This window comes from Erythrolamprus reginae, chromosome 3 (assembly GCF_031021105.1).
Source record: "Erythrolamprus reginae isolate rEryReg1 chromosome 3, rEryReg1.hap1, whole genome shotgun sequence".
Classification (NCBI taxonomy): Eukaryota; Metazoa; Chordata; class Lepidosauria; order Squamata; family Dipsadidae; genus Erythrolamprus; species Erythrolamprus reginae.
The window spans coordinates 126,922,650-127,044,743 of NC_091952.1; the positions used below are offsets into that span (position 1 = coordinate 126,922,650).

Below are 122,094 nucleotides of genomic sequence, written 5' to 3' on the forward strand. Positions count from 1 at the left end.
AGTTGGTAGTCACTGTTGGTCTGTCTGTCTGTCTGTCTGTGTCTCTGTCTCTGTCTCTCTCTCTATCTATCTAATTTATATGCCGCCCAACTCCCTAAAGACTCTAGGCGGCTCACAACAGATGAATATTAAAATATCTAAAAAAGAAACAATTTAAAAGATAACTTAAAACCCATAATAAAAAATCATGTGTATTTTTTATGGCCAGATCGAGATGATGCATCATCCGATCAACAGCCCCAGGTCTTTAGAGCTTTCCGGAAGGCCAGTAGGGTAGTGCAGTACGGAACTCAGAAAGTAGCTGGTTCCAGAGATCCAGAGCCGCGACAGAGAAGGCCCTCCTCCCCATGGTCCCACCAGCTGTTGACCTGTCAGCTGACCACAGACCCGTCAGCTGATGGGACCTGGAGAATGCCAATCCTTAATAAAATAATGACACCTAAGATACAGGAGACAGAGCTTGGTAATACAGGTAGTCCTCATTTAGTGACTGCTTCGGACTGTAGTGATGGGACTTTAGTGATGGGATTGGCTAAAACAAGACTATTGCATACACAAAATGGGGAAGCCTGTATTTGTGGAGTCTGTCCAGCAAGAACAAAGAATATTTAGAAGAACAACTAAATAGAAAAATGGTTGTTCCCCTATGCCTGTGACGGTGAACCTATGGCACATGTGCCACAGGTGGCACATGGAGCCATCTCTGCTGGCATGTAGGTTGCTCTAGGTCAGCTCCAATGGACATGTGGGCACGCCTCCCACTGGCCAGATGATTTTCGGGTATCTGCCTTGTATGCAGGAGATACATGTGCATGCCCACCCTGCCCTGGGATGCGTGGGGGCATTACATTATAGGTGTGGGCACACTTTTGGCACCTGAGGGAAAAAAGGTTAGCCAACACTGCCCTATGCCATTACTCTGCTAAACAACTAATTCCCACAACACTGTCAAACTATCTAGAAAGACAGTATTATCACTATTCTCATCTTCCCTATTAACTATCTCCTTATGTTCTATAAGATTCTACAGTTCTATGACTATAACTTTGTTGCTTGTATCTTACCTATATTATTTACTTAGTATCCTAGTATTATTTATGTTGATTGCTTATATAGTATCTATGACTGTCACTAAGTGTTGCATCTAATGTTTTATGATGGATGTATTTTTAGAATGAAAACACTATCACAATTGTATATTTATTTATTTGTTTATTTACTTAATTAAGTTTAGAGGCTGCCCTTCTCCAAGTGGACTCAGGGCCGCTTACAAGAATAAAAAGACACAATAATAAAAATAGAAATACAATTATAAAAAATACAGTTTAAAACCCCATACATCATGCATTCATGGAGAGTTTATGCAAGGGAAACAAATTCCTTCTATGTCTAATCAACACCTGGTCAATAAAGAACTGTTCTGTTTTGTTCTACTCTATTCTACTCTACTCCACTCTATTCTTCACAGATAATATGTGCATGTAACACTTGTATCCATTCTGGATAGTTAGAAAACTGATAACAGTATCAAAGAGTTAGACATCCTTCATATCTCAGCTAGAAGTTAAAATAGGGATGGCCCCAAACAAATGAAATGTGTATTAGATAACTCCTGAAGCATTCATTAGCCACAGTTGAGGAATAGGGACAACTAGAGGCCAATTGTTAGATCATTACTAAAATGCTTATGAAATGATTTATTTTATATAGACGACTTCTTGTTTTATTCCCAACTTCTGCTTTAATGAAATTGTATAAAGCTTTCTTAATCTTTTGTTCTGGGTCCGTGGCATTTGGCTGGCTGGGATCCCTTTTGCTGAAGTGCTTCAATAAAAGGAAACAAAACTCTGCATTTTGTGTCTGGTGTTCTTCATCGGCTTTGGCACTAAACTCAGATCCAAATTGGGAACAACAGTAGTAATGTAACCAATCATATTTACAATGTTCACAACTCTCTAATGTAAAGCTGAAGTAAGATCTTAAGCACAGTGATGATTTCGCTTAGTGATTGCTTTGCTTAATGACAAAAGTGCAAGTCAGTTGTCACTGGATGAGGACTACCTCTGTAATAATGATCCTCCAGTCCCTGCATTAAATTACAAATAAATTTCTAAGACCAAGATACAATCCTAACCCTTACAGATTCTCCACCAACATGGAATCTGCCCTGAGATGTATACAGTACTCAGATTCACAGGATATCCCTAACAGAAATTAGGGGATCAAAGACAATGTTTTTCTATGATGGCCTCCATAGCTTGCCCTCAAGGATCCCTCTGTACTGGCTTTATACAAAGCAGTGAAGATGGCTTGTTTATTTTACAATATTTGCAATATTTATTAGAAGTACACCCTACTTCCATTTTATACATCTCAAGCTGGGCTGTCCTTAAAGACCCCATTTTTATCTTAAGATTTTGATCTTGGTTGTAATTTTTGTTATGTGCACGAGTGGCTCAGCCTTCCATCCTTCCAAGGTGGATAAAATGAAGACCCAGATTGTTGGGGGCAATATGCTGACTCTGAAAACCTCTTAGAATAGGCTATAAAATCACTGTGAAGTGGTATATAAATATACATGCTATTGCTATTTTTGTGATATGTGTTTTTAATCTCAGTTGTGTTTTTGGAGGTGGGATACATATGTAATAAATTTAATTAGTAAATGAATATCTCAAAAGTGGAATGTATTTATTTATTAAATGTACTTGCCGCCTATCTTGCCACAGAGCTATTCTAGGAAGCTTACAATAATAAAAAAGAAAAATGAAAAGATGTGTAATCAGAACAGAAGTAAAATAATAGAACAGCAACTTAAACAATGACAAAAGAACACAAGAATAAATACATCAATATAATAATAAAAAAGATGGATGGATGGAGAGCAGGGAGGGGGATGTGGGGGTCTGCCATCAATCTAGTGGAATTTAGGCTTTTGGCTGTGTCTTAAAACTAGATAAAGTTATCCAACTCTATAAAATTTACTTCTAAATAAATATGTACAAATTCAGCTTCGGAAAAAAAAGCATTTTAACTGCCTTTTCTTTGAAGCAATGCAACAAATGAGAGGGGGTGGCTGAACTGCTATCCTATTGGTAACCTAGCAGGGTGCCATCTTTTCCTTCCTGTTACTGTTCCTCCCATCACAAAAGAAAACAGGTGGTGAGGGGGCCACAACTGTTTCTTTTTCAGGCATTCCAAAGGCTGACATTCAACTTACAAATCATACTTTCTCTTAGATGAGATGTCTGTATCTTAATAGGAATATTTCCCAGACTCTGTGTTGTAAAAGAAGCAGGTATATTTAATTTACTCTTAGCTACTAATTACAGATGAATGGGTTAATTGGCTTTAGTATACAAGCCTTGCAATTTAAAAAAAGTTTTGTTTCTCTCCTAAAGTCTTACTAATATATAAAGAAGTTTCTTAACTTACATTGTCTCCTTTAAAAAAATGAAACTGACAAGATGATGTAACAAAATCAATTAAAGGCTCTTTGTACGATGCAATTAGTTATGGTTAACTTCACTGTTGTTTATTCAATTGACCCAACTTTCTGGGCTTACATAAAATGCTGAACATACGCAATACCCACATAGTCTGCCTTTCAAAAATGTTAGATTCAAATGCATTTGGCTGGTTTCAATATATGGCATGAACACAATGAAATAATTAGTTGCACTGAATTGTGTTCTGGGAAATCTCCATAATATTGCCAAGAGTCAGACTCAGCCAACTGGATAACATTATCATCAAGGTATTGCAAGTTTCTTTGTTGCTTCTGCTTATCTGTCTAAAATAAAACAATCTGGTGCCTCCCTAGAAGAATCCTCAGATGATATGCATCTATTTGGTGCACATACAGTATAATACAATTTAAAGCAACCTTACATATACACATAACCAGTGATGACTCAGATAATAATTGCCACTGTTTTATGGTACCCTGCATGCCAACTTTGTTCCTACATCTATTAAAAACCTAACAACTACTCAATACTGGGGGGAAAATATTTTTCAATGTTGCACATGACAATTAGCATTTTTAATATATCTACAGAGTGGAACAATTATATAACAACAATGGCAGTAGTATCCAATAATAATAATAATAATAATAATAATAATAATAATAATAATAATTTATTGGATTTGTATGCTGCCCCTCTCCGCAGACTCGGGGCGGCTAACAACAATAATAAACACAACATGTACAATCCAATAATAAAAAACAACTAAAAACCCCTATTATAAAACCTAACATACACACAAATATACCATGCATAACTTGTAATGGCCTAGGGGGGAAGAGCTATCTCATACTTCAATGTTCCATACATTCTGACAGTTTTTGCACAATTAATGTTAAATTAATAATTACCATATTTTTGGAGTATAAATAATTCTTTATTGGCCAAGTGTCCATATGCTCTTGGTGTACATAAATCAAAATATATATTTGTCAAGAATCATAAAGTACAACACTTAATGATTGTCATAGAGGTCAAATAAGCAATGAGGAAACAATCAATAAGTGGAGGGAAATGGGTGATAGGGATGATGAGAAAAAACTAGTAGTAATAGTAGTGCAAAATTAGTGAATAGTTTTGACAGTGGTGAGGGAATTATTTGTTTAGCAGAGTGATGGCATTTGGGAAAAAACTGTTTTTGTGTCTATCATATGCCCAACATGTCTCATCAATTTTATCATTGTCTCTTTCACCTTTCAAATTCTAAATTGACAGTAAGTAGATAATCATATAGTTTCTTTATCAATTTTTCATTTTTCCCTAGCAGGATTTCATCTAATTCAGTCACCTTTAGGTTGATACCTTCTGCTTTTTTGTCTTTTGAATGCAAAGACAAAAGGGTTAGCCATCACTGCCCTCGAAAATGTACTTTAACAAGGAAAACAATAGGTAAATGAACCATAGCTGTTTCATCACAAATATACTGTATAAGAACAATTAGAGGGCTTTAAAAAATTCAATTAGTAGCTCATTTTAGAATTTCCCCCATTAAAAATCAAATTGCTCCTCTGTGGGGCGTGCCCCCCATGTTGGGAACTACTGTACTGCTCTAAAGTCTCAATCTTTAAAAATAGCTAATTAATGGAATATTGCCCTCTACTGACCAATTTGAAAATTGAAAAACACAATAGTGATTCTGAAGATCAGTAAAACATTTGAGGCAATTCAAATAATCAATATAACTGAAAATATTCTCTCCCCAGATTGTCTGATAGAAATGTTTTCTACTCGTCTATCCAAAATTCTTCTTTAGAGATGCCATGAATTACAGTTGAATGTAAAATATGTTCTGTTTTCTCTACATTACCATTTTACACAATATTGTGCAGATTGTTCTTCCACATTATCCTGCATTTTGTAGGAAGCAGCAATTTTCAATATTGAAACTAAAACATATTAATTCTTTAGACAAGGCTTGTTCATTTTAATCTAAACTAATTTTATTTCCATCTCACAGCATATAAATACACCACTACCTGTTGCATTATATCCAGCAACTGGTCCATCTGCATGATCTTATTTTTTATTAGCATTTTAAAAATTCCACCTTTATTAGTTTATAAGTAAGCCACAACTCGCTTCAGCAGAAGATCCTATACAGTAGATTCTGGCAGAGGAACAGAGCTTCTAAACATGATGAGGTTACCTAGTTTGGTAATGAAATATTTGGAAGAAAACAACCAAGCTCAGAGACCATGAAGGACCGTTCATTTCAACTGTGAGCTACAAATATTCTCCTCCATTAGCTGCTAAATCTGCCATTAAGATGCCTCAGCTACAGGCTTGACTACAGGGTGTGGGATGGATGGGGATGTACATCCAAACTGCATAGAAGCAGAGGCTAGGTGGGGATGGCTGGGTTGATGTGCCCATACTGAGCCTCTTTTACAAATAGCAATGATGTCATCCTCTTTCAGACTGTTTACCGAAGAATACTCTGAAATAATTTGTATATGTTCCAACAGAGATTTAATTTTCTAAGACAATCTATAAGTTTGAAAAAGACAGAAGACATCACTTTTTCTGCTCTCTCTCTCTCTCTCTCTCTCTGTGTGTGCGTACACACACACACATACACACACATGTTCATAGAATGTTTTAGCTTTAGTTACACAATTTACAAGCTTAGTTCTCCTCTGCTAAGATTAGGTATCATTATATGAAGAAAATTGCAACAGATTCGCTGCTTAATCTACCTTGTATATTGATAGTTTGGCTGCATTGTGCCACTTATGCCTACCGTTGCGATATTATTTAGAGACACCTCACATTCTGGACAAGCTGCTTCAACCCCTACCTTCAAAACGAGGCTATAGAGCACTGCACACCAAAAGAACTAGACACAAAAACAATTTTTGCCCCAAACACCATCACTCTGCTAAACAAATAATTTCTATGTCTGCACTATTATTAATCTTCCCATCATTCCCATCACACATCTCCTCTCACAAATGACTGTATGACTGTAACTTTGTTGCTTGTATCCTTACAATTTATATTGACTGGTTCCTAATATGATTGGATTGCTTATTTTTACCCGGACTATCATTAAGTATTGTACCTTATGATTCTTGTTGTGCTTATATATGCTTGTTGTGAGCCGCTCCGAGTCTTCCGATACGGGCAACATGCAAAACTAATTAATAATAATAATAATAATAATAATAATATTATTATTATTGATGAACTTTTCTTTTATGTACACTGAGAGCATATGCACCAAGACGAATTCCTTGTGTGTCCAATCACACTTGGCCAATAAATAATTCCATTCTATTCTATTCTATTCCATGTCTGATTTCCCCCACTCATTACACGTGGGAAAAAAATATACACTGCTCAAAAAAATAAAGTGAACATTTAAAAAACAGAATATAACTCCAAGTAAATCAAACTTCTGTGAAATCAAACTGTCCACTTAGGAAGCAACACTGATTGACAGTCAATTAATTTCACATGCTGTTGTGCAAATGGAATAGTTGTGCAAATGTAATATTCAATGAGAATGTTTCCTTCATTCAGATCTAGGATGTGTTATTTGAGTGTTCCCTTTATTTTTTTGAGCAGTATACTTCGTAAAAATAAAGGTCAGCCGAGGTCTCTCGTGCTAGCTTGCCTGACCAGCATGCAAATTTGCTATTTAAAAAAAAAAAAAGGGGGGGGGGGGAGCTTGTTCGGTCCTTATTTTTTGAAATGATCTGGTTCTGAAAATAGATCCAGAACGATGGACTGCGATCGGGTCTTCCATCCCGGCCGCTCTCGCTTCTTCCTTCCTAGGCGACTGTGTGATAAAAGGACTCAAAGGCAAGCCGAGTCCATTCCTCTCCGGCGATTAATTTGTTTTCACCGCCTTTTCGGGAACGACACGCCACATCCGGGGGAAGGAAGTGTGTGAGGTAAGGACGCAGCGTGGTTGCTTTTGGACGCAGAAAAGTGGCCAAACCTTTAGAAAGGTCGTTTCTTCGACGTCGTGGGGACGTTGAACGCGGGTCCCCGGGGGCTGTTGCTTCTTACTTTCCTTGGTTATGAAATAGCTCTCGTCGAGCGGAGAAGCTAGAAAAATTAGACGAAAATGGCCTCCTTGGGAAGTGGATTTAAAAATTAAAAAAAATCTGTAGGAGGACGGGAGAAAGTGAGAAAGGATTTGCAAAGATTAGGAATAGATAGTAGGAACAGCGCCCTTTGGTAGAGTACAGTGTGGGTTTGATCCAGGGAATTCTTCTTGTAAGATTTTTTTTTGATCTAGTTTTTTTCACTACACAAAAAAAATCTAGTCAGTTTTTGTCTAGTTTTAAGCACCTTTTAAATGCTATTATTTTTATAAGCAGTAATATTACCATTAAAAACACTTAAATTAGACATTTTAAAAATATATAGTGTGTCGATAAATGTTCATACTAGAAAACATTTTAAAAATCTTTGTGGCAGTGTAAATAGGCATCCTTTTACTTGGCACAAATTAACTATGGCAAATGCACAAACAAGATTGGCTTGGCTTTCACTCCTCCGCCTTGGTTAATAAATGTTTTGAGAGTTGCGTGGAGTGAGCGAATTTTACTCCTTTGTGCACGTTTACAGCAGTTCCCTTATATAAGATTTTTTTTAAAAAGTCAGAAGAGTTTGCAGAGTGGTGAAAATATCAATTCTTTTAAAGAGGTGAATGAGCAAAAGAAACCGAGGTATTTGAACTTTAAATAAAAATGTGCAAGCATGAACATTAACAAAAGAATGTAAAAATGTACATATCTCCGACTGAACTTCTGACAGCAATGAGGATGCAAGTATCCCAAATGTATGGTTTTGTGTTTGTCTTCTATGTGTGCATTTTTAAATAAAAAAAAATAAGTAAGTAAGGAAGGAAGGAAGGAAGGAAGGAAGGGGAGAGAGAGAGACAGAAAGAAACAGATATAGGTGTCTAGCCCTGGCACTAAAACCAATGATAGATGGGCATAAGTGTTGGTGATGACCTACAAAGCCCTACATGGTATCGGACCAGATTACTTACGGGACCACCTTCTGCGGCCGGTTAGGTCCCATAGAGTTGGCCTTCTCCAGGTCCCATCAACCAAACAATGTCGTTTGGTGGGGCCTAGGGGAAGAGCCTTCTCTGTGGGGGCGCCCGCCCTGTGGAATCAGCTCCTCCCAAAGATTCATACTGCCCCTACCCTCCTCACCTTCCGCAAGAGCCTCAAGACCCATCTATGTCGCCAGACTTGGGGCAATTAGACCTTGCCCCTCTGACCAATAAATGTAATGTATGGTGTTATTGGACTGTATGATTGCGTATTACATTAGTGTTTTTAGTTGTACAGTGATCTCTCGATTATCGCGAGGGTTCCGTTCCAAGACCCCTCGCGATAATCGATTTTTCGCGATGTAGGGTTGCGGAAGTAAAAACACCATCTGCGCATGCGCACCCTTTTTTTCATGGCCGCCCATGCGCAGATGGTGGAGTTTGCGTGGGCGGCGGGGAAGACCCAGGGAAGGTTCCTTCAGCCGCCAAGCAGCTGATCTGCTCGGCAGCGCAGCAGCAGCGAGCAGACGAAGATCGGGGTTTCCCCTTTGCGTGGGCGGCGGGGAAACCCCGATCTTCGTCTGCTCGCTGCGGCTGCGGCCGCCCAGCAGATCAGCTACTGGGCTGCCGAAGGAACCTTCCCTGGGTCTTCCTCGCTGATGCCCCCGCTCGCCCGCCTGCCGCCCGCCGCCCGCCAGCAAGAGGGGGAGAGATAGAGAAAGAGAGAGAAGGAAAGAAAGAGATGAGAGAGGGAGGAAGAGAGTGTGAGAGAGGAAGAAGCAAGATAGAGAAAGAGAGAGAGAAAGAAAGATGAGAAAGGAAGGAAGAGAGTGACGTCATCGGGTGGAAAAATTGCGATATAGCGTTTCGCGAAGATCGAGATCGCGAAACTCGAGGGATCACTGTATTTTAAATTATTAGATTTGTGCTACATGCTTATGTTTGTATCTATTCTGTGAGCCGCCCCGAGTCTTCGGAGAGGGGCAGCATACAAATCTAATTAATAATAATAATAATAATAATAATAATAATAATAATAATAATAAATACAGATATTCTGAAACCTTGACTTTGAAATTGCAGTGTGTGTTCAGTATAGCCCCTGAGCTCAGTGTAGAATATCTGTACTACATTAGGAGAATAGCAGTAGCACTTAGACTTATATACCCCTTCACAGAGCTTTAGGGTCCCCTGTAAGCAGTTTACAGAGTCAGCATTTTGCTCCCAACAATTTGGTCCCCTCGTTTTACCCACTTTGGAAGGATGGAAGGCTGAGTCAACCTTGAACCTGCACTATAACAGATTCTTTTTTCCCCTTTTGTTCTTCAAAATCAAGGCCTAAAGCGAACTATTCCTGAATTAATCAGGATATTCCTCTATTTAAGGATTCTATTGATTTTGCCCTTAGCATCAACACTTTCCTTATCTGAATGTTCTGTCCTTTTCCCTCTCTGTTCTGTTTGTTGGATAACAAGAGTTGATGGAAAGTGAGAAACACATGGAACAGCACAGTTCACTTTTGGAATAAGCACATGAAATAAATGGCATTGTATAATTTTATAACAGGTTGTAAACAGGCTGCTTAAGATTACATTTCAGATTACCTTTACCTTTCAAGTAAAACTTGGGTAAGATGGGTGGTGTGAAAATGTGATAAACAAATGAAAAAATATGACTTGTATCTTATATTTCACAATATGTTGTGGTTCCAATGCTTGGATTCCCTGGAATTAATATATATTCATAAACCTGTCAGATAATACAAGAAAATACAAGATGATAAAAGAATGAGTGACAAATGTAGATTGAATAATGGATTAACCAACGTTAAACAACTATGTTAAGGTTTGACCGCATTAAAAAAACAGTATAGAAAGTAAAAGAAATACTGTACATTGGTTGAGAGAAAGTGGAAAACAGAGAAAGTTATAGTAGGATACAGTTGAAAAATCCTGAAAAAGAGAGAGAGATGGCACATTTAAAGAGCGAAAAGCTTTTCATGGATTAATTTAAGAATTTGCAGAAAAAGATGATTTGTGAAGAATTGAAACATATAAAGTGAATGAAGTTGGTGTAAATTAAATTTATATATTGCTTCCTTTTATATTATGGCTTGCTTGACATAATATTTATTGCTTTTTTCACCTTGTGTAAAGTTGCTTAACTTGAAAGAGAATGAGTATACTATTATCATCATAAGACAGACATCAGGACTCATGTTTAGTTTTTATAAAAACCCGTATTCTAAATACTTAGATCCAATCCAATACTTTCTTAAAACTCTTTGACCCCGAGGTACATGCCTTTTTTGCTGCAGGGAGTAGGGGTTTTTTTGCACCGAACAATAGCACACAGCACAGAGCAGGATATATGAAGTGTAGATAACAAACCCTTTAGAGACACCATGGAAAAATATTTAATACGGATGAATAGAAAGGAGAAGAGAGATGGACAAAATGAGACAAACATAAGTCTCCCAAAAGCTAAGACAAGGAAATGTGACAAAATGTATGTAGCGCTTGGCTTCACTGGGACTATGGTGGGAGACAAGGAAAGACTGGTATATTTACTATGTCTAAAAATGTTGGCAGCGGACAGCATGAAGCCAAATAAAATAAGGTGTCATTTAAACACATTTCACCCCAACCATGATAACTTTTTTCAGCAAAGAACTTGCTGAATATTGCAAACAATCCTGGAGAAGAGTTGAGGGGGCATGAAATGTTTACTTTTTCCTAGGGGAGGCATAACAGAAAATAATCAAGAAACTCTGTCCTAGAGAATGAAATGGTTAGTGGCTGAGCTAGCAGAATTGGAGTCTTTAAAAACGGAAGGGATTTTTTGGGAAAGGAATGGAGAGATGGTCTAACATCTATCTCACAAAAAATGTAGACAGTACTGCATGTGGATATTTTTCCCCATTGGTTGCTGAATAATAATAATAATAATAATAATAATAATAATAATAATAATAATAATAATAATAATAATGTATTAGATTTGTATGTCACCCCTCTCCGAGGACTCGGAGCTGCTAACAACAGACAATACAAAATACAAATCCAATATTAAAAAACAATATTTAAAACCCTTATTAAGAAATGATAGCTGGTGATCCTGAGATAGGTTGGGAATATTACATTTCTGGATTGTTAGACTCTAGCCCCCTCGCCGATGAATGTATTGTGAGTTAGTTGATTGAATGGGAATGAGAGGTTTTTTTAATGGTTTTAGGTTTTTAGATTACAGTATTACCGTAATTTCAATTAATTGGATTTAGGGTGCAATATTGTTCCTTTATATGTTATAAGCTGCTCCGAGTCCTCGGAGCAGCTTACAACATAAACAAAGAAACAAACAAACAAATAATGCAGTGTGCTCTTGTCCCTTTTAAGAAATTATGACTATTAATGAATGGAGCCTTTCTATAAATTGTGATAAACTTGTGCAAATGGTGCAAATTTTGCCTGTTAATTGCCTCTGTTGTGTGTCTGTGTTGTTTTACATTGTTAAAACTTATTGTTGCACAGGAATGTTCTTAGCTCATCAGTACTTCAAGTGTCTTGGCATTAGAACATCTCTACGGAAGATTAATTATCCTTTGAGATGCTCCAGGTTTTCAACTTGTTCAGTATGTATTCAGTCTCTTTATAAATTTCATAATTGCACACACTTTTTGTTACGTTTACTATTGAATCACTAATGGCAGTTATGCTGCACTGCATAACTTAAATGTCTTGAAAAAAAATCTTTCCTTACAAATACTGCCGATATAAAACACAATAACTTCAATTTGTTGTCTATAGACTGCACTGTAGTATGTAAAAAAACATGGGAAAACTGGACTAAAATGGAAAAATAAATTTGGTCTTTCTGATCTTTTAAGCAGGAACAGAAGGCAGCTTATTTTAGATGGTTAGAATCAACAACCAAAAAAAGAGATGAAAAAGTAATGGAGGAGAAAGCATATGATTGAGCAAAGCAAAGAAACTTTTTCTGCATTTTCCTTTAATTTCTCTGAGGCTCTATTAAGATGTGCACTTGAGGTTCCCTCAGATCTCTCTTTCAATGCAAAACAGTGTTTATTAGATTAGTGATTGGCATTGCTGGCTATTCATACAAGGCCCTTCTCAACACTCCATGAACAATCCAAGAAGGCACAGCCGGCATAGATGTTATGTGTGGATATCTCTGACGCAGTTACTTTGAAACTTCAAATTGGCTTTTGTGTGTCTTGACACTTTTATATTAGAATTTAAGACTAAGTGCTGCTCTGTATACTAGCCCCTATGTAATTCTCTTAACATATCATGGTCTACATTTGGCACATTGGTTACATAGTTTGCTGTAATATTTTTTTGAGAAACTGTTAGAATGATTATTAGTATCCTGATATTATAATAAATGGTTTTGATGCTTTTACTTGGTTTATATATGTTTTATAATAATTTATCAATCCCAAAATTCCTAGTAATATTTAAAAGATTGAGAGAGAAAGAGCTAGAATAACAGACCGATTGTGTTGTGTTTGGGCCTGGGCCAGCCGTTGCTCCCACAGATGGGAGAGATGCGGCACAAAGTGAGTGCAAAAGCCTGGCTGACAGCCAGGGAGACGTGGCAGACAGCCAGAAGGATGAGGCCACTGGTTCGCAGGACTCAGCAGACAGCCCAGGGGATTTGGCATGCAGTCCCTCAGACAGTCTTTCGTCCTTGGATTCATCTGCAGCACAATTCATAGACATGCGTAGCAGAAGAGCGATGCAAAGGAGGGATCAATTGGAGGATTATTACAAGTCATCAGAGTAGCACCTGGGTTGGGTATGGTTCTTATACTGAGGGCTGGGTGTGGTTCCCTTAATGAGGGCTAAAGGTATAAAAAGGAACAGAGGCACAAGGCAAACTGTGGCTGTTTATCTGTGTTATTTTGTGGTTCCTGCTCTGAAGTTTCTGTTTCATGCCTTTGGAGTTTTCAACCCAGCTTTTTCAGACACGTGGGAGGTGAAACCTCTGGGACTTGCTGTTTGCTCCAAAGATTCAAAAGGACTCCTGAAACGTCTTTGCTCATTTCAGGTTGTCTTTGTTTGCTTTTTCCTATGTTTTTGTATGCTGCTGAAGTAAGCCTTGCACTATCATTGTTTCCTGACACTAAGGACTGTTTTGAGTAACCCTTTTTTGTTTGTTTAATACAAGTTTGCTGATTAGAAGAGCACGTGTGTGTTTGATTTCTTTTCCTTGGATTGTTACGCATTGCCTGAGCCCAGTCAGGAGGAACAGATTGTAACTACTGATTAATGTTCAAGCTTTAACTGTCAATTTATCAAGCCTGATCACATAGTTTTGTAGGGAAGCACGGGTATCCAGCTAGTATTTTATAATGTTGCTATACATAGATACTGGTAGATGCATGATAACCATTGTGCTATTCCATTTTGGAGTAAAAAATAGTAAAACAAAAATATTAAAGGTACAGTATACCATATTTTAAAAAATATTATAAGTAGCCAGCATCCAGAAAAGAAGTGCAAACTCCTAATACTATGAGATGTTAAAAACAAATTAAAATGTAGGTATATGTTTAATAACCCATAATACATTTTTAAATTGTTTAAGAAGTTCTGTAGCGATGTTAGAAAAGTACATTGGTTGACAATATAAATATATTTATAATTTTGTATGCAGATGATGATGCAGTGTTGGCCAAACATCTGACTGTGTTTCGGCAAACATTAGATTGTACAATGCTATGAAGTCGATTAATCTGAAAATTGGAGGTGGGGAATCCCAATAGGGAATTCCATGGGCGGAACTTCCTGGAGGCCACGTTTCGGCCGACCAAGAAGGACGTCTTTGTGATGTCAAAGCTCCGCCCATGGAATTCCTTATTGGGATTCTCCACCTCCTTTCCAGCCTCCAGATCGGCTGAAAACTCCACCGCCGATTGCAAAAACGGTGCTCCGCTGAGCGCCGCCGCCCGGCTGTAACCTTCTGAAACAGCCAGGCGCTTCTCGGCGGCCTCTGGAACCCAAACCTGAACTTCCGGGTTCGGGTTCGGGAGAACGCTGAGAAGCCCCCTGGCTGTTTAAGAAGGTGACAGGTGGGCGTTGGCGTTTCTCGGCGGCCTCCCGAACCCAAAAAGTTCAGGCTTGGGTTCGGGTTCGGGAGAACGCCGAGAAGCCCCCCGGCTGTTTTAAAAGGTGACAGTTGGGCGGCGGCGCCCAGCGGAGCACCATTTTGGTGTTTCCCCCCCCCCTTGCACGCATTAATCACTTTTACATTGTTTCCAATGGGAAACATTGTTTCGTGTTACGAACTTTTTGCCTTACGAACCTCCTTCCGGAACCAATTAGGTTCATAAGATGAGGTATTACTGTATATTTACAGTATTTTTTCATCCTCATTTTTTGTAGCAATCTTTACATGCATTTATTTTGATCTGTAGCTTCTTTCTCTTCAGCATCAAGCAAACATCCTTCTCATAGTTTTTCTGAGTAACTCTGTTCAAAGCAGTGTCCACGTTCTTTTTCTTTACATAGAGTAGAATAGAATAGAATAGAATTTTATTGGCCAAGTGTGATTGGACACACAAGGAATTTGTCTTTGGTGCATATGCTCTCAGGGTATATATATAAAAAGATAAGTTCATCAAGAATCATAAGGTACAACACTTAATGATAGTCTGTGTTTACATCCAGTTTCCATTCATTTGGTTCTTTATTACTTTTTCATATAGGCTGTATCTTACTTTCATTCTTGCTTGCGTCTTCAATGTTAAGTGAAATTTGTTTTATATTAGAATATAGTTGTAGTTCATGCTGTTTCATCAGTGAATATCAGACTTAAAGGGAAATATAAAAGGAGAGATGAAACACATTAAGATACCATCCAATAATAATGCTCTTTTTTGTCTCTAACAAAAGTCCTTTTATCTCTGATTTGTTTTTTTGTTGGTTTTTTTGCTGCTAGGCCATGAACTTTAAGCACAAAAACGCTAAACGAATTGAAGGGCTTGATGATAATGTATGGTAAGTAATAATGAATGAAAGCATTAATTTAAACAATCAAACCTCAAAACATTACAGTTTCTGAAGACAATGTGTGTAGGGTAACATTTGCACCTTCAATAGAACTTTGATTGCAGAAATTGGTATACTATGATTTGTATCATAGGGAGATAAATTTCTAAATAATAATTGAACAGCATGCTGTTGTTAAGAGTTCAGCTACAGAAATCAGCTGAAAAGTTGGCAATTTTCATCTCAGGACTTTTTTTCATATTTTTAAAAGTCCTCAGGAGTTGGCATTTTCTCTGATTTTATCTTTATTGAATTCTATTCTCATTATTGCATTAATAATACCAGAGGTTAAACAAAAAAAATATTGGTGATGTCTAAAGATTAATTTCACGTGCAATTAGAGGTAAGAGTAAATGCTGGCCAAGAATATTTCATTATTCAGTTATAGAAGGTTGTTGGGAAAAAATATATGAGTAAGGGTTTGAATATGCCATGAATTTTAATTTTATTTCAGGCTACCGAACCGGTTAATGAAAGAAAAAACAAACGAATAAATAAGCATACTTTGTTTCTGGAGGGATGAACTGCCTATACCAGTGATGGTGAACCTTTTTTGGTTCAGGTGCATAGGATACTCTTCCAGTAAAGTTAGAATAGTTATTTCAGACTGTTTCTGACTATCAAAAGAAAACATTTGAATTTGAAAAAAAAAATGCACATTGTTGCTATTTTTGTGTTATGATTTCCACAGAAGTGGAACTAGTCTTCCTTGGGATTTAATAGGATTGCAATAATTTCTGTGTTCCATAGGGTGGAATTTACAAAACTTGCTGCAGACCCCACTGTTGTTAATCTTGGACAAGGGCTTCCAGATATATCTCCTCCTAACTATGTAAAAGAGGAATTGGCAAAAGCATCATCGGTGGATAGGCTGAACCAATACACCCGGGGTTTTGTGAGTGTGATACATACCTGACTCTCTTTAAAGACCTTGCTTTAAATGAATAGCCTAGCCCAGTGATGGCAAACCTTTTTCCCCCTCAGGTGCCTAAAGCATCCGTGCGTGATAGCGCACATGTGCCCACGCCCATAATTCAATGCTCCCACGTGCACTGCCCATGTACATGCATATACAACTGCCCCATGTTCCCCAGTGCATATGTGCACAACTCCTTCGGGCCTCATTTTGGGACCAGCAGGTCTCCCTGAAGCCTCCGGAGGCCAGAAACGGCCTATTTCCAGACTTCTGGTAGGCCCGATAGACCCGTATTTCACCGTCCCCAGGTTAAGAGGCTTTGTTGGAGCCTGGGAAGGGTGAAAACAGCCTCCCTCGCCTCCCTGCAGGCTGGAAATGCCATCCCAGAGCCTCCACATGAACCCTGTACTTACCTAGCATCCAAAATGGGCTGAGTCTTTCCGGGGAGGGGAGGGGCGGCATCCTACTCACCAAAATGAGACAATTTCATTGTTATGTCTGACAGGTTCTATACCTTAGAACAGTGGTTCCTAAAGTGGGCGGTGCTGCCCCCTGGGGAGCGGTGGAAACACTTAGGGGGTGGAAGGAAGCAAGGGTGATGGCAGGGGGCACTAAGAGGGGCCGGAGAGACGGCAAGTAGTTCGCCATGCTTTTCCCGCCACCTGGCACTTCCGGCCCACCCTCGCTTCGCCTTGCCAATGCCTTGCCTCATCACTGCTTGCTCATCCTGCCCCCTGCCTGCCTTAAGCGCTGAGCCCGACCAGCCTGCCAGGTAATCCTGCTTCCCTGTTCTTGCTCTGCCACCACCTCCTCCTTTGCTTGCCTGCCACTGCCCCTTCACTCTGCTGATGCCTTTTCAGCTGTGCCTGTCACTGCCGCCTCCCTCCCTCCCTCGGCCACCGCAGAAAGAGCGGCTCACAGCCGTGAAAGACAGACGTGCACATATCCCATGGGACTAGCTCGGCTCCTCTGGGCTCTGCCTACGGCAATTTAAAACACATTTCTGCACATGAGGAAATGTCCAGTCCAGTCAATGAAGCAGTGGAAGTGATGTACTGGTGCCTGGAGGCTGTTGGGGTCTGGATGGGTGTCAACAGACTCAAACTCAACCCGGATAAGACGGAGTGGCTGTGGGTTCTGCCTCCCAAGGACAATTCCATCTGTCCATCCATAACCCTGGGGGGGGATTATTGACCCCCTCAGAGAGGGTATGCAACTTGGGCATCCTCCTTGATCCACAGCTCACATTAGAGAACCATCTTTCAGCTGTGCCGAGGGGGACGTTTGCCCATGTTCGCCTGGTGCACCAGTTGCGGCCCTATCTGGATTGGGACTCACTGCTCACAGTCACTCATGCCCTCATCACCTCAAGATTCAACTACTGTAATGCTCTCTACATGGGGCTACCTTTGAAAAGTGTTCGGAAACTTCAGATCGTGCAGAATGCAGCTGCGTGAGCAATCATGGGCTTCTCTAGGTATGCCCATGTTACACCAACATTCCGCAGTCTGCATTGGTTGCCGGTCAATTTCCGGTCACAAATCAAAGTGTTGGTTATGACCTATAAAGCCCTTCATGGCACCGGACCAGAATATCTCCGGGACCGCCTTCTGCCGCACGAATCCCAGCGACCGATTAGGTCCCACAGAGTTGGCCTTCTCCGGGTCCCATCGACTAAACAATGTCATTTGGTGGGTCGCAGGGGAAGAGCCTTCTCTGTGGTGGCCCCGACCCTCTGGAACCAGCTCCGCCCTGAGATTAGAACTGCCCCCACCCTCCTGGCCTTTCGTAAAGTCCTTAAAACCCACCTCTGCTGTCAGGCATGGGGAAACTGAGATACCTTCCCCAGGCCTATACTGTTTATGTATAGTATGTTGTGTGTATGTTTTCTTAAATTATGGGTTTTTAGTTTTAATTATTAGATTTGTATTGGACATTGTTTTTTTTCTATTACTGTTGTGAGCCGCCCTGAGTCTACGGAGAGGGGTGGCATACAAATTTAATAAATAAAATAAATAAATAAATAAATAAAAGGACGTGAGCATTGATTCCTGCCTCTGTGCAGGCAGGAGTGCGTTTTAAAATGCTGCCATAGGCAGTCCAGAGCAGCCAAGGCAGTCATACGGGGTGTGTGCATAGCTACCTCTCGATTGCTATCTCTCTCACACACATCAAGGGGGAGACTCAGGACAGGCAGAAGCCACCGGATAAAGAGGGAATCCTCTCCCGCAACAATCGAAGAGCAGGAAAGAAAAAACAAGACTTCAAAGCACACAAGGAAAGCAGCAGAAGTCTTTCTTTCTTTGCCCCAAACTCCGGCTCTTCGGTTTCCAAATCCAGCCAGGGCAGTGACCGCTCTGGACAAGCACTCTTTACTCGGCGCCTTCTGTTTGTCCTGATTCTCCCCCTTGCCGCGATGGGCATTGCATGGTGGGGAGAGCCGCAAGACAGGCATTATTCCTGGCACTTGTAATTCGGTCACGTTCCTCAGCATTGTGTCCAGGGCAGCCTGTTCTAAAAGAAAAGTCTCATGAGTTCAATCAAGCTTGATCAAACTCATCAGACTTTTCTTTTAGAACTGGCTAGCCTGGACACAAAGCTGAGGAATGGAATGAGCTACAAGTCCCAGGTAGGACGCCTGTCTCATGGCCTGTCCTGCCCCCATCCCAACTGACCAGTTACCCCCAAACTGTCTCACTACAAGACGGTGTCCTACCTAAGACTTGTAGCTCTGTCACGTTCCTTGTCTTATGTCCAGAGAAGCCTATTATAAAAGAAAACGTCTTGAACTCGCAAGACGTTTTCTTTTTGAAGGGCTGCCCTGGACACAAAACCGAGGAATTCAATGAAGCTACAAGTGTTAGGTAGAAATAGTGGACCGCGCAGCCCTCACTCCACCCCACCCGACCGGTCACCCCCAAACTGCATCCCACCGCGGGACAGGAGTCCTGCCTAAGACTTGTGGCTCCATCGCGTTCCTTAGTCTTGTGTCCAGGGCATTACAGTTGCTTAAACAAATGGTATCCCCAAACAATTCACTACATAATCTCTTCGGTGTTGTCTCCAGCTGCCCTGGACGCAACACCGAAGAGATTATGTAGCGAATTGTTTGGGGATACCATTTGTATAAGCAACTGTATTTGTAAATGCTTTGATCACAGGGTTGCAGAATTAAAATTGGTTCTCATGGGTTCACCAACTTTCATTACTGTAAATCACACAATGGAAGTAAATGATTAATTTCTAAACCATTTATTTTCATTAGTCTGCATGGATATCGCTGAATTGGCTGTAACAGCCAAATTATTTTAGTAATCTGCAGATTGCTGATAATCAGTTACTGATTTTTTTTTTTGCTGTATCAGGAGGAACAGCAGAATGTATATTTCTTTCCTTCTTCCTTCCCTCCTTTCTTTTTCTGTCTGTCTGTCTTCCTCCCTCCTTCCCTTCCTTCTTTCCTTCCTCCCACCTTTCTGCCTGTCCTTTTTTTCTTTTTCCTTTTCCTTTTCTTCTTCCTTCCCTTTCTTCCCTCCTTTCTTTACTACAAATAAAAGAACTCTTTTCCAACAGCGACTATAGCATGATAGACATAAGTCTCAATCTACACAATTGCAAGAATCACCTTAATGATGGGACCCCCAAGTACAACTTTAAAAAAGCCAACTATGAACTCATAGTTGCCAATCTCTCAACCCTTGACTGGCAAACTCTACTCTCTGGCTGTAACACTGCCGATGATCTCTATAACATCTTCTTGCTCAAAGTCAAAAGAACAATCAGACTATACGTACCACTGATAAGCACCACAATCAAGAAAAACAAACTACCCATATCAATAAGGAAGCTACAACCCCACCCCCACCCACCCCAAAAAATTCCTCTGGCAAAAAAACAAAAACCAGCATGTAAAAAACAAGTGCAAAGAAAAAATATTTGCTGCGAACTCCGCATAGGCATCAGGAAGGGCATCCAGCCAGTAAACGCTCAGCTCCATTCAGTTGCCCCGACTCTACCCTGAATAGGGACTGCAGGATTGCAAAAAGGAAGTTATTCTAAGGAAAAGATTCCCAAATTTTCTTGATTCCCAGCAGCCTGAGTTTTCACTAATTTTTTTTGTGGTACCCTTCCGCCAAAACACTTCCAAACCCACAGCCTTGCAAATGGATGCAGTAAAAATTTAAAATATCCCATGAGTCATCTATGGGCTTGTTGTGGTGCCCTGAGGCATTGCACAATTTGGAAACTCTTACAACTCTGGTTGTAAGGATTTGTGATCTATCTACTTATGGTTTTGAAGTAATGCATGCATCACTCACACATAGCTGACATTTTTTCTGTGTTTGTTATTAACTATTTTTCTCTCTCTTTAAAAAAATGTTCTCAGGGTCATCCACCGTTGGTGAAAGTTCTGTCTCAAGTGTATGAAAAAGTTTGTAGAAAAAAGATTGATCCTTACACGGACATTCTGGTGACAGTAGGGGCATATGGATCCCTGTTTAGTGCAATACACGGACTCATTGAAGAAAAAGATGAAGTAAGTCTTTATAATTAATTTATATTTATATTTAATTTATTATTTACTATTTATTAATTGGATTTCTATGCTGCCCCTTTCCGAGGACTCGGGGCAGCTCACAACATATAAAATATACAATACACAATATCTTAATCCAAATAACTATTTAAAAATTTAAAATCTGTATACGGTGGTACCTCTACTTAAGAACCTAATTTGTTCCCTGATCAGGTTCTTATGTTAAGTAGAAAAGTTTGTAAGTAGAAGTAATTTTTCCCATAGGAATCAATGTAAAAGCAAATAATGCGTGCAAACCCATTAGGAAAGAAATAAAAGCTCGGAATTTGGGTGTGAAGATGAGGAGGAACAAGGGAGGAGGACAGTCGCTGCCAAAGGAAGAAGGTGAGGTGAGAGGAATAAAAAAACTCCAAAACTTTAAGGCTTTAAAAAAAAAAGAGGCACTCTGAGGCGGTGAGAAGGAGCATGCGGTGCCAATATACCCGGCGCGAGGCTGCCTCCCATACATTACCTCTCATAGAGAGAAACCCAGGGAGAATGGCAGGAAACTGGCCGGACCTTCATGCTGCTCTCAAATTTCCTGGGAAATTTTTCTGGGCTCGGATTCTTAAGTAAAAAATGGTTCTGAAGAAGAGGCAAAAAAATCTTGAATATCTGGTTCTTATCTAGAAAAGTTCTTAAGTAGAGGCGTTCTTAGGTAGAGGTACCACTGTATTTTTTGTTTTATTAAAAATCAATTTTGAAATTAAGTCTTATCAACAATCCACTTACATAATGACCATTGCAGCATCCCTGTAGTCATGTGAACAAATTTTAGGCCCCCGGTAACCAAAATCAATGTGGAAGGCAGATTCCCTCAATGACCTCATCATTCACTAAATAATTACAGGGATCTACTTAAAAATGGTGGCAAAAAGGTAGTAAAATCAGGAATGTGCTTGCTTATCAATGGAAATTCTGGTCTCAGTTGTGGTTATAAGTCAAGGACTACCTGTATCTCCACAAGTCCTTCTGTTTATCTCCAACACATGCAATGCAGGCATTACCTCTTGATCTATTATTTTCTTTTTCCTTTCATACTTCTCATTCTGTAGGAGAAGAAAGGGTAAAAACCTGGGGGCAGAGTGAAAAGAGAAATTGGCTTAGAATCCCTTTGTAGCCAGAAGCTAAGTCTAGTTCCCACTTGAATGCTGTTGACTTTTATCTAACCAGGTGCTTACCATTAGTTGAGAAGATTCCTTTGCATGAGATTTTAGGATTAAATCAGCTGAATTGAACCTTCATATGTAGACCTGGCCTTTCATGCCTAACACATTCATTCTAAATTTGCAATAGCTATGGCATTTTACAAAAAGAGACACTGAGAAAGTCTGTTATGTAAGATAGCATCTCTCTTTGCTGCTCTCAAAAGACTTTGGTTTAATAGAGGAAATGTTTACAAATGTGTAAAGTTATCATTAGGTCAGACTGAACACTGCTTCTGACATTAGAAAAAAGGTAACTTTTTAACCCTTTATTCATGTAGCTGTATCTTTGTTTTAGGTAATAATAATTGAACCCTTCTATGACTGTTATGAGCCCATGGTGAAGATGGCTGGAGCCACGCCTGTTTTTATACCTTTGAGAAATGTGAGTACTGTAATTTTGGTGACAAAATGAAAGTTGAGAGAAACTTCTGAACTGTCTTAAAGCTTTGTGGGAAGAAAAGAAGGGAGAGATGAATACGCAGAGCTTGCCTAATTCATTCCTACATTTTGAATATCTGGTGTGATAGCAATTATTGTTACATTTCTTTACCTAAAACATAAGAAATTAAGAAAATATTTGCTTCAGAATTAATTAAAAATAAATCATAGGATTGTTATATCCTTAATTCTGTACTCCTCCCTATTTTAATATTGCTGGCTTCTGTCATGCATCTGTCTGTACAAACACACACACACACACACACACACACACACACACACACACACACACACAAAAGTAAGAATATACAACTGTGTATAATAGTAGTAAATCTTACCACTGTAACAGTGGTTCTCAACTTCTCCGTACTGAAGGAGCGGGTCCAGCAGTCACATGGGTTGCTCATGTCCAATCCGGTGGAACTGAGCCTAGTGTTAAAAAAGCTTGCCGGATCCGCCCCTTCCCCAGAATTCGCTCAGTTCGCATATCCTGCGGTTGTATTGTGATAGCTCGTTCAACATTCTAACACCTTCCCTTCGATCTTTTCCTTCAAAAGTAGTAAGAATTGTTTTACCATTATTATTTACTTGCACGGATAGCGCCAGCCGTTTGAGGCTCGGCTTTTTTTCCTTTGGAGAAGTTGCGGTTTCGTTTTCCCCCGGCGGTTTTGCCGTGTACGATTCCCGCTGCCGCTTGTGGATTCCTTTAATCCTTTGGCCTGGAGGTTTCGGTGCAAGTATTGATTTATTGATTCATTATTGTAATATGATTAAAGGGCTTTAATATACCTCCTGCGGAGTGAGACGCCTTTCTAGTCTCCTGGACTTAGTCGATCGCTTCCCTTTTAAAAATCCTATCTCGGAGCGATTTTTCGGCGCGAAGGCCTTCGCGCCCATTTTTAAATTTAGGCCTCTCGTGTTGGCCTTCTGCCAGCCGCGTAGGCCTCAGTCCACCGCGTGGATCCCGGAGCGGGCCTTGGGACGCCCAGGCTTAATTCTCCACCGGCTAAGCCTCCAACCAGAGTGCCTTGGTTTACTTAATTACAAAGTTTAGGGAGGCTGGGCCCCGCTGGATCTGGGGACACGAACTCTGGGTTTGCCCAGATTGCCCTCAAGTCTCAGCAGCTTCGAGGCCTCGAAGCAGGATCCATTCCTCTTGGGAAGTACTTGAAATTCTTCTCCTTAATTATTCAGTTATTGGCTCAGCCTTGTCTTCTGTTAATTGTCAGACTATGGCTACTTTTCCCAAGAGAGGCACAACTAAAGGTCCCAGAGAGGCCAGGCCTACAGGCGATGAAATTACTAGTATCCCCCAGGCCTCTTCCTCCTCTTCTCCAGGGGCCCGCCCCTCGACCAAGGTCACCAGGGCCGAGAAGAGAAGGGACCTAGCCCTACAAAGAATCCATGATAAATCAGCCAAGCGTTTGAAAGTACAGGCCCAAGTACTCAGTAGCCAAGACCCCCCAGAGGCTTCTAGTCTACCTCCTTCTGGGGTCCCTGTGTTATCTCTGGATGAGCCTAACCTAGACAGACCCCAACCTAATCTATGGGGCATAGGTCCAGAGGAACCAGATATGATTGAAGATTCCCCCCAGCCAGGATCCTCCCAGGCCTTTAGGGATTCTTCTGCCATTCCTGCTGATATTTCTAGTTTACCTCCTGAGTTCCAATCTATTTTTTCTGTGTTGTCCAAGGCCATTGATGCCAAACTCTCCACCATCAATGAGCTTTCCGTACCTCCTCCTCCTCCTCGTCCCTCCCGCCCCTTGGGTTCCTCCCCAGCGGTCAGAGCTCCTATTCAGGAGGATTCAGATTCCTCTCAGGACGAATATGAAGATTTGGAGGATGATGAGGATCCCTTTCAAGGCCTCTCAGATGATGAGGAATCCCAAATAAAGATTCCTTCTCCAATTACTATTTTTCCTTCTCAATTGTTCAAATCTCTCCTTCTCAAAGCTAGAATTTCTACGGGATTAGCGGCCCAGGAGAAACAAGCCTCCACTTCCACTGATCCCCCGGAGGAGAACTTACCTTACTTCACAGAGGAACAGGAGGATAACGAGGTAATTCCTATGCCTAAATTGTTTAAAGATGCCTTACTTAAACAGTGGGATTTCCCAGCCTCTGGCCTTAATCCCTCCACCAAGGATAGAAAATTGTACAAACTTTCCTCTTCCTATGAAGAGCTCCTCTCCTTTCCTAAACCGGATGAACCTGTCAAGATCCTTCACTCGGCAGCGGCTGTGCCAGGCGAAGCAGAGGAAGTCCTCCGCCCAGAGGACAAGCGGATTGAACAAATGCTCAAAAGAGGATTCACCGCAGATTCCTGGGCCATTAAAAGTTCTGCAGCAGCTTCCTTTTTCTCCAGAGCCATGCTTCTGTGGCTTCGCCAACTTCAACAGCATATTCCTCCCGATGACTTGAGAGGTCAACAAGACTTCAACAAGGTCTTTGCAGCTGCCCAGTACGTGGCTGATGCCACCTTGCAATCTACTAGATTTTCTGCTAAGTCTATTGCAGCTTCTACAACGGCAAGAAGACTCCTATGGATTCGCCCTTGGCAAGCGGGAGTACGCCAGAAGTGGCAGTTATCCCAGGGTCCCTTAAAGCGCGACCTTCTTTTCGGTGATCTTCTGGATCCACTCCTCACGGAAACCACGGACAAGAAGAAAGTCTTGGGCCCAACCACCAAAAAGGCTACCAAAACGCAGTCCTTTCGTCGCCCAGGGCGCCAGCCAGATCAAGCGGCTTCCTATCAGAGATCTCCAGGTCAGTATTCCCCCCGCTTTCGTTCCCAAGGTAGGAACTCCAGGGGCAGAGGGTTTCGCTTCCAAAGGGGAGCGTCCTCTAACAGGGCTTCAAAAAAACCTAGATGGTAATTTTTCCTCAATTCCCATAGGGGGTCGCCTAGCCCATTTCGCCTCTAATTGGCGTCTCACCTCCAAGGACCCCTGGGTCATTGACACCGTTCAAACAGGCCTTCTGTTAGAATTTGTTTCTCTTCCCCCGAAACGTTTTATTGCCTGCCCTTCTCCCAGGTCATCCTCAGATTGTAACCGTATGGAGGAGGCCATCTCTCATTTATTGTCAATCAGAGCCATTCAACCGGTCCCTTCCGGTCAGAAGGGCCTAGGATTTTACTCCATCCTATTTATGGTGCCAAAGTCCTCCGGAGGTTGGAGAGCTATTTTGGATTTAAAGAAGCTGAACCTATTCATCAAATATAGGAAGTTTAAGATGCACTCCTTATCTTCTATTTTGGCCGCCATCCACACGGGAGATTTCATGGTCTCCTTAGACCTCACTGAGGCCTACCTCCACATTCCTATAGCCAAATGCCACAGAAAATTTTTACGTTTTTCCTTTCAAGGCAGGCATTTCCAATATAGGGCGATGCCATTTGGCCTTTCCTCGGCCCCTCGGGTCTTTACAAAGCTCTTGGGGTCCCTGGCGGCCTATATCCGGGCGTCTCCCATCCACATTTTATGTTATCTTGATGATATTTTGATTCATGGGAACTCCCTAGAGAAAGTGATTTCAGACCTGTCTGTCACCATGTCAGTCCTTCAGGACCATGGATTTTCCATCAACTTTGATAAAAGTCATCTCCAACCTTCCACATCCATTTTACACCTGGGTTCCATTATTAATTCGGAATCCTCCCAGGTTTTTCTCTCTCCCGAGAGAAAATTCAGTATAGGGGAGTTAATTTCCAACATTTTATCCAAACCTTCAGTATCCATAGTAACTCTGTCTTCCCTTTTGGGGAAGACGGTGTCATGCATAGGCATCATTCCCTGGGCTCGCCTTCATGCTAGGGAACTTCAGTGGCTCCTATTACCCTTTCAGAGATCGGGGCACAGCAACTCAAATCGTCGCATTGTCATTCCACCAAGTGTTCGCAGATCCTTCAAGTGGTGGAAGTCTCCGGCCATGGACAAAGGATCCCCGTTCAGGTGCCCGGATCAATTTGTCATCACCACAGACGCCAGTCTATCGGGATGGGGCGCCCACGCCCAGGGGATGATAGCCCAGGGCACGTGGTCCCCGGAGGAAGCTTCCAGGCCAATCAATTGGCTAGAATTAAGAGCCGTTTCTCTGGCTCTGAAACATTTCTCTCCTCGCATTCCCAACCGGCACGTTCTCATTCTCACCGACAACATTGCCACAAAAAGCCATATCTGCAGACAGGGGGGCACGAGATCCAAGGCTCTCATGAGGGAGGCCCTCAAGTTAGGCCTTTGGGCGGAAAAACATCTTCGGTCGCTCCTAGCCGACCACATCTCGGGGAGCCTCAACGTCCAGGCGGATTGGCTATCTCGAGCAACGATAGACCCAGGAGAGTGGAACCTCCATCAGGACCTGTTCCATCAGATCTGCCTCAGATTCGGCCTACCTATTCTGGATCTCTTCGCGACCAATGCGAACGCCCAACTCCCTCGCTTCTTTTCCAGATTTCCATCCCCGGGAGCGGAAGCAATCAATGCCCTCCGGAGCCCATGGCCGCCAGGCCTACTTTACGCCTTTCCTCCAATTCCAATTCTCCCGGACGTGATCCACAAGGTCCTCACCGAGAGGGCCCGAGTGATCCTAATCGCCCCTCATTGGCCCCGCCGACCCTGGTTCGCGGATCTCCAACAGCTGTCCGTTCAGGACCCCTGGCGACTCCCCGTTTCGGGGGATATGCTGCGGCAGGGGGCCTCATTCCATCCAGACCCGGAGTGGTTCCACCTCACCGCCTGGCTGTTATCAGGAGAGACTTAGAACTGCGTGGTCATGACCCCGATACAGCGGAGGTCATTTTAAAGGCCAGAAGGAGTTCGACCAATCGAATCTACGACCACACGTGGTCCAAGTTTCACCAGTGGTGCCTACAGGAAGGCCTCTCCCCTCTGTGCATTCCCATACACAGAATCATCTCCTTCCTTATGCAAGGCTTCCATAAAGAACTTTCTACCAGCACCCTCCGGCGTCATCTGGCAGCCATTTCATCTGTCCTAGGGGGCCCCCGCAGACAGCCTCTCCGATCCTTTCCAGAGGTTCAGGAATTTCTCAAGGGCATAGCCAACCTCAGACCTTCCAAGGTCCACAGGTATCCATCTTGGGATTTGCCTCGGGTTCTCCATTCCCTCACGCAGGCACCATACGAACCCCTAAAATCAGCGTCCCTAAGGTACTTATCTTTTAAGGTAGCATTCCTGGTGGCTATTACCTCTGCTCGACGCATTTCGGAGCTGGCTGCCCTCTCAATCAGGCAGGACCTTTGTCAGTTCCATCAGGACAAGGTAGTCTTGCGACTGGACCCTACCTTCTTACCCAAGGTCAGTTCCATGTTCCACAGAACTCAGGATATTGTCCTACCTTCCTTCTGCCTCCAACGAGACCATCCCTTGGCAATTAGATGGCACACTCTGGATCTTATTAGAGCGCTGAGAATCTATATCCAACGCACAGGACCCTTTCGGAGGTCAGAAGCACTGTTTATAGCCTATCACCCCAGAGTCATGGGGACCAAAGTGTCTTCAACAGTAATAGGCCGTTGGATCAGAGGGACTATATCTAAGGCCTATGAATCGGCCTCCCTCTCAGTTCCAAGGAACATCACAGCGCATTCCACCAGAAGCGCAGCCACCTCGGCCGCTTGGGCGACGCAAGCCCCGTTGGAGGAGGTCTGCAAAGCAGCCACTTGGGCCTCGCCAAATTCTTTCATCAGGCACTACAAGATTGATGCTTACGCTTCAGCGGACGCTGCCTTCGGCAGAAGGGTACTCCAATCCGTTATCTCACACGATAGCAATCTAATCCCACCCTAGGGACCATCTATTGGGTATGTCCCATGTGACTGCTGGACCCGCTCCTTCAGTACGGAGAATAGGCGTTGATTGCTTACCTGAACGCCTCTTCTCGTACGGTGAGCGGGTACAGCAGTCACTTCCCGCCCTTGTATGTGTCTTCCTTACCTTTCTATAATCCTTTTTTCCTCTAACAATAAGAGTTGAACACTACAGAGCTTCACAGCTGAGCCTAGTCTATGGATTCGCGAATTCTGGGGAAGGGGCGGATCCGGCAAGCTTTTTTAACACTAGGCTCAGTTCCACCGGATTGGACATGAGCAACCCATGTGACTGCTGTACCCGCTCACCGTACGAGAAGAGGCGTTCAGGTAAGCAATCAACGCCTATTTTCTAATGCCGCAACCCATTAATACAGTTCCTCATGTGGTGGTGACCCTCAACCATAGGTCTAACACCAATTCTCCCAACAGAGCTTTAAGCTGATTGGCAGGAAGGTCAGAGGGACACCCCCACTGTAAATGCCTGATTGGTCAGATTGTAAAAATATGTTCCAAGACGCCAGAATAGAAATTTAGTTCCTAACACCATGGGGAATTTGTCTTTTCCCATGGTCTTAGGCAACCCCTGTGAAACGGCCATTCGACCCCTTGGTCCCCAAACTACAGCCCACGGGACGGGTCAAACTAATCGACAGGCATTTTTCACAAATGTTAAAAAAATAAAGTTTTTTTAATTCTTATGAACCTCTTTCATAAAGTGCTATTTGAGTTTATTTGTTGAGTCTGGATAACAATAAAAGTTATCAGTTTAGGAGATTTGGCACTGGGCAGTTGTAACAGTTAATAAAATATGTTCTGTTTTATTCCAGAAATCTGTGAATGGAGAGGTTGCTTCTAGTGCTGACTGGATCTTGGATCCCATTGAGCTTGCAAATAAATTTAATTCCAAGACCAAAGCTATTATACTGAATAACCCTCATAATCCCATAGGAAAGGTGAGCGTCCTGTTTTGAAGTTTGCATCATACACACACACACTCACAGTACAGTATATACTGAATATACTGATCAACATGTTTCTTTCGTTTAATTTTAGGTCTATGCTAAAGAAGAGCTCCAGTTGATTGCTGATCTTTGTATTAAATATGATACATTGTGCATTAGCGATGAAGTGTATGAGTGGCTGGTTTATACTGGAAATAAACATATTAAAATAGGTACTAAAATTTAAAATGGTATAAATGGTAGATGATGAGAAGCTTAAATACATATTTTAGTTACTGCTTATAAGAAGTAGATTTTACCTAAAGAATGTTCAAGCAGGCCCTTTCTTACTTTAGATTTGGACCTTCTCAAGTTAGAAGTCCCCCAAGGCTGGGGTGAGCTGTGTTGTACATACTCCTGGACAGTTGGAGGATGATGAAGATATTGAGGACTCGGATTCAGATAGTGTTTATGAATTAGTGGGGGGCCCAGGGTTTCAGGTAGTAGAACAGGTGGGAGGCCAGCCACAGGATGGGGCTATGAGTTCAGGATCTAGCGAGGGAGAATCAGGCGCTCACTGGGTTAACCCTAAATTCAGAAGGGCCCAAAAAAGTAGAGAACAGGTGTCTGGAAGAAGATATTAAGGAGAGGAATGGGTTAAATACTGTAGTGATGTATTTGACACGTCACGGGGTCAGTGGGGAAGAAGGGTGGAGTTTCAACGTTGCCGAAGAGAGAAATTGAGGTTTTTCTTGCCGCTCCCAAGTAAGCAAAAGTATTCTGTGTTGATTAACAGTCAGGGCTGCTGTTTTAGAAATCATGCTGTTAGGAAAATAAATCTTGTTAAGTGGAGAAGGAGAAGGAATGTGAGAAATGCAGTTAAGGGAGATAACGGACCAATAGATAAGTGCCTGTATGAAATGTGTTTGAATTCCAGAAGAGCAGAGAAATAAATGGAGTTTCTTTATTCATGAAATAATGCATTTAATAAGAGTTATTTGTAATTGCTAAATTTCTACCAGAAACCAGAACAAGCTGTAATTCTGCTTGTCTCTTTCTTGAGTGATTCCGCATTAAATTGTCCCACAGTGAATTGTCCCAGAATGAATTGGCTGAGGTGAGATCAGGAGTGAAATCCATCAAGTTCTGGAGAACTGGTAGCAGAAATTTTAAGTAGTTTGGAGAACCGATAGCAGAAATTTTGAGTAGTTCGGATATCACATCTGGATGACCCCAGAATGGGGTGGGAATGGAGATTTACAATATCCTACCCCCAGGAGTGGGGAGGAAATGGAGATTTTGCAGTATCTTTGCCCTGCCATAGCCACCAAGCCACACCACACCCACAGAACCTGTAGTAAAAAAAATTGGATTTCACCACTTGGTGAAAAAGCTGCAGCGAGATGGCCAGAGGCTGGGGCAAGTTGTCCCATTCTTCCTCTCCCAACTTAACGTACTTAGTGAAATGTTGCCTGTTAATTACAATTTTTTTAAAAATGCCAAAAGGCAAAAAGGCACACACATTTTTAGCTTTAGAAAATAATGTGGAAGTTGAAGAATATTAAGTATCTGACTTAAAGTAAGTCATAAATTCAATGATATGTTATTGTTATATATGGGAATGTTATATAATTCAATGAGAATTTATCAAGCTTGAGTTGAGCTCCTGGGGATGATTACATGCATACATCAGCATGGTTTTCTTTGCAGCTATTTTGTCACATTGCCTTCTTCAAAGCTTTCCCAATCTAGTTTACTGCCTTCTGGTGATGTATTTTCCAGGTAGTAATTGAATCTGACCCTGTGTAGTTTCTGAGCCCAGACAAACTCATCCAAACATTATTTGATATGATCAAATTGTGCTATTTGATGGGTTCAAATTGTGCTGAATTACGCTGGCTGAGGAATTCTGGGAGTTGAAGTCCAAATATCTTCAAGTTGCCAAGGTTGGGAAACACTGTTCTATAGAACCGGTTCAAACCAATAGGAACCAGTTAAGGGCTGCAAAAAAATTTACTACCACACTGTGGCTTATTTTGTGGGTGTGGCTTGCTGGCCATGTGACCAGGTGGGAGTGGCTTGACGTTCATGTGACCAGGGGGGCTGGCTTAAAGGTCATGTGACTGGCTTAAAGGTGGCCAACTTGACGTCACTCATGTCTATTTCCCTATCTATTTACTATTACTGAACATCCAAAATGTACTTTTTAATTCTATATATATGCCATATGTGAACATATTACACAGGCACACAAAAATATACATTATCTACTATATAAACTGTATGTGTCACACAGACACACACACATGCACAGCTCTTCTAAAATTATAAACATTCAACCTCATTTGCTAGAAAAAAACATACCCAGAACCCAGAAGGGAACAAAAGAAAAAAAAATCACTGTACCCATAGGAGCCCATGACTAGGAGGAACCCACCTCTAGTGTGTGTGTAAATAATCTCATAAGGTATTTTTATTGCACTGCATAGAATGCATAGAAAACTCAGTATAAAACATTTCAGATGAAGTTATTGTTCACATACACTTTTTTCTTCTTGGTCACTTTTAAGCAAATCCCATGGAACAGTTTCAGGCTGTAAAACCTAGGTATAAATGAGAGTTATGTTTACAAACTGAGCAAAGTATTCCTCCCCCTTTTTTTTCTAGAAAGCGATTTTTCTTTAGCTTATTTATTTTGTACATGAAGTTTATACAAGGAAGAGAACATAAATCTTTTCCTTGGAGACAGAGTTGTATTAAGTTTCTTATATTCCATCAATTGAAGTGACACATGCATCATGAAAATGAATATTGCATCAATTTGCAGCATCAGTTATAATTCTCCAATACCTTCTTAATAGAGGCTGTGAGTGATAGTACATGGAATGAGTACACTCTGCTGTCATCAAGATAGTTTCGTGTAGAATGCTAAATCATTTTTTTATCTGCCTTGTGCAAAATGGAAGCTGTGCTGACAAACGTAATACATATTGTAAATGAGGATTCTCCTGATAGCTCCATAGGGATAGTGCTGATGTGAATCTGTATGTTGTTTTTTTACTGATACTATTTTTGAATCTGATTGGATTGAAAATGTATTCAGTCTATTGCTTCATATAACAAATATGACATGGTAACCTTCATATTTAAATCTGCTGCTAAAATGGAATAGTCAGCTTTGGTGCCAACTTCCCCAATATATTTTAAATGTTTTGGTACTCCCCTAAAAGTTAGCCAACCCATATCTGGGGAATGCTGCAACGTCCTGCCTGTCGGCGACTACTTCTGCTTCAACCACAACAACACAACAGATTTAAACTTAATATTAACCGCTCCAAACTTGACTGTAAAAAATATGACTTCAGTAACCGAGTTGTCGAAGCATGGAACTCATTACCGGACTCCATAGTGTCATCCCCAAACCCCCAACACTTTACCCTTAGATTTTCTACGGTTGACCTATCCAGATTCCTAAGAGATCAGTAAGGTGTGAGTACAAGTGCACTAGAGTGCCTTCAGTCCCCTGTCCTATTGCTCTCCTATATCTCCTATACCTTTCTTCTATTCCTATATCTCTTCTATTTTCATTGATATGTTCTATGACTATATCTTCTTTTCTATTATCTCTTAAATATATTTTACTATGAGTATCTTCTTTATAACCTTCATCATGTATTTTACTATGTGTATATAGATATATACCCACTAAAACCCTCATTGTGTATTGGACAAAATAAATAAATAAATAAATAAATAAAATGGCCATTGAGACTGGTTTAATTCACTGCTAATTTATATTATAGAAAGCTTTTATTATACATATCCTTTAGAAAAATAATTTTATCTTGTCAGATATTTTTCTTCCAGTTCATTACTTACAGCTCTGAATTTATTCGATTGATCATAAATACAATTATTTCTACCCTGTCATTTAAACAGGTATCTGTTTGTAAAGTGAAATTTGGTATCTCTGCAAAATGTAATTGCTGAATGGTGACCATGTACCAGAAGGGCAATCTATAAATTTTCATAAATAAAATATCAATTAACTTGTTTTAATATGAACAGCTTCTTTGCCTGGAATGTGGGAGAGAACAATAACAATAGGAAGTGCTGGAAAAACATACAGTGTAACTGGCTGGAAGGTAATGAATTTAGTTAGAAAATATATTTAGGTAATGTTGAATTATAACATAGACACAAGCGAATGTAGACCAATATTTGCAAATTACCGGTATATATGCTGAAATACATTTTAAAAAATTAAAGGCTGGAAAGAACTTGATATTTTTATTATTGACTTTAAATAGTAATACAGTATACGTCCAGCTATATATTTTATATGATAGTTCTAATTGGAATTAATGGGTACTATTGAATGAACAACTAAATCTTATTCTAGATGGTTCTCAACCTTTCTAATGCTGCGACCCCTTAATACAGTTCCTCATGTTGTGGTGACCCTCAACCATAAGTCTAGTGCCAATTCTCCCAACAGAGCTTTAAGCTGATTGGCAGGAAGATCAGAGGGACACCCCCACCCCGACCTGATTTGTCGGATTATAAAAATATGTTCCAAGATGGCAGAATAGAAGCTTTAGTTCCTAACACCATGGGAAATTTATCTTTTCCTATGGTCTTAAGCGACCCCTGTGAAATGGTCATTCAACCCCCAAAGGAGTCCCGACCCCCAGGTTGAGAACCACTGGTCTAGAACATGATTCTGCATGGCATTTTGATTTTCTTCACAGTTCTATTGAAAATATACTTGAGATTTGGGACATTACCACTATAATGAAATATATAATGAGGTTGCATTCAGAAATGAAAATTGAGGAAATCCCATATATAAATCCCATACGTATACAAATAAACTTTTAAGATCTCTATTAAATTTCAAATGGGCATGACCATATGAGAATTTTAATATGCCAACATTTACAGCTGTTGTGGAAATTTATAGAGACATAACTGATGTGTATATATGTATTTTTAAAATATTATTATATCACTTGTTTATAAAATACCGGTAGATGTTTAATTTTAGAAAGTGTAGCTTGATGGTTTTTTTTTTAAAAAGTATATTTTTAAATATAGGGTTAATTGCAGAAAATCTGATTCTATTGTCTTCCACTAAACCAATAATAACTTCCTACATGATTTAGGGAGAAAATTTTTCATCAACTGAAAGAAAATTCTTCTTCTCTAAATGTATCAGTTGCCTATCAGTGACTGATGGGGTTTGTGTGGGAAAATAAATGTTTTTAGTAGTGAACCCTCGAGTTTCGCGTGTTCAAGTATCGCGAAAGGGCTATTTCGCGAGTTTTCAACCAGGAAGTAAACTCCACCATCTGCGCATGCGTGCCCTTCCACGCATGCATAGATGGTGGAGTTTCCCCGCCGGGCAGAGGCTTCCCTGGGTCTTCCCCCTCTTGCCCCCGTAAGACCCCAGCGGCGGCGCGAGCAACGGCGTGGGCGGGCGGGCGGCACGCGCTTGGGGACATCCCAGCTCCGCTCCCCAGCTGGGGAAAGCGCGCGCGTTTGGGGACTCCCTAGATCCGCTCCCCAGCTGGGGAGCGGATATAGGGAGTCCCCAAACGCGCGCGCTTTCCCCAGCAACGCGCGCGCGGTGGGGACTCCCTAGATCCGCTCCCCAGCTGGGGAGCGGATCTAGGGAGTCCCCAAACGCGCGCGCTTTCCCCAGCAACGCGCGCGCTTTCCCCAGCAACGCGCGCGCGATGGGGACTCCCTAGATCCGCTCCCCAGCTGGGGAGCGGATCTAGGGAGTCCCCAAACGCGCGCGCTTTCCCCAGCAACGCGCGCGCGGTGGGGACTCCCTAGATCCGCTCCCCAGCTGGGGAGCGGATCTAGGGAGTCCCCAAACGCGCGCGCTTTCCCCAGCAATGCGCGCGCGGTGGGGACTCCCTAGATCCGCTCCCCAGCTGGGGAGCGGATCTAGGGAGTCCCCAAACGCGCGCGCACCCCAGGCGTGAGCAACGGGGTGGGCGGGCGAAGGGCGGGCGGCAGTGGAAGCAAAAACACCATCTGCGCACGCGCAGATGGTGTTTTTACTTCCGCACCGCTACTTCGCTAAAAATCGATCATCGCGTGGGGTCCTGGAACAGAACCCTCGCGATGATCGAGGGTTCACTGTATTATAAGTTCTGTGAACTTATCGGCAAAGCAGGCCCAATGTATATATCTTGACATAGATGAAAGGAGCAAACGCTGAATGCTTCCTAACATTTGTTGTTTTGTAAATGTAAGTAAACAGTCAACAAGTAATGTATATTTTATCTTTCATTTCAGCTTGGCTGGTCTATCGGTCCCTCACATCTCATAAAGCACTTGCAGGTCGTTCAACAAAATACCATTTATACATGCCCAACTCCATTACAAGTAAGTACAGAAGCATACAAAGGAAGTGATGTTTTGTAAAACATTTTGCACATTTGGGAGGTCAGAAGTATGGAAACTATGCATTTAAAATGGATAAGAAAAAAATGGATGGATGCAAATTGTAAGTGGGTTATCTGATTCTCCCCTGCCCCCTCCGGAACCCCCCCCCCCCCCAATGCTGCATTTCAGTGGTTACATGGCCTAGGCATATTTGAATATAGATCTTTTTAAAATTTATGTTATATTTTATTAATCTATGTGAAATATTAATGTATATTGCAAGCAGGAGTGGGCTGCTACCCAGAAAGCTAAATTGGGCTTGCCGCTGCGACTTGTGAGTGCTTGCGGGGCCAGTGCAATTTTGCTTCTGTGCCTGTGGAGATAGCAAAATCGCACACGGAGCCGCAGGTTCGCCCGTGTTTCGGTGAGATTTTTTTGCTTCTATGTATGCTGAAACATGGGCGCACCTGCAGCTCCGTGCATGGTTTTTCTATCTCCACAGGTACAGAAGCAAAATCGTGCTGGCCCTGCAAGCACTCATGAGCCGTGGCAGCGAGCCCAATTAAGCATTCTGGCTGGAGCCCACCCCTGATTGCAAGTCAATATAAGATATATCATATGCTAAATAATAACAGTAGAGTACAGTGTTCCCTCAATTTTTGCGGGGGATGCGTTCCGAGACTGCCCGCGAAAGTCGAATTTCCGCGAAGTAGAGATGCGGAAGTAAATACACCATTTTTGGCTATGGACAGTATCACAAGCCATCCCTTAACACTTTAAACCCCTAAATTACCATTTCCCATTCCCTTAACAACCATTTACTCACCATTATTACTGGTACAGTGGTACCTCGTCTTACGAACGCATCTTCTAACGAACTTTTCAAGATACAAACCCGGTGTTTAAGATTTTTTTGCCTCTTCTTCCGAACTATTTTCACCTTACGAACCCAAGCCACTGCTGCTGGGAGGAAGGGATTTCTTTTTTCCCCTTTTTTGAAGAAAGAAAAGGGAGGGGCGGCTTGGAGGGGGAAAGAATTTGCATTAACAAAAGTAGGAGAACAGCTTGCTTGCAGAGGCACTGAAAGGGTGTCTTTTGAAGAAAGAAAAGGGAGGGGCGCCCCCTTGCCTTTCTTCCTTCCCACTCACCCTTTAGCCTAGCCTTGCTTTTTCCACCCGCCCCCTTTAGCTGCTCCTCCCTGCCCTCTGTTCGCCTCCCTTCTAAAGTTTGGGATTTTCCTGAAGGATTTGTACGTATTATTTGCTTTTACATTGATTCCTATGGGAAACATTGTTTTGTCTTACGAACTTTTCACCTTACGAACCTTGTCCTGGAACCAATTAAGTTAGTAAGACAAGGTATCACTGTACTCATCATTGAATAAGACACTTAGTGATACTGATAATTATAAACATATTTATTTATTAACAATTTTTTTTGGTTATTTATTTGCAAAAATTATTAGTTTGGCGATGACGTATGATGTCATTGGGCGGGAAAAACCGTGGTATAGAAAAAAACCCACAAAATATTTTTTAATTAATATTTTTGAAAAACCGTGGTATAGGCTATTTGCGAAGTTCGAACCCGCAAAAATCGAGGGAACACTGTACTTTAATGAATAGGCCAGTGTAAATCAGAATAAATAACCATTTCTCTGTTATCTGAGAAAATCAAAATCTGTTCCATTTCGTTTTTCATTTGTTGAGAAATCATAACTGACGTGGAACAGAGTATCATTTTACAATATTTTGCTAATGTGAAACTTATCCAGTAGTTTTGTAAACAATTAAATCCTGTAATTTTATAGACAGTTTTAACTTGCCAAAGCATCACCTGTATGCAACCTTTAATGCTTTGTATACTTGCGGTTAGATTTAAGCTTTATAAGTATTTGGTACATTTCTTCCTTTTGCAAGGAAGAAGAGAGGAATATGAATAGGTGGCTAGATTTTATTCATAATTAAAACTTATGAAACAGTATTGTAGTTCCCTTCATAATTTTATATTATCCTAAAACCATAATCCTGGTTAAACAATATTATTGACAAAAGTTGAACATGGATACATACAGAATTAATTAAGACAACGATGGGGAAGGTTGAAAGAAAAAAGATCGTGAAGAACGCAGCTGCGAGAGCCATCGTGGGGCTACCAAGATTCGCCCACGTTTCTTCAACACTCTGTGGCTTGCATTGGCTGCTGATCAGTTTCCGGTCATAATTCAAAGTGTTGGTCATGACCTTTAAAGCCCTACATGGCAATGGACCAGATTACCTCCGGAACTGCCTGCTACTGCACGAATCCCAGCGATCAATAAGGTCCCACAGAGTTGGCCTTCTCCGGGTACCGTCAACTAAACAATGTCGTTTGGCGGGCCCCAGGGGAAGAGCCTTCTCTGTGGCGGCCCCAGCCCTCAACCAACTCCCCCCGGAGATTAGAACTGCCTCCACCCTCCCTGTCTTTCGTAAACTACTCAAGACTCATTTATACCGCCAGGCATGGGGGAGTTGAGATAGCTCTTCCCCCTAGGCCATTACAAGTTATGCATGGTATGTTTGTGTGTATGTTTGGTTTTATAATAGGGTTTTTTAGTTGTTTTTTATTATTGGATTGTACATGTTGTGTTTATTATTGTTGTTAGCTGCCCCGAGTCTGCGGAGAGGGGCGGCATACAAATCCAATAAATTATTATTATAATTATTTAAAAAGTCTTCAAACAAATGTAGCCCATTCTTCTATATGTCCCAATGTGTTTCTTGTTAATGGAACATTCATTTTGGTGGGCACTCTTAGTGAAAAGCAATTAAAATTTTGAGCTTTAAAGATAACATTATACCTTAGATCTCACAGATATCATTACACTTTAGATCTCATATGTGTCTTTGGTTTATGTTGATTTTTTTCAACTTTTTCTTAATGGGTTTGGCTTTTTAGGAGGCTGTAGCTCAAAGCTTTTTGCTAGATTTCAAACGCATGGATGATCCAGAATGCTATTTCTACTCCTTGCCTAGAGAGCTGGAAAGTAAACGGAACCGAATGGCTCAGACGTTTCTGGATGTTGGATTGAAGCCTGTTGTTCCCGAGGGAGGATATTTTATGATTGTTGATGTGTCCGCACTAGGTTAGTGACATTCTTAATTTATGGTTGGGAGGGGGTTATTTTCCCCAAAATTGAAGCTGTATCAGAAAAAAAGAAATCTGAACAGGTGATTACAATTGACCCCAAAATTTCTATTGCTATATTAGGCAGTTGAGTGTTGTTCTATTTGCCATAATTGTTGTGAAAGGCTGCAGTTGTTAAGTGAATCATGCAGTCATTAAACAAATCTGGATTCCCCCATTGACTTTGCTTGTCAGAAGCTGGCAGGGAAGGTTATAAACGATGATCGGGGAACAGTACAGCTGTCATAAATACATGCCAGTTGCCAAGTGTTTGAAATTGGTCACATGACCATTGGGATGCTGTAACAGTCATTAAGCGTGAAAAATGTTACAGGTCACTTTTTTCAGGGCTGTTCTAACTTTGAATGGTCACAAGTTGAGGACTACCTGTAGTGAAGGCTACCTAAGTTCTGGATTCTGAGGTTTGGGACAGTGAATGGAAAAATAGTCATTTGATGACTTCATGACATTACAGATATACACCATGATGCTCATAAGTGCCAGGCCATTAATTTGTATGGTGGGTCCTCAACATATTTCTATGTACTAGTATGCATAAAAGGAAAATGTTATCGAGAAAATATACAACTGGGTGGAAATTAAGAAAAAGGTATAGCAAATAGAATTGTAAAAGATAAATTTTGTATATATATAAATTGTAAATGTTTAATGTCGTTTTGTATGATGTTTAAATGTTTGTATGTTAAATAAAATAAAATAAAAATTTATTTATTTTTTTTTAAAAAGGAAAATGTTATTGTACTGCAAGGGTGTCAAACACAATTTCATTGAAGGCCACGTCAGGATTGTGTTTGATCTTGGGAGGCCAGGGTAGGTATGGGCAAGGTGGGCATAGCCAGCTCGACGTCACTTGTGCTGGAGCACTTTTGGCGGCCTGAGCACTCTGCCAGTGAAAACGGGCTTCTGAAAACGGGCTCCCGCAATGGTTTCCTGCAACCCTCTGCCAACGAAAAGCTCAGTTTTTGCTGGCAGAGGCACCACAGGCTTTTTCCAGGGCAGAAGCAGGGCCAGATCTAAGCACGCTGTGGCTTGAGTTTGACACCCCGGCATACTGCTTCAGAGGAGATATAGGGAAAGGAACACAATATAACAATTGCCACATTATTTCCCCAGCTTATATTAATTTTGTGTATCTGAAAAAATGTGGAGTTGTCCTACTTGATGTTTCTGTACTGGAAAATAGTGTTATTTTTTTTTTTTAAAGGTATAGATCTGTCTGACATGGAAAAAGAGAAACCTTATGATTACAAATTTGTGAAATGGATGATTAAATCTAAGGTAGGATCTGGTTTCTTTTTCCTTCCTATTTCATATCCAACTATAATATTTACATAAAATTGAAATGCGTAATCCCGATATAGAGGTGCAGAATGAAAAGATGTATGTCCATAAATGGGCAGAAATTTTTATCTCCAGTTGTGGACCTTGGCGTTTAACAAGCTAAGCAAAACTTGAAATAAAATGCAACGTTCAAAAACTTCATTTAAATAGTTGCCACATACAAAATCTCTTTTAGTGTCCTGTAAGCTTGTAATTCTATTTTTTTTTTCCAGAAACTGTCAGCTATTCCTCTGAGTCCGTTTTGTGGCCCAGAAACCAAAGGTCGATTTGAAAAATATATACGCTTTTGCTTCATCAAAGTAAGTTCTACAATCTATTGACTTTACAGAATTTCCTTTTGTTTCCTAATTTAACCATGAAATTTTAAAATACTGCTAATATTATTTTTACATCATATTTATAACACTCACATTATGTTTTTCTTTTAAGCCTAAAAATACTGCTTAGAAACAAAATGCTGTTTTGATGCGAAAGTATTCATTTGAATATGGAAGACTTTTCAGGAGTAGACTGTTGAATATGGTCATTATCTTCGTAGTAAATTTCTATTTTTCAAGACTCTTATTTGCGAATGGGCATATTGCTGCTGATTCCTTGAGTAACAGCTGGATCATTGGCAACCATTTATTTATCATGAATAAATTGAGTGACTGGTTTGTTATAAAGATGGCATTCATTGTACTGTAACCAAATCACTTACCCCTCCCTCTCTGCTCTTTAATATCTTATATCATGAATGAATGTTGATTTTAACCTTCATGACATTCTTTCTTGGCAGAAAGACAGCACATTAGATGCGGCAGAAATGATTCTGAAGAATTGGAAGAAACAATGACCTAGAAATAAACAGATTCTGTCATCTGAAAGAAAAAAAATCAACAATCCAACATAATTTTTTTAGATTGCAGTATGCTGCCACCTGCTGGATATTTAGCATTAATAATTGAAAAGTATTGATATTGGTATCCTCAAACCAATAGCATTTTTAAAATCAAGTTCAATAGAATTCTGTCTAATTTTTAATATTCTCCAGTAAAATATATAAATATTATTCTAAAGCAGTGTTTCTCAAACTTGGCAACTTTAAGATATATGAATTTAAAACTCCCTGAGTGGGGAATTCTGGAAGTTGAAGTCCACAGTGTTTTAAAGCTATGGCACGGCCTTTGAAAAACACTTGAATTTGAAACTACTATGTTCCTTTACACTGGCTAGCAAAAGCAATTATGCTTTTATTGTATGGCAGATAGTTTCTTTTTCTTTCTTCATTCAAAAATGTCAGCATAAACTGGTATTTGGCAATAGAGAATACAGTATACATTTTCTGTACCTCTTTGTACAAGTGCTGAGAAATTTTGTTGTGAACACCGGGACAGGATTCCCAGCAAATATAAGAAGAGAAGGCAAGATGGTAAAATATCCATATCTCCAAGTGCCATGCTAACCGTGCTATAAAGCACTCTTTTTTAAACCTCTTGAATTGCCACAAACTATTTTAATCTCTTAGTATTTTGAACAAAAAAATACAGCATATTTTCAGGTATTATATGTTGTATATTTATTCATACATGAAATAGGAATAAATTAGGTTGGCAGTAGTGTATGTAAAATAAAATTCTGTTTGATGTTTCCCCTAAACAAGTAAAACAGCACCTATACAATTTAATAGTAAATTACCAGCCTTTCATTTTTAGCTTCTTGCTCAATACTATGACAGAAATCTGTCAACTTCTTTAAAGTTGAACCTTTAAAATATTAGGAAATATTAATTTCTCCAGATTGTAAATGCCAGGATTACTGGAGCTTCTGACATTTATAATGGTAACATTCTGGAGGTCGTCAGGATAGAAATCGAAGTACATAATTGATACATAACAATACATAAAGGTACATAATTGTTACAGTACTTAAAGAGTTAATAAAATGAAACATGTATGCAGATATAATTCTAATGCATAGAGTTAATGTAAGAGAAAGAATATAGAAGAAATGTTTCTTTTATATTCTTTCTATTACATAGATTTTTGCCTCCCAGGGACAATTCCATCTGTCCTTCCATCACCTGGAGGGAGGGATCTTTGAGCCCCTCAGAGAGGGTCCGCAACTTGAGAGTCTTCCTTGACCCACAGCTGAGGCCAGAACAGCATCTCTCAGATATGGCAAGGGAGACATTTGCAAAGGTTCACCTGATGCACCAGTTGTGGCCCTACTTGGAAAGGGAGTCTCTTCTCAGAGTCACTCATGCCCTTATCACCTTGCGGCTTGATTACTGCAATACTCTCTACATGGGGTTCTCGTTAAAGAATGTTCAGAGACTGTAGTTAGTCCAAAAAGCAGCCACGCGAGCCGTTATGGGTCTACCGAGGTATACCCATATATCACCATACTCTGTGAGCTGCATTGGCTACCAATTGGTCTCCAAACGCAATTTAAAGCGTTGGTTATTACTTATAAAGCCCTACATGGGTTAGGAGAAGATTACTTACAGGACCGTCTCCTGCCTCATGTATCCCAGCGGCCGGTCAGATCCCACAGAGTCAGCCTTCTCCAGGTCCCGTCAGCCAAGCAATGTCACCTGCCGGGGCCATGGGGAAGGGCCTTCTCTATGGTGGCTCTGGTCCTTTGGAATCAACTCCCCCCTGGCCTTTAGAAAGGTTTTAAACACACCTTTGCTGGCATCTGTTTATTACTTTGTAAACTGCCCTGAGAGCGCCGGAGACGGGCGGCCTAGAAATCCAAACAAACAAATAAACAAACAAACAAACATTGTTCTAGAAAAAATAAGCCATATTACTTTAGAATCTGAGTTTTTTATCTCACCTGCCAGGTCGAAGCCATCATTTGGAGTTAGAGACTTTGGCCTGCCTTAGTAGTATAGTATTATGGGAACTGGGAGGGGTAGTTGCATGAGAGGGAAAGTTACTAGCAGCAACAAATTTCTTTCTTAGAGTCCAAGGTCATCCTTTGTTCAACACTAGTGGATGTAAGGAAAAGGTCGGTGAAATCCCTGCACTCGGACTGGTCCTCGTGATGAACTTGTGGGTGTGGGAATGGTGGATAAACCTTAACCTGGGTGGAGTGCTGGAAGGAAGTTAGTATCGGGATGGCAATGGTGTGAACAACATGGATCTGATAATAAATCAAACCTTGGATGAGAGTATTAGACTGGAATCTGATTTATTTCTCAGATGCTATTTGGGGCGCTGACATCCTCATCTTGTATAAATTAAGCCCTTTGATCTTGTTTAAGTTCACGAAATGAGATAGGTCATCTGTCATAACTGTTTCCAATGATTACCAATTTGGTTATAATATTCTTTTGAGAACCTGTTAAGAATTGTCAACTAATTTTATGGAATTAAAAATGGATTTACAGTACTTAAGAAATCACTAAAACTGCTTAGTCAGAAATCTTATCTGATTATTTGTTTTGATGATTTTATAAATGTGCAAAAACATAATAAATCTAAAGTAGAAAAACAGATGAGTGGATTTTTCTTAATTTTCTTGTTTAACTACAGATCAAAAATAACATGACTAAGGAAAAAAATTGTGAACATATGGTAAAATAGGTTTGTAATATTACTATTGTTTTTACATTTTTATCCTGCTTTTTAAAATGTAAGCAAACATGCCTAATACTCCTGCCTATTTTTTCCGCAACAACAACCCTGTAAGGTAAGTTGTGGGCTGAGATGGAATGACTGGCCCAAAATCATCCAGCTGGCTTTCATGTCTAAAGTGGGACTAGAACTCAGTCTCCTGACTTGTAGGCCAGCACCTTTTACAATCACACCAAACTGGCTATCTATCATAGGGGTCTTCAACTTTGGCAACTTTAAGCAGGGTGGACTTCAACTCCCAGAATTCCCCAGCCAGCAAAGCTGGCTGTGGAATTCTGGGAGTTGAAGTCTTCCAGGCTTAGATTTCCCAAGGTTGGAGACCTCTGGTTATACACAGCATTGTTAGCTAGCTGGGTCAATTTTTGAATTTCAACCCTGGCCTCCAGGCCTTTGATCATTTAGTTGCTCTTCTCTGAACTTTCCCCCCAGTCTCAACACCTTTTTTTGTTATGTAGTGATCAAAACTGAAGTAAAAATTTACAATTATGCAACAGGAGTAGAAAACATCTTTGCTAGGATTTAAAATTTAGCACCGGGCTAACCCAACCCTAGGAAAGTATGCTTAAATCATTTAAAAGAAGAGCTGGGGACTCCCTCCTCCCGCGGGATATAGCCAAAAAACCCGCGATCTTTTGCTTCTTTTGACCAACGTGGCTTTCCGTCGTCTACGCCGCCTCCTCAGTGAGTTCCAGCCCACTGGAGCTTTTGGCTTAAAAGGAAGTCCGTCAGTCTTGCCTGCGGAGTCGATGAGGAGGAAACAAGATGGCTTCCACCAGCCGGTTAGTCGGGGAAGGTGTCTGTGGTGGGGAGGTTTTCTATGGTTCGGGAGCCTTGACATCTGGTTTTAAAGGGAGGGCGTGAGGAGCCGCGGCTACGGCTGGAGCTCTTCTTAGGCCTCGGCCTCCCTTGACTTGCTGAGGGGCAGCTTCCCTTTATGGCCTTCCGAGCCGACTTCTCACCCCGCGGCTCGTCTTTTCTCGCCTTTCTGCTCCTCCCTCCACGGCTTTTGCTCTGGCCTTTTTTCTCCGAGCCCCCACCAGCCTCAATAGGTTCCCCGTTTTCCAAGCATCTCTCGTCCGTCTCCCCCTTTCCCGTCTCCTCTCTACCGCCCTTGCTGAGGCGCTTCCCTCGTAATTAAGCAGCCTCGAGGCTGGGACCGAAGCGGTCGTCGCACCGACGGAGCAGAAAGGCTTACCTTCCTTAGTTTTTTAAAAAATATATTATTATGATTATTATTATATTTATTGTTGTTATTATATTTATTATTACTATTATTACTATTACTATTATTATTAAAAACAAATAAAGCAGCCGCCACTCCTCTCCTATCCCCCTTTCTTCCATTTTGCGGCATAGCTCTTTGCTCATACGGTTAAATGGGACTTCCCATTGAATAAAGTTCATGTTTGTCTTGGAGGAATGTGAAAAGGAATAAAAAAAGTGCTGTTTTTCCATAAGCGGTTGTTTATTGCAGTTCGTCCAGATATTTTTGACGTTTTGAGGTGACTCCAAACTGTTCAACTTGTGCGAGGCTGGTTGGTGGGGAGCCCTTTTCTCTCCCAAAGGGTTGTTTATATACACTGCTCAAAAAAAATAAAGGGAACACTTAAACAACTCCAAGTAAATCAAACTTCTGTGAAATCAAACTGTCCACTTAGGAAGCAACACTGATTGACAATCAATTTCACATGCTGTTGTGCACATTCAACTTTGTAGAGAACAAAGTATTCAATGAGAATATTTCATTCATTCAGATCTAGGATGTGTTATTTGAATGTTCCCTTTATATTTTTTTGAGCAGTATGCATTATTTATATATATTATAGTGCCCACACATGTCTGCTTGACATGTGGCATTTCATGCCTGCAGAGGCCTTACTAGCCACCTGCGGACACATTGCGTACAGCGCACAACCCATTAGATGTCAAGGTCCCCTTCAAACATGATGGACGAACATCATATACATTGTCAAACTCAATCCAGTTTTTCCTGGGTAAACTGTTTTTGCAGAAGCTGATTTGTGCCAAATGAAATAAGAGAACAAATCTGGAGCTAGTTGTGCCAGTGCCTCACTTGCTTGTGTGAACCCAAGTCTAGTTTAGAGAAAAGTGTCTCCTTTCTCAGGTATTCATGACCTTTTTGGGGACACCAAATTAGAGGTTTGAGATACCTCTAATTGATGTTTCTTAGTGTGGTTATATTGTATTCCTGGGGGTCCCATTAGGAGCCACCAAAATAAAAAGAAATCTTTCTTAGCCTGTGTAGAAAAATAACACCATCAAAACAATTGTTAGTGGCATGAATCACTTTAATATTTTTTAATTTTTAATATAGTCAAAAATATATGATTAATATAAGCAAAGGGTTTATATTAAAGTGCGGTTATATTGTATTCCTGAGGGTCCCATTAGGAGCCACCAAAATAAAAAGAAATCTTTCTTAGCCTGTGTAGAAAAATAACACCATCAAAACAATTGTTAGTGGCATGAATCACTGTAATATTTTTAAATTTTTAATATAGTCAAAAATATATGATTAATATAAGCAAAGGGCAAAGGCTCTTTGGTGGTACCCCCATGCTTTTTAAAAGTGGGAAGGGGTCCTGAGAGAGGGAAAAAAAGTTTCAAGAAATGCAGATATGAATTATATAGAATAGAATATATTTTTTATTGGCCACGTATGATTGGACACGCAGGGAATTTGTCATTGGTGCATATGCATTATAGGTTTCTGTGACAGTTGTAAAAATTAATGCCAGAAGAAATTCATCTCTGAAACAACAGGCAGTTTACTTTAAACACCTACAGAATCAGAGGTAATATAAATTTCATTGCCATTTGCTAATGTTGCTTTTAGATGTAGAAAAAAAGTTTTATGGTATAAATTTGCCAATGCATCACAAGAATATTTGACGTTGGGTTATTATTTGTGAAAATTAGCCAGCTTTATATTTTTTTAACTCTGATTGTATAGTATGTTTGATTTTCAAGTTAAGAATAGTTGATAGATAAAAACCAGTTTTTCTCCCATCTTGTCCTATTTTAGTCTTGAAAGCTGGCTGTGTGACTTTGGGCCAATTAATAATAATAATTCATTAGATTTGTATGTCGCGCCTCTCCATAGACTCGGGGCAGCATACATCCCTTAGCCCAGTTTACCTCACAAACTTATTTATTTATTTATTAGATTTGTATGCCGCCCCTCTCAGTAGACTTGAGGTGGGAGGAGTATTGTGTGTGTTTATTGAGTTATTTATAAAAACAGTAAAGATGGGATAAAATCACATTTTATTTTCATTTTCTAAAAATATCAGTCCTACCCAATAATTTCTAACCTGTGTTTTGAATTGAAAATCTACATTAAATTAAAGTCATAAGTTTAATTAAACTGAATGAGTGAAAGGTTTTGTTTTTATATGGATGAAAAAAGGCAGCGTTAATTAAACAGTTTTAGAAGAATCTTCTCCTGTTTTGTATTGTGTTTGGTTGTTATTAATTACTGGTAATAATAATTGTGTAGAGTTGTTGAAAAAAAATGGTACAAGGAGAAAGAAGGAACTATAACATTGAAGCAAATGGTTCTTAATGCAGTGTGGTCTATTTAGAAGTTTAAATTCAGTCTGGCAATATGCATGAAGCTAGTATACAGGACATAAGCTAATATAAAATTTGATTTATATTCCCCAATGTTTTCCAACTGAACGATTTCCAGAGGAATGGGAAAAACAGCTGCTTGCATTAGGTCACAAAATTGTTGGGTTCCTTTCCATGTGCATTAGGTCACAAAATTGTTGGGTTCCTTTCCATGTGCATAACTGTTTGTAATTTCAAATCTGTTATAGGAGATGTATTTATTTATTTATTTATTAGATTTGTATGCCACCCCTCTCCGAAGACTCAGGGCGGTTAACAACAATATAAAAAGACAATGTAAACAAATCTAATATTAAAAACAATCTAAAAAACCCCAATTTAAAGAACTACTCATACATACAAGCATACCATGTATAAATTCTATAAGTCTAGGGGGAAGGGAAATTTCAATTCCCCCATGCCTGACGACAGAGGTGGATTTTAAGGAGCTTGTGAAAGGCAAGTAGGGTAGGGGCAACTCTGATATCTGGGGGGAGCTGGTTCCAGAGGGTCGGGGCCGCCACAGAGAAGGCTCTTCTCCTGGGTCCCACCAAACGACATTGCTTAGTCGACGGGACCCGGAGAAGACCAACTCTGTGGGACCTAACCGGTCGCTGGGATTCGTGCGGCAGATGGCGGTCCCGGAGATATTCTGGTCCGATGCCATGAAGGGCTTTGTATGTTTTCCAAGATGACACAACTTTGGGGCTATGACTGAAGTTCAATTTAAATTTTAAGTTAGTAGGCTCATTAGGATCGGGGGGGGGGGGGGAAAGTGTTTCAATAGTCATATAAAAAAAGTTCAATAACTCCTTTGCTGTCCAAGGGAGGAATTGTTTAAAGGTATAATATATTAGTTGAAGAGCACTATGGTTTATCTTCAAAATGTTTCCTGGGAGCTCCTTTATTGTACTGACAGTTTTTTGGTTACAGTGATCCCTCGATTTTCGCGGGTTCAAACTTCGCGAAACGCTATACCACGGTTTTTCCCACCCGATGATGTCATACGTCATCACCAAGAGTCACTTTTTCTATCATTTTTCTCTCTCTACCTTCCACTCTCCCCCCTCTTGCTCTCTCTCTCTTTCTCCCTCTCCCTCTCTGTGAGAATGCCTGCCCCACTTCTCCTGCAGCCTCCTCGCTGATAGCTGGGACGAAAGTGCTCTCAGTTAAGGGACTGTGAGAGGGGCGAGGCAGGCATTCTCAAAGCGCTCAGAGCGGCTACCGGCCGAATGAGGAGGATGAGAAGCCGTAGCCGCCAGCGCTGCTGCAGGAGGACCCATGTCCGAAGAAAGCCGGTGAGAGGGGTGGATCGGGCGGGCGGGCAATAGCGGCGAGGGGGCCAGAGGCGCTGGGGGGGCGGGGCCAGCCGACATTCAAAACAATCTTTGCCGGCCTCCGCACTTTCGTCGCTCCCCGCCCCCAACTTCAAGCCCTTGCCCGGCCTTGGAAAAAGGGTGCGCATGCGCAGATGGTGTTTTACTTCCGCACCGCTACTTCGCGGAAAATCGATTTTCGCGGGAGGTCTTGGAACGTAACCCCCGCAAAAATCGAGGGAACACTGTACTTCCAATTCTGTTTTTTTGTCAAGCACTTTTGAATTTCACATTTATAAAATTCATAGTAAGGCAACATACCAGATGCTTGTTTTTTTCTTAGCATCTTGAAGATGGTAGTTTCAGTAATTTGCTTAGATTACCAATGTGAAACAGATAATTTTGTATGTGCTATTCACTTACTAATTTACACGTGATGATATCTTCAGAAGCCAGAGGCCAAATGAGGCCTCTTATTTTCAGTCTCCTTTTCCTTCCAAGAGATTAAATTGGGTTTGTTTTGGGCTTTATGTATTTGCACTATTTCCAAGATTTCCAACTTTAGGGTTGTTAGTATTAATCTGTTAGTAATCTTAACTTGGTTTTTGAATTTCATTTCCAGATTCCTAATATTGTGGATGGCCATTATATATGCATAAAGGAAAACATTTTGAATTCAGATACCAATAAAGTTAACAAAAATTACATTACAAAAATGTAATTTTCTTTGATATGATTTTGATAGGATAAATAAAAAGATTTTTAAAAATAGAGCAATCTGAAATTGGTGTTGTAGTAGCTTACTTGCTTAAAATAGTCTAGGAGAGTCAGGAGACCTTTTTGTGTATTGGTAACCTTTTATCTTGTAGCTAGATTCTTTTTTTAAAAAGATTTTTCTTAATTGCAAGAAGATTAAAAGAGAGGAATTGGACACTGTGAATGAATATGCAGTTTATGAATAAGTTTGAACCCTCCAGGATTTTGGCTATTTATTACATGCAAGAGTAGCTAATACTATGTTCAGATTGTTTATCTCATGGACTAATTTCAAAGAACCTACATAAAGATTAATTTTTAGAACCACTAACAGAAAAAGCAGTTCTTCCTCTTAATACCTTTAGCCAAATCATTGTTGCAATATACAGCATTAATGTGGAATAGCTCTTACAGTATATTAAAGTGAAGTGAGCTGATTTCCATTTTACTCATGTAAAATACAGCTTACTCAGTAGGTTATAAACATAAAATGAGATATGTTTAAGGTGCTATTTCTTTTAAATAATCCACTGTACCCCTGATAATTGAATTTGATGCAATTGGTTTTGAAAAAGAGATTACAATTCTGCATATGGGATTATTTTAAGGTTGTTGATGGTAATTCTATAGATATGTGCAGGTAATCCTTGATTTATGACTACAATTGACCATAATTTTTAATGCTAACTTATGTGGTTAAGTGAATCGTCCAATTTTAAGACCTTTTTGCCATGGTCTTTATGTGAATCCCACTTCCTCCATTAACTTTGCTTTTCAGAAGCCCTTTGAGAAGGTTGTAAATGGCAATGTATGAGACTTTGGACTTTGTAACTGTTATAAAATAAATGCTGGTTGGGAAGCACCTAAAGTTGGATCACATGACCATGGGGATGCAACAGTTGTAAATGGAAGGACTAGTTATAACTTTTTTCACTACCACTGTAACGTTGAATGGTTGTTAAACAAATGGCCTTAAATCAAAGACCACCTATAATTGTAGAAATGTCTCTTGGAATGAAAGAAAACTCAGGGCATACACTTTGGATGTTTATCCAATATGATAAACTCACATTCTTGAGTAGTGCTTCCATTTATTTATTTATATTTCTATGCTGCCATTCTCAACTGATTATTATCCTATTAGGTAGAAAATGGACTATTGTTTTTTTTTCCCAATAGCCAACAAGCAACTTCTTATCCTGTTTGCCCCAAAATAAGACATCCCGTGATAATAAAAAGCCCAATTGGGCTTTTGACTGCATGGCAATAAGGCCAAGCACTTATTTCAGGGTTAAAAAAAAGATAAGACAGGGTGTTATTTTCAGGGAAACAGTATTAGTTTGATTAGTTTGACTACATATGAGACTCTAATTTTGCATAATTTCTATTTCCCATTCAGGGCTATATGTGACTTTTAGTTAAATACTTATCTCATAATTTCAAATAAGTGCATAAACCATCTTCATTTATGTTACTCCATAGTATTGAACCAGATCATCTGTCCTTTCCCTGTCCCATTTCCCATTTTGGTAGTGGCAACTCCATGAAGCCAGCTAGCATGGCTGGTGATAATGGATGACAATAGTAGTCTTGACACATCTGAAAAACACCAGCTGGGAAAGGCTGGTTTAACTTTAGCAAATGATGTTAGTCTTAGTTGTGAATTTCATTTAAAATGATTTTTTCCAAAGCACTAGAGATGAATTATTCAAAAATTAAGTAAAACATATTGCTATTTACTGTAAATTGTCATATAAAATTTAATTTTATATTTTTTAAAGCTTGGATGTTCTGCCTAGAGTGACATGTCCAAACCACCCAGATTCCATTTTAGTAGAAGATTATAGAGCTGGAGATATGATTTGTCCAGAATGTGGACTTGTAGTAGGTGAGTAATTATATATTTAATTCTTCTGTTTTTCAAATTCTTAATGTTTCATAATTTTCTCAAAAGTCTAAAATGATAAATGTTTGTTTATTATTAATCACTGCACTTTTTCAAACAGTTCTGAGTAAACTTCCACACTCTGCAATTAATAGATGAGTTGCCTGCAAATGTTTATGCAAGTGATTTGTGTTACTAAGTACTCAAAGAATATTAAAAGAGCAGTTTTAAAAATTGTGTTCTCTGTCATTACTGAATCTTGCATTAAATTGCTTGAGAACTTGTTAACTTGTGGCAATAAAAACATATATTTAGCCTTACCTTTAATGTAAATCTTACAGTATTCATATCTATCCATTTTAACCTTTTCCATTCTTGTACTACAGAAAAACAGTTGTAGGATTTTCTGAATTGTAGATTTTTCTAATACTCCTGAGCAACTTTTCTGAGTTGCTCAGGACCATAGGAATTCTACAGTTTGTATTATGGGATTTAACATGGAAACTATTGTTGTCATTGATTTGTAATTCCAATAGGGATGCAAGTTTTATTGCAAATCACAATTAAGCTTTTAATATAAATCAGTGCTTTCTCAACTATGCTGGTTTCTAGCCAGCTTCACAGAAACCAAAGAGGTAGTTTTAAATTTTGAACCCTGGGTGCTGGCAAGATTATCAGAAGCTTCCCTTTTGCCTATGCCTGAAGTTTGCATTCATGATCATTTGGCTAAATCAGTGATTCAGTCAGATACTGCTGCAAGCAGGGCATTTTTAATGATAACTTGTAGTGATTTCAAAAGTCACAGTTCCCTTCTTTTGTGGGACACGTTCAGTTATTTATTTAGCTATAGAAAAATACGGAACCCTTGAATTGTCCCTATTATCTAAAGAATTCTATTCCTGAAATTATTAAATTGTGTACATTTATAGTAGCAGTTCAGTTGTAGAATTCCTTCTTTAGGAAGCATTATTTCCCCACTATGTACTCTTATTGGTGATAGATGAATTCTCCCATTTGTAAGGATTTTCTGGGATTTAAGTGGTTTAAATAAAATGAATTTGGAATTTTTAGGGACTTGGGGTTCTAGCTTGAATGTTTGCTTCTGCATTTTATTGTTTTATCTCTGCAGTGTGGCATATTATATTGCACTTTTGTTCTTATTGTATAACAAAAGTTAGACAGTCTTCTCTTTGTTCACAATTTATAGAGACAGATAAGTCCAGATTGATTGTAAACTTGTGCAGAAGTAAATAATATCAGATAGTAACACCTTAATAGCCAGTGGGTTGAAAAGATTGCATGTAGTGTAGATCAGGGGTCCTCGACTCCCAGTCCATGACCTGATGCCAGGTTGCAGCCTGTTCAGAACTGGGCTGTGGAAATAATGGCCCTGCGCACATGTGCATGAAGCTGCATTTGTGAAAGCAGTGCATACGTGAAATCATCCCCTCTTCCCCATCATACTGTTGCTGCCATCTCCACCTGTCCGCCCAGCTGGAAAGGTTGCATGTTTAAATGGAGGTTCTAAAAATGTAAATTCAGCTCTTAGGGAGTATTGTACAAAATGGATGTAATGGCTTTAATCAGGTAAAATAATTGGTTAGGGAAAACTGATTTAAGCTAAATTATGTTGCAAAACTTCTACAGAGAAATGTAATAAAAATTGTATAATAGAAATAGATAGGAATAGGGATTTGCAAAACTTGTAAAGCCAAGAATTCTACATTTCATCTAGAGCAATTCAAACGGCATCTGATTCAGGATTTATCTAAAAATTGATAACATGACTCTGAAATTATTTGGTTGTGATAGAGGTTCAACATGTAGTAGAGAAAAACCTCCCTGGAATTCTGTTAACTGTTCTATTTCTAGATTGATAATTTTGCATGTTGCTAATGGGAATATGAATGAATGAAGAAATCACTTTTCTTTTGAAGATGTTGGATAATATGTTGAAAAGCTTTTGGGGAAAGGAGGGTGAAGGATAATAGTAGCTAATTTCACATATCATAGCGAATAAAGTAACTTAAAGATAGTATAGACATGTATTCATAAGATGAGAAGACTTGAAATTTCCTGTTGAAGGTAACATCAATTTTAAGAAAATACTCTGAAGTTTGATAATTGCTGTGTAAAACCTGTAAGTTCTCCAGTATGGTTGTGAAATAGTCCAGGAATTGGTTGCTACAGTCTGATCTACCTAGTTACTGAGTCTATGTTTTCTGGCCACTCCTCTTTTTCTCTCTGCGCAATGCCCCAGTTTCCGATTCATTCAGATTTAAAACAGTCATCTTGGCAGTTTTGTCTCTAGCAAAACCATTCCTGGACATATAAACGTCTGGATTCAGGTTTATTCCCTTCAGTTTGGCCATTCCAAATCAATCCTATTGAAACAAAAATTAAAAATTAAAAGATCATTTACCTAAGCCCTTTGGATGTTTCTGCTGCGGTTGGCTTATCACCACCATGCCCTGCCAATTTATTTGTCCGTCCGTCCGTCCGTCCGTCCGTCCGTCCGTCCATCCATCCATCCATCCATCCATCCATCCATTCGATTTTTCTAGCCTCTGGGACCGTTAGTGTCCCAGCTGAGGGCTATTTCTACGGCCGTCATTGCCATTTCCAGCCGCTTGCTTGTCTTGAGCCCCAGCGGACATTTTTTTTAATTAATAAATTTTATTTACATATATAAACAATACAAACATACACATTTAAAACTTACAAAGAATAAAAAATAAAAAGTGGGCGAGTGTGCGGCAAGTGTGTATAACGATATTAACTATGTATATTTTCTATTGCCTATTTTAAATAATAATTGATAATTACTGATTGACAAGAAAAAAAGAAAAGTAATAATCTTAATTAGTATAAATATCTTAATAGCCCCAGCGGACATTTTGGAGGCATTCAAACCTAAAGAGGTGTTTTTTTCCTACCCCACGGTCCTTTGCCTGTTATTTGTAATGATTCCGCTGGCGCTACTTCTCTGTCACATGGTGTGCCTGGACTTCTAAAATCCCTCATTCCATTCCTCAGTCGGAGTCAGGTGCACACAGGCACTAAGTGAGGCATTGTTTTGTTCAGTGATGATTACTCTCTCCTGGCACTAAGCGAAGCACTTTTCTACTCAGCAACGATTGCTCCCTCCTAACACTAAGTGAGGCATTCTTCTGCTTAGTGACATTTGCTCTCTCCTGACACTAAGCGAGGCACCATTCTGATTAGTGACAATTTGCTTTCTCCTGACACTTCCTTTCCTTTGGAGGCTCACAGCAGGCAGCCAGTGACATTGCTTGGTCAAGGTATCTCAAGAGCCTCTCTGAAGTGCCTTTGCCTTGGCTCACGCCTTACCACAAGGCTGTGGTGACCATTTTGAAGGTTTTTGCCTTCGGCCTCATCTCTGCCAGCCTCAGAGGCCCAGGTCCAGAGTTCTGTGTAGGGCTTCTTGGCTCTCCAGCGTTTGGGCCCAGCCCTGCAGGGCTTCCATCAGATTCACTGGGCTCAAATTTTAGTGAATCTGTGCAGTGCTGACTAGCCCTGCATGGCCTAAGCCTTCAACACTGTGTCTACAGCCAGGGATGAGATAGTCGTACTAGACTACCACCTTCTGGGTCTTTGCCTTCAGCCATCGACCTACTGTGTGGTTGTTCAGATTGGGACCAGCACCTATTATTGGGCTTGGCTTCAGTCAGTGATAGCGGCGTTGTCTCTGGCTCAATGTGTGATTCTATATACAATGGCAGATTGCTCCAATGCTTTGGAGAAGGTGGGGGCCTCTGCTAAGTGTCACGATGAGGCATTATTTTCTGAGCCTGTGGCAGAACAGCTGTACGTTCCTGCCCCTAAACTGATAATAATAATAATAATAATAATAATAATAATAATAATAATAATAATAATAATAATAATATTATATAACATTTGTATGCCGCCCCTCTTCGCAGACTATTCCAGAACGCTGTCCAAAAGCACTGGTTCAACCCAACTTCTATTCCAGCTCCCAGTGCAATGATAAATGTCCCTTCAGGATAGCCATTTGAACCAAGACCTTAACAAAATCATTGCTGCCATCCAGTTCCCAGCTGATGCAACCCTTAATGCCATCAGGTACGCATCCTGGGCCTTGGTCTCGACAGTCACCTCCAAGCATTTGCTGTGGCTGCACAGTTAGAATATTGACCTGAGAACAACTTGGTATCTGAGTGCTTTCTCCTATTTCAAGGAGATGCTTTTTGGGGAGAAATGCAAAGTCCTTCCCTCTTCCATTCGGAAGGCTTACAGGAGTGTCTGCTCCCTTCTTCAGGAGATAGTCCTTTCACTTCTCTCAGGAGGACCTCCCCCAAAGTAGATCACATTCGCAGTCCGGACAGCAGGATAGGACCTCCTTTTGTGACAGAGCTGGTCCATTCTGCAAGTGGCCATTTTGTAGCACCATCTCCTGCCAATTCTGGAAGCAGAAATGACTTGGCAGCCCCCCCCCCCCCCAAAAATAGGAGGCAGGCTGCATCTCTTTGTAGTCCAGTGGCTGCTAATGATCACCGACAGTTGGGGGTTGAATGCTATCCAATTCTCTCTCTTCCTCCGAATTGCTTCATACAGTCTCCTGTCTCCACCAGTAGCACCAAAGGAGGTCTTATGGAACAAGCCATAAAACACCTCATTCAAGTTATAGGAGGACCAGTGGAGACAGGGATTTTACTCCATACTGTTCACCATATCGCAGCCTTCGGGGCTCCCTCCCTTATCAGAGCACAAGGGGCTCTCAAATTGACTATCAGAACCTTGCAAGATCACGGGTAAACTTCCAAAAGAGTCATTTGACCCCATCCACAAGCCTGACTCACCTAGGGGCCATCATAGACCCCACCTTGGGTCAGGTATTCATTTCTCAGGACAGACAAGACAGCATCAGATAGAATTTTTTATTGGCCAAGTGTGATTGGACACACAAGGAATTTGTCTTTGGTGCATATGCTCTCAGTGTACATAAAAGAAAATATGCATTTGTCAAGAATCATGAGGTACAACACTTAATGATTGTCAATATTAATAAAAATTTTAAGGATACAAGCAACAAGTTACAGGAACCTAATGAACCATATTCTACAGCACCCCAGGGTTCCCTTAGCCACCCTCTCACAACTATTGGGGGAAAGGGTGTCCTGCATGCAGATAATGTCCTGGGCTCATTTCCACACGAGAAGAGTCCAGTGGTTCTTGCTGCCATATCAGTCGGTAAAGACAGCTCATTCCCTCTCACAGGTCAGGGTTCCTCTAGAGGTCAGGAGATCACTACACTAGTGGATTTCTCCAGTTGCCATCAAGGGAAGCTTCTCCATGGAATTGGACTGAATGATTCTCATGTCCGACGCAAGCTTCTTTGGTTGGGGGGCTTACCTGGGCAGTTAGGTAGCCCCCAAAATACCCCCATGCGCACCCTTTTCCACGGGCGTGCACTCCCCATTCCCCTGCCAGCCTGCAGGGGGGTGGGGGGTGGGGGGTGGGGAAGTGCCGGCAGTAGAAGGAAAGGGAGCCACGGCCACCCCTGCCTCCCCACGGTGCCTCCGTCCCCCTCGCGCCCCTTGCCTATCGGCCCTGCCCCCGCCCGATCCACCCCCTCTCCTCCTCCACTACCTTGGGGCGCGACTTCTCCCGTGGCGGTGGCGGCGGCTGCGGCTTCTCAGGACGAAAGCTGTCCCAGCCAGGGGGCCGCGAGAGAGGGCTTTCTCCGTGTGCTTCGGGAATGCCCGCCCCGCCCCTCTCGCAGCCCCTTCGCTGGGAGTGCTTTCCTCCCAGACTTCCAGCAAGGGGGCTGCAGTAGAGGCAGGGCAGGCGTTCCCGAAGCACTCAGGGAAAGCGCTCTTGCAGCCCCCTCGCCGTCGGTGCTTCCGCTCCGGAGCTCCGCCTCACAGCTGATCACCCTGCCGCCGCCCCACGGCTACTGCCCAATGCCGCTGCTGAGAGAAAGAGAGAAAGGTGGGGGGGAGAGAGAGATAGCAAGAGAGAGAAGAGAAAGAAAGCAATAGAGAAAGAGAAAGAAAACAAGAGAGAAAGAGAGAGAGAGAGATGAAAGAGGGGGAGAGAGAGATAGCAAGAGAGAGAAGAGAAAGAAAGCAAGGGAGATAGAAAGAGAGAGAGAAAGAAAGCAATAGAGAGAAAGAAAACGAGAGAGACAGAGACAGAGACAGAGAGCAAGAGGGGGAGAGAGAAAGAGAGAGAAATGACTCTTGATTTAAAGCATATGGTAAAAAGCACCCAAATAATAACAGAGAAAAAACCCCCCAGCCATTTGTGTGTGTGTGTGTGTGTGTGTGTGAACTCTTGAACCATTTCCAATAGCTCACCTGTTATTGGAAATGGTTCAAGAGTTCACACACACACACACACACACACAAGGGGGGAGGAGACAGGAATGGAAAAAGAGGAGAAGATAGTAATAAAATAGATTTTGGTTTTGTTTTATTATTAATTTCTTTTAATAAAAAAGGGAATTTTTTCCTTATTTATTTATCTATCTATCTATCTATCTATCTATCTATCTATCTATCTATCTATCTATCTATCTATCTATCTATCTATCTATCTATCTATCTATCTATCTATCCATCCAACTATTTATTCTATGCCGCCCAGTCCCAAAGGGATTGTCGCTCAAACACTATACTTTTCCGCCCTCACCGAAAAAAAATTAGAGGGAACATTGGCCAACAGCATCAATTGGCTAGAGTTCCGGGCAATCCACCTGGCCCTCCTTCACTCCCAGAACTAATTGCAGGGACATCAAGTCCTCATGCAGACAGACAACGTCTCGGCAAAATCCCATCTCAACTGGCAGGATGGGACTCTATCCAAATGCCTCATGGCAGAATACCAGCTGATAGGCCGGCGGACGGAGCAGACTCTACTCTCCCTGAGGGCAGAGCCCATTGCCGGGACTCTAAACATACAGGCAGATTATCTATGTCAACAGTGGACAATGCTGAGTGGCACCTTCACTCCACCATGTTTCAGAATCACAGATTCGGGATTCCCCAGGTGGATCTATTCACCATGCACCTGAACCTCCAATTACCTCGCTTCTTCTCAAGGTTCCTCTCTCTGGGAGTAGAGGTCTCCAACGCTCTCAGGTGCTCAAGTACCTGTTCCTTCTTCTCCCTCTAATTCAGGGGGTGATTCGGAAGGTCATCGCGGAAGGAGCAGAGATAATTCTGATGGCACCTCACTGGCCACGCAGACCATGGTTTGTGGATATTATCAGCCTTTCCCCATCTCCACCCTGGAGGATTTCTTCTCAGCGCATTTCCCTCAGCCAGGGGATTCTGGAACACCCAGAGCCTCAATGACTCCAACTTGCCACCTGGCATTTGAAGGTGCCCACTTGAGGAGGAGAAATGAATCATTCAGACTATGGAGGCAGCCAGGAAACAATCCACCATCAGAATATATAATGCCACCTAGTCAACCTTTGTCAAATGGTGCAGACTACTTTGCATTGACCCTGTCTCAGCCTCTGTTTTGTAGATTCTAGATTTCTCCAAGACGACCAGGACAGGGGCCTGGCTCATGGCACCTTGTGATGGCAGTTTGCAGCATTGTCTACTGTGCTGGCCAGTGGAAGGAAGACCCCTCCATCTCACCATCCTGATAGTCAGGTCCACATATACCCTGCCTGGGATCTTCCCAAGGTACTTCATGCTTCAACAGAGCCTTATTTGAGCCTGGGTGGCCTAAGAAGCTCAAGGTGGTGTTCCTGGTTGCTGTAACATTCGCCCGATGTATCTCTGAATTGGGGGCCTTATTTGTCAGAACTGACCTCTGCATCATCCACCAGGATAAGGTAACTGTAAGAACTGATTCAGTCCCAAAATCAACTCCCTTTTCCACCGGGCCCATGAGTCGGTTCTGCCAAACTTCTGCCCTCAGCCTTCTCATGCCTTGGAGTGAATATGGCATAAACTGGACGTACGGAGGACTCTAAAAATTTATATCAAGCGGACAGCGCCCACCAGAACATTGGAGGCTATCTTTGTCTCTTCCAACTCTCTTCAATGGTGTCATCCGAGTGTGCACTGTATCAGGCACAGTCTCTTCTGGTTCCTAGGCGCATCACATCCACGAAAAGTGCAGTTACCATTGCTGCATGGGCCATGCAGGCCTCTCTCGAAGATATCTGCAGGGCGGCCACTTGGGCCACCTGCTCCCCTTTCATTAGACATTACAAGTTGGATGTTTTCGCCTTGGTGGAGGCTTCCTTTGGGAGGATGGTTTTGCAACAGTTCCACTTAGCCTTGGGGCCTCCAATCCCAATGGCTACCTGCCCTTGGGGATACCAGGCTTTGGTATATCCCATTCCTGGACTGTTTCACAACCATACTGGAGAAGGGGTGTTGGCTTACCTGAATGCTTATATGCAGTTGGTTGCGCAATAGTCCAACCCCATCCTACAGAATGTTTGTGGGATCTGGAGCCGACTTGCCTCTAACATTATGTGCAGGTCTCCTTTTCAGCTACCACTTCGTCGAAAACTGGGGCATGCGCAAAGGCAAGAAGGAGTGGTCAAAAAGCATAGATTCAGTAACCAAGCAGATCAGACTGTAGCAACCCATTCCTGGACTGTTGCGCAACCAACTGGTTTAGGTAAGCCAACGCCCCTTCTCAAATTTAACCATAATTGATCATGGCCACAGGTCATGTAGGTCTTTAAGCAGGTCACCACATGACCTTGCCTGGTTAAATAACCTGTTTTGTGGCAGCTATTAAATGAATAGAGCAGTTATTAAATGAACACCATCTCCACTAATTATAACAGTCATTAAAGGAACACAATGGGCATTTTTTTTTGCCAGAAACCAGGATGTGACTGCAGGATGCTGCAGCTTGCGGTAAATACAGGTTAGGTTGTCAAGCACCCAGAATGTGTGTGGTTGTCAGAACTTCAAAACTGGATTGCATATAGCTCTGGGGAGGAGTGTTATAACTTCAAACAGTTGATAAATGGCCAGTCGTAAGCCGAGGAATACCTGTAAAAGTGCTTGCAGTATTCCTTCTGTGGCTAATGACTGAACCAAGGCCGGGTTTTTTTCCTCAGCTGTTTTTCCTGGGAGGTAAGAAATTCTATTCACTGCTAATAGTTCAGTTTCCACAGGTTTTATTCTGTAAAATTGTGATAAAAGTTGCTAATCTAGAAAATAATACAGGAAAAAAGTAATACAACATAAAGAACAAGGCTATAGGATTCTTTTATTCCTAAAATAATGTTAAATTTCACTTTGTGGCAGCTGGCATGTGGCATTTCTGGCATTTAAATGAATCTCAAGTAGTATAATTGCTGCTAAAGCTCTAGAGAACCACTTTCAGTAGATTTACCTAGATATCTAGATATAGACTGACCCCAGAATAAGGCTTCTTTGAATGTAGAATAAATGTTAGGGCACCTTTGAAAGCTTAATTAGTGTATGTTTCTTTCCTAAATTACATTTCCATATAAGAACATTTGATTTTTCTTGATTCAGATACCACTTTTCTTTAATCTTTCAAATATAATCCAGTGCTATTTTAATTTTATAACTATGCCTATGTAATATTATACTCATACAGTATATGTCCATATTCATTCATTGTTTTTTATGATTTTGATTTACTCTTATTTTTAATTTTAGCTGTGTTTTAGTTTTATTTTTGAAGAGGAGAGCTGTTGATTTTGCCAGTCATTAGAGGGCAGCACATCCCCTATTTAACATCCGAACAAAATGCATGGGATTGTCTTCTGTTTAAAGTTCCTAAAATAAGTGCAGTGCTTGTAGTGGGGAAAATATTATAACAGATGCCAGCAAAAATCCACAGTATGGAATATTACCATAAAGAGTGTAAGATTAATTAGAATTATATTATATATATACAGTACTGTATATACATTTTACAGAAATAATTGGCTACCCACTGTATTCATTCTGTGAACTGAAGCCTTGTGATGCATTAAGCTTACGATTTTTTCAGCTGTGTTGCTTGTAGTCTTAAGAGTGCATGAGAATTTGACAGGTTCTATGAGAAAGTTTTAAGTTCACTCAAAAGCAGCCAGATTTGATCACTAGAGCTTTGCCTCATGGTCAAGAGTCCTGGGATTTTCCCAAAGTAACAGGTTCCATGGACTGAAAAAGTTTAAACCCCTGGTATAGGCAGCTATTTTTGGCAATGAAGTTTTCTATTTTGCTAGGTAATCTCTGCAAACAAATACAGAAGGTAAGTATGTTAGACACCCCCCCCCGCTTCCCCCCCCACTTCATAGTGGTAAATAAAAGATAACAAATCTTGCCCAGGTCTCCAGATAATAAACTGATCTTGGCAGTGAACTTTGAATATGAACCTATAAAGTCATGAAGTGTTATGGCTGGATATATTTTAGATAATGTTGTCCTTCATTTCTAGATTAAGAGCACTTGTCATTAGTGACACGGAAGTTAAGGGGGAAGGAAATGAAAATCTAAGTATCTAAGTATAAAGTTGTAAATTTTTGAATCATGATGACATTATAGAAGATTATTTTTAGAGAAAAAAAGTAGAAAGGGAGGCTGTGAATTCAAGTTCCACCACGGTGAAAGCCAGCTGAGTGAATTTGGACCAGTCATTCTCCTTTAGTCCAAACCACTTTGCAGATTTCTTATCGTGGGAAAAATAAGAGGAGGAAGATGTGTTGGATTGTTTGTAAAAATAATAAAGTTGGAATATAAACAAACAAATACATAAATATTTTATAGTTTTGCTAGTATGAATTGCATTGGCCTGCATTCAGTGTCAGGTCTTCTGTGCACGTATATCTTTATGCTGCTTTTCTGCATTTTGGGGGAATGCACGCAAATTAGAATTATTCTCTGGAGTAGTCATAATATAATACAATTTTAAAATAGGTCAGATTTAATTTCAGATGTGTACATTTAGTTTTTCAAAAGTGGTTAAAACTAAATCATGGAAATAGTACTAAGTCATGATCTTAAACTGACATGTAGAAAAGTTGTAGATTTGAATTCAAATGTTGTATTAAACATAACTGGTTTGTTGATTCTGAGTCAGTGTGATAAGGAAGAGGAATAGTACTGTAATTTGTATTAGGGTTGCAAGCTACATTTAAAAACATGTTATTTGCTGATTATAATGTGTGTATATTATATAGGGATGCATAATTTGTTTTTCTTGACATTTACTGGGTATTTTGTGCCCTGCCTACAAAGATGAAATGCAAAAGCAGCTAACAGGGAAAAGAAACAAAGAATAGCTTAAACAAATCATGAGTATTAATTAACCAACATGACGGATTCTGGCTTGTTTAACCAACCATGGTAAAATAAACTATTATTTAGAACGATGTATAAGTGCATCCTATTCTATTTGATGCTGTGATGATTCCGATTAATGGAATAAATAATGTTTGGTTTTCCATCTTTGTAAATTTCAAAACACTGTCTAACCTTATAAAAATGCACAGCTTTGTTCATAGGTATTTTCTTACATTAATATGGTTGGAAATAAGCTTAAATTTGATATTAAGGGAAAAGGAACCAAATTGGGCTGCCACCTTCTGAGTACTGGAATGATTGTACTCTAGGGCAGTGTTTCCCAACCTTGGCAACTTGAAGATATTTGGACTTCAACTCCCAGAATTCCCCAGCCAGCATTCGCTCGCTGGGGAATTCTGGGAGTTGAAGTCCAAATATCTACAAGTTGCCAAGGTTGGGAAACGCTGCTCTAGGGAATAAAGAATCAACTGCTGGGCTGGGGAATATTCTCTAGTGTTTTTAGTATTGAACTTTATAAGGCTTGGGGAATATTTTTTTTAAAAGGTTGAAATTTTATCTGTTGCTTTAGGTGGCTCAGGAGCTTCAGAGACCTGATTACAGCTCTTGTACGGGAGCAGCAGTGCTCAGGGATTGAGAGCAGGTGGGGCTACATAGAATGTTCCAGAAATCATGGAAACGACCTAATGCAGAGCGATATGATTAAAGAAAGATGGAAATATATTAAAATACTTTACAAAATAGATTACAGAAGGGGGGCAGATGCCAGTGATAAAATACTTTTTAGTGGTTTTCTCTATAGGACACTGATTTTGTTATTTTATAATTTCTATTCCAAATTTGTTCCCAGTCAGCCAATGTATGTTATAACCCATGTTTTTCGCCTCATTTATTTATTGGACTCATTTATTCATCTCCCCACCACCACAGTTTACTCACAAGCTTCCATGCTGGAGTTCCAGCTGCCTGGCTAATTCACCCTTACCCAGGCGTTATCAGGAATGTGCTGATATCTAAATGCAGCCTCATTCCACCCATGGCATTAGTTTTAAAAAATGAGTGTAGGTGGGGGTTGGGGGAATGTAGGAGAAAAATAGGTAAGAAAATGGCAAGCATATAAGAAGCTGGAGGCCACCTCTGCAGATTTATAATTATTACAGGTAGGCAAGAAGATTATCAATCAATTGCCAGGACTACAAGACTATAAGCTTTGGTAGGCAGCTTATCCTGATGGTAACCAGCATATCCTGGTTCCTGGATTTTGCTTTGGGAATTCATTTGGAGTGCTCAAAAGAAACACTGTTTAAATATAGAGTTTGGAGCTTTGGAAGTAACCAGAAAAGAAACAATCGCATAGACATGATCTAATCCGAACAAATGCAAGACCTTTTGGAATGAGGCAAAGGTTATGCTGTATGTCACTTTGCAAACTTAAAGACTTTTATTTTCGATAAGGTCTAATCATCAAAGACTTACTTAACCTGGCTACATCAACTTGCAAAGCCTAAGAGGGTGGAGTTAATCCAGGGCAACAGCCTACTACCGGGAAATGTGTGCGCTACAATAAGGCATTTTATGATTATCTTCTACACTGGGCTGTAAAATCATTGGAAAATAAAGAACTCTCACAGTCCCACAAATAATTTTGTAGATTTTTTAGAGAAGAATATTTTACATCCTCTTGAGATATGAAGTTTTTTTTAATATTAAAGATATATGGTATGTTTATTTATTACATTATCCCGAATAATTGTGTTCTTTCTATATTATTTTGCCATCTTTTACTTATTTGGCCATAGTTATTGGTGTCATAATACTGTTGATTGTTAAGGCAGGAATGGTGCCTAATTCACAAGAGGGTACTTCTCTCCAGTGAGTCATATAGGTCATTCCCATGTGTGTGGAAAAATATTACATAATAACTATGCTGAATGTTCTATTTATATAGTGCCAGAATTTCAAGTACATCATGCTTTTTTTAGATGCAGTAAACAGTAATGAGAGTTTGCCTGAAAGTGAAGTTACTGCTAGGCCTTAAAAGGAACAATGCTTAAATATTTACATAAAAGCTAACAGCCAAAAAGGAAACATGAATCCCAATATAAGCTTGCAAGAAGATGATAGGATGGTGGATGGAATGTATCTTGCTGACCATGCTTTAGCCTCATTTTTTGTCTTAATATAGGCTTTAAATATATCAATTATCCTAGCAAATAAAAAATAAATTTACTTCTGGGGTTGGTTGATTCCCTCATGAGAAACTATCGTAATGGCACAAAAGACAGACCAGAATACACAGAATAACAGAGTTGGAAAGGACCTTGGAGATCTTCTAGTCCAACCCCCTGTTTAGGCAGAAAACTCTACACCACTTCAGACAAATGGTTATGTAATCTCTTCTTAAAAATTTCCAGTGTTGGAGCATTTACAACTTCTAGAGGTAAGTTGTTACACTGATTAATTGTTCTAATTGTCAGGAAATTTCTCCTTAGTTCTAAGTTGCTTCTTCTTGATTAGTTTCCACCCTTTGCTTCTTGTTCTACTCTTAGATGCTTTGGAGAAGTTTTGCTCCCTCTTTTTTGTGTCAATTCCCGAGATATTGGAACACTGCTATCATGTGACTTCTTTTCACAAGACTAGACATATCCAGTTCCAGCAACGGTTCTTCATATGTTTTATCCTAGAGTCCCCTAATCATCTTTATTCCTCTTCTCTGCACTCTTTTTAGAGTCTCCACATCTTTTTTATATCGTGGTGACCAAAATTGGATGCAGTATTCCAAGTATACCATAACATATACCATAAAGTGGTATTAACACTTCACATGATCTTAATTCTATCCCTCTGTTTATGCAGCCTAGAACTGTGTTGGCTTTTTTGGCAATTGCAGCACGCTGCTGGCTCATATTTAAGTGGTTGTCCACCAGGACTTCAAGATCCTTCTCACAGTTACAACTATTGAGCGGGGTACCACATATAATGTACCTGTGGATTTTGTTTTTCTTGCCTAAATGTAGAACTTTACTTTTTTCTCCATTGAATTTCATTTTGCTAGATAGCACCCAATGTTCAAGTCTGTCACGATCCTTCTGAATCTTAAGTCTATCTTACGAAGTGTTGGCTATTCTTCATAATATCAATGGGAGAGTCCAGGATGAGTAGCTCTAGCCCAGGGATCAGCAAGCTTAAACACTCAGAGAGCCATTTGGACCCATTTTCCACAGAAAAGAAAACACCAGGTGCCACAAAACTCTTCCTGTGCCTGACTATTTCCTGAGCGGCCACAAAACTCACATATATAGTTGAATTAAAGATTCTGTTTTCTTTTGAAACTTTTCTTTTCTTGGATTTATCCATGGTCAAAAAGTTTAATAAATTGTGTGGCAGTGGGTGTTCCACATTGGCAGTTGTGACGCATATGTTGAATGATGGAGCCATAGGTTGATGACCCCTGCTCTATCCTCTTAGCTTTATGATGGAGTTGAAATTCTGAGGACCTCCCCCCTGTTAATGGTCCTCAGTTCTCTTGGTTTAGCTCCGGAGAGCTGTGGGAAAAAAAAATTGAATTTGGACTGATTTACTTCAAAATCCCTGTTTTAGAAAAGTAGAAAGAACTCGGCAAGGATTTACAGCTTCTGCTTGCTGTCAGCTGTTTGGCAAGGCTCTCCTTGGCTGCGGATTGAGTTCCATTAGCAACCCACTCTTCCCAGTGGCGGATTGAGCTCAGGTGGTGAGTCTCTGGCGATCGCGGCCTCAGACGGTGGTGGCTGTTCCGGCATCAGAACAAAAAATCGAAAGGAGAACTGCTGAGTGAGATGGGTTTTTCAGACTATGAGCTAGAACCCCCTGGTAATGAGAATGAAGTCCAATATGGCTGATCCCCTACCCAGGGGGAGAGTCTACTGCTACTAATAGACCCAGTACCCCCAAGGAAAAACCCCAACCGGACAAATCAAAGTCCAAAGCCACTCAGGGAGCTTCACTCAGGGAGGCGGAGAAAAGAATAAGGGCTCTCGAGAAGCAATTAGAAGCAGCCCAAAAGCCGCAGATGCCCGCAGCTCCCCCATCGCAACTTGACTTTACCTCAGGGCCCACACCACTGCCAGCCTCTCCCAGGTTTGCAACTTTAGGGGTAGCAGGCTCGGCAATGGAAAGGGACTGGTCTCCAGAGCGTCCCCTCCTATCAGGTCCTTCTTTCACTGCTGAGGCCTTTAACGTTCCTAGGCAGGCTCCGGCCTGGCCTAGCTTTCCACCACCCACGCAAGCGGCCCTGGTGTCACAGTACAGCCAAATACCGTCAGCAACTTTTACACCATCTGCTGCGGGCCTGAGAAACACTGTAGACACATGGCAAACATGCCGGCGGCCCTGCAAGACCTAATTGCCAATGCTTACTCGCATGGGTTAGCTGCTGGCGTGCAACAATATGTGCTGATGGCTGCTACGCCTACGTGGGCTAGACAGCAACCCCTCAGTCACTACCGGGGTCATTGGATGATCACAGAGACATTGGCAGCGATGCGGGGGACGACTTGTCGGGACAAACAGCCCCCAGAACCACCGGTTTTTACAGGCCTGTTCAAACCTTCCCTATTCCGGATCCTACTTAATAAAGCTAAGCTGACCATTGATCTGGCCAGGGAGGGGAACCAGACTGAAGCTAGCACATCAACCGCCCCAACGGGCGGACTTTTTAGAGTCCCCAAGAAAGAAACGGAGCACATCCCATCATCCCAGCTCTTTCTGAAAAACATAAAGAGACCATGGGAGAACCCAGCAGCTGCTCAAGGCCCATCAATAGTAGACCGTAGATTCTACATGTTCGACCAAGAGATGGAGGCCTTATTAGGCTCCCCAACCATAGACAAGCCGGTGGGGAGCCTAGTATCGAATGCCTTAGTTCCTTCGGAAATATCAGGTGGACTAAAAGCTGAGGATAAGAAGGCGGAGAATGTAGTGCTTAAGACACACCAGATGGCAGCCTGGGCTGTACGGGTGGCCTCAGCAGCCTCCTTTTTTAATCGAGCTACCATCCTGTGGATAGAAGAAATGCAATTCAGAGTAAATCCGGAGGATGCCAGGCTTCGCCAGGATTTGAACAAGCTCTTAGCAGCTACTGAATTTTCGGTAGATGTCACAGTAGATGCAGCAAAGTTCGTGTCCAGAGCAATGGCTTCTTCTGTATCATCCCGTAGGTTGATTTGGCTTCGCAACTGGCAGGCAGACGTAAAGTCAAAATGGCGTCTGGCATCCTCACCATTCCAAGGTGAGAAATTATTTGGTGAGGCCTTAGAGGGAGTGCTTATAGAGGACAAAGATAAGAAGAAGGTACTCCCGAGGACAAACAAGACCAGAAAGACGCTTTAATCCTATGTACAAGCGGCAGCCCTTTTGCTCTGAGCCCTCCTCGACAGTCACCCAGGGCTCAAGGTTATTTTTCCAGGGCTCTTATAACCAGGGGAACTTCTGCACTGATAGACCATATTTTGCCGGTCGCAACAAGAACTACCAACAGGGACGTCACCCCTTCAGAGGTTCCAACACCAAGGGGTTCAGGCGCGGCAAATAACTCAACAGCCTTCTACCCTTGGTGGCAGGCTGCAGAACTTCATAAATTCCTGGGAGACCACATCATCAGACACTTGGGCAATTGCTACGGTGTCCCAGGGCTTGCGGATAGAATTTTCTCACCTACCCCCAAACCGCTTCCTCCCATGCCCTCCGGTAAGAGACCCTTTGAAGAGGGAGTTGTTACACAGAGAGGTCAAACATCTCTTGGAGATAGAAGCGATCGAAGAGGTGTCTTCATATCTACAAGGGACAGGCTTCTACTCGGTCATATTTCTGGTCCTGAAGTCCTCGGAGGGGGGGGGGGGTGCAGATTAATTTTAAATCTAAGGCAGTTGAACCTCTATGTGCGCTACAAGAGGTTCAAAATGCACTCTCTCTGCTCTATCCTGCACTCCATACGCCACAAGGACTTCCTAATGTCTATTGACTCAAAGAGGCCTATCTCCATGTGCCACTATACCTGCCTCACAGACAATTCCTACGCTTTTGCCTGAACGGGGTGCATTACCAACACAAGGCAATGCCATTTGGCCTATCATCAGCACCACGGACATTCACAAAATTACTGGACGTTCTTACGGCCAGCCTCAGGCATCAGTCAGTGCAACTTATGGCATATCTTGACGATATCATAGTGCTGACAAAGTCTCCAGAACAGACATGTCGAGATTTACAATTAACCATAACAACACTCCAGTCCCATTGGTTTACAGTCAATTGGGAAAAAAGCCACCTAAGCCCGACAACTCGCCTAGCTCACCTGGGTACAACCATAGACACAGAGTCATGCATGGTCTTCCTATCCCAGGAGAGGCAGGCAAATATCAGAGACCTTCTGAATACTTTGAAAGTGCAAAGACGACCTACACTAGCCTTCCTGTCAAAACTGCTGGGTACTCTGGTATCCTGTATATACATTGTACCATGGGCTCGATACCACCATCGTCCGCTACAATGGCTCCTGTTACCTTTTCAAAAGAAAAAATCCAGCCATACACACAGGAGGGCAACCCTCAGCTCCAGGCTCAGGAACTCTCTACAATGGTGGGCCTCTTCAGCAATCCAGCGGGGCTTGTCTTTCCAGGAGCAGACCCTGTTGACTATAACAACGGATGCCATCTTAACTGGCTGGGGAGCCCACCTTTCCTCCCACATGGCCCAGGGACTGTGGGGGCCACATAATTTAATGGATATAAACATCAACTACCTAGAACTCAAAGCAGTCTCTCTAGCACTTCGCAGCTTCGACCACCTGGTACAGAGAAGGCACATCTTAATTTTGACGGACAATGTTTCAACTCGTTCCCACATCAACCACCGGGGGGGGGGGGAACCAGATCACAGAGACTAATGAGGGAATCGGAGTCCCTGTTCCGGTGGGCAGAAATCCACCTAGCCTCCCTTACGGCAGAACATGTATCGGGACAGCAGACTGGCTAAGTCGCAGGACATTAGACCCGGCAGAGTGGCGCCTGGAACCTGGAGTGTTCCAGGAAGCGATCAATTGATTTGGCATCCCAATGATAGACCTCTTCGCCACGTGTCACAACATACAACTACCATGATTTTTCTCCCGATTTCCCTCCTTGGGAGCAGAAGGAGTGAATGCTCTTCGTCACCCATGGCCACCAGGCCTGCTTTATGCATTTCCACCAACTCGCATAATCTAGAGGGTGATTCGGCGAATCCTGGAAGAACAGGCCGAAGTATTATTACTAGCCCCTTATTGGCCATGGCGAGCATGGTTCATGGACTTGAAGGAGCTCCATTTCCCCATGCTGGAGGATCCCAGACAATTTAATCTCCCTCAGCCAGGGATGCATCCTGCACCCGGAGACACAGTGGTGGCAACTGACCGTGTGGCACTTGAGGGGGATCGCCTGAGGAGTCATCACCTGCCCGACACAGTCATAGCCACCATGCAAGCTGTGCGCAGAGCATCTACCAAGCGCATTTATCAGGCCACATGGTCGGCCTTCTGTACATTTTGTAGATCTCATGAGGTGGATCCACAGAAGGCTACACCAGACATAGTTCTAACATTCCTTCAAGCAGAACTGGATAAGGGCCTCGCTCCCAACACTTTGCGGAGATATGTAGCGGCATTATCTACGATCCTAGGGCAGTATTGCTACCGCCCTCTAACATATCACCCATGGATCAAGGACTTTTTAAGAGGAGCTTCCAACATTCGACCACCTACGGTTCATAGATACCCATCGTGGGATTTGCCTTTAGTATTGCGAGCCTTGACGGGACCTCCCTTTGAACCAATTAGGACTATTTCATTACGTTTCTTGTCAGTTAAAACAGCATTCCTGGTCGCAATCACCTCGGCCAGGTGTGTGTCAGAAATAGCGGCCTGTGAGACCGGATCTATGTCAATTTCACCCGGACAGGGTTGTTTTACGACTTGACCAGGCATTTGTTCCGAAAGTAAACTCCTGGTTCCACAGGGCCCAGGAAGTAGTCTTGCCGGACTTTTGTTCACACGGAACCCACCCATCGGAGTTGAGGTGGCACAAGCTGTATGTACGACGGGCTTTGAAAATCTATGTCCGTAGAACACAACCATTCCGAACTTCCGAAGCCCTGTTTGTGTCATTTTCATCTAGAGCCATGGGTACAAAGCTTTAATCTCAAACCATCAGCCGGTGGTTGCATGACTGCATCACAGAGGCGTACAGGGCGGGAGGCCACCAGGTGCCACAAGGCATAACAGGACATTCTACTTGTAGCTCAGCTACATCAGAGCCTGGACCACACAGGCATTGCTCGAGGACATATGCAGAGCGGCCACGTGGGCAACCCCATCTACATTTATTAAGCACTATTGTATTGACTCATTTGCCTCCTCGGAGGCGGCATTTGGGAGATATGTGCTACAAAGGGTGTGCTCAGATTTAGCGCCCCTGGTCCAGCCTTCTCCCTCCCTATAATAGTCGCTTGGGTATATCCCACATTGGACTCTCCTTGCAAGTGCATTGGAGAAGAACCGTTGAACGTACCTGAACGGTCTTCTCGATGCACTTCAAGGAGAGTCCAAACCCGCCCGGCTTATGGATCAGGGTCAATTATGTTATTCATATCTTTACAGTTTTAAGGTTACCTTTGGTTCTCCAGTTGTTTAATAAATGTTTAATAGTTTATTGCTCCTTTGTTTTCTTATTGACTGGAGGGCTAACGGGCGGTGCCTGCCTAATATTTAAATTAAACTCAGTCCCTTCCAATCAGACTAGAGAATAACCCACATTGGACTCTCCTTGCAGTGCATCGAGAAAACCGTTCAGGTAAGTTCAATGGTTCTTTTGTCACTTTGAATGATTCAACTAGACTGCTAGAGCAAGTTGTAAAACAATTAGACTGAATGTTACTAATACTCTAAAAGTAGGTATATCTCAGTCATGGTGTTATTTTAGCAATACCATACATTTTTTAATTTTGATTTTAAATATTCATAGCTGTAGATTAATCTGATTGGTTTGGCTGATAAGATGCTATATGGAATTGCTACCTTGTATTCATGGTAGAAAAGTTAGGTAAAATTCTTCATGTTCTTGTTGCCTGTTTTCTATGTATAGAGCCTTAATAGGCTTGACCTCTTCTGCAACACATAGGTTAGGACAAAGTGCTGAGTTCAATTATTTCTAAGTCTTTTTCAGACCTCTATTTAGAGGAAGCCTTTTCTGAGTCATGATTTGGAAAATAGTTCCACTTAATAATGTCAGTATTTTTGGCACATTTATAGTTTATGAAATCATGACTATATCTGGAATATTTTCTAATTACAAATTGTTTACTTTTTCCACAGGCTTGATAACAAGCCGACAGCTGAATATCCTTCATTAACAACACATCAGTCAATATTTATGTGAAATATTTATGTGAAATATTTTTATATATAATGGAAAAAATTGGAACAGTTAAACTATTACTCTACTTCAATATATAAACTCTTTATTTTATAGTTTGTTAATTTTAAATGCTTTTAGTTTGAGCACAATTACAGGATTTCTAATATAGTCATAATAGAGATTTCTTTTTAAAACTACCGGTAAGTACAATGAATGGAATGTTAGCATGGATGATACATTTTGTCAGAAACTTCTCAAAGATCTTCAGATTCTAAACTAACATAAACCTAAATTCTAATAATAATAATAATAAATAATAATAAAAATGATTTATTAGATTTATATGCCGCCCCTCTCCGCAGACTCGGGGCAGCTCACAACAATAATAAACACTGTACAATAAACAAATCTAATATTTAAAAGAAAAAATATCTAAAAACCCATTATATAAAAAAATACAACACAAGCATACCATACATAAAACTATATAAGCCTGGAGGAAATGTCTCAATTCCCCCATGCCTGGCGGTATAGGTGGGTCTTAAGCAATTTACGAAAGACTAACATAAACCTCATACATACATAATATAAATGTAGCCATCAGTTATTGAGTTTACTCTTGTCACAAGCCAGCATGAAGCACTAGCAGGCAACAAAAATTGGGTTAGAAATATTAAGCTAAAAAACCTTATATATGGTCCTTCCTTTACCCAGAAATGTGCTGCACAGTAGTGGGTTCTAGAATCCTTTACTACCAGTTTGTGCTTGTGCATGACACTATTGCGCATGCGCAGAAGCGTCCTGGGCAGGTGGGTGGAGCGTCCTGGGCAGAGAGGCGGAGTATCCAGGGTGGGTGGGTGGGTGGAGGGTCCTGATGCCTGTGCTACCGGTTCTAAGAACCGTTCTGAACCGGGAACAATCCACAGCTGGGCTGCACCAGCAGAATTCACTATCTGACCAATGATCTCCAATGCAATGCTGTTCCTGGTCCACAAAAAAAGGCTTACTAGAAAGCCCACTCCACATTTATCATGAGTAGATTGCAAGAATTGAGGTTTTTGCAGTAAGGTTGTGAGTTGAGTGACTGGGAGTTGAAGGATTTTTATCGAGATCACAGCTGTAGTGTAGCCTACATGAACACAACATTTGCGCAAGCATCCATTTAAACACTCTCAGATGTAATTTATACCTGAAGAGAACTTTTCTAAGTGGCAGGGTAAGAGAATTTCACTTGTTGATGATTCAACATTCTGGATTAAAAAAGGGAAATAAAGGAGGGATTTAAAGATTTGAAAACTTTTGCCAAAAAACTTAACAAGGAGTAGATGTAAGATAATTTAAAATAGATAAAGGGGATAGTTATTTTGAATTTCTTTTCTTTTTTAATTAGAATTACAATAAACAAAATGGATCCTTGAGATAATATTTTTGTTTACTTTTAAAGAGTGTAAATAATAGTTGGATTTTACAAAACAAAAGATAAAGGTAACATGAGCCAGATTGTAATGTTTTTTTTTTTATAATATTTTATTTATTGATTTTTAACAATTTAAAATCACACAACATAAAACAGTGCATAGTGAAATGTGAATTGTGCCCATCACCCCGACATACACACATTCCCCACCACCAAATTGGGGGTATTTCTTTTTTAATCCACTTAACCCAAGAGCAAATATCTGTCTACATATTATAGAGTGATTCTAGTTTATTTCTTGTAGCTTGGTCTCGGATTCTGCTCGTCATATATCGTCTTACCTTGTCCCACCGTCCCATCAGCTGTCCCAAATCAGTTTCATTATCCAAATTTATCCTTTTTTCCATAATTTCAAATTGAATATGATCCACCATGTACCTATACCAATTTTGCATTGTCCATTTTGTCGCATCCTTCCAACCCAAAACTATTACTGCCTGAGCACTTTCTATTGCTGCTTTTTTTATTTCTCTAAATTCTCCCATCGCATTGCTTTTTACTAGTACTGCCATTTCCTTAGTGATTGTCCATTGTATATTTAACATTCCATTGATATCCTCTTTCACTTTTTGCCAAAATTCCTGCACTATCGGGCATTCCCAAAACATATGCATAAACACTCCTTTATCTTGACAACCATGCCAACAATTCCCCCTAACATTCTGCTGAAAATGTGCAAATTGAACGGGAGTAAAATACCACTTATGTAATATTTTCCTTCTCATTTCCCTAATTCTTGTATTTTTAATTTTCCTTATATCTTCTACTATATTTTCCATTTCTTGTACCTCTACTAATATCTCATTTTGCCACCATTTAGTCAATCCATCAATCGTGTCCCCATCTGACTGCACTAGCAGTTTGTATATATTAGTTGCTTGCGCCTTTATCCCCTCACTTTTTTCTCTTATTATTTTCTCTAACCCTGTCTCCTCCCGCCATAATACTTCTTTATTCTCCCTTTCATTTAGATATTTACATATTGCATTTATTTGTAGCCACCTTCCCTTACCTAACCACCATTCTATGCGATTTCTACTTGGCCTGCCATCCTTCTCGTATAACTGTTCTATCTTAGTTATCCCTCTTCCCTTCAACTCTCCTATAACCCTATTTAAGTTACTTTCGTTTTCTCTATTTATTACATAAAGCGATGACAGTTTAGATTTATATAATCCTATTTTTCCTTGCCATTTTTTCCAAATTTCCATAGTCCCTTTCATTGGGCCTATTAATTTTCCTATATCTCTCCTATTCCACTTCCTAAAAATTAATTCTCTATTATTCATCCCGTTTATCTGTTTTTCCAATTTCGCCCATTTATTTTCACTTAATTGCAACTCCATTAACCTTTCCATTTGAAAAGCTTCCCTATACAGCTCCAAACATGGAACACCCCATCCCCCCTCTTTTTCATTCGCAATTAACCACTTTTTTCTTATTCTTGGTCTCTTATCTTCTTCAATCCAATAATTTAATTTTTTGTCCCACTCTTTAACCTTACATACCGATAACCCCCCCGACAGCACCTGAAATAGGTACATCATCTTGGGAGCTATCATCATTTTTAAAGCTCTTATTTTAGAGAGTCTCCTTAGCTTTTTATCTTTCCAGCTCCTCATCTGTTTCAACATTTTCCTCCATGTTATTCTATAATTAATCTCTTCCATTTTCACTGGGTTTTTTAATAACCAAATTCCCAAATATTTTATTTTTTTAAGTCCTAATTTCAACCCTGATTCTTTCCTAATTTCTATCTGTTCTCTCGGATCTATATTTAAACACATAATCTCTGATTTTTCCATATTAACCGACAGTCCCGATTCCTGCTTAAACTCTTGTAAAATATTTATTATACCTTTAATCATCTCCATCGGGGTCTGGGTCAATATAATTGCATCATCTGCAAATAAATTTATTTTCATTTCTAATTCCCCTATTCTATATCCTGCCCAAGTGTTATCTTGTCTTATCTTATTAGCTAAGATCTCTATTGCTATTACGAATAATTTTGGAGACAGAGGGCATCCCTGCTTGGTGCCGTTTAATATTTTAATACTCTGCGTTCTTTGTCCATTCACTCTTATATATGCTTCATTTCCTTTATAAATCTCTTTTATAGTTTCACAAAATTTTCCCCCCATATTTAATTTGTTACATAATTTATATAAGTAACTATGGTTAACTTTATCGAACGCTTTATAAACATCTAATTTCAAAATTCCCAATTTCCTTTTAGTAGCGGTAGCATGGTGCATCACATTCATTACATTTCTAATTGGTTCACTTATTTTCCTTCCCTTCACGAATCCATATTGATCCTCTTCAATTATTTTTGGTAAAATATTTTCTAATCTATTTGCCAGTATTTTCATAAATATTTTATAATCCTGATTTGCCAAACTGATCGGACGGTAAGACCCAGGCTCTCTTAAATCTCGACCCATCTTCGGAATGGTAACAATTTCTGAAAGCTTCCATGTCTGCGGGATATCACGATTTGACAATATATTATTAAACAATTTCCCCAAATGCGGCAGCAAAACATTCACATAAGTTTTATAGAATTCCCCTGTAAACCCATCTGGGCCCGGTGCTTTGGCTTGTTTTAACCCTTTAATTACTCTAGCAATTTCATCTTGTGTAATTTCTGCATTCAAAATTTGTTTGTCTTCTTCACTTACTATTTTCCCAACCTTGAGGACTTCTATCTTCACTTGCTCCTCTTTATACAAATCTTCATAATATTTCCTCATTATCTCCTCTAACTGGTCATTACCATATCTAACCACTCCACTGGTGTCCCTCAATGCTAAAATACATGATTTTTCTTTCCTCTTCTTCAGATATATCGCCATTTGCTGCATTGATCTTGTCCCCCAACTCTGTATTTTTTGTCGCATCGCCATTCTCATCTTATTCCATTTAATCTCATCATACACCATCAACTGTTTCTTTTTCAATTTCAGTAAACTATTCCAATCTCTACTTTTCGTCATTCTTAACTGCTCTTGTATCAAATCTATTTCCCTTATCTTCCTTTCCCTCTCTCTACCCCACCTCTTCCTAATATCTGCTTCCATACATATACATTGTCCCCTCATGAAGGCCTTACATGCATCCCATACAATTGATTGTTTAATACCACCCACATCATTAATTCTAAAATATTCTGATAACTCTGTTTGCAATTTCTCTTTATCTTGTTCCCTAGCAGTTACAACTGCATTATATCTCCAAATTTTTTGATTTCGTTCCTGACCTATTTCCAATTCTGCCAATAGTGGGGCATGATCTGATATCCATATACTTTTAATGTCTACTTTTTTAACTTGTATATTACCTCCCCTGTTCATTAATATGTAGTCTATGCAGCTAAATGTGTGATATCTTGCTGAATAATATGTAGCTCTGTTTAAAATATCTGCATGTAGATCCACCATATTAAGTCTATTTAAATGTAACATCCTGCTATTTGCATTCCCATTTGTTAATTGCATATTAAAATCTCCTGCCAAAAAAGTTGAGCCCTCCTTAAAATTGTCTAACTTCTTCTTAGTATTTATTATAAATTGTTTTGTTTTCCCATTTGGGGCATAAATTGCTGCTAATGTCAACTTCTTTTGATTTATTTTCCCTTTAACAAATATCCACCTTCCTTCTCTGTCTTTCTGAATTCCCACCTCTTCAAAATTAACCCTCTGATGAATCAGAATCGCTGTGCCTCGACTATTTTGCGTTCCTCTTGACTCAAACACCCATTTCCAATTTCTATCATTAATCAAGTTATCCCTTCCTCCCCTTCTTTGTAATGTTGACTAATTACAGAGTAGAATTTGAGATAAAAGTATCCAGGGCACAGGAAGACAAACTGAGATTTTAAAAAGGAAAGCTTGCCTTTTATTCTTTCCCTTGCAACTGAGATATTTTCACTTTAGGATTATAATATAATGGCAACCACCTGTGAACAGCAGGGTGGCGGAAGAGAGGATTACTAGAGATATCAGCAGAGAGGAAATATATCAGATTTACTTAAGAAAATGGTTGAGGAATTGAGCAATATGTTAGCTGAATCACGTGATACTAAATTGACTAAATCAGTTAATACTAAATTGACAGCTTTTGAAAAAAGAATGGATCAAAGACTTGTAAAGATCAAAGACCAGGCAGAGAAGTTAAGAAGATGGAAAGCCCTGTAAAACAAGTGTCTGGAGATGTGGAAAAGGTATCTGGATTTCTAAAACAAATTAATCACAAAGTAGAAATTCTGGAGTATAAGGCAAAACTTACATAAGTAGTCCTTTACTTATGAACATAACTGGGACCAGAATTTCTATTGCTAATCAAGCCGGTTAAGCAAGTTGTGCCCAATTTGTAGCCATGATTATAAGTAAATCACTGCAGTTAAATGGTCTTTAAGCAAATCCGGCTTCCCCTATTGACTTTGCTCATTGGAGGCCAGCTGGGAAGATTGCAAATAGCAATCAAATGCTCCTGAGATGTTGCAGCTGTAATAAAAACATGCTGGTTGCTAAGCATCCAAATTTTGATCATGGGACTGTGGAGATGTTGTGATGGTCGTAATTGAGGACCAGTTGGAAATTGAGGAAAGAGTTGGAAAGAGAACTAGATAATTTGACACTACAGTAGTCCCTCGCTATACCGCGCTTCACCTACTGCGGCTTCACTTCATCGCGGGTTTCTGAGGAAGTCGATCGGCAGGTTTAAACAGCCCGCCGAACTCGATCGGCAGGTTTTTCAAAAAAAAAAAAAATAAATCTAAAATTGTAAATACTGTATTTAAATACTGTATCTAAAATAAATACTGCGTGGGAAGGGTTTATAAACACTTAAAACAATGAAAACTTACCAAACAATTACAATATAAATACTTAAATAAGTACTATCAGTCGATAAATTCCCCATCGTGGATTTCACCTATCGCGGCCAGGTCTGGAATGTAACACCAGCGATAGGTGAGGGACTACTGTACAGTGGTACCTCGAGATACGAGTTTAATTCGTTCCGGACCTGGGCTCTTAAGTCGAGCAGCTCTTATCTCGAACGACTTTTCCCCATAGGAATTAATGTAAATAATTTTAATTGGTTCCAGCCCTCAAAAAACTCACAAAGTTAGTCTAAATTATGCAGAAAGACATGTTTTTAATGAAGAAATGTACATGTACATATAAATGAATAATGAAGTTTCTTTCACTTAACTTGTAAACTTTCTTAAACTTTTAAATTTACATATGTTCAACTTCTCTGCCACCCAATCCTGTAGGACAGAGGTCCCCAACCCTTTTTGCACCAGGGACCGGCTTTAAGCGACCAAGAGAGGAATGGGTGAATGAATGGACGGAGGGTGGGAAGGAAGGAAGGAAAGAGGGAAGGGACAGGAACAGAGGAAGGAAGCAAGGAAACTTATGAAAGGGGAGAGTAAGAGAGGAATGAGTGAAGGGAGGGAGGGAGGGAAGAAGGTGGTAAGGAGAAAGAAAAGAAGAAATAGAGGAAGGGAAGGTAAAAGAGAGAAAGAAAAAGAGCAAGAAAGAAAGAAAGAAAGAAAGAAAGAAAGGGGGAAGGGACAGGAACAGAGGAAGGAAGCAAGGAAACTTATGAAAGGGGAGAGTAAGAGAGGAATGAGTGAAAGGAGGGAGGGAAGGAAGAAGGTGGGAAGGAGAAAGAAAAGAAGAAATAGAGGAAGGGAAGGTAAAAGAGAGAAAGAAAAAGAGCAAGAAAGAAAGCTGCAAGCACCCCCCCGAGCCCCCCAGGCCGGCTGCAACCTTTTAAAACACGCGCGCCGCTTCGCAGCTGTCTCCTGAAGCCGAACGCGGAAGTTAGCGTTTGGCTTCAGGAGACAGCTCCTTGGCGCTTGTATCTCGAATTTGGGCTTGTAAGTAGAACAAAAATATCTCTCCCCTCCCAGCTCTTATCTCGAGTTGCTCTTAAGTAGAGCAGCTCTTATGTCGGGGTTCCACTGTACTAGCATTGAGGGAGGAAAAAAATGGAAATATTGAACAATTCCACAGGATTCTTGTAAAATATATTAGAGAAAAAGTTATAAAAGCTTCAGCAATTTTGGGGGGGATTAGAATGAGGAAAATAAAGAGGCAGAAATTGATAACATATTTAGAACAAATACAAGATTTGTGAGAATAAGAAGTTTTCCAAAGAATGTCTTGATGCACTTGGCAGGAATAATAAAAAAAAATAAAGTTTTTTAGCAATGTTTTAATACAAGATGGAAAATTGATGATTCAGATGTATTTTTCTTAAATTCCTGTTAAAATATTGGGTAAGAGAAAAGCGTTTTCCTTTTTTCCTGATAGATTAAAATAAAAAAGTTCCATTTTGATGGGATAAATTGGAAGGTGCAATTTTCATTTTTAAACAGCATTTTTAAACAAAATTTGGCTGAATTTTGGTTGCCACAAAAAGAAACAATAGTGGATTTTTTAAAAAAATGTTTTGAAATAATGTAAAAAAAAGGAACTAATCACAGATATCTCCTCCCCAATTTCCAGGTATTACCATATTTTTCTGCATATAAGATACAACCTCCCCAAAAAAGAGGGTAGAAATGTTGGTGCATCTTATACACCAAATACAGTCATTTTTGGCATCCTGAAACCCCACCACGTGCATCCCGTTCTTGCCAAAAAGAAGCTTGTTTTTTGAAAAAACGCAGTGCACAGAGGGTTTGAGAGGCCTGAAGAATGCTCCTGGGGGCTGAGGAGGGCAAAAGTGCAATAGGTGGGGGTTTGAGAGGCAGAAATGGGACACGGAACTGGGGCTAAAGCAAAAATGGCTGTATTCTGTGTATAAGACACACTGACATTTCCACCCCCCTTTTTTGGGGGGGGGGGGAGAAGGCGCATCTTATACTCTGAAAAATACGGTAGTACAGTGGTACCTCGTCTTACAAACGTAATTTGTTCCGTCAGGAGGTTCGTTAGTAGAAAAGTTCGTAAGACGAAACAATGTTTCCCATAGGAATTAATGTAAAAGCGAATAATGCGTGCAAGCCCATTAGAAAAATCCAAAACATTAAGACTGTATGAAAGAATGTGTGTATGAAATGTATCTATGAAAGAATGTGTGTGTGTGTGTGTGTGTGAGAGAGAGAGTGTGTGTGTTTGTGTGTAGGTGTGTGGTGCTTGTATGTGTGAGAGAGAGACCACGCAGGGAAAGAAGGCTGGTGGGCGACGGGCATCGTCCCTCTTCTTTTCTCACCCGCTGTGCGCCTTCTTCCATCGCCGCCCCCGCAGCGCCCGTTCTCAGCTTCCTCACTGGGGAAAGCGGTCTCCAGTGCTGTCCATTTGGCACACAAGGCAGCCACGACCCCGCTGCGGCCCCCTCCAGGCGCCCTCAGCCCGGCTGCTCTACCCATCCGCCCGCGGCTTTATTTCCTCGGCAACTCCGCCCTTTTGGCCCCGGCCAGGAAGGAGTTTCCATGACATCAAAGCCGGACCCGATAGATGTCGTCGGAATCCCAGCCATCAATGGAGGGCTAAAAATAGACACCATCAAGCCCCAATTACCCGCCAGGTGTGCACAGCGGTTCCCCCACCTTGGATGCCCTCCGCTTGGGCTTCCCCCCCCCCCAGCTCCACCACAATAATACACATGCTGAGTGGAAAATATAAAGAAGAACCAACGGTTTCCCCATTTCCCAGCCAGTCCCAAGGCCAAGGAGGTGGGCTGCCCAGGGTTGATGGGGCGACCCAAGGAGAGCCAGGGAGCCTTGTCTGAGGCTGAAGCGCTGGTCCTTGCTGCGGCCGGGATTCCCCGCCTCGGGACTGCCGGTGCAAGCAAAAGGAGGCGGGGAATTCCGGCGGGGGCGGCAAACAAATGGGAAATCCTGGCAGTGACAGTCACAAGACAGGGGAGGGGAGTCTCTGCGGCAGTAAGAGAGCGCACGCACAGTAAGAGAGCGTACACACAGTAAGAGAGCCCACGTACCTGGGCTCGGGTTTGTAAGGTGAAAATGGTTGTTAAGAAGAGGCAAATAAACCTTAAACATTGGGTTTGTAACTTGAAAAATTCGTATGAAGAGGCATTCGTAAGATGAGGTACAACTGTATTTGCTAGACCTATGTAAACTAGATTTTTCACACCTCAAATAGGTAAATGAATTGTAACTTCATTGCTAGTGTATTTTTCTGGTTTGCTCTTAACTGAAGTAAACATGTACATTAATAATGATTATATGTTGCTGAATATGTTGTTTCACATTACGCTTGAAAACAAGAATTGATTTAAAAATGCTTTGCTCTGCTATGAATGTCATGTGTATGAAGTTACAGTAATTCACACAAGACTTGATATTCATGGAGTGTCTATTCAATTCTAAATCTAACAGTCTCTGTTCTTTCACTTGCCTTAACTGAGCCCAGGTACCAAAGGATGTACTAGGCACAAAGAATAGGGAAATTTGATTCTGTGAGACACAGCAGTACTTTCTTTTATTTTTGATGGAAAAATATTTCATTTTGTAGGGCTGTAGTACCTATGTTGCTCCATGGCTGCCTATGCTTGAGCTGGTATAGTTTGATAGTTGTAAGTGTATAGTGCCATCACTATGCATATTTTTGAAATACAATTGGCTTTAATTCCTGTCACTATTTATGAAGCATCCCAATGTTACTGTTATATAGATCTTTCCACAGAAATTTTTTTCATCGGAAGCCTCCCACATATTTTCCAAATGTGTTATTGTTTTAATTGCTTTCAGAGTATACAAATGCTGGTGAGAAAGAAGTATGTTTTTAAACAACTTTCCCAAAGGAATAAACTATAATAGAGCTGGGTTTTGTTTTGTTTTTTTGCATATTCAGGTGACAGAGTAATAGATGTAGGGTCAGAATGGCGAACATTCAGCAATGATAAAGCAACTAAAGACCCATCTCGAGTTGGAGACACCCAGAATCCTCTCCTTAGTGATGGAGATTTGACTACAATGATTGGCAAGGTAATGTATAAATGTTTAACCTTACAATGTGTGAATGTTCCAATGTTCAAAATTATATTGCACTAAAAAAAATACTGCTAAATACAAATTTCTTAGTACTAACACTGGAGATGTTTTAGTTTTGATAATTTCTTGTTATTTTAACTTTATTCTAACAGTATTAGATAGTCTTCCCCCCAATATGAAGGGTCTAGGAAGCAAAGAAAATGTTTATTTGTTTCTGTTATCTTTGAATTCTTTGGGAAATTTATATCAGAAACAAAGCTTTCTTCAACTTCTTCATATTTGTGTATCCAGGCCTAATTTGTACAAATTTGATATTCTCCTGATGCTATTAAATGAATATACTTTCACATATGAAGAAATGCCTTTTCACTGTGGAAATTTCAAAGTATTACTCTTTTTATCTTGTTTGCAAAGTAGAGACAAAAGTAACATCTTTGCATATCTTACACACACCTACAACATTTTTCACTGCAAGAATTTCCAGGGTTAGTTTCTGTTAAGAGGAAGAACTATAGTAAATCAGTAGATGAAAGGAGGAATTACGAGTGGCTAGAATGCATTGTTTTTGAGAATTGTTAAGATTAAGTAATATTTTGGGGGTACCAAATGCTTAATAGAATGATGATTGGCATACTGGGCAATTAATATTTTCAAGAAAGCTTAAAGCTGGCTACAGTGAAAGGCTTGGACATTTCTGCAATTTAAGTTACAAAGTAGTTCTATTGTGGGTTCTTTTGCAGTGGGCAATAGATTGACAAATGGAATGATCATTTTGATGACATTAAATGTTGTTTTATTCTAAAACATTAGTCTATACTAAAATTGAAGCTATGAGCTGTGCTATAAAATCCTGGGGGAGAAAAGGTTATGATGGAAGGGATCTCTCCTGCTTCTGTTCCAGAGGTCGCCTGTCATTTTCACAGAGGTCCTGCTTAGATAGCTCTCCTCTGCCATTGAGTTTCTCCATCTGGTGCTCTGTGTCATTTTTTGGACTACAACTTCAGTTGACCCAGCCAGTATGAATCAGGCAGGGAGGAGAGGGAGCATTCTTGTGCTGGCAGTTCTTTCAAATATTTCCTCCACCCAGAGCTCTATTTTCACTCTTTGCTTTTTATTTTCTGGATTGTGCATGGTCCAGTTTTAGAAAATTTTAAACTTTTGTGAGTAACAGAAGAGTTGCTCCTTTCCTCCCCATGCTTATTTTTTTTCAAGAAAAGATAGAAATAACAACATTATGGATAAAGAGCACATTAAAGTATATGTATGCGAAACCAGGAAGATAAGATATGTCTTATCTTCCTGGTTTCAGTCAGACAATGAAATTACATAGGATAATTTATTTAGAGCTTGTTAATATTTCACCTTTTATAAAAACTAGATAGGCAACTAATTTCTAAATTGGAAATGCTAATTACTTGTAGAAGAATAGCTTTTGAAAATAAATGAAATGAACATTACCCTTATATAATATGTGCTTTCTGTTTGTTCTGTTGTCCACATTGACATAACATATTAATTTCTGTTTCACTTATGCTTTGCTGATAAGCACCTTATTATTAAGATAAAGGTTCCCCCTGCATATGCATGAGTTGTTTCCGGCTCTAGACATGGTGCTCATCTCTGTTCTAAACCGAGGAGCCAGCGCTGTCCGAAGATGGCTCCATCATGACTAATCACCAAAGGCGCACAGAACGCTGTTACCTTTCCACCAAAATGGTCCCTATTTTTCGACTTGCATTTTTACATATCTTTGATTTGCTAGGTTGGCAGAAGCTGGGAGAAGTAATGGGAGCTCACTCTGTTACGTGGTGCTAGGGATTTGAACTGCTGAACTGCCAACCTGATTGACAAGCTCAGTGTCTTATCCACTGAGCCATTGTGTCCCTACAACTTATTACGTAGTAGTAAAAAAAATGGTGTTTTAAGTTAGATGGTATGTTGTCTTCCCATTCATCTCACAGTAGATATGCACACTACCTGTATTTTGTGTGGATGTAAATGTGCTCTCTTCCTCAACCCTTTTTCTGCAGGGGACAGGTGCAGCTAGTTTTGACGAATTTGGGAATTCAAAATATCAAAATCGCCGCACCATGAGCAGTTTTGACCGTGCAATGATGAACGCCTTCAAGGAAATTGCTAGCATGGCCGACAGAATCAACCTGCCCCGCAATATAGTTGTAAGTCATGCTTTGTCCTCTGAAAATTTTTCTAGCATCATTTAGTATAATACAATGAACAGGGGGCTTTCTGATATTATTGCTAATTAAATGGCCTGGGGTTAATTGAATTTTGTCTGCTTACTTTGAAGGATCGAACAAATAATTTATTTAAACAAGTGTATGAGCAGAAGAGCCTGAAGGGGAGAAGTAATGATGCCATTGCATCCGCTTGTCTCTACATTGCTTGCAGACAAGAAGGAGTTCCTAGGACATTTAAAGGTAAGGCGTTAGGTGACACACACTTCAACTGCTTTTCAACATAAGACCCCCCCAACCTATATCATTTTTTTCTTTTGAATGCAAATAGAGTAGACCTTGTACAGGTAACCCTTGCCTTATGATCAGCATGGAGCCCAAAACTGGCTTGAGCAGGATAGTTGTTAAGTTTTACTATCCCATTTTTACAATCTTTCTTACCATCGTGAATCACTGCAATTGTTAAATTAGTAAGCGGTTGTGAATCTAATTTCCCCATTGACTTCACTGGTCAGAAGGTTGCAAAAGGTGATCACATAACCCGGGACACACAAACACATGGCAGCTGTCGAGCATCTGAAATTTGATGTGCAGTGCATGGGGATGTTGTAAGTGTGAAAAATGGCCATAAGTCACCTTTTTCAGGGCTGCTGTAAATTTGAAGGGATTAGCCTCACAACTGCATGATTCACTTAATGACTGGAGTGATTCTTTTAACAACTGTGATTAAAAAAAAGTTGTAGGTGGCTTGACTGGAAGAGAGAGATTGGCCCCAAAGTCACCCAGTTGGCTCTATGGAGCAGTACCCAGAACTGTCAGATTCTCAGTTTTTACTATGCTAATCAATCAATCAATCAATCAATCAATTTATTATTTTGACTATTGGTGAAAGATAAAACCTGCACCAAAGTGGTCAACTATTTAAAAATTACATTAAAATGTTAAAAAAGAAATCAGTAAGAACATGCCAAAGTACTTCTCTGTTCTACCAAAGCCTATAGAGCAGTGGTTCTCAACGTGGGGGTCGGGACCCCTTTGGGGGTCGAATGACCATTTCATGGGGGTCGCCTAAGACCAGGGGAAAAGACAAAATTCCCATGATGTTAGGAACTGAAGCTTCTATTCTGGCACCTTGGAACAGATTTTTACAATCCGACTTATCAGGCGTTTACAGTGGGGATGTCCCTCTGACCTGGCTAATCTCTCAAAATAATATCACTTTATTAGTTACATAGATTAATTTTATATCTGTGCTATGAAAATGTAACCACCAACAATGAAAGTACTGTTAAGTTTTAATTGATGGAGACAGTGTTCTAAATCAGGGCTCTCCAAACTGGAAATTTCTGGGAGTTGAAGTCCATAATTCTTAAAGTTACCAAGTTTGAAGACCTATGATCTAAATTTATTGTAACCTTTGTACTATTTTATCCTTTAGAAATATGTGCTGTTTCCAGAATTTCCAAAAAAGAAATAGGCCGGTGTTTCAAACTCATCTTGAAAGCTTTAGAGACAAGTGTGGATTTGATCACTACTGGAGATTTCATGTCCAGATTTTGTTCCAACTTGGGTCTCCCTAAGCAAGTCCAGATGGCCGCAACACACATTGCGCGTAAAGCTGTGGAATTAGATTTAGTTCCTGGAAGGAGTCCTATCTCAGTTGCAGCTGCTGCTATTTATATGGCTTCACAAGCCTCGGCTGAAAAGAGAACACAGAAAGGTAATGTCTTTATGTATCTAGGGAAGTAAGTTTTATGCATGCCAGAAGTAGGTTTTGGGGTTTGTTTGGTTTTTTTGGAAAAGAAAGAATTGGCATGGATGCCACAAACTCTGCTTTACATAAGGCCTCTTCTGTTTTGTTTGAAATGCATGTCCAGTAGTTAGTGCCTGAATTTCTGCTCTTCTTTTGGGCTAATTTAGTAGGCTGTTAATTTAATTACAGAGAAGACTAAATCATGGTTACTGAAAATGCCACAAAGGCTGAGTCTGTGTGATGTATTAAATTAAAATAAACCATATTTTTGCTTTCTTTGATGAGTAAGGCCAGGTAATGGCAGCTTGAGTGTGTCTCAGGATAGAAAGCAAACTGTCCTGTGAATTGTACAGTTTAATTCAGACACTTCATGTTGGTCCAGAAAGAATTGGAAATAGATTTATATATGGTATTATGAACTGTTGCTTTGTAGCAAAGCCTTCTCACTTCCTCTACACTTCATTTGGTTTGTGTTAGTGGAAACCAATCATAAACATGTCTGAATTTAAATATCAGAGTTAAACTCCTAAGTTGTATATTATATAATTCATTTTGGAGTTTGTAAGTATGAGTTATGAATTTGGAGAATTGGGACTCTAGCAAATAAATGCTAATTTGCTTACTTCGGCTTTTTATTTCAGAAATTGGAGACATTGCTGGTGTAGCTGATGTTACAATAAGACAGTCATATAGGCTAATTTATCCACGTGCTCCAGATCTTTTCCCAGCAGATTTCAGATTTGACACCCCAGTGGACAAACTGCCCCAGCTGTGAAACTTCAAAGCCCTGCAAAATAATTTTTGACTTAGAAAAGCACTAAGCATATAAAAGCAGTCCTGTCAAGCCTTCAGTTACAGGACTGGTGAATGAAAGGAGATGGAAAAACTGATCGGATGAAATGGAGCACACATTCCAGATGTAAACAAAATAATTTTGTGGCATTTTAATGTATATATTAGTGAATGTAAGTATTTAACAACCATTGCAGCAAATTTAATTTTCTATTTTGTGTATTTAGATTTCTTTCATAGAGATCTGGTAAAATGTATTTTAGAAAATATTTCAAATCAGAATAAACTGTTTTCCAAAAAACAGTACTGACCTACAAGTTTTACTGTATGTAACTTTGTTCTTAAATAAATATCCAAGTGGAAAATGTAATCTTTAAAAGTTGTTCAGTTTTCTAAATTAGATGCTGTACATGGATTTTACATTGTTTCTTGATAACTATTAGTTAATTATAATGGGATGTTTTAATTCAGAGAAAATATAGTTCATATAATAAATATACTGGTAGAAATTTTTCTATTAACTTTAGGAAAAGATTAACCATGTCAAGTTTATACTCTGATTCATTCTATTTAAAGTCCCATAAATCAAGAATATGTCTCCTCATTACCTTATGTGGCTACTTGAAACAAATATCTGACCATATTATGTTCATGGTCTCTGTCATAAGAGGCAGATTTTTCTCTTACTGAGTTTTGAATAGAAGTGGGACTGTTTCTTCAAAAAGCCAGGAACATTTTTGGTCAGTGTTGATGATAGTCTAATTAAAAACAAGTAGATTATTACTAAGGCATTAAAAACAGTTGAATACCATTGTTGAATAAGAAGGAAACTGAATCCAAGGTTCTTCATCCTACATGTTCATATGTTTCTGTCCAACTTGATATTCCAGCAGCTCCCTACTGTTTTCTTTAGCAGAGCTGAGGTCAGTTTAACTACTGAAACACAGCTGAGGTCAAAGAAAACATCAGGAGTGTGTGTGTGTGTATGTGTGTGAAAAGTGTGTGGGGGTGGGAAGGGAGATCTATAGTCCCTCCAGGCCATTGAGATGGAACTGGCAAAATGTATACTTTAATGATTATGCAGCATTTAGGTGAATTAGAAATAGAATCTTTTGTGACTAGAAGCTCTTGTCCAAATTGCAAAATCAGGTTCACTCCTTTGAGTGGGGGATGTCATTTGCCGCTTCAGCAGCTATAACATGACAGAGCTCATGATAATTAATTTTTTTTAAAAAGTCTGCTTAATAACAAAGCTTTACAATGTATATGAAAAATAAAATTAATCTTGGAGGCTCATTTCTTTCTGTAATTTCTTCGTTCACGAAAGTGGTTTGTATTCATACTATTTCATAGGTCTAAGATTTGGCATTACATTTTGTTAAGGGATGTTACCAAAAGATGGTATTGTCCTGGCAAGTTCTCTCCTATTTTGTGTTAGTGTCAGTCTTTGCCTGCAGTAGTCTATACCAGTGATGGCGAACCTTTTTTCCCCTCGGATGCTGAAAGCGTGTGCGCACACACATTATTGACCCTGCCACAGTACCCACACCCATAATTCAGTGCCTAGGGAGTGTGAAAAATGGCCTCCCCCTCCCCCCCGAGGCCAGAAACAGCCTGTTTCCCAACTTCTGGTGGGCCCGGAAGGACTGTTTTTTACCCTCCCTAGGCTCCAGAGGCTTCTCTGGAGCCTGGGGAGGGCAACAACACCTTCCCCCATCCCCCCAGAGGCTCTTCAGAAACCAAAAATGCCCTCCCACATATGTGCTTGAGCTGAGCTAGGGCAACAGCTCTTGTACCGGCAAATATGGCTCCGTGTGCTACCTCTGGCACCCGTGCCATAGGTTCGCCATCACTGATCTATACCAAGGATCTCCAACCTTGGCAACTTTAGACTTGTGGAATACTGGGAGTTGAAGTCCACAAGTCTTACAGTTGCCAAGGTTGGAGAGCCCGGGTCTGTACTGTAGAGTAAGGGCAGAGAAATCCAACTCACTACAATATACCATCTTGAATGTAATTCACTGAGGGCAGTTTTAATTAGTGTCAAAACCTAATTAGCACAGACTTTTAATATGCAAGTCCAATAAATGAATTTTATCTAGAGCTTTTTAAAAAAAAACCACAATGATTAAAAATCATGTCTAAGTAGTAATGGATCCAAACCTATAGGAAATTGAATTAACTTCACACAAAAGATAAGAAAGTAACCCCAAAGTTTTTTTTAAAAAGCTGGGTGTAAATCATTTTAGACTCTTGAGGTAATTGAAATATTAATTGCTTAACAGAATGAAGATATACTTCATATTATGCAAATCATAGCTATTTTAATGTTGGGATTATTTGGGCAACGTTCTGTTCAATAGAGAAATCAAAATTAAACCTCTTTTAACCTCTGCTTGAACATAATTAGTAAAAGAATAGTACACTGTTTGGCATCTCTTATTTTTTCCTAACATCCAATCAGGATCTACTTTATTATTTAAATTCACTTCTGTCTAGTTATCTGGAATGAATACAGACCCTGAGTGGCTTCTCTGATATGCTTTCAGGTATTTGAATATTGCTATTGAATTATCACTATTATTATCCTAGCCCAGTGCTTATCAAATAGTGGGGAAAGCTCCCCGGGGGGGGGGGGGGGGGGATGCCCGGAGAGATGCCAGGAAGGGCACATGACTCTGGGGAATGTGCTTTTTTTGCTGCAGGGAGCAGGACACACATCCTACCTGACACTTGTGTCGGTACCTCCGTCACATTCCTCGGCATTGTGTCTAGGGCAGCCTGTTCTAAAAGAAAACGTCTCACAAGTTCAAACTTCTCAAAGTCACAAGACATTTTTTTAAAGAACAAGCTGCCCTGGACACAACACCGAGGAACGTGATAGAGGCACTGGTACAAGTCAGGACGCATGTCTTGCAATGGGGCATAATTTGGGAGTGGCAGATTGGGTAGGGCGGGCCATGAGATATGTGCCGTACTTGACACTTGTACCAGTACCTCCATTGCGTTCCTCGGCATGTCCAGGGCAGCCCTTCTAAAAAAAAAAAAAAAGTCTCGCAAGTTCAATCAAAGTTCTGGAACTCACGAGACATTTTCTTTTAGAAGGGGCTGCCTTAGACACAAGGCCGAGGAACGCGGTGGAGGTACCGGTATAAGTGTCAGGTAGGACACATGTCCTGCAGTGGGCTGCAATTTGGGGACTGTTTATAGTCGCAGCAGAGTTGAGGGGATGTGAAATGTTTATTTCTTCCTGCGGGTGTGTAACAGAAATATTGAGAAGCACTGTCCTAACCCAACATTTTCAGTTTTGTCAAATTCCTTCATAGGACCGAGATTTCTCATCTGTTGGTCATCCTGATCTTATTCAAACATGTTCTAGTGCAGTGATGGCAAACCTTTTTTCTCTCGGGTGCCGATAAAGCATGGGCATGTGCTATCGCACATGTGCAAATGCCCACATCCAAAATTCAATGCCTGGGGAGGGCAACAACAGCTTCCCCCTCCCCCTGGAGGATGGAAATGGCCTGTTTCCCAACTTCTGGTGGGCCCAGTAGGCTCGTGTTTCACCTTCCTGAGGCTCCAAAGGTTTCTCTGGAGCCGGGGAGAGTAAAAACGCCCTCCCCCATCCTCCTGGAGGCTCTCTGGAAGCCAAAAACGCCCTCCCAGAGTGGTTGTGTGAGTCAAAAATTAGCTGACCAGCACACACATACGCGTTGGAGCTGAGATAGGGCAACAGCTTGTGTGCCAGCAGATATGGCTCCGCATGCCACCTGTGGCACCGTTGCCATAGGTTCGCCACCACTGTTCTAGTGTCTCAATTGAAGTGCAGCACCCAGAACTGGACACGAATTAGCATCTGATCACTGCAGAATTTTCTTCTACGTCAGTGGTTCCACGATCTTTTTCTTAAGTATGATTACCAAAGCAGGCATTCTCATTTTATGACTGTACATTTCATTTTTGTTTCCTAAGTAACAAACTCTATATGTGTTCAGTTTCATTTTTGTTTTTAGTCCATATATCCAGGTTATTTTGATTTTTAACTATAGTGTAAAATTGTACATCATACAACTTTGAGGATTCAATTTCTTTCATATACTGGTATTAATGGCAAAATAAAGTGAGAAGGTTTCAAGATTAACTTTTGTGGTACTCATTTGATTTATCTCGTTGGTGTAGTGAAAAACCATTCTGACTATGCCAAAGCCAACTTTGAACCTATATAATTGTCATATTTAACTAAAAATTAGTTTTCTAATCTAATCTGAATCTAATGGGATATTTTGTCCAGAAACAAAGTGTTTAGTCCCAACGACGAGCCCCTCCCAGAAATAGGCCCACACACATTGATTTTACAAGATTTAAGCATGTAATTCCAATATTTTAGGAGCAGTGAGGTTTGGATTTAGAAATCCAGCAAAAAGCAAGAAATAAGTCTTTTTGGTGCCAGCTGCTAATTAGAGACCAAAATAGAAACCAAAACACAGAGATACTTTCTTTGATCACACAGATCTCATTTATCGACTCACTCCGAGTTAGCAAGGCCTGGAGATAATGAGTCCAACTCGCCAGTTTGTAATTCAACATTGAAATAATCATATCCAAAGAGAGATATCCAAGTGGACATCTGGAACATAACAAAAGTTGATTTCTGCACTGAAGCGTCACATGACCAAGCCATAAATAGCCTAAGGGCATGACCAACTGTTCTAGATATCTATATCTAGATGTCGAGTCTTTGGAGAGAAGCAGTATATAAATTTAATAAATAATAATTCAGAGACCTCTGGCTTAGCCACTCGTGCCTTCTGGCAACTCTGCGTACCCTAGCATCAAGAGGCTCCTTCTCTTCTCCTGAATCATTGGTTGGCTTTCAACCTCTGACACCACATCCTCTCTGACCTCCTCGCTATCAGACTCGGGTAACAGGTACACAGGCCTAGGGTACTGCGTACAATTGTCTTTCGATCCGTGACTAGCTGTGGTGGACAAGGACAGGCCACAACACAAGGTATGTTATGAATATAGATTTCTGATGAATTAAATTACTTAATTTAAAAAGTTACAAGATTTGCTTCGCAATTCATGTTAACAAATCCATGTTGGTTTCAATTAACCAGTAAAGGGCTTTTCTCAATGGTTTGGAAGGGCTCTAAATGTATTCCATGCAATTATTTTCATTTTGTTTCTCTTGGGTACAATAATGAGACAATGCATTAGGAAAGAATCATCTTGTTTTGAATATGAGGAGCAGCTTTAAAAAAACCTCAAGAAATGAGATTGAGATAAAAGCTGAGAATTATGCTGAGATTGATTTATTTATTTTATTTATGTATTTATTTATTAGATTTGTATGCCGCCCCTCTCCGTAGACTCGGGGCGGCTAACAGCAATAATAAAACAGCATATGACAAATCTAATATTTAAAATAACTAAAAACCCTTATTAAAAACCAAACATACACACAAACATACCATGCATAAATTATATAGGTTAGGGGGAAAGGAATATCTCAATTCTCCCATGCCTGATGACAGAGGTGGGTTTTAAGGAGCTTACAAAAGGCGAGGAGGGTGGGGCAATTCTGATCTCGTGGGAGCTGATTCCAGAGTGTCGGGGCCGCCACAAAGAAGGCTCTTCCCCTGGGTCCCGTCAAATGACATTATTTATTATAGGGCCAATCTTCAGCATCACCTTGTATGAACCCAAGTCCTCCCAACCTCTCAATGCAGGCCTTTCCCCTTCCATGAATTGTAATGTGCAATGTAAACATGCTACACATAAATGCAGTTTGGGCTTACAGGATTATGTGATTTGTCATAACGGTATGGTGATTTAGGCTATTGTAATTAATATAGAACAGTGCTTAGTGTGAAGTTTAAATTCAGCCTGTGTGGGAGATACTCATTCTGGTTGAAACCATATGCTGGAAATTATTAGTTCAGCTTCCAATTTACACACTGAATACGGCACAGAAGTTTCAAACAAAGAATCAGTTTCCCAAGTGAACCATTAAGGAATTTCCTAAGCAGCTCTATAAACTGTTTTGATTAGAAGACGGCACCTAGGGGAGGTTTCTTAAATGTTTAAAAAACAAAGCAGATATATTTATCCACCCTGAAAGAAAAAGTAATTCACACAAAGTTCCAAAGACATCATTTATCTAAAGATCAAACACAAGATTATAATTCAAATCAGTAATTTTTTTCCTATACAAATTTCACTAGTTAAATTTTGAGAGTTAACTGCAGATAGTTTGTACTATTACACTGTTAAAAGGCACATTTCATTTAAATGCATAGTGTACCATTCTAAAATACCCTAATTTCTTTTTACAAAGTGCTTCAGCAGCCACATATGTATACCAAAATATATTTACAATCTAGAGTTTAAAACTTAATTTGCCTATTTTTTAAAACTAGATAAAATTAGTGCTTTCATTCAGCTTAATTGTGAAAATACCCTGCCTCTAATGTGATTTTTAGAAATTCAAGATTACAAATATTTCTGTACAACCTATACTTACAAAAAGTTTCTTCCATAGGATTTTAAATTTGAAGCACCTACCAGGGACCCAGCTGTTTATAGAAATAATAAGGAAGGGATTGGCAGATTGTACCTCGGATATGTAGTGTTTTGCTTAATTTAGATGTAGCCATTTAATTTTTTAAAAAAGATACCAAATTAGCATACTGAAAAATAATAGGTAGTGCATTTTTTTTAAAAAACGGCAACTTAGTAATATTCATGATTTTTATAAAAAAGTATTATCTATTTTCCTTATGAAGGAATTTATAGATACGTTATTCTGGCAATCTCCTTTCCTTATGTTCTTGTAAGGTTATAAAATATGAAGAGTCCCCAGCTATCATACTGAAACAAAATAGTTTGAGTGGGGTGATGGAATAGATTATGAAAAAAAATACACCCTCCCAGTACCTCCCCACAAACCCCTTATTGGTATTACTCTATTCTCTTGCAAAAACTGTTCTGTATGTGACTTATTGATGCTGAACTACATTCCAGATTGAATAGTAAATCAATTAAAAACTTCAGGCTTGATCTTCTGGTGTTAGGAAATGAAGTTGATCGCAAACATATACTGACAAAGTAGACTATTGCTTTCCACCGATTTAAACATGACTTTGTTCTTTAAGAATGTCTATCTACATTAAAGTCTAAAGCAAACACACAGCATCTGGTCAAAGATATTTTAACTTTTGAGGTACAGCATAGTGTTAAGAGACTTAAAATATACAAGTTTTATCAAAAATATTTATACATTCTCTTAAAACATATTGCTTTTACCCTTATTTTCAATAATTTCCAATAACGATTATTGAATTCAGTGGCCATAAAAATGTATACAAGTGGGTTTTCACCATTAAATCTGGATTTCAGTAATACATTCAAACAGCCACTGGACAAAACAAAGTGTACAGTTAATCTATATGAATTAAGCAAAAGTATAGTTTCCAAATATACATGTATACTGGATGTATACAATACAGTTCCTCATTCTTTAAACATTTTTTGAACAGCAAATGTATGATGAATGAGATAACTAGATATACTGATTTGCTAGAATATGATTGAAGTTAATGTGGAAAATACACAACTTTAAAAATATAGAACAGTGATTGTGTATTTAAAGAAAATTCATACATGTACGAGTATTCCTGGTTAAGACTAGAAAAACATTCATTACATTCTTCATATTTGCTGGTTATTTCTGAACAGTGCTTTACAAGATTTAAAGGCAAAAAACACGTCTGTTTAGCAAGTGACTTTGGTAAACCTTTAGGACCAGTCTTTTTTTTTCTTTCTTTCTTTCTGCAAATGGAAGCACTGACACTGCTTTGACATAGGTAAGGTTTTGAAGCACATCTTCACTAATAAATACCGTAGAGTTTGTTAAACAAGGCATTAGTTTGTAATACACATAATTTTGAGAAATCAAGTCACTAGTGCGCTTGACAGTCTTTTGAGTTCTACTATTTTGGGGGGGATGCTCATTCTCCTTCTGAAAAGGACCGACAGCTTTTGTTTTCTCTCCTTAAAACTCGGGCAGGTGATCGGTCTAGCTTAGTCATCTGTCTGTTGTGCCACTTTGTAAGGCAGGTGTTTTGTGATGCTTCCTTCTCTGGAAGAATAAAGACGCAGTACAAGGGTGCCCATGTGAATGTGGAGAACAGCCCGCACCCACCGAATCAGCTTCAAGAGCTGCACAAAATTGCTTTCCAGTGCTCAAGGTTAGAAAGAAACAAAAAAGATATACAAAAGAGAGGCCATGCCTCCTCTGTATTAAAAACAGTACTGTTTAAAATCTTCATATGATTTAAAAATCAGAGGCTACAGGCAGCAGAGAGTGATCCAAAAAATGGTCGTCTTAGGGCGATGGGAGAAAGTTGTCCTGGGGAGCAAACCGGCTGGAATTTTCACAGTGACTATAAAAGATTAACACCAATCAGCAATGTAGTCGAAGTCCCTGAACATTTCCTGCTGATCTTCCAAAAGTATCCGAGGCTCCCGAGGTGGAGTGAGAATAGGCGCTTCTGAGGTAAATTCATCATCAAAATTGCTGACATCTTCTCTTCCTCTTATGACTGGGACGAAAGGGGGCTTCACTTTCTTGGCGAGCAACGCATTCCAGTCAATTAACTGTAAAAAGAGCACCAGTTAAGTGTTGTGCTTCTGGCTATCGTTACATTGTAACCATGCTTGAGAGATGGCACTCACCCGAAAAAAGTGATGCTTTTTGACATCTTCAGCATCTTTTTCGCCGGCACCAAGGCGACGCTCTGGATTTCTCCTCAGAAGCTGAAAACAATGTCAGGAATGAAGTCAGGTCATTCTTTTCTATGTATAGTACGATACCACTCCAAATTAATCAAGTACAGAATCATAGTCTGGATAGAGACGCTAAGTTTTAGACAAGGACAGGAAACAGAAGCTGCTTTCTCTGAAAAGTAGTCAAACCAAGTTTTTTTTATTATTACTTTTATTTGTATTTCAAAACATTTGAAGTTTACCAGAATAGTGAACCAGGGCTACCCAATTAGACAATTAGAAACATTGTTCTGAAGCGCCTACAATTTATACGTACTACTTAAGCAAGCTAAACAGAATAAGGCCAGTTAATTTGCTCATTAGGTTTCCAGTTTAATTTGCCCTCATGCATTTAATTAGAAATCTAATTTCTATTTTGTATGCATTCAAGGTTTAGTCCTTAACCATCAGCAAACCTCTGGTTGCATTTCTACTTGCATAATAGTACCTTCTCCGAAGTCCATTGATAGAGAGGAGGGGAACGTCCTAAAGTTCTCAGTTATATCCTGCCTGCCATTAAATTAAAGGCCATACATTCAACACTTGTATTCAATGGCACTGGGACAAGGTATATGCTACTGTTAGTACCAGTAAAACATACTTTCATGTTATAATACCTATTTCAGAACTACAGTCTTACCCTTCTCATTATTGAGATAGCTTCTGTAGACAGGAATCGAGGATATCTTACTTCATCATTTACAATACTGTCAAAAACTTCTTCTTCATCATCTCCTGGGAAAGGAGACTGAAAAAAAACAACCCCCCAACTTTCTTAGAAATGGTAATTCAAAGCCATCTTAAAGATATTAAAATAATATACATAGTATTGAGCAAATGTGTATCTGATATCTCTCATTCTCTCTTGTCCCCAAACAGCATTATTAAATCAAACTTAAAAGTAAACCAGTGATTCTGGGGGGTGCGGAGCGATACCGAGGGAGTGCATGATCCCGGGGAACATGCTTTTCTTTGCTGCAGGGAGTAGGGGTTTTTTTTAGCACTGAACAATAGCACACAGCACAGAGCAGGAGATATGAAGTGCATATAACAAACCCTTAAGAGACACCGTGAAAAAATATTTAACAGGGATGAAAAGAAAGGAGGAGAGAGACGGAGATAATGAGACAAACATATGTCTCCTGAAAGCTAAGACGAGGAAATATGACCAAGTGTATGTAGCGCTTGGCTTCACTGTGACTACGGTGGTAGACGAGGAAAGACTGGTATGTTTACTGTGTCTAAAAATATTGGCAGAGGACAGCATGAAGCCAAATAAATTAAGGTGTCGCATTATACCCCAATCACACTGAGTTTTTTCAGTGAAAATGTGCTGAATACAGCGTTCCCTTGACTTTCGCAGGGATGTGTTCCAAGACCACCAGCAAAAGTCAAATTTCTGCGAAGTAGAGATGCGGAAGTAATTACACTATTTTTGGCTATGAACAGTATCGCAGGACATCCCCTAACACTTTAAACCCCTAAATTACAATTTCCCATTCCCTTAACAACCTTTAGATTATTACTCACCATTATTACTGGTACTCACCATTGAAGAAGATACTTAATGATCCTGATATTTATTAACATAATTATTTATTAACAATAATTTGACGATGACGTATGATGTCACGGGTGGGAAAAACAGTGACATATTTTTTAATCAATATTTTTTGAAAAACTGTGGTATAGACTTTTCGAGAATGTCGGACCCGCGAAAGTCAAGGGAGCACTCTATTGCAAGCAATCATCCCGGCGAAGAATTGGGGGCGCGCGCAAAATGTTTACTTCTTAGGGATGGCATAACAGAAAATAATTGAGAAGCACCAAAGTAAACCAATACTGAAAAGAGGATGAAATGTCAACCCCATTAAGGCATTCATTTGAGGAATGCTCAAATGGGGGATACCAGGGCCAAGCTTGCAGCTGCCACTACTACGCATCCAGACATAAGGAGAGTTGTACTCTGAAGAGGATACTACATTTACAGAACAAAGTGTCTATTAACCTCCATAGGTTTTGTGAAGCTTACCTCACCAACCAGCATTTCATAAATGAGTACACCAAGACCCCACCAATCTACAGCTCTTGTATAAGATGTTTCTGTCAATACTTCTGGAGCAAGAAATTCTGGAGTGCCACAGAATGTACTTGTTCTGTCACCAAATCCCATTCCTGCAATGGTTACACAAATTACACACAGATTTAAATATACAGTATAGCTATCGGGTTTGTAAGGATTGACTCAAATCTGATTTATGTTGTCAATTCCATTTAAAACACTCAAATCAAATTTATGTCTATATGAAGTCAATTTAATGTTTCGATTCAAAGTGATGAACCAGGATTATATCTGGTTTTTAATTTTTTTTGATGATCAAATTCAGCGTTTTTAATTCAGTTGATAAATGGTATTCATGAATGTCCAGTCACACGTGTTCTGCATATGAAATCACTAAATTATTTTTCCATTGTACCCTAAGTATTTTTTTATTGTCACTTTGCAGTGCAAGAATTCTAAGTAAATGAATAGTTCAAGTGGCAATTGGGGCTGCTTGTAGTTCTGACAATGAGATACAGTTTTGATTGCTTCTGAATGATTAAGGCAATTTGATCCCAAATCTAAATTTAAAAAATGTAACTAAACTTCCTTTGAATTTAATGTCTGAATCAATGGTTTAAGAACAGATTTTTAAATAATGTATTTGAATTGTGCCTTGTTTTCCCACCATCTCTATGCTAGGAACAAAATAACATTTCATAGAGCACAATGTTACAGAAATTTATCTGTAACATTGTACTGTATGTAACTTTGAGGAAGTACTTCTTAATTTAAAGGACTTCTATTTATAACTTTCAGTTTACTGAATCATATTGAAAGCTGAACTGGGGCTCTGAAGAACAGAGCAGGGGGAACTGGAGGGCAAAAAGTCCTCCACTTATGAGCAAGGCACAAAAAGTTCTCCACTTATGAGCAAGGCACATTTTTCTTAAGATTGCAGCTTTCATATGCACATTTAGCTGATGCCACTATTCATAGAGCCTCTCTCTCCACGGACACTACTCTTCTCACTATGGAGATTGTAGCTTGCTCATATTAAGGTGGCAATTATCACATCACGGGCACACAAAGCGAGATGTGGGATTTTATACAGCATCTTCATTCTGCACATTCGCAGAGCACACCTATCATAAATACAAGTAGTCCTCGTTTTTAACAACACAACCACTTGGTTCAAAGTTACGAAGGCCCCGAATAAGGAAATATACAACTGATCCTCGTAACTGCTGCTTTGGCAGCACCACATGTGATTGCCATTTGCTTTGGCTGCTTCATTGTTGGTTTCCAACAAGCTAACACTCTAGGGGCAAGGGGTAGGCAAAGTTGGCTCTTCAATGACATGTGGACTTCAACTCCCATAATCCCTGAGCTAGCATGATTGGCTCAGGAATTCTGGGAGTTGAAGTCCACAAGTCATTGAAGAGCCAATTTTGCCTACCCCTGCTCTAGGGATACACCATTAGGAGATTGAAAATGTCAGTCATGTGACATCACATCTAAGTCCCCTTAATAGTAGCAACTGGCACTGCTGCAATTGCTGTCATAATACAGTGGAGTCAAATTATATCGTGATTTGTGACTGCATCACTTAGCAACAGAGTTCCTGGCCTGGACTACTGTAACACATTCAGTTCTTAATCATTTTCTGGCCCGTGGGAAAAGTTTCTATCTGCAATCATCACAACATTTTCAGCTGTAGAAGTAAGTATCAGCCATTTAAGAAAAAAACAATCTTACCTTCCTTGCAGAGACCAAAGTCAGCTATTTTAACAAAGCCTTCAGTATCCAGCAACAGGTTATCCAGCTTTAGATCTCTACCAAAGAAATAAAGTTTTAAAAAAATTAGTAAAACAACAAAAGCAGCAACCCAACTATGTAATTGCTAAGCTATAGAGCTGCTTTCCCCAGGCTGGGTTCCATGACCTATAGAATGGCGACTCTCAGAATTTGCAGCAATAGCCACATTGACTGTAATTAAAGTCTATGCATTTGGAAGTTACCCAATCTGCTGAAGGCCATTTTAGAGAGAGTTACCAATTGCAAATACAGTATTTGCTAATTGTTAATGTTTCCTTTTTTTAATCTGAACAAAACCAAAGAACGTACAAGCATCCAATAGCACTAATTTCTTCTAGAAAAGAAAATGAATGATTTTATCAATCATGAGGACAGCGGCATTTAAGTAGAACATAAAATGAAATGGAACACTACATTTTTGAAATACTTACCTGTAAACTATCCTATGCTCATGTAAATATTGCAGGCCAAGAACTACACACGCAGCATAAAATCTGTTTGGAGAGAAATACAATGTTTCGGTATTCATCAATTCTGCAGATTTATTTACATTTATTTACATTGCACTTTATTTATTCATTACTGCAAAGAAAAACATTTCCGACCCAAATCACAACATCCATGTGAAAGTAGAGCAGGAATCTCCCCTCCCGCCAGTTTCCCACTGCTCAAAAGATGATGGAACAGCCATAAACTGGGGGGAGTCTTTTATGCTCCAGACCTCTTTGGGGAAGCTATCAATGTAGCCATTTTTCCAATCTTAGGAGATTCCCATGCAAGGAAATATTGTCAATTGGGGCACGTTTCCAATATACTTGCTAGGGGGAAATTTTGGACCGTTTTTTGCCCTCCTAGAGCTTCAGGAAAGCCTCTGGAGCCTGTGGATGGTGAAAAAAGGCCCAATGGGCCTATCAGAAATCTGGAGGCTTTATGGGGCCTGCGCACATGCGTGTGGGGGGGGGTGTAGTGTAGGGGGGGTTGTGAGTGCATGCGAGGGAGAAGGGCATTGCATTATGGGTGTGGGCCTGCCTGCCCACATGATAGCACCACACCCTTTTGGCACCAGAGCAAAAAAAAAAAAAGGTTCACCATCACTGGCATAGGGCCTGAACATCTGAGAGACCTTTTAACTCTTTTTTGCTCAATTGGTATTTCCAGAAGAATGGGTGTATTCAGATTCTCTTCATTAAACACTGACATTTTGTAGGGATCTAGGAAGTATGCCTTCCTTTCCTCTTGCAGCCCTCAGCCTCTGGAACAGAGATAAGGATGGCACCCTATTTCCTGAGATTGAAGTTTACTATTTGTTCAGGGGGCACTTTCTGTTTTGTGGCTTATGTTATCAGGGCATTTAAGTCCATGCTACCTGTTGATTTAATTGCCTTAGCTGTTTTATCAGTTTTGTATGCTCTTGGAGTCCACTGGAGATGGGCGGCCAATACATGTAAATAAAAATAACTCTCAAAATACTGTTTAAAACGCTTGTTGTGATAGCCATAGAGATGCCATGCTTTCATTTGTCTACAGATAGTATACAGTACTGTAAAAGTTCATATTTCAGCATTCAACTGGTGGTGGGCACAATCACTGAGCATTTGTTATATGTTGTGTGTGTGTTTTTCTTATATTATAAAAATCAATAAAAATATTAAAAATAAATAAATAAATAAACTATAAAAAAAAATAGAGCACCAGACTTAACTGCCCAAGTTCCTTCTCTATACTGGATCGAGAGTATTTTTACTTTCCTGTTGATATTTTATCATGGAGAACGACTAGCTTTTCAATATTTTTTTTTTCTCTTCTGTCACTCTTTTTTTCTGGAATTTCATTTGGAGTATATATATTTTTACATCCCTGAAAGCTATGGCAAGAACTTCTTTTTCTCATTCTAGGATTGTTACTAAACTTTCAGTCTTGCCAATCAGAGAAATGAGGAGGAACCACCCAGATTTCAGGCACCTTGTCTCATTTTCATGAAACGTTAGTTTTTTTTTAAAGACCTGTTGCGATGGGTGGATCTAAGGATTCTGGCAGAGGACAAAACAGATCCCACAAGCTTAAAATCTGCTGATTTTTAATCCAACCGTGTGCAATTATTTGTCTTTTAAGCTCTAGAAAACTGTCACCACCCAAAGACAACTGTCAGCAATTATTATTTTCCAGGAAGTAAGAAATTCACTTTTGTTCAGGCTTTATGCCCCAAGGATCATGTTAACTTTACCAGATAATACTGCCTAATCTAGTGGATAGTCAAGTTAGTTAATATTAAAAAACAAACAAACAAAAGCAAAATAGAAAAATAAAAAACGGCAGTTAAACAAAAATAGGACCTAAAATATTTAATGGAAGTAATTCTATCACCTTATACACTGGGGACTGTAAGGGACATATAAGATCCTGGAAGTAAAATTAATGAACGAGATCCCAATTCCTTTTACACGTGTTTACTTGGAATTATCTGATCAGGGATAGCACCTTGAATGTTTATGACATTGGCTTGCTGTGTACATCACGTCATTACACATACTGTACATGTCACTCTGACAAGGACACATGTATTTATTTATTTTCAGGTGGTTCTCAACCTAAGACCACATTTGAATTCAAAATTTCTGTTGCTAAGCAAGACAATTGTTAAATGAATTATGTGCAATTTTACAACTTGCCAAAGTTGTTAAGTTGGTAAACACAGTTGTTAAACGAATCTACTGTAGCTTCCCCATTGATTTTACATGTCAGAGGGTCGCAAAAAGAAATCACATGACCTCAGGACCTTGCAACTGTCACAAATACCTGCCAGTTGCCAAGCATCGGAATTTTAACCATGTGACCATGGAGATGTGCTGCAATGGTCAGAAGTGTTAAAAACAGTCACAAGTCTTTTTTTTGAGTATCATTGTAATTTTGAACGGTCACTAAGTGAACTGTTGTAAGTCGGAGAGTATCTGTATTTGATTTCTATAGCCGCCCATCTCAGCAAACAATTCTGGGTAGCTCACAATTCTAAAACATATATTACAAATATTTTAAAACAATTAAAATCAGTAAAAAAACAAATTAAACCAGTAAAAATCTTTACTGGTTAAATATTTTTTAACTCAAAGAATATCTCTCATTGTAATTATGAATGAGATACCTTCATCAAAGGTACAATCATTATGTCTTAAACCAAATTTTGAATAGTGAAGTGTCTTCTAAACTAAACACAGCTAAGCAAGAAATCATATCCTCACTATTCTCACCAGCCAAGTTCCAAATATCTATTAATTTACAAGATACTGGAGATGATATCAAGGCTGAAAACTTACACTGCTCTTGGTTCAGAAAAGACATCAGTGTGAATGTGCATCATGAGGTCCCCACCAGGAGCGTATTCCATTACAAAGCACACGTGATCTTTGGTTTGAAAACAGGCGAAGAGGTTCACCAAAAACGGGTGTCTTACACTGTTCACAGTTTCAAAAATTCGCTTTTCACACATGAGACTGAAAGACAGAAAAAAAAAGTGACTTATTTTACCTTTAGTCTTCGGAGAGGGGCGACATACAAATCTAATAAATTATTATTATTATTATTATTATTATTATTATTATTATTATTATTATTTAGTGTATCAGAAAAAGAAGTTAAAAGGGAAAAATAAAAATCCAGAAGATCAATTCTATTTAACCTGACACATGGTTAAAATAAACAAAACAGCCCTTTATATCAAAAACAGACCTTAAAGGCTTATTTTATAATGATTATACTGCTAATCTTTACTTGAAAATTAAGTACAAAAGCTTAGAATGGGCTCTTTGAATAAACTTTTTATATATTATATTATATACTATATTATATACTATATTGTATATTATACATATTATATGATATACAGCATGGTATATATTGTATAATATATAAATATATTATATATATTTATATATTATGATATACTACATTGCACAACACTACATTCAATACAACAAACTTATATAAATAATTTATAGAAAACAGCATGAAGGCTTGTAGAATCTCCACAGTGATACAAACAAATGTTATGTTTGTGTTTCTCGAAGAGGATATACACTCATACTGCACATAATGAGAAAATAGGCGTTGATTGCTTACCTGAACGCCTCTTCTCGTACGGTGAGCGGGTACAGCAGTCACATGGGTTGCTCATGTCCAATCCGGTGGAACTGAGCCTAGTGTTAAAAAAGCTTGCTGGATCCGCCCCTTCCCCAGAATTCGCGAATCCATAGACTAGGCTCAGCTGTGAAGCTCTGTAGTGTTCAACTCTCATTGTTAGAGGAAGAAAGGTTATAGGAAGGTAAAGAAGAAGACACATACAAGGGCGGGAAGTGACTGCTGTACCCGCTCACCGTACGAGAAGAGGCGTTCAGGTAAGCAATCAACGCCTATTCTCCGTACTGAAGGAGCGGGTCCAGCAGTCACATGGGACATACCCAATAGATGGTCCCTAGGGTGGGATTAGATTGCTATCGTGTGAGATAACGGATTGGAGTACCCTTCTGCCGAAGGCAGCGTCCGCTGAAGCGTAAGAGTCAATCTTGTAGTGCCTGATGAAGGAATTTGGCGAGGCCCAAGTGGCTGCTTTGCAGACCTCCTCCAACGGGGCTTGAGTCGCCCAAGCGGCCGAGGTGGCTGCGCTCCTGGTGGAATGCGCTGTGATGTTCCTTGGAACTGAGAGGGAGGCCGACTCGTAGGCCTTAGATATAGTCCCTCTGATCCAACGGCCTATTACTGTTGAAGACACTTTGGCACCCATGACTCTGGGGTGATAGGCTATAAAAAGTGCTTCTGACCTCCGAAAGGGTCCTGTGCGTTGGATATAGATTCTCAGCGCTCTAATGAGATCCAGGGTGTGCCATCTAATTGCCAAGGGATGGTCTCGTTGGAGGCAGAAGGAAGGTAGGACAATATCCTGAGTTCTGTGGAACATGGAACTGACCTTGGGTAAGAAGGTGGGGTCCAGTCGCAAGACTACCTTGTCCTGATGAAATTGACAGAGGTCCTGCCTGATTGAGAGGGCAGCCAGCTCCGAAATGCGTCGGGCAGAGGTAATAGCCACCAGAAATGCTACTTTAAAGGATAGGTACCTGAGGGACGCCGATTTTAGGGGTTCGTATGGTGCCTGCGTGAGGGAATGGAGAACCCGTGGCAAATCCCAGGATGGATACCTGTGGACCTTGGAAGGTCTGAGGTTGGCTATGCCCTTGAGGAATTCCTGAACTGCTGGAAAGGAGCGGAGAGGCTGTCTGCGGGGCCCCGCTAGGACAGAGGAAATGGCCGCCAGATGACGCCGGAGGGTGCTGGTGGAGAGTCCCTGATGGAAACCTTGCATGAGGAAGGAAATGATTCTGTGTATGGGGATGCACAGGGGAGAGAGGCCTTCCTGTAGACACCACTGGTGAAACTTGGACCACGTATGATCGTAGATTCGATTGGTCGAACCCCTTCTGGCCTTTAAAATGACCTCCACTGTATCGGGGTCGTGGCCACGCAGTTCTAAGTCTCTCCTGATAACAGCCAGGCGGTGAGGTGGAACCACTCCGGGTCTGGATGGAATGAGGCCCCCTGCCGCAGCATATCCCCCGAAACGGGGAGTCGCCAAGGGTCCTGGACGGACAGCTGTTGGAGATCCGCGAACCAGGGCCGGCGGGGCCAATGAGGGGCGATTAGGATTACTCGGGCCCTCTCGGTGAGGACCTTGTGAATCACGTCCGGGAGAATTGGAATTGGAGGGAATGCGTAAAGTAGGCCTGGAGGCCATGGGCTCCGGAGGGCATTGATTGCTTCCGCTCCCGGGGATGGAAATCTGGAAAAAAAGCGAGGGAGTTGGGCGTTCGCATTGGTCGCGAAGAGATCCAGAACTGGTAGGCCGAATCTGAGGCTGATTTGATGGAACAGGTCTTGATGGAGATTCCACTCTCCTGGGTCTATCGTTGCTCGAGATAGCCAATCCGCCTGGACGTTGAGGCTCCCCGAGATGTGGTCGGCTAGGAGCGACCGAAGATGTTTTTCCGCCCAAAGGCCTAACTTGAGGGCCTCCCTCATGAGGGCCTTGGATCTCGTGCCCCCCTGTCTGCAGATATGGCTTTTTGTGGCAATGTTGTCGGTGAGAATGAGAACGTGCCGGTTGGGAATGCGAGGGGAGAAATGCTTCAGAGCCAGGGAAACGGCTCTTAACTCTAGCCAATTGATTGGCTTGGAAGCTTCCTCCGGGGACCACGTGCCCTGGGCTATCATCCCCTGGGCGTGGGCGCCCCATCCCGATAGACTGGCATCTGTGGTGATGACAAATTGATCCGGGCACCTGAACGGGGATCCTTTGTCCATTGCCGGAGACTTCCACCACTTGAAGGATCTGCGAACAATTGGTGGGATGACAATGCGACGACTTGAGTTGCTGTGCCCCGATCTCTGAAAGGGTAATAGGAGCCACTGTAGTTCCCTAGCATGAAGGCGAGCCCAGGGAATGATGCCTATGCATGACACCATCTTCCCCAAAAGGGAAGACAGGGTTACTATGGATACTGAAGGATGAGATAAAATGCAAGAAATTAACTCCCCTATACTGATTTTTCTCTCAGGAGAGAGAAAGACCTGGGAGGATTCTGAATTAATAACGGATCCCAGGTGTAAGATGGATGTGGAAGGTTGGAGATGACTTTTGTCAAAGTTGATGGAAAATCCATGGTCCTGAAGAACTGACATGGTTACAGAAAGGTCTGTTTTCACTTTCTCTAGGGAGTTCCCATGAATCAAAATATCATCAAGATAACATAAAATGTGAATGGGAGACGCCCGGATATAGGCCGCCAGGGACCCCAAGAGCTTTGTAAAGACCCGAGGGGCCGAGGAAAGGCCAAATGGCATCGCCCTATACTGGAAATGCCTGCCCTGAAAGGAAAAACGTAAAAATTTTCTGTGGCATTTTGCTATAGGAATGTGGAGGTAGGCCTCAGTGAGGTCTAAAGAGACCATGAAATCTCCCGGGTGAATGGCGGCCAAAATGGATGATAAGGAGTGCATCTTAAACTTCCTATATTTGATGAATAGGTTCAGCTTCTTTAGATCCAAAATAGCTCTCCAACCTCCGGAGGATTTTGGAACCATAAATAGGATGGAATAAAAACCTAGACCCTTCTGACCGGGAGGAACCGGTTGAATGGCTCTGATGGACAATAAGTGGGAAATGGCCTCCTCCATACGGTTACAATCTGAGGAGGACCTGGGAGAAGGGCAGGAAATAAAACGTTTCGGGGGGGGGGGGGGGAGAAATAAATTCTAAAAGAAGGCCTGTTTGAACAGTGTCAATGACCCAGGGGTCCTTGGAGGTGAGACGCCAATTAGAGGCGAAATGGGCTAGGCGACCCCCTATGGGAATCGAGGAAAAACTACCACCTAGGTTTTTTTGAAGCCCTGTTAGAGGACGCTCCCCTTTGGAAGCGAAAACCTCTGCCCCTGGAGTTCCTACCTTGGGAACGAAAGCGGGGGGAATACTGACCTGGAGATCTCTGATAGGAAGCCGCTTGATCTTGCTGACGCCCTGGGCGACGAAAGGACTGCGTTTTGGTAGCCTTTTTGGTGGTTGGACCCAATACTTTCTTCTTGTCCGTGGTTTCCGTGAGGAGTGGATCCAGAAGATCCCCGAAGAGAAGGTCGCGCTTTAAGGGTCCCAGAGATAACTGCCACTTCTGACGTACTCCTGCTTGCCAAGGGCGAAGCCATAGGAGTCTTCTTGCCGTTGTAGAAGCTGCAATAGACTTAGCAGAAAATCTAGTAGATTGTAAAGTGGCATCAGCCACGTACTGAGCAGCTGCAAAGACCTTGTTGAAGTCTTGTTGACCTCTCAAGTCATCGGGAGGAATATGCTGTTGAAGTTGGCGAAGCCACAGAAGCATGGCTCTGGAGAAAAAGGAAGCCGCTGCAGAACTTTTAATGGCCCAGGAATCTGCGGTGAATCCTCTTTTGAGCATTTGTTCAATCCGCTTGTCCTCTGGGCGGAGGACTTCCTCTGCTTCGCCTGGCACAGCAGCCGCCGAGTGAAGGATCTTGACAGGTTCATCCGGTTTAGGAAAGGATAGGAGCTCCTCATAGGAAGAGGAGAGTTTGTACAACTTTTTGTCCTTGGTTGAGGGATTAAGGCCAGAGGCTGGGAAATCCCACTGCTTAAGTAAGGCATCTTTAAACAATTTAGGCATAGGAATTACCTCGTTATCCTCCTGTTCCTCTGTGAAGTAAGGTAAATTCTCCTCCGGGGGATCAGTGGATGTGGAGGCCTGTTTCTCCTGGGCCGCCAATCCCGTAGAAATTCTAGCTTTGAGGAGGAGAGATTTGAACAATTGAGAAGGGAAAATAGTAATTGGAGAAGGAACCTTTATTTGGGATTCCTCATCATCTGAGAGGCCTTGAAAAGGGTCCTCATCCTCCTCCATGTCCTCATATTCGTCCTGAGAGGAATCTGATTCATCCTGAATAGGAGCTCTAACCGCTGGGGAAGAACCCAAGGGGCGGGAGGGACGAGGAGGTGGAGGAGGTAAGGGAAGCGCATTGATGGTAGAGAGTTTAGCATCAATGGCCTTGGATAACACTGAAAATATAGATTGGAATTCAGGAGGTAAACTAGAAATATCAGCAGGAATGGCAGAAGAATCCCTGAAGGCCTGGGAGGATCCTGGCTGGGGGGAATCTTCAATAATATCTGGTTCCTCTGGACCTATTCCCCATAGGTTAGGTTGGGGTCTGTCTAGGTTTGGCTCATCCAGAGATAACACAGTGACCCCAGAAGAAGGCAGATTAGAAGCCTCTGGGGGGTCATGACTACTGAGTACTTGGGCCTGTACTTTCAAACGCTTTGCTGATTTGTCATGGATTTTTTGTAGGGCTAGGTCCCTTCTCTTCTCAGCCCTGGTGACCTTGGTCGAGGGGCGGGCCCCTGAAGAAGAGGAGGTCGAGGCCTGGGGGATACTGGTAATCTCATCGCCTGTAGGCCTGGCCTCTCTGGGACCTTGAGTGGTGCCTCTCTTGGGAAAAGTAGCCATAGTCTGACAATTAACAGAAGACAAGGCTGAGCCAAATAACTGAATAATTAGGGAGAAGATTTCAAAGACTTCCCAAGAGGAATGGATCCTGCTCCGAGGCCTCGGAGCTGCTGAGACTTGAGGGCAATCTGGGCAAACCCAGAGTTCGTGTCCCCAAATACAGCGTGGCCAGCCTCCCTAAACTTAAATTAAAGTAACCAAGGCACTCTGGTTGGAGGCTTAGCCGGTGGAGAATTAAGCCTGAGCGTCCCAAAGCCCACTCCGGGATCCAAGCGGTGGACTGAGGCCTACGCGGCTGGCAGAAGGCCAACACGAGAGGCCTAAATTTAAAAAGGGCGCGAAGGCCTTCGCGCCGAAAAATCGCTCCGTAATAGAACTCTTAAAGGGGAAGCGATCGACTAAGTCCAGGAGACTAGAAAGAAGCGTCTCACTCCGCAGGAGGTATTTCTTAAGCCCTTTAACAATAATACTGTAATAAATCAATGAAGCAATACTTGCACCAAGACCTCCAGGCCAAAGGATTAAAGGAATCCACAAGCGGCAGCGGGGATCGTAAACGGCAAAACAGCCGGGGGAAAACGAAACCGCAACTTCTCCCAAGGAAAAAAGCCGAGCCACAAACGGCTGGCGCTATTAGTGCAAGTAAACAAATAAGGATAAACAATTCTTACTACTTTGAAGGAAAGATCGAAGGGAAGGTGTTAGAATGTTGAACGAGCTATCACAATACAACCGCAGGATATGCGAACTGAGCGAATTCTGGGGAAGGGGCGGATCCAGCAAGCTTTTTTAACACTAGGCTCAGTTCCACCGGATTGGACATGAGCAACCCATGTGACTGCTGGACCCGCTCCTTCAGTACGGAGAAAGAGGTAAAGCGGCATTGGTCTTACTTGATCTGCCTCTTCTTGTAGGGTGGAACTAACCTCCAAGAATGGGCTGACACTGTCCCATCAGCCAATGAAGAGTGAGTTTGAAAAATTGATACCTTCGTCCATGTGCCTCAATTCCCCCTCCTTGATGAAAGACGATGGTCAGACTCGGCATGTAGCTCCCAAAGTAAATATAACAATTTGATGTCCTGAAGTGCATGTGAGCCCAAGGGGTGATATGGATGGCTGAGAAAGGAGCTGGGAGGAGAGGCTAGCTCTGAGCGAACTCCATCAGAAAGAGGGCGGCGGCAACGGATAGGTCGCCAAATGCTGAGCAGCGATTCCGGCCTATGATGCGAGACCGCCTATGCTGGTGGCCAGGTGACAGTTGCTGCGAGCCGGTCTGCTGCCATCCCTTGGCCAAGCAGTAAAGAGTGCGAGAACTCTTCTGGCCAGTGGTCAGGTGAGCACTAAACTCCAAACACTTCAGTGGATTTGGTGAAACAGCAATGCTATTGGGCCAGACTGCAACGTCAGAAAAGGAGCCAGGCAGGGAAGGAGGAGGAAAGCTCCCAAGGCCGACATGAGGGGAAATCTCGCCCCCCAATGACCCTTGGCTCGATGCCATAAATGATTGATGACCGGTGGAATTAATCCTTGAAGAATGGGAACAAGTAATACATGCGTCCTATTCAGGACGAGGACTAAGCCAAAGAGGGGGAATTGAGGCAGGAGGATGAAAATATCAATTTGTCAGGCTCAGTCCTCATTGGCTGAAGAGATGGTGTCATCCCATTCTTGGAGGTTAGCTCCGCCCACTATGGAGAACAGTTGTTAACACAAATAACAGATTTGCTGTTGACACATGCTTAATTTACTTTACACTCCCACATTTCAGTTGTTTGTAAATAAGTTCTGTTAGATATATTTTCAAATATGTATGTTTACAAATGATGGGTTCAAGGTTCACACCATATAAAAGATAGAAAAATATATACCCTACAATTCTACGAAAAAATATTCACCCCTTTTTAGAGTTTCTAAACTTGTTTTTAAAGTATTGTTAGAACTTGGTGTGATCTTCCTGAATATATAAAAGGAGCATGGATCTACAAATAATACCAGCTTTAGTGGTTGTTTCATAAAGTCATCCAGCGTGTTTGTTTAGCCACTCCTGTAGTAAAAGGAACCAATGGAGACCAATTGACCAACATGTTTCTGCATGTTTTTTTCATTCATAGAAGGCCAGAATGCAAATGTCATTGGTTCTAATACTGGATATAATATAGTTGCCATTAACCTTCTCTACCCTGAATTCCTCTGCTTTAAAAACTGTCCAAATTGGTGATAATCAGCAAATCTTCTAACAACCGATTCTACATTAACTCTTATCCTCTTATCTGATCATTCAACTTGATTGTAGTAATTAGAGTTAAATTCTTTGTTGTCACAGTAAACACATTTCTATTTAACTAAATTGCGCCTTTATGTAGTTGATTTTTGTAATCTAATGAAACCTAAACACTGTAGTAAATTATTCTATCTACTCAATTTCTTTTATTACTCTTTTCTACAATTTATTTCATTCTGCATTATGTTTTAAATGTGTGATGAATAAAATTGCATTTCCAATGTGCTTTATAATATTGATGAAATGTTACAAGTAGTTCTCAATTTACAACTACAATTCAGCCCCAAATTTCTGTCGTCAAGTGAAACATTTGTTAAGTGAATTTTGCCCTATTTTATGTGCCACAGTTGTTAAGTGAATGGCTGCAATTGTTCCATTAGTAGTGTTTCCCTGAAAATAAGACATGTCCCCATAATAAGGCCAATTAGCCTTTTCAACAGATGAGCTGAAATAAGCCCCCCCCCAAATAAGCCCCCCCCCAACGACTTTCTGGGGAAAGGTGGGGACATGCTGGGAGCCATCCTTTTGGCGGCAGGCACTCTTTTGCCCGGGAGAGCAAGCGAGAGGCGAGTGCACGCCACGCACATCCCACAATAGTAGCTCAGCTCCTCTGGGTTCTGCCTATGGCAATTTGAAACACACTCCTGCCTGTGAAGAAGAGGAGTAGAGCATTGATCCCTGCCTCACCGCCTCCTCACAGGCAGAAGCACATTTCAAAATGTTGCTGGAGGTGCGTGTGTCTTCGCCTCTCACTTGCTAACTTTCTCTCTCTCCCGGCCAAAAGAGTGCCCGCTGCAGAAATAGCGGCTCCCGGTGGGAAAGTGAGAGCAAGTGAGGGGCGGGTGCTCACACACACCGCGGGACTAGCTCGGCTTCTCTGGGCTGTCTCTGGCATTGTATGGAAGTGAGCTGTCTGCGAGGAGATGGTGAAGTCAGTTGGGTACAGCCTGTCCCTGTTGCCATCCCTTTGGCTCTGCCTCCTGCAACAGTCTGCCTCACTTTCTCGTGCCCATAATCCTCCACCTAACTTCCCCGCATCATTAACACGGGGAATGCAGGCGAGGGCGGTGCATGAGAATCCTCTGAAGGAACAACCACCCTTTCCTTGGTGTTGTGTCCACTGACCCTACCCCACCTTCGGTTCTCGAGCGAAACAGGAAGGAGAAAAACCTCTTCCGGGCAAAGCCACTATCTTTCCTCTTTCCTTTCCTTCCCCCCTTGTCAGGAACTTTCTGGCTGCATGCTGCACACAATAAATGTTTCTCTTCCAAACTCTGCCAGAAATAAGTTTTTGTGAGACTCATCATGCCTGCGCAGCCTCTTAGAACGAAAGGGGAGAAAGATTTCTTGCGTTCAGCATGCAGCCAAAAAGTTCCTTCTCCTGTCACTGTGTCTTAAGTGCACTACCCCACCCCTCACCAAGAGAGAGAGGGGTGCGTTTGGAAGAGACAAGGAAGCGCGTGCCCGGCTACTTCTGCCAGTGAGCCCAGCTAGCAGTTTGGCTGTCAGCTTGGCTTCCTCAGGCAGCCCATGAGTTTCTTCTCCCTCCTGCTTTGCTCAATAGCCGGAGGAGGATCAGTGGACACAACACCGAGGAACATGCCGGAGCTACAAGTCCCATGTAGGATGCGCATCTCATGTCCGACCTCGCTCCACTCCACCTTCTACCCCCAAATTGTGCCCCACAGCAAGATATGTGTCCTACCTGACCGTTGTAGGTCCGTCATGTTCCTCGGTGTTGTGTGCAAAGAAGCCCATTGTAAAAGAAAACTTCTTGCGAATTCGAGAAGTTTGAACTCGTGAGAAGTTTTATTTTACAATGGGCTTCTTTGGACACAACGTCGGGGAACGTGATGGAACGTGATGTCAGGTAGGACGCACGTCTCGTAGCCCAACATGTCCCACCTGCCCGAAACGAGTCATTTTCAGACTCGTCATGCCACCGCTGCTGCCTTGTGGAACAGGACTCTGCAAGGCTTGTGCCATTGCATGCATGAATGGCAGCAGGACCCCAGCTGTTCTGTCCCAGTGGCAGTCCTGCAGTTCATGCATCCAATGGCACAAGAAGCTTTACAGAGTCCCGCTTCACGAGTGGACTGCGGTGGGCCAGTCAGAGTCAAGAACAGGGAGAGGAGGCGGCAGCGATGGGACATCCAGTCCCACACTTGCCGCCTACTGCACCCCCAAAGTAATAAGCGCTCCCCAATAAAAAGTCCAAGGACATATTTCGGGGTTCAAAAAAATATAAGGCCCTGTCTTACTTTCGGGGAAACACAGTAACACTGTTGTTCAATGAATCTGGCTTCCCCATTTACTTTGTTTGTAAGAAGTCACAAAAGGGGATCACAGGACCCTGGGACACTGCAGCAATTGTTATAAATATGAAGCAGTTGCCAAGCATCTGAATTTTCATCACCTACGATTATGGGGATGCTGCAACGGCCGTTAAGTATGAAAAACATGTCACATTCTTTCAGTGCTGTTATAACTTTAAAATGAACTATTGTAAGTTGAGGACTACCTGTATTCATTTATAATGAATCTCAGGATGTGTTTTTCATAATAGTCACAAACTGGATCAATGTTTTTAGGTGAAGTATTCAACTCCGCAGGAAAAAATTTGAACTTAGGAAGTATTTTCTTATCATATGTCACTTTATATATTGAACTTTATCTTTTCAATGCCAATTCACATAAATTTAGAAAATTCCTTTGGAACTGTTTGCTATAAATCTTATTATTTGTATCATTCGCAAATCTCACTATTTCACAGGTCACCCCAATTCTAGCTTGTTTCTGAGCAACAACTTAAAACAACAGAGATAATTAAAAACACATTAATATTAACTATTGCTCCCTTTTATACTAACCTGTCTACTTCATCTCGAGCAACAATGTCTCCTTTTTTTAAGGCTTTAATAGCAAACATTTCATTAGTATTTTTATACTCAGCCAATAGGACCTGAAATACAAAACAGTGTGTTTTTATTGTTTAAAAAATCTTATTGGTTTAATATTCCCTTTAGATTTTTAATAATTTTAAGTGGACACAAATTCACACACAGGTTTTCTAATACTAATTAACTAAAATAAAGTGAGCCTCAAGTATAGCCATGCAGATGCAGAAATAAGTATATCAAATACACAAAATCATAATTTTAACTCTCACAGGTACCTTTCCGAAATGTCCTCTACCCAGAACAGCACAACATCGGAAATCTTGTAAACTAAACTGAAATCTCTGTTGTATTCTGAAATACATAAATAACATTTAAAAAATGAGAATCCAACCCTCCTTGAAATGCTAAGCAAAGCAGTTTGCATTCTCTGGAAAGACTCCCATCAATGCATCTGCAAAGCACATTTTTTTGCATAGCCTTATTCAGCATGAAGTCATATATAGTTATATAAAGTAAGACAACAGCTTACCTTCTATCTTCAGATACTTGTTTATACTCGGTTTCAGAATTTGAAATCTGAGTCTCACAAATAATTTCTGGTTGAAATTTTGGAACAAAATTATTTTTGTCATTCTCAAAATCAAATGTTTCCACATCCTATGAAAATTTGAGAGACAAATATAAAATAAAGAAGATTCGAAAATACTCCATTAATTTGAGAAGTACGCTTAATTTAGAACAGTAATACTAGAGTGGTAGTTTTTCAGAGCCATAATTTGAAAAATCATCTATAAAAAACAATTTTGCTACATTTCTATACTTGTTTAAAACTTAGAAAGTTAACAAGACTCTGCAACAGGAAAAGTTAAAGGCAATCTAGAAAGCTCAAACTCCCCCAACATACATACATCTATATCAAATCTATATCTATCTCTTATTCACATGTATTGTATACAGTACTAAGAAAAACGATGAAGAATTTCTCCATTATAAAAGATTCAATTTAAAGCCATATATTGAAAGAACATTAATAGCTATGACTGACTCTGCATATTATTTATAAACCCTTTTAGGCTACCTTTTAAAATATTATGCACACTCTTAAGGGAGACTAGACTCTCTCTTTCTATATCTGCTACCACCACAAAAATATGCACCCAAACTTTCTCAATGCTGTCTCCCAAATTTTGGTACATTCGTCCAAGAATATATTACCCCAAAATACGCTGACATCTATTTTTATCTGACTAAATTTTTAAAGGAGCTTCATTATGAAGTGAACAAACACACACTAAATTTAATCAAGCAACCAATTAAATTATGAAGGAAGAAAACACTGCAAAAGTAAATTATTTAAGCAGTCTTTTAAAATGACTAGCTTTTGTGCAAAATGCAAAGAATATGAGCTCCCCAAAGCTGTCCTGAAAGGGAAATACAGGAAAACCCCACATGAAACCTAACATTCCCTTATGATATGGGTGCCACAGAAACATAGTCCATGTTTTTCTCTATTGACAGTTCTATTGGGATATTCACCACAAGCTGATTACATCTTTTTTAAATTTAAATTTCTAGGGGACTCTGATAGCCTTTATCTGCACTTATCTGACAAATAAGAAATATAAATGTATTTTTCTAAAATAAAATTTTGCTACATTGCGTGTAAAATTCGCCTACAAATGGTTGCTCATAGTTCTTGTTAAGGGACAGCTTTGTGTTACTCATTTTATTTACTGTATTTTTAATAGTCAATGACTGAAATTAATTTCTGTCTGTCTGAGTGGGCAATAACAAGGGTCTTGGGCATGGAGCTCATTGCTCAAAATCACCACAGAAAGAACATTCATCCATCATATTCACTTTAAGGCGACATTTTTTAACAATTACATAGTAAACAGTTTTAAAACAACAGCATCAACCATTTAACTGAACTTGTGAGCTGCCCCATTTTCCCAACAACTCCGGGCAGCTCACAACAATCAAGCAAAGAAACAGCAGTAGAATTCTAAATGAGGAGCCTTGCCTGAGTGGGAGTTGGCGGAGACTTCGATTCAGGAGAAGGTTCACTGATTTCTCCAAGAGAAGACACGCGTGGAGGACAGGCGGGTTCAGGGTCAAGTTCAAACACCAATTTACTTACAGGGGAATCACTTGGCGGGAGAAAAAAAAGTTCACTGTAAGCCTGTTGACCATATTTGTTATTTATTTATTTATGAGATTTATAGGCCGGCCTTCTCCTCGCGGACTCGGGGCCGCTTACAAGAATAAAATACAATATAGTTAACTATGAACAATTAGAAAAGTTAAGAAAAATAAAAACCCAACATAAAACAGTCAATCATTCTTCATTCACACTACTGGGCGGAGTGGGAACTATCGCTCACAGCCCCAGGCCTGCCAGCATAGATGTGTTTTCAACACCTTTCGAAAGGTGAGGAGAGTTGGGGTGGTACAAATCTCCGGGGGGAGTTGGTTCCAGAGGACTGGGGCTACAACAGAGAAGACCCTTCCCCATGGACCCACCAGTCAGCATTGTTTGGCTGACAGGACCCAGAGAAGGACGATTCTGTGTGATCTAACTGGCCGCTGGGATATATGAGGCAGAATTCTACACAATAATTTAATTTTCTTTAAAAAAAAAATTCCAGTGAGATAAGCATCTAGTTCTTCTTATGCTGCAAATGTTTCACAGGATTTTTAACATTTTAGCCATTTACCTACCTAGTTGGTGAGCCTAATTCCGAAATGTGAGGATCTGCTACTGGGGTAGGCACGGAGGCTTGGGGGCTGAAAGTCCCAGTATGATTGACTGTTGGAATAGCTCTTCTCACCAACCTTCCCCAAGTGGCAATATTAATATTCATTTGCGGAGCTCTGAGAAATGTTTTGCCTGTGGATAAAGAAAACAAAGCCTAGGTAATTTCTTTATTTATCACCAAAAGCTATAACTAAATGAGAATTCATATATTCATTAGTTTATTACTTGTGATGGATAAGCTGTGCATGTCGTATTTCCTATCTTTTTTTCTTTCTTATTAAAGCCTTGTTGACAAATTATGAAGACTTATCTTTAATTAAATGTTGACACATCAGCATCAATTTTTATTAATTCTAGGACCAAATGCTAAAGCTGTAAAACCAACCCCCTCACCTTGTTGCTTGGAGAAAATTTTCTTCTGTCTCTGGAGTTTTGGTCTTCTTTCAATAACAGGATTAAAAAATGTAACCTGCAATTCAGGCAATAGGTATTACAATGCAAAACTAATACTTTTTGGAAACAAGACTTGAATATTTGCTAAAAGTATTTGCGCTTACCTCTGCAAACAAAGTACCCTGAGGTTCAAGATAGAGACACATTCCATGTCGCTGATTATCCAAGAAGTCTTCTAACCTCAGAAATTTCACGGCACACAAAGATCTCCAATCACGCCAATAAACAGAAATCTCTAACTCACGTGACTGAAGAACAATAAGAAACAAACTCAGGCTAAGTTTTTATTTACTAGATTTGAGCTGGAAATATTCTTACACAAGAATTACTCAACCTTGGGAACAGATAACATTAGCAATGGAAGAAATCATCTTTCTTTTCTGCCCACAGAATTATTTCATGTATTTTACCTGCTGCTTTCAAGCTAGTGTACTACTGCATAAACTGGCTCAGATGTTATATCCATAAAATGAATGACCAACAATAAGATAAAAATAATTCCAATGCTGTTGCAAATTTTAAGGGGAAATCATCAGAGACTAGAGAGGAAACTTCTTTTGCTTCCATGTATTGAATCAATCCTAATTAACATTGTAAGGCATACTATTTCTGCAATTCTCAAAATGTTTAAGGCTCTTTAAAAATGCTAAAACAAAAAGCTTAATCCTGTAAAAGCTAGGTGGCACTCCGAAGGCTAGAAAAGAGTAATTTATGATCTGCAGCTCTAATGCTGGATAAAGGTAAACCACCCTATTTTAACCAAAAGGAACAGTTTATCTTACAGTGAAAACAAATAACATGCAGGTAGGCACACTAAATAAGATGCAAGGATCAAGGGGACCTTCAGTTCAGTTTGCTGCTTTTCCAATCCTTCTACTCCTCGACCCTTCCCCCATCATAAATACTGCACCCCACTATGTAATGTGTAGCGCTATTCCTTTGACCTCAATGGGACTTTATATACAGATCAGATCATATTATTTCTCAATCTGATGAAGGCAGCTTTGAATGTTCAGCACGTCTGCTATACTCAGATTTCTTCAATATAAGAGAAAATCAAAACTTAAGGGGGATTTTAACACACAGTTCAACAATATCTATATGTGTATATGTGTGCGCGTGTATATATATATAGACACACACACATATACATACATACACACACACTTCTAGTCCTGAACTCATGCTCTATATATGAATTTGGCATAGATTTAAGTATATATGAGCAAAGCTAAAATCCACATGGAGAAGAACTTTTGTAAACATGCGTAATGTCAGTTGCCTTTCACTGTCTTAAAACTGACTGGCTGGCAGTCTTTGAATGCAGCAAATTGGCAAGACAAGAGGTTGTTTATTTTAGGAATGTTCGATTGACTAGATATGAGACATTATTTTCAGAGTCAAAAAACGTGATCTTTTTGACACAGTTTCAGGAAATCTGCTTCCTGACTTCATCAAATAAAATATGTTTTTTTAAAAATCTCTATATACAAAAAGCATACTCGGTATGTTAAAAAACCCAAATTGTTTCAACAGCTACAATTGATTTACAACAGTACATACAATTAGTTAAAACGTCTCTCAAACCCTCTATACGTTTTACTACATGACTTTACTTAATATCATGTGAAGCCAAGCACTTATAAATGATTTGTTGCAAATACTATGAGCACACTGATGCAGAATCCTAAAGATGTATGACTGGAATGCACTTCTGCTTAGGTAAGTACCATCTTTTATTTTCATCCTTGTTTCAGAGAGAGGAATGGACTGGAATGCTCTATTCTATTCAGGAAAAGGAAGCTACATTCCAAGTCAGAATATCTCTCTAGGCATAAGAAGCAAATTACTCAATTGGAAATCATTGTAAACTTATTAAAGAGGTCCTTACTCTGTCTAGTTCCAGTGTAAATTTCTGGTCCCAGGACTGATTGGAAATAGGCTTCCAGCTAGTTTGATCAACAACAGTGTTGTCCAATTTCAAAACAGCGCAGATTTCATCTGCAAGCAAATTAAGTAAATTCAGTTTAGAATGTTAAGATTAGATTCCAAAAACAGTAACAGAAGCAGCCCTGACAATGAGTAACAGTTTGAAATCAGTTAAAATCTGTACAAAAATGTAAGTAAAGCACAAACGTCTACTTAGTTTGAAGAGCAATTGCAATCTTCGTTTAGGTAACAACAATAATGGTAGACGAAAATGATCAGTGTGCATGTTCCATGTCATTGTGTGCAAAGCTCAAATGCTTTCTAAACTGCAACCCCCCCCCCCCCCCCCTTTTCTCACTAGACCAGTATTTTCCAATCTTGGCAACTTGAAGATATCTGGACTTCAACTCCCAGAATTCCCCAGCCAGCGTTTGCTGGCTGGGGAATTCTGGGAGTTGAAGTCCAGATATCTTCAAGTTGCCAAGGTTGGGAAACATTGCACTAGACGAAATGACAGCTCATTTCATTTTTCTCTGTTACAAAGAAAGATAAAATGTTGGCTCCTTTTATACAGATAATCTTCCACTTACAACCAACCATTAATTCAGCAACCATCTGAAGTTATGCCAATGATGAAAAATGTTCTTATGAACCATGCTTGAAATCGCAGCCCTTGCAATGGGCTCCCACTGGTGAACAAAACCTGTATGGTTTGCAGGCCACCAGCTCATGACTGCAAATCCTCCCAGCTGCCTACTTCCCATTTTCTGCCCTTTGGCCAACCTGCACCTTGCCTTTTGGGTCAGCAAGCAGTCCTAGAACCAGGGACATTCTAACCTCGATCTGCCTCCTTTCCCTAGTCATAAAGATCAATTCCGGATCAGGATTAGAAAGCGATTAGGAAGGGAAGGAAATGGAGGATGGCTAGAGATTAGCCTTCCCCTCGCAAGCAAATTGGAGAATATATGGATTTTGGAAGAGTTAATCTCCAACAGGCTTCTCTGCCCTATTGTTCCACTTGTTTTTCTGATTTCCAGATACAACCCCACAGTAGATAAAGAGGCAGGCTGGGGCCAGGTGCATCCATGGGGCAGTGAAAGCCCTTGATATGAGGAGTAAGAAAAATAAAGGGATGCCAAAGTTAATTTTAAACTCAACTGATCAGAGGGCAATGGACGAGGTGTAGCGAAGTAATCTTTTCCAGTCCAATGTTAAAGAACAGAGGTGAAAAAGAAGTGTGCTTGTCAGCAGCAACATGTGCCTTGCTGTGCCTGCAGCTTCCTGGGACATGGCAAACAGCCCCAGAACTGTACAGTTCTGGGGCTGCTTGCTGATCCACAAGATAGGGTGCTAGCAGCTGCAAGATAGAAATGTTGTAGTTGGAAGTACAGTGGTACCTCTACTTGTGAACTTGATTCATTCCGTGACCAGATTCTTAAGTAGAAAAGTTTGTAAGAAGAAGCAATTTTTCCCATAGAAACCACAGGGAGGGTGAAGGCCCTGTTTCCTCCCAGGAGATTCCAAGAGAGGCCCCATGGAGGCTTCTCCCCGCCTTTTCCGGCCCTGTTTCCTCCCAGGAGATTCCTAAAGAGACCCCACGGAGGTTTCTCCCTGCCTTTTCCAGTTAGTTTCGGAGGCTTGGGTTTGTAAGTGGAAAATGATTCTTGAGAAGAGGCAAAAAAATCTTGAACACCTGGTTCTTATCTAGAAAAGTTCATAAGTAGAGGCGTTCTTAGGTAGAGGTACCACTGTAGTTCCTTTTGTTGAGGCTTGGGGCTGCAAGGGATCAAATTGGAAAGGCTTGGATTGGAATGGATAATTGTTTAACAACCCATGATTCGCAGTTAACTACAAAAGGGGTTGCTGGGATTGCCATAAGTTGTTGAAATCATGTGACGACTCGCTTTACGTCCACACCAACTTACAGCAACAACCCTGGTCCCAACTGTGGTCACAAGTCAATGACTACCAGTGCACGCTACAATTTCTACATTCTCACGGTGATTACTGGGACTCTTAGTAAGCAATTCTATATGCCAGGGCATAGGTATGAGTCCATATTATTACTCCTGTCTTGCAGTATTATCATTATGAAGGGTAAAAAGAAGGCAGCAGTGAGGGAGTTGTAAAAAAAAAATCACTTTGATTTTATGCCACTAATTTCCATCAATCATGGAAGGTTCAAATCAATACATATTTTGAATCAACAGGGAAATATAATTCATTTTCTCATTCATTACATTTTAAAATTCAATTTTATCTGAACAGTTCCAATATATCTGAGGCAGCCTATGTTTTATTAGTTGCAATATCCCAAATCACAGGCTTTCAACAGAAAAGAGAACCTTCCACTCTTCAGACATCATCAAATTAAGGATATACAAAACATTCCATTTTGTTAACAAAATATTCTGGCAAAAACTTCATTGTTTTCCCCTCCTGATAGTTTTGTGCC

At 40.6% G+C, this 122,094-nt stretch overlaps 3 protein-coding genes across 6 annotated transcripts in view; 2 read left to right on the top strand and 1 right to left on the bottom strand.

The window, feature by feature from the left end:
• Positions 1-7,284: 7,284 nt before the first annotated feature.
• On the top strand, positions 7,285-43,935 carry KYAT3 (kynurenine aminotransferase 3). 4 transcript variants are annotated; one of them, XM_070746591.1, is made up of 14 exons: positions 7,286-7,426; positions 12,075-12,175; positions 15,508-15,566; positions 16,368-16,512; positions 20,918-21,067; positions 22,610-22,696; positions 29,416-29,541; positions 29,642-29,762; positions 33,598-33,674; positions 35,839-35,928; positions 38,866-39,052; positions 40,319-40,392; positions 40,668-40,754; positions 41,234-43,935. In XM_070746591.1, the coding sequence occupies exons 2-14, from the start codon at positions 12,077-12,079 to the stop codon at positions 41,288-41,290; spliced, it is 1,359 nt and encodes a 452-aa protein (XP_070602692.1). In that variant the 5' UTR covers positions 7,286-7,426; positions 12,075-12,076; the 3' UTR covers positions 41,291-43,935. The 4 variants fall into 4 exon arrangements, with proteins under 4 accessions (XP_070602694.1, XP_070602692.1, XP_070602693.1 ...); XM_070746592.1 differs by lacking the exon at positions 7,286-7,426 and adding an exon at positions 7,464-7,483; XM_070746590.1 differs by lacking the exon at positions 7,286-7,426 and adding an exon at positions 7,947-8,209.
• A 741-nt stretch (positions 43,936-44,676) lies between these two features.
• On the top strand, positions 44,677-88,871 carry GTF2B (general transcription factor IIB). The gene is made up of 7 exons (XM_070746610.1): positions 44,677-44,857; positions 51,565-51,671; positions 82,696-82,829; positions 84,866-85,012; positions 85,144-85,273; positions 86,469-86,750; positions 87,425-88,871. The coding sequence occupies exons 1-7, from the start codon at positions 44,841-44,843 to the stop codon at positions 87,556-87,558; spliced, it is 951 nt and encodes a 316-aa protein (XP_070602711.1). The 5' UTR covers positions 44,677-44,840; the 3' UTR covers positions 87,559-88,871.
• Positions 88,872-93,719: 4,848 nt separating this feature from the next.
• Positions 93,720-122,094, bottom strand: part of PKN2 (protein kinase N2) — a 35,985-nt gene continuing 7,610 nt past the window's right edge. Inside the window, exons 5-19 of the mRNA XM_070746612.1 lie at positions 119,602-119,711; positions 117,815-117,958; positions 117,651-117,726; positions 117,221-117,389; positions 116,523-116,649; positions 115,029-115,156; positions 114,775-114,850; positions 114,470-114,561; positions 103,575-103,751; positions 100,695-100,757; positions 100,204-100,280; positions 98,437-98,579; positions 97,045-97,152; positions 96,315-96,395; positions 93,720-96,236 (exon numbers count right to left, since the gene is read on the bottom strand). Of these exons, the coding sequence (XP_070602713.1) occupies positions 96,033-96,236; positions 96,315-96,395; positions 97,045-97,152; positions 98,437-98,579; positions 100,204-100,280; positions 100,695-100,757; positions 103,575-103,751; positions 114,470-114,561; positions 114,775-114,850; positions 115,029-115,156; positions 116,523-116,649; positions 117,221-117,389; positions 117,651-117,726; positions 117,815-117,958; positions 119,602-119,711 (1,775 nt within the window). The 3' untranslated portion in view covers positions 93,720-96,032. The remainder of the gene's footprint in view (positions 96,237-96,314; positions 96,396-97,044; positions 97,153-98,436; positions 98,580-100,203; positions 100,281-100,694; positions 100,758-103,574; positions 103,752-114,469; positions 114,562-114,774; positions 114,851-115,028; positions 115,157-116,522; positions 116,650-117,220; positions 117,390-117,650; positions 117,727-117,814; positions 117,959-119,601; positions 119,712-122,094) is intronic.

Excerpts from the sequence above, each read along its gene's own strand:
- KYAT3 (XM_070746590.1), top strand. Across the intron at positions 16,513-20,917 it reads ACCAATACACCCGGGGTTTT|GGTCATCCACCGTTGGTGAA; the intron begins GTGAGTGTGATA and ends AAATGTTCTCAG. Across the intron at positions 40,393-40,667 it reads AATGGATGATTAAATCTAAG|AAACTGTCAGCTATTCCTCT; the intron begins GTAGGATCTGGT and ends TTTTTTTTCCAG.
- GTF2B (XM_070746610.1), top strand. Across the intron at positions 51,672-82,695 it reads AGAATGTGGACTTGTAGTAG|GTGACAGAGTAATAGATGTA; the intron begins GTGAGTAATTAT and ends TTGCATATTCAG. Across the intron at positions 86,751-87,424 it reads TGAAAAGAGAACACAGAAAG|AAATTGGAGACATTGCTGGT; the intron begins GTAATGTCTTTA and ends TTTTTATTTCAG.